This window comes from Sceloporus occidentalis, unplaced genomic scaffold, assembly GCF_023333645.1.
Source record: "Sceloporus occidentalis isolate IW3139 unplaced genomic scaffold, rSceOcc1.0.p SCAF_37, whole genome shotgun sequence".
NCBI classification, from domain to species: domain Eukaryota; kingdom Metazoa; phylum Chordata; class Lepidosauria; order Squamata; family Phrynosomatidae; genus Sceloporus; species Sceloporus occidentalis.
In genome coordinates, this window is record NW_028317017.1 from 6,895,813 (window position 1) to 7,039,991 (window position 144,179).

Consider the following 144,179-nt stretch of genomic DNA (forward strand, 5'->3'; position numbering starts at 1 on the left):
CTTCAAGTGGCAGGTAAATAAGATTTGGGGTAACTAACCCATGTCCCCTAGTAATTGGCTTTACTACAACATGGAAATATTAAGCGGCCAGTTGTGGTCATATTGCAGGCATATGTTCATTAAATGACCACACGAACATTAATATTTTTCAACAATCAATAATCTTGACTTTATACCTCCCAACATTTTAGACAGCCAAAAGAAGGACACATCTTTTTTGGGGGGTGTCGTTAGAGGTGTAGCAGGGGCAATTCTTTGCAGAATTGCAGAGTTGACAGGAATGTTGTGGTTTTAACTCTCCCACTTGATTATTTATTATAAAGGGCCAACGCTGGCAAGTTTCTCCAGTGTGAAGGGCTGTGCTGGCTCTACATAATGTATAGGGAAGTCAAGAGGCTGAAACACAATTCTCTTGCAAACTCTCCTTTTAGTGAATAACCCCAAAAGCTGCGATCTATTGATGCATCTTTAAGTAATAGAGTAAGTTTAATGTAAGTTTAATAAGTATAATGTTTGTTATTTACATAGTTAAAACACATTTTCTGCACATTCTTACAACTCTCGGAGCTCTCAGATGAATCTGGGACACTTGATAGACAGGTATGGAACTACTACATAGCGCTAACAGGTTGGAAACGCTATTAGAACTCTAACTAGCCCTCTGCATTCTAATATTCCAGTTTAGGGCTCTAATACGCAACCTCCTTTTATAATCTAAACATCTGTACATCTTTACATCTGTTATTCAATGCGCCATTTAGTACATTTAATGATGCAATCTGTTTTTAAATGTTGTACGGAGAACGGGGCAAGTAGCCTTTCTGTCGGTATTTTACAGCACACATGATTTATATTGATTCACCTTCTTGGCAGATTGAAGACTGAACAATCCGGCCTTATCAGAAACTGTTGCCTGCCCTTTTCTTTTACTCTTAAGTGTTCCAGTAAAGAGCTGATAACATCTGCCGGCTTTTGTCATCATGACGCGTATTTGTTTTTCTGAATGCGGGCTGGTTTCAGTTACCCACTCAACTGCCTTAGCTGAAATGTAAATGTGCGTATCAGAGAGGACTTCCTAGTCATCTGTACTGGATTTGTTAAAAATAATATTGAACTATGAACAAATCCTCTAAGTTACTGGAAAGGTAATTACTTTAAGAGTTCCTAAAAAACACAGCAGAATTCAGCTTGGTCTGATAACCTTTAGGGCTGAGGACCAGGTATGTGATAGGGCCCTATATATTTATATCTTGGGTAGCAAATGTGTCTCCTCTTTCTATCCACTGTTTTCATTTTAGACTCACAGGACAATCTGTGTTGGGATCTCCTGGCCAATGTATTGTTTCAGTAAATATAGTGGAACAGGTGTCTCATTATAAAACACACACTATATGACCAAAACTTTGTAGACACATACTGTGGACACTCATAATTATTGAGTTTAGGTGTTTCAGCCCCACTCATTGCTATCAGGTGTATAAAATCAGGCAGCCAACTGCACAGACGCACATTGGAAGTAGAATGGGTCGGGTGAGGAGCTCGGTGATTGTGTGGCAGTGTCATAGGACGCCACCTTTGCCACAAGTTCATGACATTTCTGCCCTGCTAGATCTGCCTCAGTCCTGTTACTTTTGTGACATTAAAGCTTCTAGAAGAAGCAGCAGCTCAGCCACGAAGCGGCAGACCACGCAGGGTAGCAAAGTGCTGAAGCGAGTAGTGTGTAGAAATGTGCCCTGTGGCATTACTGACTACAGAGCGCTGCACAGAAGCTGAAGATCACTATGCACAATACCAAGCATCGGCACCCAGTCACTGGACTCTGGACCAGGGGAAACGTATTCTCTGGAGTGACAAATCACATTTCACTATCTGGAAGTCTGATGTGCGAATACAAGGAGAACAATACCTATAGGAATGCATAGTGCCTACTGTCAAATTTGGTGAAGAGGGGATAATGGTCTGACGCTGTTTGTCAGGGTTTGGGCCCCTCTTTTCCAGTGAAAGGTAGTTTATTAATGCTATAGAATACAAAGAAATTTTAGACAGTTGTATGCTTCCAACTTTGTGGTGCCAGTTTGAGGAAGGCCGTTTGCGGTTCCAGCATGACTGCGCCCCTGTGCACAAAGCAGTATCCATAAATATCCGGTTTGATGCGTTTGTGACTTTCACCCCATTGAACACCTTTGTGATGAATTGGAACACCAGGCGTCCAACATCAATGCCCTAATGCTCTACTGGATGAATGGACAAACATTCCCACAGAAACACTCCAAAATATTGTGGAAAGCCTTCCCAGGAGTGGAAGCCGTTATAGTCACAAGGGGAATTAATGCTCCTTTGTTTGGAATGGGATGTCAAGCAACCTGATATGTGTGATTGTCAGTTATATATCACATAGTGTGTGTGCATGTGTGTGTAAATATATATGTATGTACATATATATATATATATATTCTGTATATACACACATTAATCACAAGTAAAATTCAGTCTTTGCCATTTGTTGCTCGGTTTTTGCAGCCATCGTGCCATATAGAAAGAATATCCTGTTTATGTATAGTAATATACGTCATCTTGTACTTTTTTTCCCCTTTCTCAATGAGCGTGTGTCTCATATGGGAATCATTCATGGTACATGCATTTTACTAAATTACTAGTCCGCTGTAGAAGAGAGATGCAGTGTATTTCCTAATTGCCCTATTACAGAATCAGCACAGGCCAGTGAGGTCATTTATTCCCTTAACTATCAACAGGCTCATTTAGAAGGCATTTTGGAAATAAAAGCGGGTTTCAGGTCTATATTCACCATGATCCCTGCATTTTATAAAAGTTTCAGGAATATTCTATATTGGCAAATACATTCTTCCACCCTGCATGATTTAAGCCTAGCTGTGTATTAATCAGTTAATATTAATCAGATTATGTAGGTGACTGTGCTATTAAGCACTGAACCTATGATATTAGAAAAAATAACCCTGATTTTTTAGAGTTATGGTAACTATTGTTTCTGTTTTTTATATTATTTTTATAGGTTCAGTGCTGAATATCACTTTTAGTTGGAGGAGAGTAAACTGCTGAGAGCCCTGTCACTCACAGTAGTTTTAAAGGACTGTTCTGATTTTATTGGCATACCTGTCAATATAAAATAAGGTGAATCCAAAATCCTCAACCATAGGTTCAGGGCATTTTTTATTTAGAAGCTTGTACTGCCACCATATAAATCTCGTGTAGGAAACGTGTATAGAAAAGAAAACAACTTTGCCTGTGGATGTTTAATATACTGACCAATACAACATTAGTCCTGGTTCATCGTATGAAGTAGTGCTACTGAAATGTTCCATGGGTTGATGTTGACATTGAACTGCTGTGCTTTATATTGGTTGTGGACTGTAAATATATGTATAAAGCAGAAGGCCAATGTGCACTATGGTTAAAGGGACATTCCAGCCATCAAATTTCCGTATTGTGCCCCTTGAAAAGGCATGGATGATTCTGCAGAATCCTTTCTGTATGAATCTTTTCCCCCACCTTTAGCTCCTTGGCTTGCAGGAAATGTTTTGGGCAGACGCATCGCCTGCTGCCTGTGCCCCTGTGGGGATTAATTCTTAAAACAGGCCCATCCCAATGCACTGCCTAGACTTCCATCTGCCGACCAATTGGCCTCATCTTTCATGTCTAAATTATTTGTATCCATGATGCCCCCCAATCTATTGTCTCTGACTGTAGATCATGGTTTGAATCATGACTCTGGAGAGCCTTGTGTAAACATATGTGTATATCTCTTAATTTTCCTTCAGCATACCACCCTTAATCAAATGGACAGGCAGAGAGAACTAACCAGCATTAAAACAATGTTTGTATGGCTGTACATATCTGAGGAACAATCCAACAAGCAGCGTTGCTCCGCTTAGCGGAACAGCAGCAGATTCTCTGCATTCCTGTTCATGTGAAGTACCAGCAGCAGATTCTCAAATGAAAGATCAAGCCCATTGGGGACGCAGATAAACACAGGACTTGGGTTCCTGCAATTAACCCAGGGACTTAAGTTTGGTTGTCTACTAAGAATGCATGCCTCTCACAGGCTGCTTGTACCCTAGGACCCAAACTCATTGGCCCCTATAAAGTCTAGAATGATGTATTCTATGCCCTGAAGTTGCCAAGATGAACATTTGTAATGTTTTTCATGTATCTCTGTTCTGTACCTGATGATGCCCCTGATCCTTTACTTGTTCAAGGACAAGAAAAATGTTTGGTGCAAGCTGTGTTGCACCAAACTGTGCATATTGTAAAGGTCACCTGCCCTCCCTTGCTAGTGTGATTGCGGGGAACGCAAAATCAGTTAAGGTCCCCTAACTTACCTGTTATCCTAGAAGGCATCAGGGAGAATACAAACCACCGCAACAGACTCCGACTGCTTCAAAGTTGGTTTTATAAATTCCAGAATATCAGCTCTGTGTTCTCTGTGTGATGTTAATTATGGAACATTTGGGATGGGGTGGTTAGGTGACCTAGACAACAGTGTCTATCTGATGCTTGTAAACCTACCAGAAGACAGAGGTTCATACTTCTTTCTTAAAAAAATTTACCCCAAAACAATGAACGAGCATGTTTGTAGCTTAGTAACTGTACTGGGAGAAGCATTGTCTTTTAATGTGCCATTAGCTGCTGTATTTGTATTGTTTAGGACACCTAACATCAATGTTTTCTCTTTTGTGGTGTTTCACCTTTTCGCTGAATGTACAGATATCTGTGTGTTTTAAAGCGGTTTTGCTCACTGTACATGTAAAAAAAAAAAATTAACAACCAATAATGGTAATATAACACAGAAAATATGTGAAAAGGGTATAGCAACTTCCAAATGAACACTATTAAATCTAACATCTAGTGTGTGGGACTACATCTCATACATAGCAACACAAAAAAGAATGTCAAGGAACATAGGAAAAATCAAAGCAAAAATAACCGCAAACAAAAGCCTCAATAAAATGTGTGCACACTCATACGTACATACATACACAGTACACACACACACACATATGTAATACCTAGAGGATAATTAGCAGACCCATCACTAGAAGAAAACAATTACATTAAACAATAGCACATTAAAATGGAAATAGGTGAAAAATGCCGCTACATTTTCTGCTTATGATGCTACATTTATACAGGTCCAGGCCGGACATGCTTGCGACAGATGCCACGCGCTCTGAATAATGCCCAGAATGCATCGTCTGAGCTCTTCTGATTAAGGTAAAGTTGTGGCCAAGCGACGGGTCCACTGTCGATAAGGATGATAGACGTAGTTTTGTTACATAGTTTAGAACAGAGAATAAAAACGCTGATTTGCTGAGCTTTAAAAAAAAAGATGGCACATTTATTGCTACATAAATGTTATATACATATTGTGTTTCTGTTACATTGACAGAAAAAACTTTTGAACTTCTTGCTGCTGGTTGAAAAGGTTTCTCAACAATACGTTGAATTTGACACAGGGTACAAATCTGCAATAAACCAACAATGGAAACTGGAGAACAAGATGATAAGCACTTCATCTTGGACAATTAGCTCTTACAATACTCCATAGGTACTACACTGTATGCTAGGACCCTACTATGTTCTTATAATGCTATTGTAAATTTCTGATATTAATGAGCAGGTTATGGTAAATAACCCTACATTTTTACTACCTAATATAGTAAAATAAAGTAAGAAACTTTTTACTGAAAACTTTTTCGATTTCAAAAATCTAGAAAGAGTAATATTTAGAATTCAAGAAATTTTCTTACAAGATTATTGTATAAAAGACTAACTACAGTGAAAAATAAGCCAAATGTTTTTTTCTTTCTATTTTCTGAAGGAAAAGCTTCTGGGCATACTGCAAAGTCTATCATAGCCAAAGGAAAGAAGAAAAAAGAAAAGGAAAGAAAAAGAAATAAAAACAGACAAGCGTAGAAGGGAAAAAAGACCAGGCAGTGGCACGTGAATGCTTTCACGTCATAAGCAACAATGTCTGTTTAGTCGATAAATACTGAAAAATAACAAGGCCACAGATCTAGTCCCATAATATTTGATGATAATATAAGCAACATGAAAATATCCACTAACTTCATCTCTAACTTATTTTTGAGGGACCAAGAATAATATAATTAAAGGTTCCCAAAAATGATTTTGTTCTGTTCAGAATCCTCTTAGAGTTGTCTGGAGACATTTTGTTCTAACCAAGACACCAACTTCTTCCATGTTCATTATAGTGGAAGACCGCTTACATGGAAGTACGCAGGGCACTGTATAGATCAGGGACAAATAAATACTTTAAAAAAGGTTTTCTGCTAGAACAGATTTATGGATTTTAGAACGCACAAAGCCAACATTCACCACTTTGAGAAAGGTTGTGTGTGTGGCAATGGGCCAGATCACTCACTAAGAGTGGCGACCATTGCCGATGTTGCAGTTGTTTTATTATTAACCCACTGAAGGTTTTTTTTCCCACTATACCTCCTAAGGTAAGCTTAACAGACAACTCACAATTACTGCCTGAAAATATTCCCTTGTACTTAGTTTGTGCAAACATACTGGTAACAACTTATTGTTCTACATGTAGTACGGAAGAGACGGCTGTTCTAACAAAAAAAATACATTTGCCCTCAACTTACACTCTGCCTTTCAAGCTTTACTATGAAGCTGGGGTTTCATTGTGTTTCCCTTTAATAAACAATATGGGGACGATCCCTCTTTGTATGATGCTGCTAGGTCACAGTAATGCTCCAGTCTCCAACCTCTTCTACAGCAGCTAATGCCTTAAAGCATGGAGCTTAGCGTGGAGAGTTTACTATGACCAGAAACTGTTCAGGTTACCAGAGACAAGAAATAACATTTAAAAAAACAACAACAAATAAAATAAAAGGTATACCAAGGAATATTTTCCAGTAGGTGGAAAACACTAGTTATATGGCAAAAGGAATAGAAAGGACATCGGATGATGTTTCCCTCTCTTCTTTAAGACACTAATAGGTATGCTGGGAATGCTAAGGGTGAAAGGTTGCCACTGCTTTTATTCTCTGTGAACAGCTATAACAAATGCTGGCATCAACTGAAATCTTTACCGTGTTCAGCCCAACTTTTCCCTTTTATATGTAGACCTTTACAACAGTTCCTTAACAATAAATAAAATTTGTAGATACAATGCATTTGTCAATTCATTTTAGGCACAAGGCAGCTTCCACAGTTTGTGGAGGAAATATGACAGTCTGATTGTGCAGAAACGACACACTGAAACGGTTATGATATGTTCATACGATTCGATGGGCTGAAATTCTATCACATGATTGGTAGATTTCAACTTCTTGATGCAGGTCTTCAACATTTGCTTTAAATCGACAGACTGTATTTTGGGTGTCTTGCTTCAAGTTATGAGTTATTACCCCCCTCTTCATTTTTCTTATTAGCCTGTCAGGAGTGTGTCGTCAATGTTTAAGTTGTCTGTGTCCTTGTGATGACAGGTCATCTCCTTATATATCCTTTTCATAGTGCGGGAGTCCTGGAATTGAGAACAGTTATTGAGATTATGCGTTGCATTACTGGATCATTTAGCATTGTCCAGCGAGAATGTTATAAATGCATGAGCAGAGCATGGGCCAGGGTGGCAAACTACACCATGTGTTTTCCAGCTGTAGTAAATAAATGCCTGCAGTCTTCTAAGGTAATAAAAACATATTTAATGTATTTAACCAAGTAGTGTAATTTTGTAATGTAGATATATTTTTGGTAAATCATGATCTGCAAAAGAAATATTGAGCCACATTTTGCTATTATGTTATAATTTTAGCAAAATTTGACTCAGTATTGCTTTTGCAAAATTGCTATTGACTAACCTGTGTGTTTCATGAGTTGTGGTTTCAACCTATACATTACTTCACTATACATTATACCATATTGTACAGAATATCATGGGGCTATATGAAGCAATAAATAGTAATTATGAAGGGCCAACATAGTTGTCTCATAGTGAGCTTGGCTGGGTCTGGATAATGTATAGCGAAATCAACAAGAGTTCTTCAAAGTCTCCTTACACATTGAACTATGCATTATACAGGGCAAGCTCAGCCATTCTTGAAGAGAGGTTTGTCAGGGATGTCCCTTCACAACCTGTTAGGGATATTCCCTAAGAAACCTGAAAGGTCTCTGGTGACCAATCAAGTGGTAAAATTAACAATACCATGGTATCAGTTGTATTAAACCACGCTGTCTTTTGGCAGAAACCAAAAATAAATTTATTCTTTACCAAATAAAACTACTTGTAACTGATGCTGGCCGTGACAAATCTGGAAGAGGGGGTCAAGGACGGAGAGCTGTGAGACTCAAATACATGAAAGAACAGCTGCAAGTATAAAACTACTCTTTATTCTGCAACTGTAGCCAGTCGTGTAGAGGAAAAGGGTAATTTTACACTCCTGCCCTTCTTATCCGTGTACACAGTTAAATGTAAACATAATTATAGGTTAAGAGAATTCACAATGCCAACTAATCCTATACTGCTATTTTGTAAAAAGGTGTATGTGTTACTAAATTGTTTACTACAATGTTACACAATGTCGATAAAGGTTAGCAATGTTAGAGAAAGTATCAGCCTGTTGAAGATCAAGTTGTTTCTGCAGTAACTCCAGCTAAAACTGACTCATAATCAGCTATAACTCTATAGCGACAGCTGGACATATTACAGAAAAATTAGTACATAGATACCCTCTACATGAGCTGCCTTAAACACGTAAGTAAATAATCATAGCCGGCTTACCTGGCTGATGTTTACATATGACCCATAGGGTTGGTAGTATCAGTAAGCCCAGGGTGAGCTCCTGGGTGTGTGTTTGGGGGTTCTGCCGATACGGCAGAAACTTTCTCTTCTTCCCTTCTTTTAAGGCAGGCTGCTTTGGGGTTGAGGTTCCTCTCTGTAAAACATACAAACCAAATTATAAAAATCCTTCATTCTAAAATAGTGTTCTATTCTTTATATTAACAATGCACAAGAAAGCTTGAAATCAAATGTCCTTCTTGAGATCTATAGTGCTGCCTTTGCGGACATATTTCAACTAATAAACTTCTGGAAAAAACTGGATTGCAGATTAGGAACACAATGCCAGCATAACGATGGCCTACAGAGGACCTGCCATTTACATCTATCATGTATAGATTTTGTTTTCCATTTAAAGTTTAGGAATGTTATATGTTTAAGCAACAGGTGCAATGTACAACTCACTAAGACAATATACTTAAGAGCTGATGTAAGCAAGAAAAAAGTTCCTAGACTTACATTCATCTCTAATTCTCTAAAAACCCAGTGGAGTGCAGGGCAGAAAGTATGTGAGCAACATAAAAAATATTCAAAACCGGGGGGGGGGGGGGGGGGATGAAAATGTTGAAACCTTTGTGGAAAGACGTGGTCATTACTGCAGTTATCGTCTTTGCATAATGTAATGTTTTCAGGCAGTTGTATGTTAGCCATTAGACTGCTTATCATGCTGCCTGTAGTAAACTATAGAATGGATTAGTCTTAATCAGATAAAAGATACTTAAAACAGATACTTCTTTAGCACTGCCATAAAGAATCAGCTCAATGTGGTATTTGAGCAGGAAAAGTCACCCAAAAATATCACGACGATGGCAGCCTCGGTAACATTTTCGTTTTTCCTTACAGGCTGGGAGAGAATTTAATTTTCTCTCAAAATCTGAACACTAAGCTGTAATGAGCCATAGTCTATATAAAGCAAATTCCAGTTTCCCTAACAGTATGCAGGATTCAGATAAATAATTATGCATTTTCTAAACCCTGTCATATGTCCACTTAAAAGAATAGATAAATAAATACCGCGAGACAAACAAAACAATTATATGCATGGCCGATGGGAAAGTGCTTAAGGAGGCGTGAATACTTTGATGTTTTAATAGTAATTCTGGTACTGACCTCTGACTTGTTGTTCTAGATTAAGTATAACTGCTACAGCCTGATGAAGAATTAGCAGTTTTGTCTGAGGTTTTTCGCTCTTTAGGTGCAGCTGACACATGCGCCCAAGTTCTTTAAATGCTTCGTTGATGTCTCTGACGCGCAAGCGTTCTCTTGCATTGTTGGCCATTCTCCTTTCTCTTTCCCTCTCCAGTTTCTGTTCTGGATTTAAGTCTTCATCTTCATTAATACTACTAAAATAAGCATGAAATATAAACCTCTTTTTAGTAACCAACCAGATTTTACTAAAATATACATTATATATATATATATACACGCAATAATATATACTATATATATATATATATATACACATATATACACACACAATATATATATATATATTATATATATCCTGTTCTTCAAGCCTCATCAGAAGGCAACTTTATTTTCATAAAGTACTTTTAGAATCAGAAATCTACAACTAGTGTTTCATATTCTGCACCATTTAGCTGAACACATAATAACATTCACAGGCAACATTACACCCATCCAGATGGTGACTTCTGAGAATGCTAATTTAAATTTTTAATAGAATTTACCATGTATTAATTATGTTTCCTTGTAGTCAGGCGGTCTTCTTAATAACCCTACAGGGAGCCCAGCAGCTTGCTAAAGCTTTCCTCTTCACAACCTAAGCACATCTATAGCTGTTTGCAAGCCTGCGTGGGGATTTACTCAATTCCCCACTATCCTGCACATTCGATACAATCGCTGCTTTGCCTGAGAAGCTTCAGGATATCATTAAAAGGGACAGCACTGTCCAGTCCCACTAAGTACTTCCCATTGGATATTATGCAATTTCTATTGGGAATGGGACTGGTATAGTTATCAGAGTTATTAAACTGCAATAAAAGAAAAAAAAGGTATATAAGACCCCGTGTGATATTTGGGTGAAGTCTATACAAAAATGTGAACATTTTTTTATGCTTTATTTCTTTGTCTATATTCTCTGTACTTTGCATTTTACAACATTTCCATTTTCGGTGTTATTTTTTGTTGTTATTTTTAGCTTAAGAAAAATGAAAATTCAATCAACAGAATCAAACTCTCCACCACAAAATATTTGTAAAATGCAGGCATCACAATCTCAGCAAAGTATAGGGCCATTTCCCGATTGCCAAAACCCCTTTAACCTGTAATGTGAAATTCAAGTGAAATTACCTTGTTCTCCCTCTGGAACTTTTTAAGTCTTTCTGTGATGATTCGTCGTCTGATTTCATATCATCCGAGGAGGCTGCGTCATGTAGGTTCTCGTCCTTTTCTTTATGCTCAGACTTGACTTCTAGGAGGCTTGGAATCACAGGCTGGCCTGGCAATCCAGCAGACAATGCTGTAGATAACGGTAAATACATTAGGCACAAATCAAACGTAATGTTCTCTTTAAGAGAGACCATGTAGAGTTTGCTTATTGAGCAAAGGGAAGTGTGTCATAGGTAATCACAGAGCGGTACTTCTTCATAACATACACATTTAGCTAAATCAAAGTAGGGGTATTTCAAAGGACAAGAAATGGTAGAACAAAAGCTTGTAACCTAAAACTAGATGGTCAGAGTTTTACTTTACTGAGAGGGTGGTAGATAAATAGAACAGCCTCCCGGCAGAAATGGAAGAGGCCAATAAAGTGAAATATATATAGTCTAAACTAAGGAATTTAAATATGCATGGAATGGGCAAAAAGGTATTCTTGATCTAAGACAAATCAAGGTCTGAATCTTTACATCAGGAAATATGGGCTGAATGGTCAAGTTTCATGTTTCTACGTTTTAAGTTTGCATTAAAAATAACTTTGAGACGAGGCTTGCTGCACTAGCAGCGGGACGGACCGTCTTACCTCTGTAGCTTTCTTGTGTTTTGTGATTGAGTTCTGTGCTTGAAGCAGAAACAGCGCTAGACAGAGCGGAGTGGTCGCTATTCAGACTTACAGATTCTTCTCTGTGATTTCCCAGCTACAGAAAAGGAAGGACAACATTTGCTATCATCAGATAAAATACGTTTATAGGTATATATGTTCGTGCTGGAATTAAATGATTAGTCCATACATAATTTCACTCAGTAGATATTATAATTATAAACATGCAGATTTATGTTCATGGATACGGAGACCGTCGCCCAGCTGTTCTTTTCAGCAAAACCACTATAGAAGTCAGCTTTTAACAGTCTTATTTTTCCTAATGAATGGCTTTCTTTCAAGATGTTCATGATTAAGTGCATTACAAAATCAACACGTATTCACATCTACATGGAAAATACATTTTATCTTCTTGTAGTCACTTAATGATCATTCAAAGCAAACACAATGATATTGAATGAAAAATGCAAATAAACATTTCCAAAAGGTGTCCGTGAATTAAAAAAAATATGCAAAAAATCCACTGTGCGTTAGTCATTCATGGAAAAAAATAAATCATTCATTCGCCAAAAGGATGTTTCACAGATTAAACACTTTAAATGACGCTAACAGACTATGATCGTTTTGCTATGTGAATAGTGAGTTTGGCATTAGAGGCTCTCTATATAACCACGATTTTCTTTTTAATAGTGATATTTAAAGGAAAATTACATGGCATAGATATTCCTGATATTAGTGTTGCAGCTGGTAATTATATGTTTTGCCCAAACGGCTGTTTGAATAGTACACACGGAGCAGCACCTCTTCAATCGATTCTTGGATTGCAGCCTCGAGCGTTAATGCTGTGTGTTATGCCTTCAAGCCTTGGGTGGATTTGTACAAATCAGAGATCCGCCAGGTTTGTAGTAATCGAAAAAGCTCTGACACACTGACAGGAATAGCCTGACCAAGTAAGAATATAGATTTTACATCACATGTATTCAAAATAAAAAAATCTCAAACTAAATGAAACAAAAAGATGACCATATAAACAAAGACAATGTTCCGTGTGAATATTAAGGAGCACACGAGTGCACACTAAGTAACACTTAGGTACGGAAAGACAAAGCTCTAAATCTGTAGCACAGATTCAACTAATTTGCGATATTTAGATAAAAGATGAGAAACGGCCAGCTCAATAGGGAGGAATTAATTATGGACTAACGAGACCAGGAATGGTCCTGTGGATCGCTTCACACTTAATGGAGGAGGAACACTATAAGAACAAGATGCGCAGAAGGTGCTGCTCCAGGCCTGACGCTCTGGACCTTAGCGGAGGAAACGGGTGATAACTAAGGGGCACTGTCTTCTTCTCACCCCACTCTAACTTAAAGGGGAGGAATAATCATGCAGATTCTGAGAAGAGGCTTTTTAACATACTCTTGTTAGACACACACTAGGTGGGTTTTGTAATGTGCGTGTATGTGAAATGTATGATTTGGGAAATGAGAAAAGATCCAGGAGAAATTGGTAAAAGCAGCATTCTCTTGGGATATATTATATTGTGGCTCCTTTTAACTAAATGTTTAATAAATTTCACATGTCATTCAGTATTGTAGCTGGTGGAAGTGCGGTGTCAACTCCAGACTCTTAACCTCCCATCTTGGGAGATTATTATTGCCTCCGCACACATGCTCCTTCAAGACACAAACACACGCAGATCCTCAGGCCCTTTAATTATTTCACTAAAATGGTTACACTTTACCTAAGGAGCTTCCTTGTATTCCGTAAAACGGTTTAAAAAACAAAACTCTGGCAGTGAATAAATAAGTAAAATGACATCTTGCTCATGATGTTGATCATGATTAAAATATCTGATAGAAATAATTGATCTTAAAAGGCATGCTCCTGAAATTGTATGGAAGGTTTAAGGGCATTTAAAGCTTTTATAGGTGTGCCTAAAACCCCACAAAATTGAATGGTAACAACTGTATTTAATAGTGCTACACTACTTTACTTCCGTGTTTGCTCCATCAATATAACGCGCGGAATCTTTGTTTTGGAAGAGAGAAGACAAAACCGCCAAATATCAATTATTTCCGTGGAAATGGAATGTGAATCAAAAGCTCGTGTTTCTGGTATTAAAACACATGTCTATAAAAGCGATGACCTTTCTGGGGAGTTCAGTCTATTTACATGGTTAACTAAATCTTCCCGTTGCGTCACCGCTCTCGGGAGCATGCAATTCAAGCTTAATCAAATTATCAGAACTTCCTTTCTCCCTATCTGTAACCGGATTCCATTTGCGAATGTTTCGTGTATGTTTCCTGAAGAATGTAACTTTCACGGCCACTGCTGTCCTTTTTAAGTCGCGCTGAGCCGGCGGCTTTGTTCTCGTCTTTCAACGCCATCGCTGCCAAGAGGCTTGCAAAGCGCCACACAGCCATGAATTGTAAGGCTCTGCAATCCCCGAAGGGTTAAAGCCATTAGGACGGCAATGTTCACACATAACAGGTGTACAAACAGTCCTTTGTCTCCTCGGAGTGGCCTTCTCAGCGTGGCCAGATAGGATGGCGCTTTAATTGTGCGGCTCATTAGCATACAGCTGACACGCTGCCGCACGCTTGTCTACATTTCAACGATTACAGAGAAGACTACGAGTGACACTACACCGGCCTTTGAACTTTCACCAGGAGCCCGCCGCTATCTGCTTTCTTCTAACGGATCGAACCGTTCGGCCAAAACCTTACGTGGAACGCACGTTGCTACATTTCATATCTCTCTATACTAAATGAAGGCTTGCAGATTAATATAAGAAATGTGCACCTACACAAAACCCAACACATATACAATGGGGCAGGGTGTGATTATTCCTCCCCGGAGTGGGGGTCAGGAGGGGTGAGATGTGGGACAGGACAGGATATTTATTAAATCGCATTGCCTCAGCCATAAACCGCTGCCAATCTCGGGTTCCATAAAGTCAACTTTTTAATGAAATAAGCCTAAAACACACAAGCGGTTTCGATAAATAAACTTTTTCTAAAAGCAGTAACAGATTCCTTCGAAATATATAACACTATTTCTTGCTCGGTACGGCCACTTTTACTCAAGCAATCACGGGGAGAACATGACGCATAAATGATAATTGGTCTATTGCATTTTCATAACCTGTGTAAAAACATTAAATAGTACTTATACTAATCACATGTACATTGCTGAGTGCATCCTCTGCCAAGTTCATCTACTCTTGGTAAATTGAATTTATGTATTAAACTCACAAGTCTAGTATAAAATGCGTCTGCCAGAAATAAAAATACCACGATTTAGGGTATTTCAAAAAATACATTACTTTTATTCTATAATTAGCTTTATTTTACACTAAAGTTTACTGCACTTAATTCAGACCAACTAGTTTGAAACATACGGCATATAAATACAGCGTAGTCGTATTTTATGTACCTAATATTTTCTGCAAAGAAACCAGTGTTTGCAATTAGGAAACGTATGCTGCTCCCAATAGCAAACAGACAAAAAGAACATGTCAGGGAAAAGGACAATAAGCTGCGGACAGGAACTCTCGGGATGCCGATGGTGCTCGGAAAGACAAGAACTGTCCGTCCGCTTAAGCCAGGGCTAGTTAATTAATACCAAAGTTAATTCCATCTGGTATACACACAGGAAATTGGAAGAAACTTCATCGGTAACGAAAACATTGTTGTAACACGACCTTAAGAAAAGAGCAGCCTATAATGACATGTAATGTTTTTCTAAGAATGCCTTCTGAGCAACCAAAGGATGGAAAACCATAAGAATTTTTAATACTGTTGTGTCTGCATTACAGGAGAACTAAGCGGAGCCGGTGGACTTTCTGAAACGATACACCGTAAGCATAGCGTGAAATAAATGAATCCTCCGCTGGGACACTCCAGTCATCATCCGTGTCAGATGTACCCCCCGGCCCAGCTAAATGCCCTGCAGTAGATACATCTCTCACACCAGTCACCGTTGGCACTCTGAACACTGCATGGAGGGGTTTAGACCACCATGCGCATGTATAAAGTCTACCTATTGATTTCAACTGAAGCACTTTCCCACCACTGATTGGCTGCTAGAACTGTCAATCATTTTTTGGGAAGAATGCATATTAAAGCACTCACAGGGTAAGGGTTACCAAGAGAGTAATTTAATATTCTTCTATAATAGGGGTGTCAGTGACAATAAAACGTCTTAAGAGAGAGGGAGGGGGGGAACCACGGAGTTCAGGATTCAATGCAACCCTCAGCACCGCCACTTCATCATGATACTGAATAGCTCTTCAACACGCATTAAAACACCATTAAAAAAGCCCAAAGTCTACATTCGTAACAGTGTCACAAGAATGCATATATATATGTTTTCCCAATGATATCCTCCATCTCCCCGCCATTACTTACATGGTTCCCATGCCTTTAACACAGACGGAATGGATTATTTGACACTACTTTGGGATTAATCTAGAAATTGTTTCCTCTCCAGTGTTACTTCCACTACAGCTCTGCTCAAACTCCATTCATTTTTTTGTTGTTGTTGTGGGGGGGTAGACATGGGGAGGAAGGGGGGCAAGAGTTAAAATTTTTAGGCCTGTTCAAACTAACATTCACATTCAGGCTGCACTCCGCCAGCATCTGCTATTGAAGTCTAGTTCCAATTTACAATAAACAGCTTTTCCAGACCAGAACGCTTGAAATTCAGTCCCTCTTGACTGCTTTTCCTATTCAATCTCTCTGCGCAATATTTCAAGGAGAAAAAAAAATGTTCTGCCAATTATTACACATCTGGAAAAAATGCATGTATAAGCTAAAATATCCTCGGCAGAAAGTCTCTGCTTTCGGCACAGCGGGATTTTATGGGCCACTGACAAGGTCAGCGTGTGCGAGTTATTCATTTTCTTCACTCCTTACTAAATGCTGTACGTCAAATTTGAAATTAGTAGCAGGTGTCCTACCTTAATCTTGTTTATCTGCCAAAAAAAGATAAGGGTTCAGCCCTTTCGTGGACGTAGTCGTGAAGCCAGACTATTGCCAAGAGATTATTAATTAACCCTTTATCGCTCATGCCGGAAAGAACGGCATTGTGCGTTGTGCGAGAGAATTTCGACCTACCATTGAAGACTGTCGACTGTTTGCTACGAGTCCAGCTGTTCCGTAGTTTGAGGTCAGGCTGCCGATGGGTCCGTTGTGGGCTGCTCCGAGTAAACTGTGTATATCGGCAGACATGCTTGTGGAGGGACCCACCGCGTGATTCCGCAGAACATGGATGGCATCATCGAGTCTATCCAAGCGGTCTTCCATTCGCGACTGCTGCAAAGCAACCCAGTGCTTGGTTAGAATTTTAAGCTGCTTCTTAAATTACAAACATGAAATTAACTTTCCTACACGGCAAAATACTGAAATGCACGAATCCTGTTATAGCCCTGGGTATGTTAGAGGGAGCAGTGAAGGGTTAATGAAGATCCAATTTTCAGCCACGATAAGTCTTAAAAGGGAGTAAAAGCGGGCAAACTACTGGACGGTGGCACTGGCTGGAAGTATTCCCTTCCTTTCCATCCCGCTCCGTGTTTTAACACATGCACCTTTTCATTTGTAGGCTTTCATCGCATGTAACAAGTGCTAATAAAACACGCAATTACCCTGACTTTAGCATATGCTAAGAAAATTCAGAAAGATACTTCCAGCAACCAGATATTTCCACATCATTTAAAAGATGCCAGCTGGGAACCCAGGTGAGCACCGGGCTTTTGTGATAATCATTTCTTTTCACAGTCTATAAATTTAAATACGGTCTGCGTTATTCCCATGTTAAAGACTGTGCAGAATAACGCGGGTTGCGGCACACATGTCCGCTAATTTGGCCATTGTTTTTTTTCATTACGAATTGGGAAATAAGAAAAAAAAACCTAAACTAAACATTCTGTTTTCCCCAACAGGTATAGTATGGGGGAGGGAAAGAGATTTCGCGTTTACTTTTAATGCTTTCCGTGAGCAGCTGCATCCCACATACCATTGGTATTTAAATGGTTAACACGGAGATACGTTACATTTAAACACATGCACACACAAAGAGGCACCGTCTAAAGAGAAATACTACTACCTCGCAGACATCCTTTAAGAAGGACATAGCATCTTGCAAATGCTCGTGTAGCTGCTGCTCAACTCGATTTTTCTGGCAAAGTCAAGACATAACAAGAAGCAAGGCAAAGGTTAAGACTAATTAAAGAGGAAACGAAAAGACAGCTGACTAACGGGGAACGTTAGTCAGGTTACTGCAGGAGACCGATCGCACAGATAAGACGAGTGTTAAGGTTTAAAGGACCGTAACGTCTTACAGCAAAGAGCGTTTGGCACCCATTGAGAGAAGACAAGCAGATAGTGTGCAGAATCAGAAGGAAGAACACCAAAAACTGTAACGAGCCTTGCCACATTCCCTCTATTAAATGTGTGATGCTGGCCACCACTATTTGGTGAATTTTGTATTGAATTTTGGGGGGTACATAGCGTAAATGAACGTGTAAGTATATAGAAATACACACGCACGCACACACATGCTAACTCCACTAATATTTAACAACCTTGAAAACATACACATGACCCATAAAAATATCACATAGTGTGTAATATAGAAAAAAAAGCTGACACATTAGGACTATTCTACAAGAAAGCTATAATAAAGGATGTGTGGGCTGCATATACAGATGCCGGAAAATGTATCTTCCTCGCATGTACGGAGGAGAGAACACGCTTAGGGGCACAAAACAAAAAAAGGGTGTTTTGTAAAAACAATTAGGATGTATACATTTACAAATGGTCAGTTTCACGGAAGAAATTGCAAACCAGCTCGAGTGACGTGGGGTGGTTTAAGATGTGAATCTCGGACAAGTAGCAACGTCTATTAGAGATTTGAAGATCGGTGAAGCTTTTTCCGTACGTATTGAAAGACAGATGCTAGAGACAGTAAGTCTTCTTTTTTAAGTCACTTTGAGCATGTTAAATTCATTTTATTAACTCTCACTCTTTCAGAAGTACGGGCTGGCAGTGGAAATGAGCTTTGGGTTTATAGAAGGCTACTGGTCTCCCATAACAGCAATTTGGCAGCAGCTGTCTCTTAAACACAGCCCAGGCGCCCAAGTAACAGATGGTGACAGACACACCCTATATGTTTTATATTGTTCCGTGAAACCAGACCATTTGCTTGCATGGAATTTGTCTGTAACATCATACGGCTGATTTCTTCAACGAGTGGACGGCTATGAAAAATGCAAGAACTTTAAAAAGCTTTGTTTGTGAGTCAAAAACATTGTGTTTCCTCTTACCAGGGAGTGGAGGGAGTTCTCATAGCTTGGAGATGACGGTGTCTGCCCACCTTGTCTTGACCACTGGTTAGCACCTGGCAAAAAATTCAACATTTCAATACACAGACAAAAGGAGAAATAATAAAAAAAAAATGAATACAAAAAAGATTGAATATCACATAATTTACTGGTTTTATACAAATTAACTGTGGAAGCATGATTTAAAGCAACGTATTAAAATCCAATGTGGGCTATAAAAATCAGAACAGAACTTGCAGTTCGCACAGTTTTGATCCGAGTCTATAATCCAGACATTTACATGTCATTGATCTCATTCTTGGCCAGTAAGCGGCAGCAGGAAGGTCCTGCGTATCCCGATTATGATGCATTGCAGGAATAACACGCAAGCCATTCAACTAATTTAATGGTAGAACAACGGGTTTTATAAACTGAACAAAAACAAGGCCCTTGCGACATACATGATTCATGCGTTTAGGACCCACTTTTCATATAACGTCACCAGCTGAATAATGCAGTGATAACATTAATAAATTATGGGGATAGCACAGAAAACCAGAAAAGCACATCAAAGAAAAAAAAAAACCCTATGGGTATGTTTCTTCAATCACAACTGTGTCTGGTGTGGGGAGGGATAGGTTTATTACTAATCCACAAGTGAAAAGCATTTCAAATAAGAGGAGAGCGTGTTTGTGAAACGTGATACGGCTCCAGCGCACTAAATGCAGTTTAAGAAGGATCTTGAGGCCCTTGTTCTCGGAAAGCTATATTTCGCTCATGGACTTTGTCAAACGTATTGATTGAAACCCTGACAAATTGTTACATGTTTACGCAGACGTACAGCGCCCATTGGGCGTTTGGGCAATGGAAAGGAGGCCAATTCTCAATGTATTTCCCTGCCATGTACAAACGACTGCCTTTGTCACCCCGTCTGTTGATTCAGATGCTCACGGATCGCTGATGTTTTATCAGCTGTTGTCACATATCACTCTACTTCGCAGACTTTACGCAGAAAGTCTCTGTTCTGCTTTTGTACACTTGAGATATGTTTTTGGATGCTTTTGTCCCCTGGCTGTTGAAAAACGTGATGCTAGGGTTAATAGCACATGAACGCTACTTTCTGGAAACTTGAAAACTAATTTGAATATATAGCCAAGTACAAACCAGTAAATTAGCACTACATAATTATTAATCACATATTGATGTTTATTAACATATAAATGGATTATAAATAACAGATCATAAAATATTGGTACGTTTTTCCAAACACCTCCATTATCGCTAGCTAACCACTGGTAATTCTAGGCTAATGTAGCCATAATAGGCATGCAGAAAAGGGGGCTCCTCGGGTCTAGTGTCTATTTAATACGTCACATTACAGAAGAATATTTAAAAAAGGCCAAAAAATACTACTGGTTGAAGGAGCTCTGAACACGCTGAATATTTAACAATTTAATACTCAACAGTGACTTAACAGCAAAAGCCCACTGATGTGTCCACGCTATCACGGATCAGACCGAATAAAATCCATGGTTTCCACTGTATTCCCTCAATAATCTAACAGAGCCTCAAAGATATGTGCCCCTCTGTTCAAAAAAGCTGACAGCAATTGAAAGAGAATATAATATCGGACAGTGGTTTCAATTACAGGCCAGAAGCTGTTTTAAATTTAAAATAAATACTGCTAAATGAAGGCAAGTGATGGAAATAATACATTGTATCCAATTAAAATGGATCCTCTTACATTAATGTTTCTTATTAAATAAGAAAAAAATGTCAATGGCGCTTTCAGTGCTGGTGAAGAGCAGCTGCTAGGATTTCGCTAAACAGCTGAAATAGGAGGGCCGGGGTAGGCTGTACACCACAGCTCATTCTTCACACACCAGATCACTTACATACAGGGGTTGAGAGCAGCTTCTTTATTAGCTGCTATAGCGGAGGAGATCAGTCGCTAGTACAGTTATCTCATTGGAAAGCAGCAACAAGTAACCGTGCAAAACGACTGATTTCCAACATACAAATCAGGTATTCAAGACTAGACATATATGAGACATGTATTTAGAATAAGATCAAGCTCTACAATAACTTTACAATAAATAAGTTTGTCGTGACCAGCTAAGGTGTCTCCATCATTTACTAGACAGCCACAATGTTTACGTAGAAAATAGCATCAGAAAGTTAATTTGATTATACCTGGTAGAGGTGACGGCGATCCAACAGGGGTTGAAGGATTTGATGGGAAACTACTGCTGGTGTGGTCAGGAGAATAAATCTACAATAAAGCAGAGAAGCAGGAGTTAATTGTGGATCATTTCAATGTACAAGCAGCACACCATTTGACTGCTTAACACTTTGATTTTCTGTAGAAATGAATCCATCCTTGCCATAGGACGTTACTAAATTCCTGTTATTGTGACAAAGAATTCTGAACCCTAATATCTAGCGTTAACCGTCAAGCTTTGTATAAACGGCTGAACTGCTTACAGACGTAGGGAGAGTATGAGCTGCACTGAATGAAGCCTGCAACTATCACACCAGTCACGCGTTCAGAGAAATCAAACGTATTTTCTGGGTCTAATCCCCATTTTAAGGGTTTACGGATAATTAAATGTAATTGTTTAAATAATGATTCAGATGTGTTAACTAGACTGTAAGCTCGTCTGAGCAGAGTCCTCCTTACGTCTTGTTTCTGTAAATTGAATTGTTATGTTACATACTACTTGTTATGTCCCGTTTACCCATTGTACAGCGCCACGGAACATGATGGCGCCACATAAAACAATAAACAATGATTAATTAGGGAAGAGATTGTAGCACTTTGTAGGTTGTAACTAAAAACGTTAATAAATTGCAGTGCCGGGTCTTTTCCGCCTGGTCACTAGGCTCCACTCAGAACCTCACAAACAGCAGAAGCTCCAACAATTTCCTAAGCGACCCGAAGTATTTTGGACAGAGTTTTTCCAGTGTTTATGGTAAGAAAAGAGTCGTCACTTTAATGCATTTGCATAGCAAGGGGTTTAACGCGCTCCTTAATGAATTCCAGCGACAGCGATAATCTTCCCTCTGACGTAACACGATCTGCATGTGCATCAATAAACATACGTGTACAATCGGCACAAAAGTAGGTCCGCATTCAGCGCTTCCAGCAGTAAATGGCCAATATGAATAATTCCCACACCTTCTGCTGGGTCTAATGGCAACACGACTCATTTTAAAGGAACAAAACCAGCCTCCTCCCATGGCGAGCCGCGGCCCATTCCTGGCAGCGGGGGGCCAATATGCCCAAACACAATGAAAAGGGACGCGGACAAAAGCCACACAATGGACAGCCAACAGAGCCAGACCATGGAGCTGTTAGGCCAATGTTTTAAACACCACGGTGTACATTTCAGTTAAGCTTTGTCATGCTAATATTATTGAGTCTCGGAGCTACAAAGAAACTTAATTCATGAATTGCATTTTAAGTCAACTTCCCTGAATTTTCATTTCCTTTTGTGCACGAAACCCACCGGCTTCTCCGTGAAGCAGACGACACGGAATCGCACGTTATCGTAAAGACGTCTCATATAATCAAAGTTAAATAGCACTCCTATTTGATCTTTTCAAAATGAAAGCCTGGATGTTTTGATTTGGCATCAGGCAATGAAATAAACCAGATGTTCCTTCCTTCATATAACCCTCCGCGGGCACAATCTTAAAGGGTTATTATTTGGCAACCGTTCAGGGAAACACATTAGAAATGGCACAAATACCCAGATTTTCTCTTTCTTTTCCATCTACACTAGTTCATTATCCAAACTAATGCATAATCCACGGGGCTTTGGGAACTTTGTGTAAATACTTTCATGTACAATTCTCTTTCTTGGCTACCCTGAGATTAAGACCACAATTATCCAGGCTTAAACCTAAAATAAAAGAACCTTTGCAAATGTATTATCTGGCCTTACATGTTTAATCACATAGTATGCTGTATGCTCTTTAATACCTAAACTGAAGAACAAACACTTCATCTTCTGATCCTTTACACATGAAAGGCCTTTATGAAATTTGCATTGAGCAGCAGTTTTACAATAAGCGCTGCCTAAGACAGACAAAGATATTTCGATTGCCGTATTTTTATTTACAGCTACGCGTTTGCCTAATGCTTCATTTCAATACAGTTGAAGAGTTGTTTTTTTTCTGAAATATACGGGGAGCAGGAGCTTCCTAACTGTACCGTAAATCTAGAAAAAAAAAGGGAAAAAAATAAAAATAAAAAAAACAAACAAACAAAAAAAGGCAACTGAGTAGGAGGATGCGAGGATGAACGGAAGGAAAAGATGCAAAGTGTGCAGACTATGGCATGCATTCGCAGAGCAGATGGAATGCATCTCCATTGGAAATGACAGCAGTGATTTATGGAATGACCTGACTGCTCCTGCCAAACACAGGATGACAGAAGCAAGTCGCCATGACAACCAAAGCCCACCCAGTGCACAGATTAAACTGCTATGCTTCGGCTGCATTGGACGCGATTTGAGACGGTTTCTAAACAACTCTCTGTTTCACGCAAACTGAACGATATACACATAAGGGTCCCATTCATCACATGCCAAGTACATGTAAACAATACTGTAAACTCAGGGACACGCACAGCAGCATCTCTAATTCTGTAGGGACAGAATAACTCATTGCTGGCTTTACTGAAACGCTGCCATGAAACATATGCATATATATACAGGCATATAAGACCTCTATTAAATGACTTCCGCGTATGTTGATGCTTTAGGGAAATATATCAGCCAAGCATGTATCCATCAGTAGGACATCGTGTAACACTTGAAAAGCCGGAGGATGCTACTGAAGACTCGATATTTTACATGGCTTGCGTGTACAGAAAAAAAAACCTATATGGTGAAACTTTTATGATCGTAAAATAAAGTGTCCCTGACTCAATGCTAAAATGCATGACACGACAGACTTTAAATCTTATGAATGAATGTTACTCTTCACAACTTCCAACTTACATTCCAGTGGGAGAGGCAGCTGTTTCCTTTAGAATATTTTGGAATTATCAAACCCTGACCACGCATCAGCATTATTATCATACCTCTAGAAGTCTACATTCCCATTTAAAATATTTTAGGGGGGGGGGGCAGTTATTATAGGCCACTGTACACAAATACCCGTATTAACCAAGGCTGGGTGATGAGTCAATCGTTTCCGTCTCGTCTATACAGTGAAGAGGGGTACTTACAGAAGCCAGAGCTTTTCCAAGTGCGTCCCCTGTTTGTGACGCCCCAGCTGCGTTGCCTCGATTTCCTGCGCCTATGAACATTATCAAAAAGGGGAAAGCATGCCTTATTAAATGTGCAAGCATTCTAAACATAGAAGTCAGTCAGAACACCGAATTCCCAAAAACATTACATAAAAGATTTAATAAGGTTAGCTCAATTTTAAGAGAAGGCATTGGCGCTTATCGGCTACGATGTGAAATTTGCATTAAGGTGTGATTGTGAAATATTTATCTGCCTCATTAGAAACTGGTTTGTTTCAAATTTTACAAACATAACCTCTTTTAAAGCAAAGTGATAGCCACACGGCTTTCCCTGATTTAGGAATAAGACTTACCCAGTAGATTGTCTGATCCATTTACAGGGGGTGTGTGAGAAGCAGCCACATATGAAGAGCTGGTGCTGCCCCCCCTATGGAAGCTGGACATTGGAGGAAGACTGGCATTTATATCGGTTGGTGACACTGGATGTGGTGGGTAATTCTAGAAAGAAAGAAAAAAAAAAACACACACTTATTGGAAGGTTGGTTATTACAACTTAGTGCTACATGATAGCTTCTTAACAGATGCTTACGATATATATTGCGTTTCAGATGAGGGGTAATGACAAAAAGTGAAGACGAAGAAGAACACAACCTTAAAGCACTATATACAAAATGCAAGCCTAACAAATTTCAACTCAACTGGTCCAACGTCTCAGGAGGGCACTTGTAAACCGCACTTAAAGACAACTTGAAATAAGAACTCCCACTCTTACCAAGCGGTCATGTAGGCTGCCGTAGCTACTTGACTGTGACATGTGTGATGATGAGCTGCCCAACATCCCGCCGTATCCGGGCTGGCTGATCCCATTAGTGGAATTCCACAGCTCTGATGAATTATGGCTCCCATCTGAAAGGTTAACACATAATGCATTGATAAAAAATCGTTAAAAACTATTATCTTTACAGAGTCTATATATCCTGTGTGTCTGTATATACATTCATCTTTAAATGCCAGGGATGTGTTTTCACTAAAGGTATATGGCATCACAACATATTGTACATATTGTGGCTTTACATTACCCCAAAGTAATATGTCACGGCGTGGAAATGCAGTTCAATACCCCAAAACAGCTTTAAGCATTACATTATCATTGATTAATTTACACAACACGATCATATTCTGCAGGGGTGTTGAATATGCATATATCAGTAATTGGATAGTCCGAAACCGCATGCCACAATGGGAATTTGCGGAGCCACCAAGACATGAGCTGTTGGGGTTCATCTCCTACAACAGACAGTTGTAAATCATACTTTTGTATCTTAAATCATGGAGAGAATAAAACAGACTACTTGTGTTACTGTGCACATGATTACATGTATGTAACATATATTTCCAGAGATAGGACAGTTACACATGATTTCTTCCTAAAATCTAAAATAACCAGATCTTTCACGTAACCTCCACATTAATCAAATCGTAAAGAAATGGTTTTTCTGCCGTACATGTGTAACCCCCCCTTGTAAGACATACCTTGGAGAAAGAAAGTGCTAGCAAACATACTGCTTGGTGGTTTGGGAGATGGGTAACTTGGAGACTCCCGGTTAAAGTCATCTGAATTTGGAGAAGGTGCATAGACCTGAAAGTAAACAAAGAATGCGTATTACCCTATATCCTACTCATACACAACACAATTGAACCGTTTCCTGCACTTCAAACTCATAAAATGTCATCCTGACAATGTCGGCAGATGAAATAAAGCAGATTGGGCATCCGCTGTGTATAAACGCACGTTCGGTGCCGATTAAACATAGACAGCACCGGTGAGTTTGTGTGCGTACGTTCGGATAGTATAGAAAAACTATTGTCTACCACCTCCTCCAACCCCCCAAAAAACCACAATCCCTGTCTGGAAGTTTCTCGGATTAGATGATCTTTGAATAAAAAAACCACAGGCACGGGGTTCGGTTTTGCCATTTCCCTCAATGACCCGCTCATACAGATAAGCACTTTACGAACATTGGGAGTTGGCAAGTGGCCAATATCCAGAAAAATCCTGAAAACCAGAGTCAAGTAAACAAGCCATCAAACACCCCACCTACAGCGAACATCTGCAACGAGGGCCGATACATCAAACGTTTACATTTACTGAAAGCTGCAAATGTAAATGTTTTATGCATCAGCCCTCATAGCAAGGAATGTGTTTATAAATAAGCTAATGGGCTTCGGAGCGCAGACAGCGGCTTCCATTCCTGCCGTGTCGGGAGCTTCCACCGGCGCAATTACAACAAAGCATTTAAGAAATACTGGCGCTGGAACACGCAGATGAGTGTTAGAGGACAGGCATTAGTATGTAAGACGCTTTTTACGACGCATACGGATGATGCGGTTCCACTTAGACAAAGCCTTGAGTAAAGTAATGGCAGATTTCATTCTTGCATCAGAAGGTTTAAATCGTATAAATACAACAGTTATACACCCAGAAAGACCTTTTCAGTTTTATTAGCAACAACCTATCACTGTCTGCTCGTGTCACATGACCTATCAGTCTGTGTCACATGACAAATAAGAGTCCCAAAAAAATGATAAATGAGAAAGAGTTGTTAACGTCTTACACAATACTGGATTTATGAACAGCCTTTAGGAATATAGGATAATGGTACGTATTATCTTCTCCTCCCTTTAAACTATTTATTTCTAATAACGGTACAGCACTGGAAACAAAGTCACTAATACCAGTTCCATTGAATGCTGATTATGCGATCTACCAAGGTACCCTAAAATACAGATTACTCACAAAATCTCCCAATAGTACAAATACTCTCTAGGTACATATGAGGACAGAGACTACATTTTGGAACCAGATCCATTATTTTATATAGCACTAATTTACGCAGAACTGCTTACATGACAAAACTAGAAGGGGCAGACTAAGACAAACGGGCACATTTGGTAAAGACGGCCCTGCTCGCAAGCTTACAATCTAGAGGTGTTAATATGTCTACTTGTTCTAGGTCTGCCAGCTCGACGTACACCTCCTATACACGGTAACATCTGGTCATGAATGTTGCGGATGTCCGGAGATCACGCTTCAAACATCTTCAAGACGGCAATGACTCAAGTGCGTTACCTACTGGGCGAGCCGACACGTCCATTGGAGAAGCGACAGGCCCGACACACGCGAACCGATAACAGCTTTGCCGTCATTGTAATACGAATACACGAATCCACTAAAACCTAGGACGCTTATAGAACTATACACAAGAAATGGAGATTCGATCAATTACATTTTAGCACATTCTAATTTCACCTGAAACCTACAACACAATTTAATTTCTATAACAAATCTAATTGTCAGACTGACTTCGGGCGGCAGAAAATGCCGCGTTAATCTATCACTGTCACAAACCAAGGATAGCCATAAAATGAGGCGAAACACCTGCAGGAGCAGCGCACAGATAAAGCGATTAATGGGAATCACATATGGCATGTTCCTGGAATATATCTTTACAGCGTGCCATAAAGATACTGCTATTGGTACATAAAGCCAAGCGTTACTCCTAGCGACTTGACGTTATTAGTCATAAAGTCAAACGCAGAGAACTCGGCACTCCAAAAAGCATGCCCAAATTTAATTAGACTACAAATAGATACTTTTACATTACAAACGTGCCGTGTTCTCAATAGAAAATAGTGTTTTATTCTGTATATACGGCTACGTATTCAAATGAGGATGTAAAGAATAAACTGCGCAGAATTTAGTGCACAAAGCCGATTTCTTAAAGAAAACAAAAAACTGAACAAAATGTATATTTAGCATTTACAATCAATCATCCAAGATTTAAATAAAAAAAAAAATCTGAAAAATAAAAAAATGGATTTAGGTAGAAGTGCGTAAGAACATTGTATTTCACTACACTTAAAAAAATAATATTTTTATTATAATAATACAAAAATAAGGAAAACGAAACAACTACAGTTACTTAAAAATAAAAATAATAAAAAAAATATAGCAGTGATATTATGCCAACTACAATTCTTCACATCAAAAGAGCTACATTTCATTACCTCCAGATGCGAGGAAGTAGCCGGCCAAACCAGTGAAAAAAAGAGAAGGCCTTTTAGATGCAATAAGAAATGCCTACAAATAAAAAGCAGATGGCCGTGTCATCCGATCACCTGCAAATAAACGCCAGAATTTCCCGTTTAATGCCAAGAGCCCGTCTGCTCTCAGTCCGACTTGAGGTGGTGCTCGTCCACGGTGACAAATCTTAAAAGACTTAGATCTCAGTTTTTTCCTCTCTGGTCAAACTTGTGAAACAAACAGTAATGTTTTATCGTAACAAGTACCAAGAATCAGATGAATAGCTATGTGCCATGTAAACAGCAGTTATCACAGCTACTGAACCATTAAAAACAAATCCACACAGCGGAAATAATACAAAATAAAACCGTTCCCAATACTAACACTTCATACATTTTACCTGTCGCTGATAAAATGCAGTTGTTTGTGAACGTAAAGAAGCAGAAAGGGAAAAACACAGCAATGCAGAACAGATAGACAGGACAGTGTATAACATAACTAATAAACAGAGATATGTCCGTTTTTACCCACTGTGCAGCGACACGGAATATCATGGAGCTATATGAATGAATAAATGATATAGCATTTTATTATTTAAGTATATTGACACAGATCTTTCCAGCTCAATATGCTCAATACACTGCGAGGCCGATGGACATGGCAGACAAGCTGGCAGCGCTGCATCCTTTTCTGGGCTCTTAAGCGGCTAAACCATAGCTTGACTTTAGAATGAAGCTTGAAAACGGAAAGTATCTTTGAAGTGTGTTGTATAATTTACAGAAGGAGCCTATTATAGGTTACATGGCTCTCTCGTCAGAATCTGGAACACAAACAAAGACTTTGGGAAGCAAACATGGAATGCCGACGTGGACAACAAACTCTACAGGCTGTCACCGCAGGCTTGGAGGAATCTTTTACAGGGATATTAGCCTGAGACACGTTCCCGTAAATAAAAGGGAGCTCAATTAATCAAGGCAGATATTCCCATGCTAATAAACAAAGTGCTAGCGGACACACGCCAGCTGTAACCCGGCTGGCTAAGGATGATGAAAGTTGTATTCCAGCGCGAGGCATAAAGTTGCAGGCAACACGTGACCCCCTTCTGCAGTCAAGCAGCCTTAGTGGGTGGGACAAGGATAAGACATATGGAACGATCCGAGCCAATCAGGTGCTGTAGGGTCATGGCTGGCTAAGCGTCATGGGAGCTGTAGTGCACAGTCTTACCGGGTGTCACACGCCATTGTGATTCCCGTAATGTCTGTGTACCTGTTGTGCTTACTCTGCCTTCCCTGTAATGTAAAGTTCTGAGTACACTTCTAATGCATACAATTTGGTATGGAAACATGTACACTACATAACATTCTCAAATGCTGTAGTGATCAATTGTTCATTTGCACCGCTAGTGTAATAAACGCCTTGCATTATCATAATTATCCTAAAAATACTTTAAACACATGCAGCCAGACAATTATTATTATTACTCATCCCAAAACACTTGGAAACCAGAATAAATTATATATATATATTTATATAAACATATACATATACACAAGGGACGTTTGAAAAGTTTCCACACTTTTATATTAAAACTTCCCATATATATATATACACACACACACACACACACACACACACGTGCTATGATTTCACTTTAGAAAGTCGTTCAAACTATTTTGACTTTTGTCTCTGACCCAAGGGAAAGTTCTTAGACATTAGTCCTGGTTCAGGGCACTATATACTGAGCAGCATGGCTATTGTGCCGGCACTCGTATCAACGCGTCCTGCTGACCCGAGGAAGAACTAATCAGTGATAGAAAAAAGTAAGACGCAGGACAGCACTAACTTTCACCTGCGGGGCTGTAAACGTTTCAGTGATAACCCTCCGCTTTGAACTGGAAAACCTAAATGGGTGTGAAGTACTACTCATCATCACGCAAAGGTTTGCGCTATTAATTTATGAACCAGAGACCTAACGTTTTACCAAATCATTCCAAATAACCTCGTTGGCGACACTCTGCTCGCCATATGAGATATATACGCCAAAATCGAATAAGTAAAAATCCCATACTACATTCTCATTTCAAACAGCAAGTTATTGAGCCTGATAACTAAGCTGGGAATTCTGGGAAAGCTCAATAAATATAGTTTGCATGGTTTGTGTAAGAGAGAGAATTATATTTCTATGCATATAATACAAATAGGGGATGTTTGTGTGAAACTGCATTATTTTTTATTTTCTTAATATATACAATTAGAATATGGGAGCTTTCCAGTGGCCAGAATAGGCACGCTCCACTATGACTACCCAGAAGAAAAAAAGTGAATTAACAGACTGCACAAAAAGTAGAACACCGTGTGTATTATTGACCTTTTCCTATGTTGGGTGATATTTTCTCAGACTGGGAAGATAAATCAAATAAAGGATGCCCAGGTATTCTACGATTAAAATTTGTGACTCTGTTTGCAATGAAGGTCACAGCGAAAAAATTAAAAAATATTACCCAATGGCTCAATCGTGGAAAGAAGAAAGTGAAAGAGGGAAATGAAAGCGATTGCAGCAGTTTCCAGGAGCTGCGCGGAGGGAGGATGCAGATTAGGCTTTCGGCATGAGAAAGATCCTATATTTGCTGTCCCGGGGCATTGTGTGCCTAGAATAGAAATAGGGCTGTGTAGGGGGTTGGTCGTCTATAGAAATGACCATTGCACAAGGCTCGTGGTATTAAATAATACAAAAAGGCCAGATTACCCCCAGTGTTTCCAATACAAATGCCCAGCCCACCGCTCACTCATCCCCCCTCGGCTGTCTGTCTGACGCGGGGAGGAGAGTTTCATTTTCTTTATTCAGTTAATGGCTGGGCCACCATGCAATTTCCCATTGGCTCTATTAAGCTTTATTAAACGGGGCCATCTCCAATCTCTTTACTTCCCCAAAGTCTTAAAAATAAGGCTGTCTGCATTTTATTTATTTGTATTTTCTCCAAGCATATCAAATGGAGTTGACCCAAAAGATAATCGCCAAACATCTCACAGAACAAGTGGTTCAAGATGTTTATTTTCAATTCCTAAAACATTTTAAAAGTGTACAAACAAACCCAAAAGCAGCCTAGAAAGTCTACTAATATATATTGAAGAATAAATATCTTTCCATATTACCTAATTTTTTTTTATGCGTGCCTACCGACTACCTCGTTATCGTAGTGATTGTACCCAGATACAGATATATCAAGACATAGCGTAATTATCTATCACTTGTTTACCAATTGCACAGGCTTGTAAATGTCACCTCTGACCTACGACATACACATTGTATGAATTTCCAGGCCAGGCATCCCTTTAATGTACCAGCAAACCCCCCCCCCCCCCATCCCCTGGAAGCCTGGAAATGCTTAATGACATCAAAGATTTTTATTTCCCTTGCCACAGAACAAAAAAAAACACATGTTCCCAACTAAGTCTTTAGTTACTAAAGTTACATTTGCGCAAGTAAGTATCAAACTAAGTACATATGTGTCTGCTAAGTGATATATTTTCAGATAAATCAAACATAATGATAAACCACTATTTTATTTACATATACATATATATATATACATATATACACACACACACACACACACATTCATTCGTATATACACTCATCCCTTAATAGAAGAACGGAAAAACTCAAACAAGTGGCTTTGATCCGCATGTTCTAGAACCTTCCGCAGAGGCATCAATGAACTTCCACCAATTCGAACTGTGACAGTACTTTTTTAAACGTAACTAAACAATATTTGATGCACCGGAAACTGAATTAATACAAAAAATAACTGCAGATAACGAAAACTAAACAAACGGACCAAATGGGATCCCCGAACAGGTCCTTTTGCAGGTCCGTTTGGCCTGAAGGCGTAATGATTTTCGGGCAGGGCATCATTTGATTGGAAGCAGATGGAATAACGCTGCGCCCAGCCGCTGGACCTCAGTCTATACAGGAAACCCCAATCTTCCCTTAATCATTCCCAGAAATTCAAAGCACTGCTTATTCTCAACAAAACAGAATTTACATCAACATTTCTTCTAAAATAAAATAAAACAAAAAAAACTGCTCTATAACGGATCATAAGTGCGATTGTAAATGATCAAACAGCACAATACTTTATAACAAATGTCTGTTACTTGTTTCCATATTTATCATATATTTGGCACGCACAAAACAAAAATGTTGTTCTACGAGCCCTGAGAAAATACATGTAATGGATATTCTGTCTTGTCTGCCCGTAGAGCTTTACTTCTAGTTAGCAAAATAACGTTTCACCAAAGAAATAAAATAAGAAATACTATTCGGAATAAACAGCGCACAATCATTAGGAACTTTTGTTACGGGCTAGCGTCTTCTGCCTCGGGGAAGCCAAACACAAATGAAAGGCTAGGACTGGAGGGGGACGCAGGCAGTTAACACACATTAGGCTATCTCACCGTTTTTCCATTGTAGTAGTACATCAAAGAATTGCTGCCCACTCCAGCCACAGGGTATGCACAATACATGTTGATCCCGGTGAAAGTGCTTCAATCCCAGGCATACATCCACCCGATCGCACAGCAAGCCCACCAGCACTGTGCCTGCCCCGTCTACACATGGAGCTACTCAAAAGAAACTTATGCAAAACAGGGCTGTACCATCCCACACAGAAAAAAGGGGGAGGGCAGCAACATACAGTAATCTCTTTCAACCCTGATCACACCCTAATTGTGTAAGTGGTATCGCGATCCAGTAACATCTCCCAGAAGGTCGGAGGGGACATCAAAGCTATGAAGCAGCCATCTGATTCTAAGGTTAAAAAGTACCAACTATGTGCACGCAGAGGCAAAAGAAGAGTTAAATGCCTGAAAAGTACTATTCGGATGAAATTCTAGCACTTGTTGAAGCCAAGGCAGAGTTGTCTTGTGAGTGGCAGCACTATATAGTAGGCTTATATGCCGCAACACTCAATACCTCAAGCAGCAACTATTAACCCTGGCACTGCCACAGTGGTTATTCAGCCAGCATGCGCAAACATGCGCAGCATGCAAACATGACAGGGTAAAACTGTATCAATTGTCAAAGAGTGTTGCAAGCAATAGTTTTTATTTATTTGCCAATGACATACTGAGTGAAACATAAAGGTACGCCACGTGCATGATGCAGCTACATAGAATATAAGCTCTTGCGTTAAAACAATTCACGGCACAAGAACTGGAATTGCCAACACCTCTGGATTTTATGCCCATTTGAGCAGGGCTCTCCTCACCTGTTTCTGTAAGGTCTGATATGCTATATACTACTTGTTATGTCCTGCTTACCCATTGTACAGCGTTACATTATATGACAGCGCTATATAAAGCAATAAATAATAATAACCCAAACACAAAAGTCAATGCTTGTTAAGTGGTGGGTACACACATATAGGCTAATATATATATATTATATATTATATGTGTGTACATAAATTAGCATGAAGTTGTTGTGGGGTGGGGGCGGCGGCGGCACTGGTTATTTAACCTGTGTCTCCCTCCCTTCTTTAATCTCTCTCCTCTTTTATTTGTCCCTTTTCTTTCATTCTTTCTTCATTTTCGGGAAGGGGGGGTTGGTTTCTTGGTCTACCTGGTATGTCGGTCTTGGCACACCTCAGACCGAATTTGCTGCCTTTTACCTCTGTATCCTGCTATATATACAAACATACCCCCTATATTACATGTACTGGTAAAAATGGCCATTAGTCTTAAATAGAAAATCGGTAATTTTCCTGTTCACAAGCAGAGTATTAAGTATCCAACAGTCCTGGCAACACACAGAATGCTGTAGTGAGGACCTTGTAGGCAATTAATCTATGTCTTTGGTCTAATTATGCTCTCTGATGCACAGGGAGATCCAATGATTTGCAACAAATTATAAGGAGAGCAGCCTGGCACCGTGTCCAGCTGCAAGAAATGCGTTAAATAGTTTGCATTAAAGTATTGCAAAGGTGTTCTATAAATCTTTCTTCTGTCTTTATAGGGAACACTTGGCCCGGCTTCTGGTATGAAAAACATACCTGCCAGCACCTGGGAGTTGAGTAAAATATATAGAAAGGGGTACACAAGAGAGTGGCGACTAATTTTGTTTAGTAAAAAGCCCTCTGAATTTCATCTGAACCGAAAGGGCAGGAAACTAAATGTGTTGTCCGAAAACGAATGGACCAAAAATAAAATGATCAATTAGTCCAAGTCTATTAGGTAACCTGTAATGTATTTATAGCAACCTATGAAACCAAGTCATCTATTTGGAGTGTCTCTCCTCGCTGTTTAAATGCTGGGAGATTCACGTTTTTAATTTTGACCCAAACAAAACTGTTTCAAATATTATGTTGCCCCAAACACTTTATGAATAACAATATAATTACATTACACAAATCGCACAACGAGGCAGCGATAACAGTTGCAATCAAAAGGATCTATGCTGTATGTGTAATGTCTGGGGTGTATTTTTGATTACTGTGCCCTTATTAGTAAATAATGACGGTTACTGTCACAATAACGCTGCAGAGCATTGCACCCTCCATACTATGCCAGCTGCCCGGACTGCTACATCCAGGTTCATACATGTCATACGCCAACACTAACACAGGAACGCCTGCATGCACACGCCACTAGGATTTTTGGTACACGCAGTCAGGCAAACATGCCTTCCAATGAAACAATTAGCAGTTTGTAGGACGCTGAAACAATTTCTAGCTATTTACACCCAGACAGCATAAAACTTTACACAATGCTTTACATATTACATAGAAAGAAAGGGGAAAAAAACTGTCTCAATAGAAAAGGCGCAGCAGCTGCTAAAAGGCATCACGGTGACTGCTGCTGAATGATCTGGAGCTTCTTCCTCCCCCAAGGACCACAAAAGCTGGTTTCAGTACTCGGAGGGCTGGGTACGGAGCTTTGATTTGGGCTTTACAATGACTTGTCTCTATTCCCCATTAACAATGTGTAGACTGTTCCTAGACAGGAGCTGTCAATGGCGTACAAATGGTGTGGGGGTGTCACACCGCAAAAACGCAAGCCGCGTCTCGTAAAGCACTGTAAACATGAAACGCTCCGGATTTTAGCCCAAAAACACTTCCGAGTCCATCTGTAAGTCCATTTGGGGCTTTAGGGTTAATTTAACAACAAGCGTGGAGAGAGTAACTTATAATTGGAGCGCAAGAGGGACGAAAACAAGTTTCTGAAACTATTCTTAAAGGGAAAAAACTCCCACCAGCTTCAACTTCATTAAATCACATTTTCTACCTGGTGGTCATCACTTTATACAAAACGGATACATTTTAACATTTCACGTTCACGCTTTGCCAAATTTTTACACGTGTTTTGTGTTTCGTAACTTTTTTCAGAAAAATAAATGCAAAATAAATATGCCTTATTTATTCTCTAGGTCAATTTCCTAAAAAATAAAGGAACCTTCTTTAAAAAAAAAAAGAATACTAGAAGTCACTTTATTCCAGAGGCCGTCTCTTCTGCAGCGTAGCAGTGAACTGCCCTGCGCTCCCCTCGCAGAATTGTTTCCATTCACAAGCCCACATTGTTAAGCTAAACAAACTGTGTGTTTCTCGGAGCACAAATACATTACATGGTCTGACGCACACAGAACTAGCTTCTAATTATGGATGGAAACCTATATGTTAACGCTTTCTCTCCCGCTTGCCTGCAATAAATAAAAAAAAATCCTTGATTCCGGATTAACTACGCTTTGCTGGAGTATAACGTACCAAGACACATGTTTAGGTGCAATAAATTACATATGGGTAATATAAGCATCAGTTATATACAGTAGCTCGACATCCGTGCTTTGCTGTTAATTTTACATTTGTTCTACAAACTTCTGAAACATGGCATTAAGGTGCAAACCAGTCCAAATAATTATGTCTCACACAAGGACGCATCCACGCGGAATATCAAAAACTTAGGCAATGGACCTAAAAATGGTTGCTGGAGCATAACTACCAGGGTGCTGGGATATCTCCGGCCAGGAAACCGCAGTATTGCCTATTTATTTATTTTTTTGCTATATCTTTTTACTGGAAACAGACAACGCTGATGTTTAACTTAATGAGCCTTTAAAACGTAGCAACTGTAGCAGGCGCGACTCTTTTTTTTGTTATCCTACACAGGGTTAATGACTCCAGAAGACAAGCTCAATTTGAATTATTCTCTGCAAGGAAAATCAATTGTCATGTAGGCTTACTGCCACTATAAGAGTATTAAATTCCATCTCCGCTAACCTCCACGGCAAAGCCCAAGCACTCTGAAACACTAAAAGATTCATGTAAGCCTAAACAGCCACTGCCTAGGCCACAAAGCTCACGGTTTACTTGTGGAGGGGGGAAAGATTTCGGCAGATCTACGAAGCCGCGTGTAGACGGAGCTCATCAGCGCCGCAAGGACTTTCTCCACTCTGCTGAACCTTTTCAATCTCTCCGCAATAAAACCATAAACGACAGAAATATGCTCACTGTGCTATAAGCAGTAAATAGGTCGGTGGTGTTAAAGAGAATAATAAAGTCACACACTTTATCATTGCAGTCATGCGGACATGACCCGGGCGCGTGGATTGTTTACACTGCAAGCCAGGCAGATGGTCAACTAAAGTCAATTATCTTCAATTACCGTCATAATGAGCCGCACCGTGTCCGTCACGGGGAGAGCAACAAAAACCCATACGATAAACCGCATTAGATCCATGTGCATTTTTTGTACCCTAAACTAGCAACAAACCAATCAAGTCTTAATGTAACACCCTGACTCCTACATCCCAAAGATACTGGGGTCAACAACTAAGATAAGACCAAAGAAACTACGTTGCGGACACACAGTGTTCTTCAGCCGTTGTGTAGCTGGATCTACTAGTAAAGATCAGACACTGTGTAGCATTGCTATTGCAATACTTGTAACAACAATAATAATCTCAGTGATAATGAACATAATAATAGATTTTTTTTTTTTTTAAATGGTATAAATTAACCTGTTCCTGTCAAGGGAAGCTTAAGATTATTTCCGGGCCAATCTTGGGAGAGAGGGGAACTTTGAGAGGCTCGATGATTTCATTTTTTGCAATTTATATATATAGAATTACAAAATGTAGCAAGAAGCAATGTTACCGGTGTAGCGACGCACACAAAGCCAGGGAGACGGCGTGTGAGAATGTAATGCTAAGTATATATAACGTCTAATTTATGGCCAGAAGTGTTTTGATTGTATGGCGGGCTACGCTAGGAAGCAAAAACAGGAACGGTTACAAGCTAAATTCAATGTACACACACAAAAACACAAGACCTCACAGAGAGGGGGCAAAGATCATGTCAGTTTAAATCTGGTAATAAAGTTTCAAGTGAAATACCATTATGAGCAATTTAAATAATATGCACCGACTTGCAAAACCATATTTCATTGCTGCCTGACCCAGAAACATATGGGGCTCGCAATATGTTTCATTTACAAAGAACGCAGAAGTGCACGTGGCTCAGGTCACGGTAAGAAAACACGCATGCGATGTCTAAAATAAATTAAATTATTTACTCTTAGCTTTAAAATGTTTCCTCTTACTTTGTTGCGCGGGGTGTACTATTCGAGACCTCCAGCCTTACCATTTTCCAACGCGGATTTCACAACGTATCACAGTAACGATCTGAAAACAAGCTGCGGCAGACAGTTACAGAAACGGTTAGCATGTCTGCTAACCGACGCTAAATTAGCAGGGTCATACAACCCACCGCCGGACAAATGAAGCCGCAACGTTCGGGGAAATAATGGGGGCATTCACACATCCAACTCTCATTAATTGCAGTTTAAAAAATATGAAACAATGCTAAACTGTTAGGGAGAGAATGCCTGCCTCCCACCGAGAAGCTCACGTCTAATACAGCCAACTGTTTCTTTACCCACATGCAGGGCATTTAGATCCCTCTCATTAAACCCAAACAATATGAAGTCATGGAGCTGCGCAGACCAAGTGTAAACGCTGCTGCTCGGGTGCAGTGTATCCAGCGGGCCTGCAGAGGGCGCTGTAATCTCAACCTTGGTAGGAAGAGACGGGAAAATAAATACACGCCTGCAACTTAATTCATTTATTCGTGATCTACCATATCACAGTCGTCAAGACAGGAATTATTGATTACAAACCTAATAAGTATGAACCTTTTGAAGAAAGTAAGTGGAAAGTGAACGCATATGCTAGAATAACGCATTTACACGGGTACCGGGTGTTCTCTGTAAACAACTCACACCCTCCTGCGCAGTTCTTCAGAGGAGCTGTCAGACGCACATGGCACTCATAGAATGGGTTATCAGAGGCGAAGCAAAAACATAGAGCCTTTAACCATTGTTATAGTTAAAAGAGACCTCAGGAGAATGTAGGTTATCTGATCATATAAAACAGATGTTAGCAGAAATTTTAATAGATATTCAGGTTTATTTTTCCATTCATTTAATTACGTCTCTGTAGCCTCCTTGTGCATGGCACAGTGTGAGTAAAGGGCTTCTTGGCCCAGTTGGCAAAGCACAAGTACGTGCGACACTAGCCACTAGAGAAGCACGGAAAGCGCACACGCTAAACGTTAGTGGTACTTCCTCACCAACGTCTGCAGGAAAGTGAACAAGCTGCACTTCAAAGTTACAAAAAATAAAATTAAACTAAAAATCAAATCAGGGGAAAAAGGTTGGAGGGGGAAGTGATAAATATTTTTTTTTATCAATAAGCAAACCACAACAATTCTTTAGAAACAAGCGTCACGGACATGTGTGCTGACAAATGCATAGGTTACGAGAAAAGCGGATGAAACGTCATCTGCCTTATGACATCATATGCAAATGGACTATACCACTGCAACAACTATCACAAAGTCAGATTAAACCATTATGCCTATGACACAATAAAACATGTATGGCGGAAACTTTTAATGAAAAAATAAGCATCTCATTCTTCAAATTTCACATCTTACAAACATGTTATTCCCTCCACCTCAAAAAAAAAAAAGGCCATAAAAACACATGAATACATCAACTAATACAAGATATTATTAAGTAAAATAAGATTACAAATGAAAGCAATTCCACCACACTACCTAGGCAGAGCTGCCAAGTATTAATGTGTTATTTAAATGTCGCCAGCACTCAGGCAGTCGCATTATTATATATTAAATGAAAATTTGGGTGGGTTACAAGTTGTGATCGCTGGCGCCTCTAACATATCTTTTGTTAATCTGGCAGAAATCAGCAGTGCCAGAGCTGAGCCCCCCTGCATTAGAGACGCTGTTAAAATGTAAATCTCTAAACTATTTTTAGCTGCTAAGAGGCAAAAAAAATAAATATTCCTGGCCTGGGGAAAAAATGATTTGAAGCATTGTGTTCCATTTGTTTATCAAGCAGCTATTCAGCCTCTAGTGGAGCCCAAGTGCTTATGCAAGCAAAAGCTTTTAAGAGAGCGTGCAGCTGCAGTCCTGGCTTCCAGGTATACTGCAGGTTCAGTGCACAGCTGCCCCGGGCTGTAAAAAAAAAATAAAAAAAATCATATATATATATATAAATAAAAAAACATTTACGCGCCATCAGGAAGGAAGGTTAGAAATGGATTTCAAATCAAGGATTTATCTGTGCTGGAAGAAACTAAAAGAAAAGCCATAATCCAAAATTGAGTGTTGAGGAGCACCAAGCCTACGTTCTTCAAACACTACTGCTTTGAGTCATGACTCACCCGTCTGCACCTGCGCCCATGTGTTAAGTACTGCCAAATAAAAGCCCTACGTCCATTTACACAACAAAGACATGAACCCCCACAAGGCAGCAGGGCTCTCGCCCTCCCTTCTCGTTTGTTCTAAGCAGAAGGAAGACAACTAAGGGGGGGGGGGACTTCCTTGGGTGCACTGGGATTGTGACTTCACGTGGATTTTTGAATGCAGATTCATTTACAAACAATTTTCTTCCTTTAAAGAATAAAGCATATTTAATACCACAGAACACCCCTATAGCAATAGATTATCACAGCTATTAATGGGTTTTTTTCCCCAGCCAAAGCCCTTCCAACATTTTTCATCAAAGCCCTTTATTCTCTAAGGATATATTTTCGAGCAAAGAGGGATCAACAAACTAGTTGCTTGAAAGCCTTCCTGAAGCTAGACTGAAGTTAGGAACGGCTTAATGAAAGCTTTAAAATCCGCCAGGGTTTCACACTGAACATCTGACTCGGTGATTTATGCATATTAATAACCACAGCTCTACCGAGGCAAGCTGAGTCGTACGTGTCCTCCGAATCTTAATGTCTTCGGCTCCATTGGGATTATTACAAATGTAAATTTCCAAGATTCTTGGCTATTAATCTCTGTCTGTCCTCCTGCTCGGCAACATAATGACTAATTAAACATCAAAAGACCTGTACAGGAGATCTTCTTTGACAGCTCCTGGCCCTACACTCCTCCCATGAGAGGAATTCAAATGACAGGGACAAGGGGGCGAGAGCACATCACAGCGCTACAAATCATTGCCGTGAATCTGAAAACTAAACATCAAGTGTGGATTTCCACCTAATGAAGCTCTGCCATTGATCAAGGCAGCCAGTTTATGGTCACCGTGGAAAACCGGTTTAATATGATTGCTATGACCTGTACAATTTATTTCCCATAATAATTTTAACAATGTAGTACTTACGGAAGAAGGCAAGCCAGGGGGGACCTTTCTTATTTTCTTTGTTTGTACAGGATCTGCACATACGAAAAAAAATAGGAAACAAAATTGGGACGTGAGCCAAGTTTTTAACATCGCAAAGTACTCAACATATGAGGAGCAACCAAACACCCAAGTTTTTCTGTACAGAAATTCATAGCCTTATTAGAAGGAACTGAACAACAAAAAGGACATTTTCACAAAATGTAATCTTTACGATTTATTGTCAATAATATGACTAAATTACCAACTAGTGCTAGCGTGTTTAGCGATAATAAAATGAAAATCAAAAGACTGAAATGCAGGCAATGGTGCTTTGCCGACAACTGCAAGAGAAGAATGGGGATCTACTGCGAAAAAGGATCTAAAAGGTGGGCAACAGTGCAGTAGAATGCCAGGATGAGACCTCATTTAGAAAGGTTTGCCCGGTTCTGGACACAATGTTTTCAGAAATCCGTAAATAATCTAAAGAGCGTTTTAGGGCCACTAGCTCAGCACATGGTCTTTCTGACAAAACATACCTGGAAATAAACTTTAACATGTACACCTTAAAGTGTGAAGAGACAGAACATTACAAGAGACATTTAAATAAGTCAATGGAATAAATCAAGTTCAAGACTGAAACATTTTTAATAAAAAGATTGACGATTCCTTTATAGAAGGGTAGTAGATACCTGCAAAAGCCTTTCAGTTGAAGGAGAGACAGCCAAAGTAAAGGAATTAAAAAAAGCTTGGGATGTACGTACGTGGAATAAACAAGTAGAAATGATTCCAAATGAGCAGACTAGATGGGCCTATGATACATAAGGCCAGCTCAATATCAGATTGACGTACCGCAAAAATAAACAACTTCATAATCAGGACCAAAAATTTACTTAATTATGATCTTTAGGGATTTCAGCAGTAGCAGTGTGTAGTTTAGAATAACAAGTTACTAAAGCGTCTGATACAGGGGCAAAAAATATTAAATGAAGCCTTTGAATTACATGGTTTTCTGCATTAATTGTTCATAAAATGTGATCTGATCTACATCTAAGTCATAGGTATAGTCAAACACAATGTGTTTAAGATAATAACACACAAATAATGATAATCTTTCATAAACTTTCATGTCTTTATTGAACACACCGATTAAACATTCACAGTGCTGGTGGATAAAAGTGAACCCTTGGATTTAAAAACTAGTTGAACCTCCTTTGGCAGCAATAACCTCAAACAAGCGCTTCCAGTAGCTGCGGATCAGACCTGCACAACGTTAAGGATGCATGTTCTTCCTTACAGAACTGCTTAAGCTCAGCCATACCCCTAGGATGTCTGCTGTGAACGGCTCTCTTGAGGTCATTCCACAGCATCTCTAATAGGTTGAGGTCTGGGCTCCGAATGGACCACTCCAAATGGCAGATTTTCCTTTTTTTAAGCCATTCTGTAATATATTTCCTTTGATGTTGAGGGTAACTGTCCTGCTGCATCACCCAATGTCTTCTGAGCTTCAATTGGCAGACAGTCACCCTGACATTATCCTGTATGATACCTTAATAAACTTGGGAATTAATTGTCCACTCCATGATGGCAAGCTGTCCAGGCCTAAATCATGATGCTCCCTCCACCATACTTCACCATTGGGATGATCTTTTCATGTGGGAATGGGGTGCTCTTTTTACTCCATGCGTAGTGCTGTGTGTTCTTCCCATACAATTCTATTTTAGCTTCATCAGTCCACAAAATGTTGTTGTGGAGTGTCAAGGTGGTCTTTGGCAAACATAAAGCACATAGAATCTGTTCAACGTTTGTGTATGGTAGACTCAAACAGAAATCTTAAGCAGTTCTAATGATCCCTTCAAGTCGTTCGCTGTTATTGTAGGGTTCTTTTTCCCTAGCTTTTATTGAGGTGATTAGCCTTTGTCCAACCCGCATTGTAAATACTTGTATGATGTATTCCATATGGATAAAAACAATACAATTATTTGTGTGTTATCAGTTAAATTGGATTGTGTTTGTTGAAGATTGGAATTTAGATGAAGATCATATTTTTAGACACATTTATACATAAATGCTGGTAATTTCTATAGGGTTCACTTATTTTTGCCACTGTATATATCACATCACACTGATCAAAGAGACAAGTGGCAGAAAAGGGCATTTTGTTATTAAGTCTCATCATGACAAAGTGCAATCACCATGCATGTATGTGTCTTTTACTGCAGCTGCTTACTTTGTTCCTATTTTGTTTGTAACACCTTTCTCCTTTTGGGAGGCCCTTGTGTGTCAGAGTCAGAATTACATGACATAGATACGATTTACCTAGGAACGATTATATATATATATATATATATATATTCAGAATACGTTAAACTAAACCTACCTGAAAGCACAATTTGCATTCAATCACATGATATCATAGTAATAAAACAAAGAAAGGATTTCCCTCATTTTAAAACCAAATAAATATAATAAAAATTTGAAAGCACAACTACAAAGTTCACATAATAGCAATGTTAGACTAGACAACGGGCAGATATTTGTACTTGCATACTAGCCGTTGTTAAAAGGTGTTTATTCGTACAGTAGATGCTAAATAATGTAAACACTTCTTGTGAGTCATCGGTACACAGTGTCCGTAAAGCACGCAGTTCACCTTTTGGCAAAGCCGGTTACATAATATGCTTTGTACAGACCCTATAAATATGAATGACATCACACGTATAATCTCTAAAGCCTTTTTCCAATCAAGGTCAGTGATTTAATCGCTGGTCTCAATGTTTTTTTTCTTTTGTTGCACGATACTGTTCAGATATACACTACCATTCAAAAGTTTGGAGTTGCTCAGAAATGTCCTTGGTTTTTGAAAGAAAGGCAAATTGTGTCCATTAAAAGAGCATGAAATGAATCTGAAATACAGCGTAGAGGTTGTAAAGGATTGTAGTAGAAAATCTCCATAGGCGTACAGAGGCCCTTTATCAGCTCCGATTACTCCCGTGTTTCAATGGCATGTTGTGTTCGCTAAGCCAAGTTCATCATTCGATCTTAGCTTAGCTAGAAATTTCCTTGTTTTCTATGAAAACAGCTAAGCGATCCTAAACTTTTGAACGGTAGTGAATAAAGAAGTCTGAATCATTTAAATCTGCTGTATAAAAGACCAGACAAGCTGAAACAACAACTGCCAATTCTCCCTTTAGTGAACAGACCAAACATACTATAACAATACATGTGTGCAAGGGTACAGACACATCCCTTATACCACACTGAGTAACAAAAAAGAAACGTAATAATAATAATGTATATGAAAAAAAACTTTCTTATGGCTGGAAAGCTAAGTGATATTTTGAGCCATATATGTGCATACACACACGCGTACACAAACATACAAAATGACTAACCAATTGCCGCTGTATCCTGCAAGGGCCTCCGACGCGGATTTGAAGCAGAGAATGGGAAGTAAGGACTTCCTGGTTTTCCTGAGGGTGGAAGCTGTCCTGAACTTCCAAGTCCAATGTCTGCTCGAATGAGGTTGGGCTGCAGAAAACAAAAACACACAAAAAAAAATGATTTATGCTTTAATATCAGGTTCCAGAGAAAGCTTTAACATATCTATGCTTCTTAATGTACCCTTCTGTTCAAATATATTGCTTGCCAACTTTTTTTTCTCAAATGTATTTACAATTATATCATCTTCTACTTACAGAACTAAAGCACTTTACCCAAAACTTTCCCTTTTAAGAAGGGGCACTGTCGTATGAGGAACCTAAAAAGCCACACAAAGTTGAACGGTAACTAAAATAACAATGTTAGATAGTGGCTCCTTTTATTGTGGTTTGCATTCATTTCAGATGTGAATGGTTATCAGAAAGATGCTGGTTTGATTTTGTAATTGTAATGGCAGGCTTTATTTAGTTAATGTATGTCTGGTTTTTCCATTTTGCCTTGATGTCTCCCCTTAATGAGATATTGTTTGTTAGTTGATATTGCAGCAGATTAGAGCAGCTGCTACAAGAATTCTGGGGAGATGTTTGGAACCCATCACAAGGCTGTTCTCTTGTTCTTTTTCCCCAAGATATTATACCTAAAAGTGGAAGGAGATGAATTTACTCCATTAGTGGGCTACAGTCAATGTATTCCACTGCATTTTGTAAGGGCAGAAAGTCATGACAGTGCCCTATACAGATCATTTTACACTTTGCTTCAAGCCTTTTCTGGCTTCTGTATATAAAGCAGCTGAAATGAATACATACAAATATATTCCTTACACTTGTCCAGGTGATGATCTCCGTGCCACCAACTGATATCACATGAAAGCTTTAACTTGGGTAAACCTGTATAACCGTCAGGATTGGGTGCCAAAAACATTATCCCTTCTCAAACTGAAGTTTCATAAAAATTCACACCATATCCATCTCAGCAAAAAGTCCATACATTATGACAATTAAGCTCAAAATAGGTCAGCCCTGTTTCAGAGAAAACTCTTGATGACACAACTCACTTCAGCTAAAACCAGTGGCACCAACTCCCTGAGCGGCTGGATGCTTTTACTTAGTTTGGATTTGTCTTCAAGCTGTTGAATTGAGGAGAACTGATAGCGCGGGATTTTCCCTTATTTGACCTTTGTAAACTCAGGAATGTCTGTTTTCATGCATTGTACACCGAGATCATTAATCCCTAAATCATAGTTTTAGTAATAGAAATGGTAATAAACTACATCACAAGGATGTTGGAATGAAGGCAAATCTTAATGCAGTACAGGGCCAACCCAAACAACAAGCCAAGCTAGATGGTCAATCATGCTACACAACACACTCTTAAGAGACATATGACAGTTTTCATGGACAACATTTGGTAAAGATGATACCTTTATTGGCTAACTGACATATAACAGATTGCAAGCTTTCAGGACTATCTAGGTCTCTTCTTCAGTTATAGAAATTTGCTTTCTCTCTTTCTATAACTAACACGGTACAACTCTCTGCCTTCATAGGCAGCATATCATAATTGCTGGATTTTCAAATCTAAAGGAAAGAAAACTGAAAGTGTGAACAAGCCCGTGCCATTAATCACTATTACTGCAATCATTCATAAGCCTGAACTGGTCTGGAAGTTTTCTATAGAAGAGGTCAGAAAAACTAAAGTAGTAAAAGTGACAAATTAAACTTCTTTAAATTCTGTATTTTGTTCACATATTGTAGTGATATAGACTTAAACACACCTCTAGATTGTAAGCTTGTGAACAGGACCCTCTTATCTAATGTATTGGTTTGTCTTAGTCTATCACTTCTGGTTTCATTATACCCTTTAAATATATGTATTGTATGAAGCGCTGTGTAAATAGTTGGCGCTATATAAATAAAAGTTAATCACAACAACACACAGTATAAATATAACATAAATGAGTGCATTTTGTTGCTTTGGAAGACTGAGGAGTAATGTGAGAAAATTCTACTTTGCAGAAGATTATTTCGATAGCTGGAATCTGTGGAGGTAGCACAGGCAAACACAGTAAAGGTGTTGTTTAGAAAGCTATCCTATCTGTATCCATTCTGTGCCTTCTAGATAGAGAACAGGGTTAAAGGACGGCCTGGTTCTTACACATCCGCTATCAATGTTTTTGGTGCTATTCTGAATTACAAAAACTTGTTGTCACTTCAGCAAGCATAACCAGACAGGTCTTTGTTCATTTCTTCAACAAGAACACATAGTATGTTTTATTAATCTATTGTATTGATTTATCTGCTCATTTGAGCCAGCTAAGAGATATTGATTATAACTGATCCTATCTTCCCGGCCTCCTTCAGGAAAGAATACGTGAAGGCACAAGGGAATGCACACATTGTATAAAGTCCTGTGTTTATTTGCATCAGGCTTATTCTCGACCATCTGTCTATGGTGCTTACAGACCCATGTTCATTGAGAAGAACTTCTAACCACTTTATCACACACCTGCTACACATTCAACCAATTAATGGAGATCAATTGTTGGTTATCTTCAAGCAACACAGGTTAACATGTTGGATAATATAATTGCGTATGTGCAGTAGACTAATGTTGGCAAAAAAGACTGCTTGCTGATGCTTACCAGTTACAAAAATAATGCTTCTGGTTTTGGTCGTTGGTCTTTCTGAAACAATACCGTCTGTTGGCAAGGTACTTTACATAAAGCAATCGCCGGATGAAGATGTGATTGGGTTAGCTTGTAATTTAAGTAAGACCTGTGCAGCTTTTAGAAAAGTATGTTAAAAAAATGTAATGCCACTCATTTCTTGTTTTATTGGACTAATTACAATAGCCAAGTAAAGTTGAGTTCAGCAAGGCATTTTGAATGGAGCCCAGAAGTACCTTTGTGTAAACAATCACACTTATGGCTAATCCCCACCAAAGCCTCCTTGCTCTCTTGTGCCTAGAGGGACTGGATTCCACTGACGAGGTCCATGAAGGCAGAGGCGTTTGTCTGGGGCTGTTGGCTCCCTTGTGCAGAGGATATTGGCCTTGCATTTTGGTTGTGAACGGCCCTTGGGGTAGAATCAGACTGATATGGCGATGGAAAATGTTCCTCTGTAATGGTACACAATAACTAAAACTGAAGATACTCCCATGTGGGTATATTATGTAGGGCAGGTTATTAAGGACAGCCATCCTCGGTGAGTTTGATCTTGCATTTAACGTCTCATCAAACTCTCTGGTTTCCTAGACGCTCCACTAAACTTGTCTTTTTATGCAGACCAGAATATACGTCTTTGGGGAAGTTTAAATAAATCCCATTTGATGCTTCACGTGATCAATACAGCAAACAAAATGTTTAATTGCAGGCTGGATAATAGGAGGAAATCTTCTCACAACAATGTCTAAAAAGCACACTGCTTACTCCCGCAACAGGATTGAAAAAGTTGGGATTATTCTTTTATTATAATGTAAATCCACTTAACATTGAAATTCTATGGGTAAGCCGGCAATTATGAGCATGTTGTTTAAATGATCCAATACTAAGGATCTCATACGATAGTGATGTGAAATACAGTTGTTACAATTTCAAGAACAAAGGAATCTTGAATGAGTAATCAATAGCAACTGGCAGAAAATGAGACGTTAATTATGATCCTCTCTAGTGTTTTGTCTCAGACAAGGTTTCATTAAATGCTTTGTGCTAACCTGTAAGCATTTCAAGTCATCCTCCGTGCGCCTGATCACATATTCATTCCTTTCCCACGTCGCTGTGTTTTTGTGTGAGGTGTTTCTCTTCGGTCAGTGTAACTGATCGCTAATAAGCCAAGAGCACATCTTCTCCCCACCTTGAAACTGAAAACTTTCAGCAGACGCAACGATGGAAATTTGAATTATAATCTCTACCTGCTATATCATGCAGCAATGGACAGTCATCCATCAATTGTATCCTGTCACACTAATCAGACTAATCTTGCTAGAAAGACAGCACGGAGACTGCTACCTAGGGTGAGATGTTTGAAGTCTGCTAAATATAATAATAAACAGATACATTTAACATTTATCGAGGTAAATGATAAAGGTCTGTCGAAATACAAACATACACACACACATATATATATATACACATACACACACACACACACATATATATGTGGCCCGTTGCCCGAGACAGTTTGCTTTAATGGTGTTAGGCAGTCCTTGTTAGAATCTATTTTTATTCTTTAGCTGTTGATTTTACTCCTATGTTACAGTAGAGTTCTGGGATTCAGGACAAGTGGAGCACATTGTCAAATGTTGGAAGGGAAGAAGCACATATTTAAGAATAGGAATCCCATTGCTATTTGTAAAATATCTACAGGATATATATGCTGCATTCTATTCCTTTACATACTACATTTCTAATACAAATCTGGTGCTGAGAATCTCTTTTTTTTGTTTCGCCTGCATAATTTTAGATGATATTAATAAATGTTATGATTAAATCAAAGATTATTTGGGATCAGTTTTTCTGAAAGTATGAATATATTATTTAACCTTTGATCAAGAAAATACCTAGCAGAAAATGTAACAGCGAATGCGATGAATCGGATCTTGAGGAAGACAGTAGAAATTTCTTTCCAAAGAGAAGGCAAATTGAATTGTGTCTGTTATCTCTTACATCATTATGCCAAAATGATGTAATCATCTGCGTACAAATGAGTCATCTCGCTTCAGTATTATGACAACGGAGTAACGGATAGCCTATTAAACATAATCTGGTCCAGCCATATTACTGGACATGTTGATGGATTATTCTGCCATTGAACTGTTTCTGCATTGATCCAGAATGCTAATGGTACATATATCTTTATTAATTAAAGGTGGGAAGGCAATGACAGTTAAAATAAAAGGCCGTCTTACCCATTCTTTAAGTCGAACAAAACTAACATTACTGAAAAGAGCAGTTTGTTTGGTATGCATGATACCGATTTAACCATATTACTCAGCAGGTCACACTACGGGATATCACACACATGTATAATGAAACTGGAGAACACTGTTACAATGCATGTGCCCTGCCCCCCAAAAAAGTCATTGTAGAACTTACAGCAATCAGAAATTCTATACATTTTATTGCGTGTTGTTACCAACAATGCACTGTATGTGTCACCCCAGCAAAGCCCATCAACTTAAACCAGTTAATGTCACACTACGGGCTGCATGACATCAACTTTGTTTGAGGAGGGCTTTCAAAATGGTACCAATAGTGCATTTATCTAATGTGTTAGCGCACAGACACAGAGATAACAGGTGCACTAAACTATTGTTAAACCCAGTAGCACTTGTTTTATTAAATATCCATCCATTGCGAAGCAGACTGAAAATAACACAAATTGCTGTACTTACTTGACAACCAGGCACGGCTGTGTCTCTCCCATACAGTGGGAATGGGCCTCTGTCCGATGCTTTCCCTGCAAATGAAACACAGAAATTTATTTTACTATTTGTAAAAAGGGGATGCAATGGGTAAGAAAAGGTAGACCATATCACCCTTTTCACTGGATTCTGGATCTACGGGGACAGAGGATGCTGTCATAACGGCGTGAACGCCAGCAAGTAATCCACATCAAGTAGTAGTATCATTTTTACCAAAACACTGCAGGATGCTGCATGCTGGGCAGCAATGGGTACTAGCTAAAATCCTAAGTACTGTACAATATTTTTGTGAAATATCTATTGATTTGTGATACATATCATTCACGTAACAGAATGAAATGCCTGGGGTAGAAGCAAATCATCAGGATACAATACCAATGGACAAAGTGGCTCCATAGAACTGATTAAACAACACCACTCGGCACATTGGGAAGTTATAATTCACAGTACACGGCCAGATTAAACATATAATAAAGTAGCCCCTCTAGCCCCTTTGTCCCAACAATCAGTGTTGGGGTCACCAACGCTGCATCCTCATGTCAATAAACAGCGGCACAAACCGCTACCTAGAAATTGTGCCTAGGGACGCCAGCTTCCATATTTATTGTATTGAATAATGGCTGTGTGAATTATACATCCATTTAATTTATATACAGATACAATAATGCAAAGAAAGGGAGAATTGTATAATTTTTGTAAAAAAAAAATAATAAAACCAACAAAATTAAAATTCTGAAGGTCTACCAAGAAAAAAAAACAACCTACAATTTAGAAAAAATATCATGCTTTAAACAGAGTAAAAATATTACACATAAATTAGGCAGAACAATTATCTTTTCATCATACTTCAAAGCAAAAGCTGCCACTTAGCATTTCAATCAAATAAATAATCGTACACTGAAATTTGCACCTAGCAGTTCTAAATTAAGCTAAAACCTGGAGGACTGATGCGACACAAAGTCTCTCAATCAAAGCTTAACCGTAGCAAGCACCCTTTGCCCAAAAAGGGGAGGAGGGGGGGCATTTATTAAAAGATATATTGTGGCTACTGAACTAACACCAATATGCAATAGGTAGCCTAGGCTCGCCGTCTTTATGGATCGCTTAAACTGCATTTTCTCTTTGACCTCTAAGAAACACTGAAATTACAGGTTTCCAGGGAAATGTACCAGATAGGAACCCCAAACCAATGACCCCTTCACAGAAACCCCTCCTTAACATACAGCCCAAAAATATCCGTTTCACTCGCTGTGCATAACGTATGCCAGTCATATCGACAGAGACAAAGCAATATGTAAGGCAAGGAGGGCCCTGCTTGTAGGCTTCTTCATGAAACGGTGACACACACAAACACAGTTGCGCGTTGGAACATCGGCTCACTTTACGATCATGCATCATGGTGGACGGACACGGGGAGTTAAGCAGGCCTGGCCTGGCCGTTTAGTATACACAGTTAGACTTGCACAGGAGAAACATTATGGCTGGACTTCTACGACGTGTACTTCAAATCGCCCACAAACCCCAAGAATGTCATGCTACCCTGATGTATATTGAGAAACAGAAAAATATTGTTGCCTACAGATTAGGAGTTTTTATGAAGAACGCACATCTACAATTTTAAACCGATTTGGTCTCCTCACTGATGACTGTTGATGTAGTTAATACCATATCCAATCATACCGGCTGAAAAATGAAATGTTCTGCTGTTTTAGGATATTAATTCCAAGGAAAGGATATTTAAGTAACAGACATCAGGCTGAACGCAAATAAGCAACTAGGCAGTATTACTTCAAGTAGCATGAATCATGCTGTTAACATTAAACAGTGTCAGCATTTCCTTTCCCTAAAAACGAGACTCGTACAGAAAATGATAAACAACTTTGGCCCAGGCGTGCAGGATTCTAAATAGGTTTCCAAACAAATATTCTTGTAACAGTAATTTATAGATTTGTAAAAATTAATAAGTAGGATGATTTATGCTAGATGGGCTTGTAAGCTGGACTGGTGGAACAAACCATACAAACCGGATTTAGAACGGAAACTTTTCTTTGCTATGTGCCGATTACAGTGAAATACAGCGTCTGTAGAATCTGTTCCAACTTAAATACTCAGAGCTCTCATCTGAAGCAAGGAAAGGCCAACATATGTTTTCTGTCCTTTTCGCATCTTGTACTAACCCCACTTTCCCATTCGCTCTTTGTCTTCCACTAACCCGATTCTCTTACACCACTAACCTCACATTCCCTCCTTTCTACAAATACACTCAATGCAGCAAATGACTGGTTAAAAAAGACCAATAAAAGAATCTACCACCCATTGCGTAAAGACCCATGTCCTCTGCTTCTCATTTACCACTTTCATCTTAAACACCAATTGTCTGGAGAGTCTCCTAGGAATAGAAAAGCTCAATATGACCCCAATTTCAACATAATGTGGTTTCCAGGAAAATATTCTATGCCTTGTATGCTTCCAACACAGAGTAGGGTCTTGATGTTACTCCTCAAATCCCTTTCTGGATGGAAATGCTGACCGCTTGCATGTGGACAATAAACCATGAAGATAACACATGCTTATGTCACATTCCAGATCGAGTTTACTACGTTGCTCCACAGTCCTAATGTTTATGGTGTTGGCCACAACATGTCACCTCACATTACCCAGAGCAGCACAACGTTAACACTGCAGTTAGAAGATGGTTAAGTGACAAAATAAAAAATGTGTATTAAAAAAAATGGGAAAATAGAAAGATAGTAAATAGGATATTTAGCTTTTTGTGATTAAAAAAACAAAAAACAAAAACATGGTAATTCAAAAAAATGTTAGAAAGCATAGATAAGAACAAGAGATAAGGAGAGGGGACTGGAGATGTATTCCTGATAACACAAGAATGCAGATGTTTAGACTGTGTAGATAAGGATATATTTGGAAAGCTGATATTTATTATATGTTATCTTTAGAGTCAGTGGATAAGTTATTTATCTGCTATCTTGGGCTTCTGAAAAAAAAGCAAAAAACTATTTAGAGGTACTGCATTCCATTAAAATAACCCTGGTTATTGAAGGGCCAAGTTAAGGCACCTGGTTCAAGCCAAGGCTTTGAGAAATTTACAACCAACTCACAGCTGGACGGAAAACAGCGGCTCTAAGCTATGGCCAAAGAAAAGAACCTGGGCAAAAAAAACGTTTATAACCTACAAAAGCCTAATTTACCATTGGTGCCAATGCTTTGCTGTTAAATCTCTGCACTGCTGGACTCCCTTCACAGTAATGTAGCGCATTTGGGGAGTTTTCTACATTTTAACAAAGGTTCCAAATTTCATTATTATAGGAGCAGTGCTGCCTACCTTTTGAAATGTGGAATGCAACTTACCATTAGGAAGAAGCACCTGGTTAGGTATGTAATAGATTGCAACTTACTTTTTCCTCACACAAGCTACCCCAGTATATGGAAAATTGTAGGACAATGTTATACATAATATACACTGTAGTTTGGGGTAGCCGTATTAGTCCAGTGTATAAGAATGCAAAAAAACAGAATGTTGCAGAATCTTGTAATACCTTTTTTATTGGACTAACAGTATTTAAAATAATAGACGAGCTTTCGGGAGTCCTCCCTTTATCAAGTGAGAAATGCTTTTGACTTGATAAAGGGAGGACTCCCGAAAGCTCGTCTATTATTTGAAATACTGTTAGTCCAATAAAAAAGGTATTACAAGATTCTGCAACATTCTGGTTTTTTACGTAATATACAGCAACCCTTGCGAATTGCAGTTGTCTTTCCATAATGCTGCCTATTTTGTGTCCATTTTCCATGGACCACACAGACATCCTCCGTAATCTAAAAAGCATTATAAAAGTACTAATTCATTTTCATTTGTAAAGGTAGTAGAAAAGAGTATTTAATATGAATGTAATTCACAGGGCTTTAATTAATATATATGTTTTATAAAAAGAAATCCATTTAAATTTGGTTTCATTAGGCGGTCACAGATTCAAATAATTTCAGTCACAATAAAATGACCTATAACTTTTGCTGTTTCATTAATCACTGCTTTGTTATAGCAACATTTAGTTTAAACGATCGCTCACGAATGCGGACATCAGAGGCAGGGTCATTCCTTGTACTAATCACCCTCCCTTACCAAGGCAGTCTCAACCAACCAACAACAATCAGCAACTTTGCAGAGGGGGTGAAATAATGTGAAAGACATGGACGGCTGCTCGCAGTGCTATACAGCGGAGGTAGATTCGCAATAAGGAGCTTCTCATTTTAATGCGTAAACCCATTTATACATGTTTAGTGGGTACACAGAACTATGATATCTGTGAGTTTGGCCAAAAATTTTCTCATGCAGGCCAAGAAAGTGGTGCACAGGGGAACAATCCAAACGCATAGAGAGGATTCTGATGAATCAGTTTGCAAGTGAAAAAATACCAAAAAAACCAAGTACGTAAACACAGAGGATTATAGGGGCTACACATCGAGAGGGTGCAGTGGGTGTATAATCACGAGCTCAGCATTGAGAAATACTACCGGTAATATGTTTTTGATGACACTGGTGCACCACGGATACAATCTTTCTCATCTCCATTTTGTTAGCATCTCATTGGCTCATGGAATTTACTAATATTTCTGCATCCTGTTGCAAACATGCGCACTAAGCTTTTGTCGACGTTACATGTAACCTATAATTGAAGATTTGTTAACATACAAGAAACCAAATCTAACCAAAACGTAAATAACAAATCTTTTTTGTAATATATTTAATATGAATGCCTTCCTTCTTTTATTCATAACAATTTAATCATTACTGGCAAGGGCCTGTGCCAAACATGCTGCTGGCTACAGTGAAAATGTTTAAATATCAACAATAAGCACAGCTGCTGGACTTGCAGCACCCACCTCCTATTCTCCCCGTGCCAAATTACTCACTCGACTATGAACGATGAGGCAGCAACGTAAGAAAATGCCAAGCGCAAGTGAGATTAGTGATAAAGCAAAGGATCCCCGCAGAGGTCAGTGATTAGCAGGTCCCTAGAAGTAATCACTCTTCTAAGCTAGTCTTTATCTCATTGAGTTCACAATCATAGCCCAGTACAGTCATTCTGACAAGGGCATTGGGGCCGTCAGCTCCCAATCAATACTCTTTGAGGCTTGGCGAGTCAAGCCAGTGAAGCCTGGATAAGTCTAACTACCGTATTTGCTTGATTATAAGACGACCCCCCAAAATCTGAATATTAACTTAGGGAAAAAAAAGAAAAAGCCTGAATATAAGACGACCCTAAAGGAAAAAAGTTTTACCAGTAAATGTTAATTCATGTAAACTATTTTTTTTAAATAAAAGCTATGATTGAGAAAAATATTTTTTTTGTTTTTATTTCCTTGTATTTTCCAACCTGTCCCCCAGTTACGCACATCTGCCCCCAGGCTTGCCACACCAATATGGCACTGTGGCCCATGATATGCCTTTTAACCCTCTATATGCCACTGTGCCCCATGGTATGCCTTTTGACCCCCTATGTGCCACTCTGCCTCCAGAAATGCCTTATACCCCTATATCCCATTCTGGCATTTAGGGGGTTAAAAGGCATATTATGGGGCAGAGTGGCATATAGGGAGGTATAAGGCATTCCAGGAGGCAGAGTGGCATTAAGGGAGTTAAAAGGCATTGTATAGAGCACTCTGCCTCCAGAAATGCCTTATACCCCTATATGCCACTATGGGGCAGAGTGGCATATAGGGAGGTATAAGGCATTTCAGGAGGCAGAGTGCTCTATTAAATGCCCCCTTAACGCCACTCTGCCTCCTGAAATGCCTTATATCCCTATATGCCACTCTGCCCCATAATATGCCTTTTAACCCCCTAAGTGCCAGAGTGGCATATAGGGGTATAAGGCATTCCAGAAATGCCCTATGCCCCCATTTAACACACACAAGCGCACACACACTTACTTACCGGTGCTTCCAATTTCCTGCTGTATTGCCGGGGCAGCGGGTTGACGTCTCCTTCCGCTGCAGCCGGTGCGGGGAACTCTGATCTCTGACAGTCGGGAAAGGTATGCGCGATGGACGCAGACAACCCCGCTGCTAGCCACACCTCCTTCCGGCTGCAGCGGACGTTGTCTACGCGGATCGCGTAGACGTCAACCCGCTGCCCCGGCAATACAGCAGGAAGCACCGGTAAGTGTGTGGGGGAGGGTGTTAAATGGGGGGGAGACAGGAGGATCCAGGTCCACTGCAGCGGTGGATCTTAGTCTCATAATCAGACCTCTATTTGAGGTCTGATTAGAAGACGACCCCGATTAGAAGACGAGGGGTATTTTTCAGAGCATTTGCTCTGAAAAAAACCTCGTCTTATAATCGAGCAAATACGGTACTTCTGGAACTATCTAAAGTAGGTGTTCGGTGACTAAAATATGGCATTGCTAAATTTAGAGGGAAAACCTACTCTCACATGTAAGAAAGCCAATTGGAAGTGACAAAAACCCTAGAGAATGATGAGACATGAAATTTCAAGCTGTCATTGTAAAACTCACAATGATGGAATGAAGAAACTTTAAAGCACATGCATGAATGGCATGAAGAAAGACGTAAGCTTTTCTCAAAACCAAATGTATTGGGTTTCCTGACTCGTCTGTGTTATTCAAGAAAGCAAAATACCTTGAAGGGATATGGAAATAATACAAGACATATTAAACATGCACACTCTGGTATGACAGAAAGTACTTTTTGCCACAGGTCATGTAACATCAAGGACAAGTAGATCATTTCAGCACATTGCACATTGTTTTATGGACAAATACCCAAATCTATTTTAAAAAAAAAAGATAAAAAAAAGTAAGCGATGTCCGATAGGCACCCGCCTGCTGCTATACAGCTTCATACACAACAAACTTGGATGCATTACCTTTTTCAACAATTTGAACTACACCCATGACCCTGTCTCCGGTTCACCGCTTTTCCTTCCTTGGGCCACTTTTGATAGGTACTGACCACTGCAGACCGGGAACTCCCCACAAGAGCTGCAGTTTTAGATACGCTATGACCCAGTCTTCTAGCCATCACAAGTTGGCCCTTGTCAAAGATCCTTATGCTTGTATGTTTTTCCTGCTTCTGACACAAACTTTGAGGATGAAATGTTCACTTGCTGCCTAATATATCCCACCCACTGACAGGTGCCATGATAACAAGAGTTACCCAGAATTAACAAATCTAGTCATTTAAGGTTCCAAGCATTCAGGGTAAATTAGCTATAAAAACCAAACAAACAAGAATGGCTTCCCGACAAAACCAAAATGCTGAATGGGAAGAGGATATTCTACAAGCTGATTTGCCTCAACAAAATTGTAAGCAAAAGCATGCATCCTGGTCATGTTATCTGACACTAGAATATATTAACTACTATCTAATCCAGGTCAAAACTAAAACTGATGTCTGTGAATAACATCTCTACATTTCTACATTTGACATTTCCTCATGTCAAGAGGGTTAAAGTGATGACTGACAGCTTCAATGTCAGCTATTAATTGGTTACTAAGATGCCTGAAGCTTTTAAAATTAATGGACAGTTAATGTACTCTTCAACATGATTGTTTAATTAAACATTTGTGCGTGAGATACGTGGAAACTGAACCTTTCAAACATTCACGTGCAAAGTGTTTTAAAAAGGCTGATCTTGATATACAGCCATTCCGAAAAGCCTCAGAGAGAGATGTTCACAGCGTCTATTTAAAGAATGTCTTCGGAAGTCACTGATGCATTATACAGGGAAGTGTTCATTTCCCACGTGAGTAGAATATCCATTCTTTGACTCACAGTTTCCATTCATCAGGAGAATCCTAGGGGTTGATGGCAAATCCATCTGTAGCTTGTGTATTCTCCGACATTTTTTTTGTATACATTGTACAGCCAATACACTATTTTTGCAGCATGCTCACACTGTTTGGTAGGCCTCATATTATACATTTGTATTATTTGAGCCTGAGACTAGCTTAGCGCACCGACATTTTTTCTTTTCCCTGTTTGCACATATTTGAGGTTGTTGGCTCCTCATTAGTCTGGTTGCAGCTTGCTGTCCAGGGGTTAAATGGGAGGAGGTTTAATTGCACCTCCCCCAACACATTAATTTGGTTTTGGTAGTACTATAAACTGCTTTGTGTGCCCACTATGTAGGAGGTGAGAGTAGGATCTCGCCCTATTGAGAGTGTGCCTTGACGTGGCGGGTGAGCTTAATTATGCTTTGGCCAATTCATATAACCAAAACCTCTCGTTTATATTATGTTTATATATTTGTTGCCAACTTTATTAGGGTGAGAAGCGCAGACAGTATTTTGTTTTTTGTTTTTTGTATTCTCCGACAGGCCTGTGTATAACAAGATCATACTCTGAACAGTATAGAAATGATTTCATGTTAAGGGGAACTGCCACCATCACAGCTTTTACCATGATTTATTCAAACTACCTGTAGCTGGTGCGTTACGGTTTTTCACCTGTATAACTGCATTGGGGGAAACTGTAGTACGTAAAATGAGTTCTTCTGGTGTGTGCTACGCAGAGGAACTATAATTCTAAAATGCAATGTGTATTAACGCTTTCAGTGACGGGGTTGGAAACATTTTTCAATAAGGAGGGTTGGACCAGCTTTGTGTAGTTATACGTGGGTGGTAAAGAGCTTACACTTTGTTTAGGGAAAGCTATATACTATCTTCTTCCAGGACAAGTTAAAGGGACAACCTCCACTGTTCCCCTGAATACTTTAACATGCTTTCTTCAAAATCACCCACCCGATCTAGAAGCTGCAGCTTCCTTCCTCCTGCTCAGTCCAAAGAATTCTTGCCACTGATTGGCAGCTTAAAGCAGCCAATAACTAGCGGGAAAATCCTTCCATTGAAATCAACTGGAGTGCTTTCGGCACACTGCACAGGGGTGCGCACTGGAGCTGATCGGCAGTAACCGCGCATGCCAACATGTTCAGCCAGGCACATCTACTGCATGGAAAATTTCTAGGTGACAGGGGAGGTTTCTGCAATTTGCATGGAAATGTAAAGGGATCACACTGTTTACATATGTATCAAAGTGCACATGATAGCTGGAGTGTCCCTTTAAGCTTTTCATAGATAAATACAGTAGTTTAGGTCATGGTGGGGACGTCTGTGTAGGTCTGTGATAGCAGAAATAGCAGCTCTAAGAGAACACCAGGAGTGTATTCCCAACTAACAACAAGAAAAATTACAACAATGTAAAACTGGTGCGAGAACTTAATTGATAAACAGTGAAATACATTTTTCTTTTTTAAATTACATAAAATTTGAATTCAAAGATGATACACCCATGAAACTATTTTCATAGCATTCCACAATATTTTAAAAACAACACTCCAAATATTAGTGGTTTTCATGTTTGCACAGATGCTTCTACCCCGCAAGATTTCATTGGACTCCAATGTGAAAAGCACTAACATTCGAAAATATTGCGCAACGCTATAAGAGTGTTTCATGGATGTATCATCATTGTATTAAAATTAGACATTTTAATTGTATTCCAAATTACCTAGCTTAACTGTACAAATAGAAAAAGAGGTAAGAAAAAAGGCAGCCATTTCCGTTAAAACAGCGAGCCTGTAAAAGTAAATTAACTGTTACATGGTAACTTGTCCCCTTGAGTAAACACTGGTTTTCTGTGTGTCTTACTTTTTATTTCAAGCATTTTCTAGGTGCCAAACTTAATAAGCACTGTTCAGTAGAAGTACCATTTTACGATGTGTAAATCCAAATACTGAAATGAATTACATTTATATATATATATATATATATATATATATATATATATATATATATATATACACACACATACATACATACATTCATATACATACACCACCCCAAATTTTAATAGCTAATTTGATGTGAGTTTTTATACTACCTTAAAAAAAGCCTAATTAGAAAGGCAAAAGAAAAATAGCGGTTTTATGCAACGTAAATCCATCTGGATGTTTTCTGCATCCTATACTATAAACCTATGATCCCCAACCCAAGTGAGTTATAGTAAAGCTGCAGGCACAATCATCTCCATATAGCACAATCCATTATCCCTGTCAAGTTAATGTTCCATGTTCAGCCATATGGCACGGGTGCATATTCAACAAAGGAAATTCCTTAAACTTGTTATAATCAGCACTCGCAGTCATCCAAAAAAACTGACATAAACAGCTTTATTGTGTTTTGTGCATCTCGGTTAATATCCATGACAAAAACAGGAAGCCGGGCAGGAAAAGGAGGAGGAGGAGGAAAGTGGGGGAGCTGTAATACGAGGCAGATATTGCGCGCTTATAATTAGCCAACGGTCTCCCAAGCAAGTGATTTTCAATTACAATAAACAAGGATCAGACAATGCAAGGTCCAGTGCATTTCCCAACAGTTTATCGTTCGGGTTATGTCACCAGAATATTAAAAGCTTCAGGGAACTTGGGAATATTCAAAGAAATGTTACCGCCATCATCAGTTTAGACGCACTGATGCGGAAATTCTAGTCTTACGTCAATATAAACACCAATGTAAAAGTATTAATGAGCCTGGGGGTTGCTCATGTTTTCTTAAATTCTAGTCTGCCTATTTTGGGTAAAAATAAATGAAAACACGGCTAACATTTTTTTTTAATCTTAGAGGCACACTGTAAGCAACCTGAAAAGAGAACTATAAAGGCCTTATTTAACCTGGGATGGTATAATAAGTCACAAGCGGGTCATTTAGACAGGTGTGTTCTATATATGCTACGCTATATGTAAAGAGTATACATGGTATGATAAACTTTGACAGACACAAACCAAAACACATTAGAAGACCCTGTTTGCACACAATCAATAATGCATAAGTAACAAGATCCTGAAGAAGGTTTGAAAGGTTCTTACAGCTCAAAAAAAAAAAAATTAAAAAAAAATCAGGCTTCCAAAATATTATAAAATCTAGATATAAATATATTTTATTAGAAAACGTAAAAAAAATTATGCAGCATATAGGCGTTTTAAAGCTCTATTGAGGGAGTAAATAGATGCCGGTTAAAGCATAAATCCACCTGCTTATTTATGATGATTAACTTTCTAGAACGTGACACTTTATATGTGGTGAAGATCTCCCGACCTGTATGTATGTGCATGTGTGTAAATCAAGTGATTAGCCGAGGGCTAGTAAAAAAAAAAATGATTTCTGTAGCCCGGACAAGATTTTGGGGGTCTGCTAACTTTTTTTTTTTCCATTTGCAAGTAGGCCTTATGGATCAAGAGAGGTTAACCCTCGGGCGTGAGCCTATAATATCTGGCACAAGCCATCACAAAGATTCGGTCAAGGTACAAGTAGAGCAGAACTTCCATTCGGCCCCTGCAGTGACAACAATAAAACGCTGAGAAAACACACTAACAAATCCTGAACTCAGCATCAATTTCTGTTAATTACAGCCTTGTCAGCATCGTGATTATTCAAACAGCTCATGCAAATGTTAATGAGTCCTTATTTGCATATTTATTTTTTTCTTTGTTGAAATGTCATTGATTATTACATTCTACAATGATGAATGCAGTCACTGATGTGCTCTGATATGTAATTAGTCATTAGGTGCAATGAATAGATCAATTATGAAAAGGGACCGAGATTAAGAAATATCAAACAACACTGCTCAATACAACCGTAATGTACTTATTCATACATTAAACACATGCATTCTCATGTAAAAAAATTAAATAAAATCCAGTAGTGAGAGTACCAGATTTATAAATATTCCAATAAATGAAGACATACATTCATCGCATGCCACAGGCCTGCACTTTACATCATCACCCTTGCTTCGCTTTGGCCCAAAGGATTTTCTTCTAGGTCTTTCCAGCTTTTTGGTTGCTAACTACAGATCCCTTGCGGAAAAGAAATATGTTTAATCCTTGCTCTGAGCAGGAAAGACTTGAACAGCTTTCTTAACTGCTAGCTTTTGCTATCCGGCAAGCACTTGCTATTTGCCGTGGAAAAATAGAAAAAAAAAAAAAAAAACACATTACTGCAGAGCAGATGGGAACATTCCACATGACCAAACCAATCAATCACCTCGGTGGGGCGCAGGTGCAGCACAGCCGTGTAGCAACACACCATTTCACAGTCTATCGGGCACAAACACATGGTCACCAATCAATGGCACCCTAAGGACCTCGGAGGGGGGAGGCTCTCTCGAGTCTTACTGGTCCATGCCTGATGACTTCATAATCACACATCATTTCATTCACTGGAGGATACAAACTAGCATTCTAATAACCTTCCACTAAAAACGGTCATGTTGTGCATATTAATAGAGTACTGTTTATTGGGGAGAAAAACTGACTTTTTGCTGCTGTTAAAGCATAGCGTGCAAGCCAGAGACAACCTGAAGCTAGAAAACTTCCTTGTATCGAAGGAAGGATATTCCATTCAGGCCGAGATCAATGATTACATTATTCATTGTGTCACATCAAAGACTTGCTGTACACATATATTTCAAAGAAGCACTGCTGAACAATAGGAAGAAGGCTAGATAAAGATGAGAGCCGACGGGAGTTATGGGAAAATTGTGATTTGTCTTTTTGCTGCATTATATAATAGACTATAAAGATGTTTAGTAAAAAAAAATCCTAAAACAAACAGAATAAAGGGACACATTTCAAGCTTAAATCCTGCATATTTTGACATCCAGATTGAGTCTGATGTAAAAATAAAATATATAATACAATATATATATATATATATAAATAAAAACATTATATAAAGTAGCAAGTTCTACATTTACATGTAACCAATGAGTTTAAAGAAGTTGCCTTTAAAGCCTCCTTCAACCGTGTGGCTCCAATTTCAATTTATAAATAGCCAACCGTGTGAAACGCACAATTAATCATAATCTGATTTAACATATCAAAAAAAGAAAAAAATAAGGAAAAAAAAACTTTTTTTCCTGACTGCTCTACAGATCACATTTTGCCTGATTTCATAAACCAATTATGAAGTGAGAAAAGTGCATATTCCTGCGATGGTTTGAGTTTTAGTAATGCTCTACCATTAAAAAAATAAAACTACGTATATATATATTTCAATAGATGGAGCTGTAGGTCTGTGTGATCATTTTTAGTAAATGAGATTACTTTGGAAAGAGCCTAAATACATTTTAAACTAGTGGACTGAGGTTACGCTCCAACATCCGTCAGTAAATGTGGGGTCCTGAGCAGGCCGTGTGCCCATTCTTCTCTCTGTTGTGTGACAAGGGCAGTTGTTAATACGCCACCCAACAGCCATATTTGTATGTTTTATCCTCAGATCCTTAGATTTTCCTTATTCAGACCGTCCCCTCCCGAGATTAAAACAGAGGCAGCCCGTCACAAAGAAGTAACATAAGGAGGTAGATTGCAGTGCGATAATGCTTAAAACAAATGAAACACTGAAACTACCATCATCCTAAAGTAGAAACCAATAATATATAGCCATAGTTTTATTCTTTTTATTATTACTAGTTTCGTTGTAATTGGACCTTTATTTTGTTTTAAATGCCTCATTTCCTTTTACAAAACAATTCAGATAATAACAATGCCAATAAAGGCAAAGTGTTCCAACACCAAAATATATGTGTGAATATATATTATATATATATTATATATATATATATATATATGCAGAGCCTTAACAAATGCTTTATTTTTCACTGTTGAATTAAGTCACTGAGTTTGTTCTTCTTTCTTCTGTTGGGCTACTACACCGAGCTTAGTGGCTCTCGTGGATGAGTTCTGCATCCACTAAATTTTTTCTAGCTAGCAGTGTTATAGGTATTTTATAGCAATCTGGGGCCAAGTATGAAACGGCTTCCCATGTAGTGAGGCACTGCTTTTTAAAAAATGACTCACCGTTAGTGATGAGAGGCACACACTCATGTCACAAACACTAATCGAATCCCCAAAAGTAACAGAAGTGAGTCATACTTGTGAGTCATACTCGTAGGTTTTGTGACTATATACATGAGCAAGTGCACTGAAGAAATAAAATGCTTCTGGCTGATCAACCCATTGCCAGGAAAAATGACATACAAGAAGTGACAAGAAGTGACAAGAAGAGAAGTCACCCTTTGGGAATCGAGTTCTTCTGTGGGCATATATTACTCAATAAAGCTTCCAGAAAAGGGAAAACAGCGACCTTTCTATGAAATGACAAAACCATGAGATGCTTTCAAACAAAGGTTAGTTGAAAGCTACCATAAACTCATAATATTGTTATAACAGCTGCAATTTTAAGTATCCCGCAAATGTTGCGGCCAGTTAAATAGGTATTCCAAAAATGTCTGACGCAGGTGAATAGTCCTGCACTCGTAAGACAATTGCTTTGGAGCGTCTGCTTAGGGCATGTTTAAATAGAGAGGTTTCTTCACTAAAGGCAGAGTTGTGTTTCAGCTCTTTGAGTTCCTCCTGCAAGAATTTATAATTCAAGGGGTAGGGGGCTTTGAAATTCCCCTGATTTAACTATACATTATACGGGGCCAGGAAATATCCTTTACTGTCCTTTACTTGCATGAGAGCCACCAGTTGGCTGGCCCTTAGTTAATGCAGATACCTCCTTATTTACTAAACTAATGCGTTTTCTTTGGTTACTTTGTTAAAAGGTGGCAACGATATCACAATGCACAAAGTAAGAAACACTGCCGATTTAAAAAATAATTATAATAATAATAAAAAATACAATGCAATGGCGCCATTTTGCAAAAGATTACCAACCCTATAAAAGATATAGATATAAAGTATTGGGTAATGACTGGCTTCTAGCGTTTCATAGCATTTTATATGTAAGTTTAAATGAGGCAGTAATGTTTAAAAAAACAAAACAAAAAACAACATCTAAGGTTTATATGACTGGTTCAAATTTGTTTTCAGATTACTGCAAAGCTCTTTAGATTTCTCATAATCCCACTTTAATCCTGTAGGTTTCAATTTAGGATTTTGAGAGGCCGGGTGAATTGCGCACCACAGCTTTGAATTCTCAAACAGCGTTTATTGTAAAACATGTTCTAGGAAGTAGTAGAAAAGGCGTATTGGACTCCTGGCCTCAAGGGCCACATACAGACAAGGTTTCTAGATCTCCCACCTTGAGTATCGAAAACGTCAGACAGTATTACATTAATAATGATAAAACAGAAATACTATCCTATACAAAATATACATTTTTTTTTTTATACATCTACGAATTAGAATATCATGTATTAATAAAGCAAAAGGACACCACACATTTCTAATACGTACAAATTAGGCTTCATATAAGAGCAAAAACAGAAACACGGGTTATCTGATTGAGCAAATCACCAATGGAGCGTGATTATTTGTGAACGTAACGCAGACCATTTGGTGCCCTATACACACCATGCAGCTTGTGCAGCGTACAGATTCCCTTGGAAGGAGCGTATTCATGCTAAGCACCTATCTGGGGAGACGCAAGCCTTCCCAGACGAGCAGGATCACCATGTATGAGGGATGATGAGCTGCAGAGGATTGCCTAAAGCAGCTAGGTTTTAAAAGTAAGCAAAATGAAAGCTATGGAATATGTTTGATGTGTTCACATACGTCACAGCTTGATTAAACAGCCTTTGCATACACAGGTTAGGCAATTGAAAGACACATCGCTGTATTCCTTTCATAGAGGACCACTTGTGTTCCCAAGAAGAAAAAACTAAATGTATTTAACCCTTCTGTTTCCACTCTACATCACCGCTTTAATAACATACAAAAGATGAGCGACAGGGGAATCGGATACCCCTCCAGGGTATATTGGTCAGGAAAACATAGTTTTATTGGGGGAAAGGTCCATCAGGCCCATTCTTAGATGACGCAGAAGCATGATGGTGCTTCAACATGTATAAACACTTGGGTGCTGAACTGGAAAGATTTGTAAAAGCAATGATGCACACATATGGATCATTTCTCTAACAATCCACTTCTTATGTTTGTCACTATTGGAGGGGGGTCTTGCATTTCACCCTCTTACTCAACACTTTTTGGAGGTCTGGATGGGCCTTGATAGGCCATAAAAGATGTTGGGTGGCCTTTGAACACATGCTTTGTATATTGCTCATGTTCTGTGTATTTTCTGCCGCCCAACTTCTGTAAAAGTTTAACCCCTTAAGGACAAAGCCCGTACATGTACGGGCTCAAAATGCATTGTTTTCAATGGGTTTAGGGACCCCCATTGTCCTTAAGGGGTTAATAAAAATGTTGAGCAAAAAAACTGCAGCCTCATAACATCGACCAAAACTGCAGTTTTAAACTAAAATATAATTTAATAAAAGAGGAAGAATACTGAATGGTGTGTGTGGCATAAAGCACGGTTATTAACCTGTAAACGTAGCACAATTTGACTTTGGACTGCGTTTCTTTTCCTCTTGTAATTAATGAATCATTTTATGTATTTCTTCCTCTCTAGGAAGTTCAAGCTGCTCTTTCCCCTGGAGAAATATGGCTCTTGGATTGTTTTACAGGAGCGGTGTTCCAGCATTTCAAGCTCTGAGAGATTTATAGAGGACAGAGCCAAAGATTTATGGAGGAACGGCAGATAAAGAAAGCAAACAAAACACAAAGAAAGTAGTTGCAAGAAGACAGCAATACATGCTTTTGTATAAAACTGTCACTATACATTACTAAATCGTGTACCACGTTTATCGTAAAGCTCAAGTCTGAGCTCCCTTTAAACGTGCCAATAGCGTGCCAATGCTTACAGTTTATTTAGCATCCAAAACGCTAAATAAAAAAAAACATCACCCTGTTAAAACTGTTTGCACTCTTTGACACAGTGGAGCGACCAGACATGGATTCACATTGCTCCCTGGATTGATATGAAGAGCAGGCAGTAACCTAAATAGTTTGGAAGAGGTTGAGAACACAAAAGCAATGCTTGAAACCCATGAATATGATGGGATATGATCTTCCCACTTACACATACAATACATATGATATATATACATACATGGTCGCTCGTGTGTGTTTATGATCTCTTTGTCAAGCAGCCTATATACAAAGTCAGGGTAGCAGTTTGCAAACAAATAAAAAAGGACCAATATCACATTCTATTGTTAAAATATTTTGAACTCAAAACACCAAGGGTAATGTGGACAAAATGTATCTTTCATGAACATAAAGAAACAGGAACTTTGTTTTGGGAGGCAATCAAACAATACAAAGTGAATTGATCCAGCGCAATGCTTTAACAGCTCGCCAACAGGGCCCTCTCTACCCAATGCATCGGTTTGTCTTAGCCCGCCAGTTCTAGCTTTGTCATTCCCCTTGAATATATGTATTGTACAAAGCGCAAATGGTTGGAGCTGTATTAATAAACCTAATAATAAAAATATCTAAAAAATAATAAAAATATTTCTCAGCAACTGGGACCTGCTGTGAGATTTCACACGTCAGGGTAGAAATTAAATAAAAATGGCCGATTTCCAATTAAGTGGATTTTAAACCACAGATGGGGGGGTGTTGTGGTAATCAATCAAATGCCCTTCTCTTTGTTCCTTTCTTTAACAATCACAAAAGGATTTCTTTTTTGTTTTTTATTAGCTGTATTGATTTGCCAGGAGACTAAGCTTGTTCCAGAGTCTAGGAAAAAAATAAATCACAAGAGGGATTGGGAAGAGCTGTGAGCACCAATGAAGCTCACACTCTCCATGCTGCCAACCTGTATTTTGGTCCAAGAAATATAATCTTTAATAGAATGAGGCCAATTAAAACTGCCGTCTCAGTCGAATAGGAGATGAGCCTGTTCGTTTAGTGCAATAGAAGCCAAGCGGACTTGGTACGATGAAACACGCAGTTTACTTCCACCACCTACTAAAGAAGATTAAACATGTCACGTTTTCGAATGTAATACGAACGTGAAACCAAGCCACAGAATGTACACGACTGGATCATTCAATATAACTTAACCTTAAGAGTATTGGAGCGCCAAAGCAAGGCGAGCTGGTCTCGGCATCAGAGAATGGGTTAAACGCCTCTGCCCAGTCGTAACACAAAGCATTAAAAATGAAGCAGCAAATATACAATCACACCTGGCAATACGCTATGAATCCTTCAGCACCCGTACAAACTCATGTTTTCTTAATGCAGCAGGCTGCTTGCACATTTGGTTTTCATTTCCAGCATGAATCTCCAAAGATATGGCTGTAGACGTCTAACAGCTGGACACCTACAGAGAGTGTTAGCAAATATTTCTGCGCATATTTTGACAGCTAACAATCTCTAAAGGGAAGAGTGGGATTAACATCAGATACATCGCTCTGTGCCAGAGAGACGCGAAGCATGCCATGCCTATTTCCAAAAAAGCCAGTATGATTGCTCGGCCATGTGTAACAAAACCTTGTGCCGCTCACTAAAATAACGACTGAATTTGGCGGCGAACTCATCGGGATGTTCCTACCAACGTTATTTGAGATTGGGTTTAGGACTGTGCACCCTACCAATGGAAAGGAGAGGAAGGGGGGCGATAAGCAAAATAAGTGACCGGACGTAGTGTAAACTTTCCATTGAAGATTAGGGAAGAATAATTTGAAGCTTTCTACCCTTGTGCACCATCTCCCCTAGGGAGTGGTATCACGTTTGACCCCAGCATTGACCAGTCCCTGCCCTTGTGCCAGTGAATGGGAAGGGAGTGCAGGGGGTCTGTGAGCTCGAATAATGGAGAAAATAATTTCCAGGCTACTGAGTGTTTCTGTCAAAAATCTCACTGCTCTAATGGGTTTGAGTCTGTCCACAGCTCTAGGTAAAGATGGCCTATGCGTGGCACTGAAGAACAGTCTTGTCGTTTTTGTGACATGCCTGTTCCTTTGGCTGAGAAGTATGTTGACAGCAGCCTCCCCATGCTCTATACCCTGTTAGTATTAAATCCAGTGCACTGCAGGCGTCCTTCCTAGAATCGGACCCCCAAGCAATGCGAACCCTCAATATACATTACATCTATTTGTATAGCGCCAGCAGGCCCTGTAGCGTTGTTACAATAAGAGGTAGCCAAAATAAATCATTTCAATTGTTGGCACAGAAGGAAGAGACAGCCCTGCTCTTGTGAGCTTACAATCTAGTCGATTCATATTACTAGTTCATATACTCTGTATTAACGTAAAAAGTGGAATTTACAGTTTTTGTCATGGCTGCAACAGATTGGTTTATTACATTTAGAGTTGTTTTTTTAAATTAAATTCTATTAAAAGTAGCAGTTTCGTGCAGACACATTTACTTGGCAATTTAAGAGCTAACAACAATGATGTAGGATTTCATGTCCTGTTAAAAGTTCCCAAGGGAGGCGGGGGGGGGGGGGGGATATACTCTTAAAAATTGAAAGCGCTGTGGCAAGGCAACAAAATAATCCAATAACAGGCATTGTTATTTTTTTCTTTCGCATAATCTGTTTGCAATAACAATTGTTTTAATTACTAGGCAGGTCGCTAAGCAACGGCCTAAGGGACAGTTAAATCACTGGCATCAAAATAAAAACATGCCCCTCCTATTGCTTTACAAAGCACATCGAGCTCAGACGGGAGATCCGACAGGGGGGTTCGTACAGCTACCCGACTTATAAGACGCACACGTGCTTTCGGGGGGGCTTGTCACCTAAGGTAACATCACACGACCTCCTCCCAAATGTTAATCCAACTCTGCGACATAAACAGTAAGTGTGGAAAATAAAAGGATTTGCAGAAACATTTAAACAAAGGCATTGCTGCTATACTTTATATAGTGATTGTGGTTTTGCGAGAGCGCTTGGTACCCAGAAACCCGCAAACAGAGGTTGCTGAAAGCGTATGATTACAGAATAAGAGGGAGGGAGAGCGGATTGTCAGTAACTCCTCTGTCGTGTAATGCACACCTGCTCTCGTCTCCACCTCACTTCACCGGGTGGAGGGCAGCAAAGATGGCCTACTGAGATGTCTCTTCCGAGCAGCTGCACCGCAGATTAGCCGCGCGGCACCTGTGACCCGCAAACACTCATTTCAGAGCATTCTCCGCCACATCAAAGTCAAGGCAAATCCCAGCGCAGCGACAATGTTCAGGGGGAATACCTCAACTAGAGAGAAATAACACGCGCAATATACCGTATTTGCTCGATTATAAGACTATTATGATATTATTATTATTATGATTATGATCTGATCTGGATATTAATTTAGGGGGGAAAAAAAGAAAAAGCCTGAATATAAGTTTTATTACTTTTTTTATATTTACTATTTTTTCATATTTAATAAAAGCTATGATTGAGAAAAATATTTTTTTTGTTTCTATTTCCTTTTATTTGCCAACCTCCCCCCCCCCAAGTTATGCACATCTACCCCCAGGCTTGCCACTCTGCCCCAGAAATGCCCTATACCCTCCTGACTGGAGCTACACCATGACTTCTTTGTGAAAACAGCACTTGTTTATGTTTCACCGACTTCAATGGGAGTGCAAGAAGTTTACATACTAAAGCTTTCTAGTTTTGGTAGCCAGGTGGACTGAAATGAGATAAAAGTAACCCCATACACATTAACTCCAATAACTAAAAGAATGCATGCACCCAGGCAAAATAAAAGTGTGATTTGTGGACTACACTGTTTCTACAGATACAGGGCTGGAAACCATTTGTCAACGAACAAAATCTTTGGTGGAACAGCAGTGTGGTGACTGGTCACGGGGGGGTTTGCCAGTCAGTCAGCGGGCAAACATTGAACAGCTGTACAAAACAGTTGCATAGGTGACTAATAGATCAAAGCTCAAACAAAGTGGAGAAGAGAAACATATTAATACAGACAGCGATGGGAGACTTATTACTAGCAGTAAGAAACAACATCAACAGTCACATATCCCTAAAAGTTTACAGCCAAAAACATTGTGATTAAAAGGAATTAAGTATTTCTATGGAAACAGAACTGTAATTCTGTCAGCTGTACACTTCAATGACTGATGTCAGAGCTGAAATTCCAATTGTGTATCTGCCTAGTAAGAGAGTCTAATGAAACAACATAAAGACACTGGCACGGAACAGAGGGATTTATCATTCATACACAACAGTGCCCAGTGTGAACACGCTGAATAGTGTACACAACATAACATCATGAATAGGTCACACACTGCTCAATTCGCCTCCCTTCTGGGTCACACAATGCTTAACACACCGCACCGCTGTTCATTTACTACACCATGTATTCTTTAACACAATACAGAAAGTGGTGGGGAGGTAAAACTGACCCTACCAGTGTGTGAGATGCATATTACAGGTGCAAACACTTTAGAGCATTTTTATTTACAGAGTGACTGCCAGCATAACAAATCGCTAACCCCTTCATTCAGTGATGAAAAGGCCACATGAACGATCACTACTTTAGAGGGCGTTATAAGCCGATCAGACAACCTGTTCTTATGTTTCCAACTTCATCTCATGTGCTACCAAGCAGTTCATTGGAAAATAAAGCAAATCTCTTTTTACAAGTTGCAAATGTTTGTAGTGTATGGAAGGCGAACAAAGATGAGTGCTTTATGCCTTCTACAATAACGATTTGTAGATGGGGGACAGTATTCGTTGCGCTCCCTTACTTTCACTACATATACACACGTATTATATTATTTATTCTTTCTTAAGAGCAGCGCAGTACAATATAAAAGGTAGGGTGTTTAACAAATATACATTTATGCATACAGATACAACAGCAGCTGAGGACCCTGCTATCTAGCCTTATGGGACTTTTATACAAATTTCTGAGCCAGAATGGTAGGTTTAAAAGATATGTATATATTACATACACACACAGACACATGTAACAAAAAAATCCCTTATACATAAAAAAAAAATATGCTTTATAAATGCAGAGATAAGAGATGCCACACCATGCAAAAACCAAAAATGTTTTGAAACATTTTTGTTCTAATACTAGTAATAAGTAAATATTTGGTGGAAATTCCTTTTTAACTTTACAGATACCTGAAACAGAAAACCCGAGGACATGATGACAGCCGAGGGTCACCCACAGAAATAAACCACCCCCAATCCCCTAAAAAATAAATAGGAATACTTAAATAAAACCAAAGTGACAAACTACTCGTACGTGCATATAGCTCGAAACACAGCCTGCACACTGAACCCGCAGCTCTCTCTTCTCTCTTCTTTGATCGACATGTCAAATAACCACCTACTACACACAGTGACGTTAACACATGCAGCCTGTGTCATGTCACCCAAACATAGAACGGTTACAGAGATTAACCTAGTGATCGGCGTATCCAGTGAGGCAGTAGCCAAGTCAAGTTATTTTTCACTTTTTTGTATTTGATTTAATACAGTCAGAAGACTGTACTTTGAACACTGAAAATCCATCGCAGAGTGTTACTGGTGAGGAGGGGAGTTAGGTAGCTCTTTTGAGCGGCACCCCTTCTTCCTAACAAGTATTCCGGTGATCCTCATCCGTGCGGGGAGGGACCAAGAAGATCCGGCCCTCTTTACGGACAGGGAGGGAAGGAAGGGGCCGGTGAATGTAGATTAGTGTTTAATAATGCCTCTGCCATGTCCCGTTTAGGCAAAGATAGGCTTCTGATATACAAGGTTATGTTTATAAATAGAGGTACTGTCAAACACAATCGTGCTATAGGCTCATTAAAAAGGTAAAATTAATATATTTCACTTAATTAAGCAACACTGAAAATGGAAGGTCTATTTAGATGTCAGCTACAATAATTGCACCTTCTGGCATTCTCAGATAGCCGACTCCGAGATGTGTTTGTCCCCACTCAGCATGTCTAAACAGGCTATGTCAACACAATGCCACACTGTAGAACGAGGGAAAATATTGGCAAAATTCGAAACAAATGAGATTTCAGACTAATGCAGCTACATTTTATTAAAGCTGTCACACATCGCATAAAAAAAAATCACCATAAAATATTTTTTAAAAAAAGCTCCCCTACTATTCCTAGCTTGTCCACGCCGGCCTCTCAGTAAGGCAGGGATAGAGTTTAACATTAAGGCCAGCCGTCAGGGCTTGAAGCTCATGTAGGTAGATAAAACAGATCTGAATCTGTTATGGTTCCTAGGATATGCTAGCTTTAGGGGATTTCATTGCTTTGTCGACTGCTTCGCATTTACAACTGCAAGAACCCCCATGCATGCGAGGCACGCGGATAATTATTTTACACATTTCAGATTTTTAACACTGCTAAGTATAGTTGCAATGTGTCAGTCTGACGTCGCTCCAGCTCTGATGGACTGAGCCAACAAGATCACACGATGCTCAGGAGGATGAAATCAGCTTGTACTGTACGTGGATAACTATTAACTTTAAAAGGACTGTAATTAATCTACAAGCGGGGAAAGAAAGGAATGCAAATTCTAAATAGTGCCTCTTAAGAGTAAATCACAGCTATGGTCAAAACTCAAAAGGACTTATATTAGGTTGTCCTTATAATAATCTGTTTGATGCTAATTGCTTACCCATGAGCCAATAGATTGGACGTTTTTCATCTCCTCTAAAAGCAGAGTCCTATCTCTATGCCTCTGAATCAACAGGATAATTCTGGAATTCATTAGTCGGGGGAGAGAGAGAGAGAGAGAGAAGCTCCATAATAGCTTTACTGCATGCACAGCACACTTCAAAAATAACTAAATGAATATGGAAATGCATCTTTCTGTGGCAAATTGTTCATTATTGAATCATTATCAACCCTTGTTAGAATTTTTTCTCTCTTCTGCTATGTACAAGATCATTAAAGTGTTTAAGAGCTCCATCATGAAAGACAGTGACACTTTATAATCCACTATCTCTTCAGGCAAATACGCTTATGGCTGAGCATAATACTCAAAATAACAACATCCTCTTGACGTATAATTCCTCCTGTTTTAGTAATGATTATTTTAAGTGCTAACAGAAGCAATGAAATATGAGGCTGAATTTGGCAAGCTTAACCCATTCAGGTTTCCATTTGTTTGCATACATTAACTCTTGATTAACTACAGATATTTGAGGTTGCAATATAAAATTCATATTAACATGAAATATATATGTTCAAAATCGCAAAATCTCTTAGATTTGTGAATTGACAAATACTTATCCAATAGGAGGCCAATATCTTAATATGAGAACTATAAGAACTATACTTGTATTACATTTTATTTATGTATCCCGTCAGTATCAAGGATAGGCTGTTTATGGTCCCTGTATGCGAGATATAATTGTATAATGTGAACACTTTTTTGGGGGGGGGTGTTTTAGGGGAACCCCGACACTTTGTATTTTATAATGCACTTAATTAATTTCAACTAAACAGTGTGCTCTCCGCTGCCCCCTTCTGGTATTACACTGTTGACCACTTGGTCATAGTAAGCATTTGGTATATTGCAAGTTAACTGTTGCCTTTTGAAACAATCCCTCTTTCGCTGGATCATTTGTTTAATATGACGGTTAATAAGAAAATAGTAACTATGTTCCTGTACGGGCTGTTACGCTGTAGCACCTCCAAGCAGTCCATCCAACAATTCCTACGCGGGATACCAGCAGCCCCATTGAAATACAACTAGAAAGACCTCGCATTCTGGATAATTTCAATAAAGTGCTTTTTATTGTACAGCAAGGTGCTAGCAATAACATCAGGAGAGAGACAAATGGTGCAACATCATAATATAGTATGTTGCATAATAACAAAATAAGCTACACCACTAAGTATACACACCTCACAATATCCGACACCGGCCAGTGGTCTACATTCTGATCAGTATTAGTTAATATTTATTTGAATAAAATAATGCTAACTTTATAAACTGTGGGGCGTGTTCATTAATGTATTGCTGTTTAGCTTATAAATGTAAGTCAGATATGATGCACCCGCTGTTCATGGTAGGTGAAACAGATCACCCTACAGATAGAGCAGTTACTCAGCACCTCGCCTGGTCACGCAACATTTACCATCATCTTACGGTATCAAAAAATACAGCTTCATCTGCCCCCAATATCAATAAATGCTTATCTAATTTAAAAGGCAAGCATAAAATTGAATGATCTTTCAAAATGAAGTCATCTCTTGATTTCGATGTCTTAAACCAGATTAGACCGGGGAACAGAAAATAAAACTTCACCGAGTTTTCACTTAAGAATGAGTGTACATATAAATGCTGCATTGGGATTTGGAAAGTGACGTGTGTCTACTTGGCAACCAAAGAGGCTTTACAGTCCCATTACTTTCTAGTTACTGTTTCTACTCTGCAACAAGCAAAAGCAAAGTAAAACATTTAACGTGTACATTTACAGTATTTCTATGTAGAAGAAGAAAAAAAGACGTGTCGCAGCACTGATGGCTCTGCTACGCTATAGTTAATTTTTAATTGCTTTACACCAGCGACAAGATTCATAAGGTAATAGCTGTAATCACACGTTAGCAAGCGCCTTGGATGAATCTCTTAAGGCTTGAATAGTTACAATTAGGGCTGAAACAACGAATCGATAATAATCGATAACGGAAATCGATTTCCGTTATCGATTAATCGAGTGATCGATTCGTTGTTGGCTCCTTTTACTTACCTCCGCGAGCGTTCCCTGCTTCCGCTACACGCTCTGCACTGCGTGACGGATGTGACGTGTTCCGGAGGTAAGTATTCTTCATGTCTGTGCGAATCGCTCTGTGCGAGTGGCTCCGTTCGCACAGAGCGGTTCGCTCTGTGCGAGTGGCTCCATTCGCACAGAGCGATTCGCGGGGGTGGGGGTGGGGTTTCAGGGGATGCAGGGCAGAGTGGGGGTGGGGGGGCAGGCCAGGGTAGGAGACTGAGTGCAGGGCAGAGTGGGGGTGCAGGGCAGAGTGGGGGTGCAGGGCAGAGTGGGGGTGGGGATGCAGGGCAGGGTGTGAGTGTGGGGGCAGGGCAGGAGACTGGGTGCAGGGCAGAGTGGGGGTGGGGGTGCAGGGCAGAGTGGGAGACTGGGTGCAGGGCAGAGTGGGGGTGTGGATGCAGGGCAGGGTGTGAGTGTGGGTGCAGGGCAGAGTGGGTGCAGGGTGTGAGTGTGGGGGCAGGGTGTGAGTGTGGGGGCAGGGTGTGAGTGTGGGGGCAAGGCAGAATGTGGGGGCAGGGCTGGGTGCAGGGCAGAGTTGGAGACTGGGTGCAGGGGCACAGTGCAAAGTGCTGGGTGCAAAGTGCCAGGGCTGGGTGCAAAGTGCCAGGGCTGGGTGCAAAGTTCTGGGTGCAAAGTGCCAGGGCTGGGTGCAAAGTGCTGAGTGCAAAGTGCTGGGTGCAAAGTGCCAGGGCTGGGGCAAAGTGCTGAGTGCTGGGTGCAAAGTGCCGGGTGCAAAGTGCCGGGTGCAAAGTGCTGAGTGCAAAGTGCCAGGGCTGGGTGCAAAGTGCCAGGTGCAAAGTGCTGGTTGCAAAGTGCCAGGGGTGGGGCAAAGTGCTGGCTGCAAAGTGCCAGGGCTGGGTGCAAAGTGCTGGGTGCAAAGTGCAAAGTGCTGGGTGCAAAGTACCAGGGCTGGGGCAAAGTTTCTTGAACAGTAATAGTCCACCTCTTTTCAGAATGTTTGGGGTTATTTTGTTTCATAAATATTGTGTTTGGGTTTTTGTACTTTGAAAATATTGTTTTTTTATTACATCATAACAAAATAAGAATGTTAATGTAAATTTTAAGTTGTTTTTTAACATCCAGTTCATTAAATTATTTTAAATAAACAAAAAATTTGCATATTGTTTTTTTTTATCCGATTAATCGAAAAAATAATCGGCCAACTAATCGATTATTAAAATAATCGTTAGTTGCAGCCCTAGTTACAATGCATCAAAATGATTAACCATTTTTGTAATGACACCTCCAGCAGCACAAGTCACCTAATACACCAGACTTCTGTACGGCCTGCTAAACTAACATTAAAGCAAGCATAACTTTATAAATAAAAAACATATTCTTCCATGTGGTCAGATGGCGCATCCTGGTTTTGAGTCATTGGCTCTATTATCTTACAGCAAATTACAGCTTCTGGAGTTGGAAATTGCTGAAATGTCAACGTGACACAGAAAATAAAGTCTGCCCCTGCCACAAGTGACTTCGCCTTCAATTTTTACATGTTTCCACTTTTTTCCCCAAAGCTTTTTTTCTATTTCTTTCCTTCACTTTTGCATGCTGGAACACAATAGTGTTCATTAGTGAAAGTTATTCAATATTTGAAAGGTATCAATCACATAGCATGTTTAACATAATCGAACTACCTTAATGGTGGGTATTCTATGTATGTATATGATGTATGTTGACAGTTTGTCCCCAGACAATATAATTGCTTTAAACAAATAAAGATTAAGGAGAAAACACAGACAAAGCAGGAAGATTTCCAAAAGAAATTGCAGACCACCAGGATTTGGCTTTAACTAATCCACTTAGATTATCATGGCTGTGTCTTGAAAGGACAATACTCAGATCACAAAATAGGTCACATAGACAACAAATATAATACCTTGTAGTATTAACACTCCATGCATTAACAGGTGGAGTAAAAGTTTCTATTGAAGCTGACATGTAAATAGTTCAACAAGTGTACCGCACAGGTCTGTTTGGAATATGCAGCTCAGTGTGTGTGTGTGTGTATATATATATATATATATATATATATATATATATATATATATATGTATACACACACACACACACAATTTTTATTTAAGGCATATTTAATTTATAGATTATCTAGTTCTCTTGTGTTAAGCATCTAGATAAAGAACTCAGACAAGTGACCCAATCAGAGTCTATTAAAAGAAAAAACTCTCAGGCCCAGATGCTAGATGTGTAATTCCTGGCTAAGGGATGAAACATGATGTCTCCGAACCAAAGAGGCTTTCAGGGGCTGTTCGCAAAGAATTACCTACTTACCCATCAGATTTGAGTTCATGAAAGGTGTCGGGGACAATCCTTCATGGGGCCCTAATCGACTGTCATTCAAGTGATCACTGTAATGAGGACTGTCTGCAAAACCCTAGGGAAAAGAGAGCAGAGTATTAAGCAGATTACGTGGCAGCCTTGCTAATTGAGTGTAATGACACTCCTAATTCATGTATAGAGTTGTAATTGGCCACTGTCATGACAAAGTTAGCTTTCAGCTCTAAATATGTTAAAGTCATCCAGCTTACATATATTATCTTATTAGGCATAACAGAAAGGGCTCGGACTGTCAACTAACACAGCTACAGCATACGTTACTTGACATGAGAAAAAGAAATTCTTTACTATTAGCTGTAATTTGTGTCGGTCATCGGCAGGCTGTATAGTAAAGCATGATATGAAACAGCTGGAATAACAACATCAATGAACGAAATAATGCAATGGAGAATTTAGTCTCCTCAAACAAAATGTGTTCCCATGCTCAGCTTGATAAAATGGATCGGTTTTGCCGTTAAAAAGTACGTAACAGCGCAAGCACCTTACAAATGAATAAAGCAGTACGGCCGGGGCTTCCCTACTTTCTTTGTCTCTTTTGCTGTACCAGGTTAACACTGGAAATTCAAAGAGTACAAACAAGTGTTTTCATTATTACAAATATCACTTAGCCTAAAGTATCGACCGCACGTGTCCAGCTTTCAGTCGAAAAAAATGTGCCCGCTGCAAAGGCCCTTGTTCAGAAGAATTAAGACAAACAGCACTGAGCATTTATTATTTGTTCTGCCTATAGGCCAAGACCCATTTCTGCATACTTACTGAGGTGATGTCAGTGCAAAATCATAACTGGAAGCTGCCAAAATGTCAACTCAAAACAACGCCTTCAATTCACATCATCTCCTGCTGATGCTCTGCTTTAGAAGGTACTGTCTGGCATGTCCTCAATTCCAGACTGATCTATAGCCCGCTCTACATGTTATACAATTGGCAATATAGAAGAATGATGGACACGAAAACAGACTTGGCCTGACATTTACAACTTGATCGTGACCACAAGGGTCTCCTCTGGTAGCCATAGCTGTAGCCCCGTCTGTCAGATAGGCAGCTTGTAGCCGCAGCTGCCAAGGAAACCAAGTGGCTTATAGCCAAGGTTAACACATACAATTTAGACCGAATGTTAATGTTAGAGAATCTATCAAAAAGGAACTGCCCTTCTGTTTTGGGGTTTTAAACGTGAGGCAATGTCACAGTTCTGAGTTTTAAGTGGATAATAATATGTAGCGCTGTGTTGAAGCTACATGTGTATTTATTTATAGATTTATTTTAAGCCTCGCTGATCAAGAACGTGGTAAAATAAGACTCCATATTACTTCATTACAGGAATCCATTTCCATCATAAACGAAATATAATCAGATTCCAATAGTCAATATGTTAGTGGGGGATTCTCGTAACAAGGCATTCGGCAGCATAGGTCTACCTTGCATTGGATTATTTTTTGTCTAGCCGGATGAAAGAGCTGCTGAAGAGAGTCTAGTACTGCGTGCACAAGCTTGGAGAACACAATTCAGAGAATATTGGTTCAAATTCTATAGAAATAATAAGTAGACTAAGCAGGCGTGTGGCTATTGGTAACATCATTTTGATTCTATTTCATACTATACACACCTCATATAAACACAGATAAGCACCTACATCGTCTCCGTGGGAGAAAGTTGCATCATGTCCGGGGTGCTCTTCCTATACGCGGAACACTTTACATATAGAAACATGGCCAAGGAATGATCTTATTTCCACATCTGAAAAGGCAACCACTGAAGGCAGACTATGCAATTGTCAAAGGTAATTACATCCAAATTATAGAATAAATCCACATATTGGGGACAGATGTTCCTCACCTACATGGGAACCAATATTTCATTCTAGCATAGTTGTATCAAATCAAAAGGTTTCAGCATCAGTACACACATTTGCTTTCATTTATATTTTCATTTTCATTAGTAAATATGGAATAAATCACACCCACATTTTAGAAGCTGTGCTGAAGACTTTATAAGGAAAAGCAAAAATCATTTGCAGGTGTCGCTCACTTTAGTGAATAAACCACCAAATCCCTTTTCTGTTCCTAAACATTTAAAAGAAAGAAAATAACAAAAAACAACTTTGTACGTAGGGTATTGCAGAACATTAAATTGGAGCGTTTTTCAACAAATGCAACTAAAAACCATGATAAAAATGGTATCAAGAGAAGGCTATATTATATATATATATATATATATATATATATATATATATATATATATATATACACATACACACACACATATATACATGTAAATATATATGTCTAGGATACATTAAACTGGGGAGATAAATAAATTAGCAACCAATTCATAACGGTTTAAGAGTTACTTTTTGTTGTTTTACACATAATTTGAAATATTTTTTAAAGTACCTTGTGTTTTGTTTCACTGTAAGCAGAGACATTCAATTTATTCTGGCAAACATTTCTGGATTACTAAAGCAGCACTAAAAGTTAGATATGGCTGTCTCAGAGACTGCTCAGGGGCAGTTGTTGCACTAAAAAAGCCTCCTGTCTAAAGATTCAAAAGATATTTTTTCAAAATACATGGGTGACATATAATAATGCTTCAATAAAAATGGCACAGATGCTTTTACCAATACATTTCCTTGCTTTTGAAGGAAAAGCAAATGTTGTCCATTAAAATAACATCAAACGCATCAGAAATACAGCGTAGCTATCCCGTTTCATTGATTGGACTCCATATTTGCTTACTCCTGACGCCAATTAGCTTTTGTTAAAGTCATTACCTAAGGGTTCATATACTTTTTCCAACCCATACTTTGAATGCTTGAATGATGTATTCAATACGTACACAACACAATAACTTGAGTTAAAGCAGATTGTGTTTGTTCATTATTGTAACTTAGATACTTAAATAAAGATTTTGACATAAATGCTGGTAATTCCAAAGGTTTCACTTTTTTTTCTTGCCACTGTAAATGGCCATTGTCCTTGGGTGGTCTTTAACAAAAGAGGAACTTGTGTATTTAGATTGGGCAACGTTATACACATCTGCAAAGTTTTTGGGTATTATTTCGTTTCAAACTCAATGTATAAACAAATGCATGGGAAGAAAAACAGAAAAAGGGAAGTAATGGCACAAGAAAATGCGACATCTGAATAACAACAGAATGGATTAGGTCAACCAAGGATATATTGTAAACATATAGATTAATTCCCAAGGAATAAGCAAAACCTCAAGGGACACAGAAAAAAATGCTAGTTTGTAAAAAGGTCATGTGATATTATACCTTGGATTCTACTATGGAGGTTTGCACATCTAGACCTAAATGTAATTTTTTTTATTGCAAAAAGGCTTGTTCTATTACAATAAATTAGTTTAAAAGAAATGCCATCCGATTATGTCAATGAAAAATACCCTGAAACCTTTAATGATGAACTTCACAATGAGAGAGCAGCTTTAAAATGGCACCATTTAAACTGGCAAGCAGGACAATCTCCTAGTGAAATAAACAGGAAACAATTACCATTCACAAATTAAATGCTAATCTTTTAAATATTTGTATGAAATTTAGAACAAGGAAAAAAAACATTTTTTCACACTAACCCTGTCTGTGTTCAGCTAGAACACAATTATCATCAGATTCATTCACCTCTCATTTGGTGTGAAAAAGAAAATAAATTCCCCCCAGTATCCGAAGTACACAATGGTACATTGCTCCAATAAACTATTTCATCCTATCACTTTTATGGTTTTTGTTTGGTTCTTTTTTTGTTACGTATGTGTCCTTAGGAACATCTTTTAGAACTAGATAATTCAACACAACCTTAATTACATTTCTGTACATGTTTTTATTTACAAAAGTCCATGAAGGACTTTGTATTTCCACTGGTAAGGTCACAGAAGCGGGGAAAAACAAACAAAACAAAAAAAAACTTTGAGGGAAAAAATCTTTTTAATAGCGCATTTCACACGTCACGTAAGGGTTGAGGAACCAAAAACTTGATTCTTTCCTGCAGAGATTATAAGTATACGTTGAATCTATCCTAAAATAAATACACACATAAATGGTTACGGCAATGGAACATGTGTGTTCTCTGCTTCAGCAACGCCATAAACCTGCTTGTTGCTCCCATGGGAGTTCTGGACATGCGGCTAAAAGGCTAGCAAAGCCAACTTACTCTTGAAGATTCGTACGATGGGCTGATCTGATTGCTTGTTCCCCACGAAGCTGTAGCTGTCCTTTCTTCCATACCTACAATTCAGAAAGTGGGGAAAGACTTAATGCCTCGCACAGGGCCAAAAGATCATAAAAGCAGATATATTGCCTGAAAAACTGTGAATAAAATCTTGCATGGATAAAGGAAAAAAGCATTGCCAATAAGAGACATCACAGCCTTAGTAAACGGCTTATTCAGTAAAGAACAAATCGTAAATGATCACTTGTGTTTGTTATGTTTGTGAAGCTACTTAGAATAATATTTAAACTATTTCCATCGAAGTGTTTACTAGAATGTAATAATAGTCATGGTAATAAATCAAAAGCAATGTGATAAGTCACAGTTGTAAGACTACCACCAAATAATTTTATATATATATATATATATATATATATATATATATATATATATATATTTAATTCACTGTATATTCTGTTTAAAGCTGTAATGTTAGCCATGAAGTCATAGCTTGCAAAGACGTCTACAAAGGATTGGATTTCCAATCAATTCAGAATTAAAGTGTATACTATATAGTATAACATGAGGAAATAATACTTAAAATTACATTTTAAAGCAAAACCCCACCGTAAAAGCACGACAAACAAGCAAAGACAATATACAGTATGCGTTCACCATCTGTTATATGTTGATCAAATAAATGCATCGGACCAAACAAATCTAATTTAAGTTCTCTGACAGGTATTGAAAACAAGAATTTCTATCTTGAACAGTTTTTATCTAATTTTGTTTTGGAAATAATTATATTCCTCTGAGATTAGATTTAGCAGAAGAAAATTATGAAGTATTTGTAAGTATGGTTGTGTGGGCATAAAAAGTATGTTGCAGATGAAAAGGAAAAACAGAAGAAAATAAAAAAAAAAAAAAAAGACAAAAAAGTGGTTTGCGAGTGAATCACTGGAAGCATTAAGAAAAAATGTGAACTGCAGATGTCTAAAATACAGTAAAAACTCATTTGTGGATCACAAGACCTGTATTTTAAACCATATATTTTTGCCAGTCACACGCACTTAGTTTGGGTGCATGAAAAACATCTGGCGTATTCAGAGGAAGAATTATATACAAAACAACAGCCCAGTGTTTGATAAAAAAAACAAAACATAGCAACTGGGACCGAAAATGCTCAGAAACAGTCTTTTTAGACTATTTTTTTTATATGAGCTAAAGACAAATATGTTACTTAACAGGTTATTCATAATTTATAGGAACCAAAAGACATAACACGATACAGTGAGTCAGTTCAAATGAAGAAACAAAAAGAAAGAAAAGGAAAAACAAAAAGGCAAAAATAAATATGCTGGAATTTACGAGATATTTACAAAACGGTCGTTGGAGGCAATTCATTAAATGGTGTAGAGTAACGAGATGAGACCTCAACTTTTTAAGTATGCATTTGGACAGACTCTTATACGAGAATAATTACGAGATTATGAGAGTTTCCATTTATTATTTATAACCAGTGGATTAACGGGCGGTGATTTGGTGATGGATCCATTTGACTCTGGGAAAAAAAGCTAAACCAATATAGAGAGAATTTACTTTTTCAAGATATTCAAGTATTCTACATAGGTTCCCGCAAATATGGAAAATTAGGAACACAACATACTTTCCAGAACAGCATTTAGGAAAATTAGTAACTGTGAAACAAGAGCATTAAAGAAACAAACCTATGTGGGGAGGGGGTAAGAAAAATGCCTCAACGAGTGTGAATTCTATTCAGGATTGAAAGCTTTTTGGGCCTTTTTCAGGGCATGAGTTTCCAAAAAACATAAATCCAGCTATATAAAAACAAATTCTGCTAACCCCCCCCCCCCATATAGAGCAACAAGCAGAAAAATGTGGGCTAACTCTAGCCGTTTCTGTGCAGCGCCATCTGCTGGGGACGTCACACAGCAGCGACTCTCCACATAAGGAATAGCCAAAGGGCTCTCTTCCCAGCGGAAATTAGGGCTCAGAGCTGGCATATTTAGTTCACAGCAGCTGGAGAACAGGTTAGTCGTCCCTGGTTTAATCCCATTACCAAACCGAATCACACTTTTTAATCGGCCTTCTCGGTATACTCAAAAGGTACAAAGCACCCGTGTCACATTTTAAAGAAGCAAATTAACAGTAACCGGGACAGCATTGTGCATTTTGCATTTCTTTGGGGGGGATATCTCTACCTGAAGAAGGTGACTCCCTCCACTAACATTCAGCCTACAGAGCCAACAAAAAAAAAAGACCCAAAAACAAAAAATAAAACAGGACAGGCGAAAATATTATATTATACATATGTTTTATGCTTTGGAATTGCAAGTAGTAAAGAAGATAAAGAAGGAATGTCGATTTTCAATTCATGAATAAGTCAAAAGACAATCTCTATGCGTGCATTCAATTCCAGTAACATCCGTAATAATTACGCACAAGCCCTACGTTTGTAGTTTATATAAGATAGCTACATAGCTAGATAGATATAAACATTATAAGGCAGGCCTAGGCAACAAACATTGCAGACGAGAAAATAAATGATCATGAATGCAAGTATATGGAGAATTGAAAGATATGGTTAAAGGGACAACGCAGCCTTTACATGCACTTTCATGCTTACGATGGTGTGGTCTCCAGTAACATTTCCCTCTTGCCAATACATGGAAGGAGTCATCGGAATCCTCCCTATACGTTTCCCCGCAGCCCGGATGGGCCAGTGCGCACGTTATACTCAACGTCAGTCGGCTCAAACGCTCGCTCATGGAAGTATTACAGGTGGTCTGAGGCAACTCTACACACAAAGCGCCCCATTAAGTTAACGGGTGCAGCATAGTAAACAGAATGCTCTTTTAATACAAATTGCCTCTTTATGAACATGTGTAAAATATTATTTTTTTTAATTAATAAAAACGATGACATTATTTCGCTGATAACAGGAGTACATCAAAACGTATTCACCGAACTCTCCAAGAACAATGTATCCCAAGGAGCTTCCAAAGACACCAAAAGCAAAAAGTAATGCAGTCAGTGAAAAGGCAGCAAATCACGCAGGTGCCGGCGCCGCTTCGCGTTCCATGTGCTGCGCATGTCGGGGTAAACCAAAGGTTGCCGTAACGCTTCTCACTTGAACTATTTTAGTAGGTAACGCATGCAGCCTTAAATGCGTGTTTAACACAGCTTTGCCTTATTTCCCAATAGAAGCGGCCTTGACAGCCTCATTAGAAATAGCAGCTCACATAATTCATGAGGGACCAATGTGTTGAAATGAACAGAAAGGGGACTGCGCTCAACCCGATCCTAGCAGCGTTTCTCCTTTTAAATGGAAACTTTAAAAAAGGACAGGGGTTATTTACTGATACATAGCGGGAGAAATTATTTTAACGTTAAAGGGTTAGTAAAGAAAGCTGGGGCAGATGACTGTTACGTTAAGAAATACATGTCTAAAAATGTCTGACGCCGCTTCCCTTTAGCCTTCTCTAAAGTATTTCTCCGTGAAACGCTCTGTAGTGAGCCCTAGCTCACTGTGTAAAGTTAACACAAAATATGTGCCACACACAGCTTTTCTAACAGAGCAAGGATCTCCCCCTCGCCAAAAGACACGCAGGATGTCCATGTGGAGATTTCTTCTCACATTATAAAGGTGTACATGTGCAGGTGTGGAAGCGGGTCCTTTTAAATAACTTCTCTAATGTAAATGTTTTTTGCAGTACACCCCCCCCTCCTTAAATCAATGCTGCGATGTTCATTTTATACCAGGTTTTTAGAACATCTGGTGTTGGTCCACCTAACGTAGTCCATGAAATGTAACGTGGTCCACGTGATCTGTCAGGTAAAGATAGAAAACCAAGTGGATATGCATTTTCGGCGGTTTCCTAAAAGTCTTCTTAGAACATAAAACCGGGTTTAAAAAGAAAGATAATGTCATTCCCCGACAGCCCTCCTCTCCAATGTTACGTCAGCGCAAAAAGAGCTCGCTGAACGCCCCCCATCAGCCAGCGAATGCACATTAAATCAAAACGCAGAGCCTTACTATTACGGTAATAGAAGTAACCGAGTCATTACTTTTCAAGTACGCTCTTCATTCTTATTTGGATTCTCTTAAATGCAGGGCTGGCCAAACCCACGGTGACTTTAGGGGAGAGTCAGGAAGGCAGACATTCACATAAATCTATAACAAATACTATACTAAGATTAAGCAGCACAGAGAAATAAACGTCACATGGCTAACAGGCTCCTGGACGTATCCAACCCTGAATTCATAAATTGGTTTTACAAATGGTGGGGTAAGGTTTTGGTTACTACAATAGGTAGGAAAAATGGGCAGTTGTTCTTATCAACTGTGAAATCCTAAATAGCTGTAATTAGAAACAGTCTCATTTGAAGAGACTACACGGATGAATCCCCTCCTCTTCCACTCCGAGCTCCCACTCACTTTATCTCTAATCACTATTATTCCGACTGCGACCACCACTTTGGCATTGTGTCATTTTAATCCACTCCGAAACCTTCATTTTGATTTCAGAAAGACCCCACATTTTTCCTTTCCTACCTAATGATGGGTTATGTGCCGGGTGGTCTGCTCTGCAAAGGGAAAACCGACCGCTTGCAAGAAGATAATTTCACACGCGAGTATATTGTGCCGTCTCCAGAGATCATCCCGAAGATATGGAAACCAAGAATTCTCCAGGGTATTGTTTGAGGGATTCATATTATCTGAAGGAAATGCCGTAATCCCGATGGAGTGCCTCACATGCCATATCTGGTGCATGTTATTACAGTGTGTATATATATATATATATATATATATATATATACACTATACATCTGCACACTCAGCAGTCACAATATATAAATAACTGATGACAAAGCGAACTGATAAAGCCCCACGAAAAGTGGGAGGAGGTTGGAGAGTTTATTACAGTAATTAAAAGGTTAGTCCTTGGAGGATCACATTTTCATATTAGCAAACGTGAACCTTGAAGCACCGAGACGCTGCAACCAAAAAAAGCCTCAGTTATTTCATGAAATCGTCGTCTGTTTGGGTTTATATTATTAACTCATAACTATATAACAATCAAGCACTCTTCTATACTGATTTTACAAATGGATGCGATACATTTATTGGTTTGGGCAGACGGAACCGTCTTCAAAATAAAATACTTGTTTTTTTTTGGTTGGTTGTAAGGTAAGCACCAAACATTAGCGGTTTACAATTCACTAAACCATGGCAACGCAGCAGTGTCAACACATACACTTTTTCTTCTTTAAAGAAACAATAATTTCACACCATAAATATCCATCGTCACTGTACAAACCCCAGGGAAACGCGAGTATCTGCCACGCGCACGCGATGTAACCGGTGTGTCCTGTCATTCATCCTATATGTAAATAACACGATTTAGGGGGAAAGGGCAACACAACAGACTATACAAACCACAAAATTCTACAGGCGCGGACGGGTGAAAGACACTATTGTTTCAAAGTAAAACTCAATTATTTCTGCTGTGTGGAAGGGACTGGATGCCGTTTGTGTTTTTATTGCAATAGCTGCCAAAATAAGCTCATTTACATGCAACTCCTGTCAAAAGGAGAGCGAGAGTGCATTTGCCATTCTCCTTGTATGTTGTTTGCCATTCTCACTCTATACGTTGCGTGCCGTTCTCACTCTATACGTTGCGTGCCGTTCTCACTCTATACGTTGCGTGCCGTTCTCACTCTATACGTTGCGTGCCGTTCTCACTCTATACGTTGCGTGCCGTTCTCACTCTATACGTTGCGTGCCGTTCTCACTCTATACGTTGCGTGCCGTTCTCACTCTATACGTTGCGTGCCGTTCTCACTCTATACGTTGCGTGCCGTTCTCACTCTATACGTTGCGTGCCGTTCTCACTCTATACGTTGCGTGCCGTTCTCACTCTATACGTTGCGTGCCGTTCTCACTCTATACGTTGCGTGCCGTTCTCACTCTATACGTTGCGTGCCGTTCTCACTCTATACGTTGCGTGCCGTTCTCACTCTATACGTTGTGTGCTATTCTCACTCTATACGTTGCGTGCCGTTCTCACTCTATACGTTGCGTGCCATTCTCACTCTATACGTTGTGTGCCATTCTCACTCTATACGTTGTGTGCTATTCTCACTCTATACGTTGCGTGCCGTTCTCACTCTATACGTTGCGTGCCATTCTCACTCTATACGTTGTGTGCCATTCTCACTCTGTATGTTGTGCTGTCGATGTTTTAGCTTTCCAAATATTTCAAAAGATGAGGTTGTGTTTACACGTAAGTTGCACATGAAGGTGACAATACACAAGATATCACAGGGTAGGCATAGATAAGAAGGGGTTAATTATTATTTATTTTTTTTAAATGGGTACAAACGGCACATTTACATAAACATGCCAAGATATTGGATCTATGTTGCATTCATTTTTGAAGAAGTAGAACTCCTATCACCCATTTCGTAATTCTGGCTGAGAGTGACAAGGGTTGTAGTCCAGAATTCCACTTTATATCCCACCTGGGAACAAACCGCTTTCCTCGCTAAACATACCCTACAGTACAACCGGAGCGCGACGCTAAATAATCCCGCGCATGCGAGTCTCTGCCTGTCGCACGGAAATAACTTGCTCTGGAAAATCATAAATAGAGAGGCCGTAACGGGGGAAGTGGCCAGGAATACACATTTATTCTAAATTGTGCTTAACATTTAAAAAAAACTGGTGTATGTTTTGTTGGGTAGTCAAGAAATGTCCCGAGACACAGGCCGTAAGACCGCAGCAGGGGCCGTGCAACGATTTACACTCACAGATCACACACAGCATTACGTATCTACGCTGCTGAGCGCCTTTGGGATTCACGACTGAAGTACAACGACCCCAAGAAAGAAAATCGAGACTCACATATGTATCGTTTCATTTGGAAGTGGATTATAACGACAGACCAAGCATTCATGCTCATGGGATCTGTCATCACCTATATATTTTTCCATACAAGCAAACCCAGGTTTGGTCTCCAGGGTATCCAAGGAAGAATTTGTAAGCAGAGGGGATGCTGCTCGTTCCCTCTGTGGGTTCTTCCAGATGTGTTCAATATAAATATACAATATTTTATCTTCTGCATCCGGCACAGAGAGATACCCCTCGCTATAAATATATACAGAAAATGTCCCATCAAAGTGTCACGAACCGTGCTTTCTAACGTTCAGCTACGATGCCTGGGTCAGGAAGTCCTCTCTCTCTCTCTCTCTCTCTCTCTCTTACACACGGCGGAAGAGCCAACGTGAGACTGCTGAACGCCCGACACCAGATCCTAATGGGAAGAGACACCACAGAACTGGGTGTCCTCACAGCTCGCCTACCTTTACTCTATGGTCGTGATTTATGCCATAACTTGTAGGCCCTGGTTAAGGTAACATTAACTTTTTTGTCTCACTTTCACAACTATAAAAGGCCAACACCTGAAACGAGGGCCGAGTTTGCCCTGAATAGTAAGTAAGGTTGTGTGTATAAACTCCTGTGGCCACCAAGTCGGTGATCAGGAACAGCTCCTCTATAAGCGCATGAATATGGATATGTATTTTAGGTGAACGTGTGAGCATGTTTGGATAGTAATGGCTGTACATCGCGCATGTAGATCTACATATCCATAACGTGTATTAATAGTTACAATTATAGCGGATAAGACAGCATACATGGTGCTAGGATTCTATGTATTTTTACATGTACTGGGAGCTTTATTGTTCAGTATGTGGTGTTCAACTTTGCCGGAATTGGTACGATTCATAGCAATCCAGTAAGGAACCGCGCAACCAACAAAAAAAGATGATGCAAGAATCCGGCGCGATCATCGCTTACCGCGTTACCTCTGGCTACATCTGAAGCCTTTCATTTACGAGCTGAGCTCTAATTACACTTGTTCACCGAGACGTAAGCCATGCCCAGTATTAAGCATGGACTGGGAAAGCAATTATAAAACAAGAATAGGAATAGAAAGGCAAAAATAAAAAATAGGGAAGCATACAGCCAGCATACAAGTGGTAACTGCCGACAGGCTGACACCCACTAACCAGTCTTATCGCGCTCGGACAGCCGCTGAACACAGAGATAACCTGGAGCCCGACACTCCTGCAAAGAGGTTTGCGGCCCTCGAACTACCAAAGCTTTTGTCTGTACAGTAAATATGAAGCAGGAGCAGAATAGCAGAAACATAAAAAACCTGTTTACAGCTCTAATGTCAGTGAGCAGCCCCCTGTGTTTTTGCATGCATATAACAGGTGTTCACCTGGCTGGCTGAGAGACATAAGAGTTGCACTCCAACTACAGCCATAGTTTAGATCTGCTCTAGAAACTAAGCTGGAGCCCTTCTGAATACGGAATATCTGGTCATGTATGAACCATCCGACAAAGGCATTCAAATCTTTCTAGTAAATAAAATCAGAATCTCACATAATTAAAGAATTATTGCGAACGACACTTGGGATGATGTTTCTAGCGTTGGGTTTAGTTGCAGAAATGTTAAACTCAGCAGAGTAAGTGAAAAGCACTTTTATGTGCAAAATACAGAAAAAGAAATCCAAAGAAACTTTATACAGATAACTAAAATACTAGAGGGTGGGTTCTGAACAGGGGACAAAATTCACTAAAAGAGAAAAAGAAGATGTCCGTATGAACAATACACAGCACGGTCCCTGAAAGGGACACATCTACATATCATTTGAAGCAAACTATAACACCGTCTCTACGAGGATATACGCAATGCTGATAATTACAAATGTTTTTCACTCACGTTCCCCCTAACGGAAAAAAAAGAATCACGAGGACAAAACACGGCTTTAAATAGACGTATGAGGATAAGAAAACCTCGAGGCCTCAATATTTGGCCGATCTGCATGACTGTTACGCCTCCACTTCAAGGTGAAATGGAGAGCGGGTGACCTCAGGACAGGTAAGTGAATAATTTAAACAAGCAACTCATGACATTAAAGGGGTTTTCCCCCAAAAAACTGCCTCGAGTGAATGTCAAGTTTGCAATGCAATTTTTGGAGCTATGAAAGGCAGAGGCTAAAAGCCGCCATTTTTTATTCACACATCTTGTCACCGGAATAAACCACTTGGTGCAGGGGGAGGTCTGTTCTAATTTCAGTTTAGCTATGTTTCATTGTCACGAAACGCATATGGGTCAGCCAGACAATCAGTAGCGAAAGAACCAGCTGTGTATGGGCCCTTCAAAGATGCTTGGGCCCCGGGTATCCCAATTTGCACCGTGGTGAAGATGGCCCTAATAACAAGAAGGAGGGGGGGGGGGGAACGGTTCCTGCCAAAGGTTAATTTTAATTAACTGTGCAAATGAACTGCATTTTACTTATTCCCTTTAAAAACCAGAGCAAATCGGAGTAAATAAGGACTCCTGGGCTCCTGTCCCGGCATGCTCTATCCAGTGTACTGGGGTTAAAAAGGAGAAATAAACTGATTCTAGAGAGAAAAAAAAAAATCTTGTGTAGTCATTTAATACAAAAAAAGGAAGGAAATGAGACATGATAAGACTGACTGGGCCCGAAATTGAGACATCCCCGGTAGACACATTTTGGAGCTGACAAAAACAAAAAGATCATGTGATTTAAGGAAGGCTTTTGGATTTAGCAGAAAATTTACCTTTTCATCTTAAGGAAACATCGGAGGTTCCCAAAGTTTATCTAATTGTAATTCAACTATATCCATTTACCTTATTATAGAAAATGCGCTCGGCACAGGGGAGTTCTCTTTGCAAGGTTCTTAAGTCTTGTAAATTACACAAAGGATAACAGAGTAGCAGATCCATGCTATGCAAGCCAAACAACACATGCGCTAATAAACACGATCATCCTTTACATCCATACAGCTCCAGTGGTCGATACACTGCGTATAACATCAAGACGAACTCGGTAATCTAGAACACCGGATAACACAAGTTACAGGTAGACTCGTCAGCTTTGCGGACCATGGCTGAAGTGTACGAAGACCGATTCACATTCACTGCTAGTCTGCCAGCAGCACGACCACGGATAATGAGCACAAAGTAACGGGCAATGTTTTGGTAGTAAAAAAGGCATAAATACCAATGTGTTTTTTCACTACGGACAAAGCAGTTGCCGGCGTGTTCGGTGTGATTCATTCAGATGGTAGTGAGAGGAGGGCTGTAGCTTTTAACAAGATACTTCAGATGTGTTATAAACAGACAATGGGATATTGAGGATCGACCGAGGCCTTGCGTTACGCAAAGTTATACAATAGTAATATCTAATGAGAACTAAAGTATATATTGTTAGATATAGTTGCATATGCTTCCAGAGGGGGGGGGGGGCACGTCTCCTGGAACACGTCACCTCTGCCTTCTACACCCGTATGTCACTTAAGGCAGAATGCCAGAGGACAAAAGCTTATAAGTGATGCACAGTTAATAACGGCTATGAGATCCTTATTAGAAACTCATTATCACCATATATCAGCTTTATGACTGCAACATCAGCATTTAATGAGAGAAAATATTCCTACAAAACTGGTTTTCCATTTTTATCAATGAGTTGAAGATGACATTGGCTTCAAAGGGGAGAGCTTCCCTGTTAGTGATTGGCTGTTTAGGCAGGGGGGTGCATGTATTTACAGGCATTCATCTTTTCTGGGATTGTGTGTTCCTCTAAGGAGTATGTTGGAACAGAATATTGAAAATGAACATAGGGGATATCACATGGAAGTTTTTATTTAAATGGTCAGAAATGCATTGTGCATAAACTATTTAGTTATTTATAAAGGACAGATCACCTACTGAAGTTCAAACAGGGATGTAAAACATGTGACTTTTCTGCCTTCCGTGCAGCACGCGGATTGACTTCTGGGTGTTTTTTTCCAGGAGAAAGCTATAAATGCATTCATGATAATAAACTAATGACGCCCCATCGCCTGATGTAAAATCTGATAACGCTTACACTACTCAAGTCACATTTTTTTTCCCCTTCAAATACACAAACGCCTCGGAGGTAGCTAAACAGATGTCATTTAAAAGCCATACTGTAGTGTTTAACATGTGAAATAAATAGTATAGTTGTGGCAGCTGGTATATAATTGAGGGGGCAACTGCTTCACTTTTTTGAAAAGCAGAGAAACAATTAAAAATAAAAAGACATTTTAAATTACAAAGCGGCCCCTGAATTCCAAGAGGTAGCACTATCAGGAATACGTCTATGCACGCAGTTACACACGCCAATTCCCAAAGCAGGGTTAGGAACCCCGCAGCAGCACGTTCTGCCACCGACAGCGTAGCCCGCTGGGTAACACACACAGCTTGTGAGTGACGCGCCAGCTCTACATGGGGTTTCTCACGAAAAAATTGTCTTATTGTTAAAGGAAGGAACATTAAGCTAATGTCAAAGACATTGCTCTTTTTTTTTTTTTTTTTTTTTAAGCGATTCTTATTTGGTTGGCAATTTTGTTAAAATATATTATATATATATATATATATATATATATTTTTTTTTTTTTATATGTTTCTTTTGTTGTAACTGTAGGGAAGTTAGTCGAAGTAAGTTGGCTCAGCTACAAAATAGCCAAGAGTGTCAGCTAGTCAGACCAGGTGATAAAAATAAATACGATTCTAAGCTATCTAAATGAAATATTTTTGTCTATTACTATCTATCTTCAAGTCAAGAAACAGTGAAAAACACTATTTTGCTGGTTATTTTTCATGTTTTTTTCATAATAACATTTCCCTACATTCATTATCCAACCCAATTCTGTTTAGTGAGGTGGAAAAAATAAATATTATTCAGATACCCAACTAGTTACCAACATATAACTAGAATGGAATTAAAGGTTGTTGGAAGGCAAAGTATTTACTCATTAAATGGAATTCAGTAGACAGTTGTTAACACTCTATACCATAATAGTTAAAATACACAAAAACACTCACACTGACAGAAAAGAGTCATAGCTTTCAGCCGCCGCCAAACATTCCGAGCAAATCTGCTGACTGAAACTTTCTTAAAAAAAAAAAAAAACCAGAAAAAAGTGAGTCTCAACAGTACCAAATTTCAAGAAGCTACATAACCTTGTTTGTTTGTAGTAGAACCTCAGACTACAAGCACATCATTATTAACCATTAACACATTACATTTTAAGTCAAGGTCTAATACATCGGTATCCATATAATCCAATGAACATATCGTCTCTGGGCGTTTATGAATTACGAGTGACAGTTGTGACCAGGCAAACATTTCACTTTTTTTTTCCCCTCAGAATTTCTGCTTCGTACGCAACTTTCAAAACCTCTCTGAAAACCCACCTGTTCAGGGACGCGTACAACGTTTCTTCCCAAAACTCTCAGCCAACATCCTAATAGAGCCATCTGGCTGACCAACAACCTCTACAGATCATCCTGACTCGACCAACTCGTTCCCATCCAAACAGTCACCTCCCCTCAACCACCGACTAGATTGTAAACTCGCAAGAGCTGGGCCCTCTTCTCCTTTGCACCAGTTTGTTATTGTATGCGTTATTGTATGTGTTATTGTATGTGTTTTGTTCTACTGACTTTAACAGCGCTGTGGAACCTGTATTTTTCTGCATTTAAGGTTGTATATTTTTGGCGTAGTGCATACTTGCAGGTTGTGACCAAACCTTAGGGTTGAGCAGCACCTCCGGCCTTAGCTAGGTGTTTTTGGAATGGAATGCCCTGAATTCTTGCTTTGTTTAAAGTAATCATGTCTCACTCAAGCTTTTACAAGCACCAAGCCGATCGTCACGGATACACATTTATCATTAAAATACGGCAGGCTTAATTGCAGTATTTCCTATATGCTTTCATTAAAAGTTTTACTTTCTCACTCCAGCTGTCGTTTAAAGTGCCTATGATACCCGGAGTGTCCCTTTAAAAACTAGATCAGGAAATCAGACGTCGAGCCATTAGTGTGGAACGCGTTTGTCCATCGTGCTCCAGTACAGCTGGACATAGAATACAGAACGCCCCCACGTGTCTCATATACACATATACAGCTGTGCATTGAGAGGATTACGCACCTACCGATACATTTCTATTTCTGGGCTCCAATAAATACCAGGGTTTAAGCTGAGCTGCTTTTTTGACTTAAGATTTTTTCACGCAGTCAGCAACTTACACCGGGGCGCGCGCCGTAATACCAAAATACTGGCAGAAGGAGCCGATCATACGTAGTGAACTCATAACTGAGCTAATGCAGGCGGCAGGTAACAAGAAATATACCTATCCACTTATCAGGATCCCCGTCTTATACTATGCCAGAGAGGGAGAGGGAAGGAGGTGCGCATTTGCTTCCTACTGTGCTTCTTCGCCTGGTTTAAGGCCAAATTGTTTCAATTCTGCTAAACTTCACAGAAAGACATTACAAGGAAAGGGGAAAACGGCTGGAATAAAACACAGAAAACAAACACGACGACTAAACGCTACAGTAGAAAAAGACTGAGGTTCTTACACCCGTAAAGGGTTAAACAGAAGAGGGTTTACCTTGCAATGTGCTGCAGAGAGCGAAGGCCAAAAGGATCTCTTTATGGCTACAGCACCTAAATCATGATTCATACGAGCATACGATGATGAGGAGCCAAGTAGCGATTATATCTAGTCGTTAGATGAGCAGGCAGGCAAGAAAAGGGACAGAAAGAGGAAGGAAAAAACACAAAAACTTTCCTTTTCTGCTGACTGTGATTTGTATGTTACATTAGACATTATATAATAGTGCAGGATGCTACAAATTATCTTCATATTTTGGGTTCATTCCTCTTTAAAAACTTCAAGAACAACCTTCCTTGAATGAACGTCACTGCATCACATTTATTACATAAAAAACCCTAATTCTAAACACTGTTCCCAGCACAAAAGCCCTTCCTGGAGCATGAGCCGGAAAGCACAGGGCATCGCACGGAAGTCGTGACCATCTGTTGGGGGGAGTTTGTGTAAACAAAGCGAGATTCTGGGGGTGTCAGAACACACATTCATACACTACCCAATAACATCTACATAACACAGTATACCAATCATACTATTTGCATTAAGACCGGCAGTCTCGACAGTTTGGTGTTTTTTTAGGGAATGGCTGTTCCATTCTTCTGCAATTGTCACCTGGGGGATGCCTCCTGCTGTCAATCAAGCGAGTGCAAACCAATCAAGTCATTCACTGCCTGCCTTTTCCGCTTTTGTAGCTGGTTTATGTCGGTGTGCGTCAATGTGCGCACGGGCATACAGCGGGAATGCGCACGGGTATGGGGTCAGCTGTAACATGAACAACAAAAATCCCAATGCCGCCATTCTTTGTTTAAACGTATATTCACTAGTTACAGCACTGACAATATAACAGTATTTTAAATCTTGTAATATTATTAAGACAGCTTTCTGTGCTTTATTTTTGATTTGCTATCACACATAACATTCTGTATATCAATAGTGTTCTTTGAATGTTATGTACAATTTTAAAGTAAAAGGATACCAACTTACAATAAGTAGAGGGGTGTTAACCATCGTTTAGATGGTTTAGAAGTTAGGAGCCAGATAGACACATGTGTCACAGCTGGATTTGTTGCTGGTACTCCCATAGAGATCAATATAAAACAGAGCAGAGAGGTAAGAGCCAAGTCTATGGCTGGGGGGATACTAAGGTTTGTCAAGCGCTATAAGCAACAAAACGAGCAACATTGGGAAAGGAATACAGTTCCTGACAAAATACCTGTGCGCAGACTCCTCTTTCACTCACCAAACTCTGTCGCCATCTCTTGCTATGTATGATTGGGTAAACAATGGGGCTTCTCTATGGAGCACGCAATCCAATTCTACGACAAAGTATCATCTCCTTGCAATAGTACACAGTAGTGCGAGGAGAAGCATTCTTCACACGTATGACAATTGCCGTGTTAATCTTGTCTCTGCCTTTCAGTTTGTCTCCACTACACATCATGTAATATAGATTATTTGTTCTGTTAGGCAGATCCTCTAAACTTACTACTACAAAGCAGTGTTTAGCTTTCAGTGTATAATCTACAAATAAATAAATATATATATATATATGAGTCTATATATTATATATACACACACAGTATGACTGCAGACTGGATGACTACATTGCCTTTAACCTGCATTAAAAACCTAAGCAAGACAGCAAGTCCGGTTATATGGCCAATATGAGTAAGAAAGAAGACGGGAATTGATCACCTCCGCAGCATATTTTATTGCTCTTAAACTGTCTATTGGCATTGTGTATTTTTTTTAAAGGACGTTATCTCTGAACTTTCCATTAAGTCTTTCTCAGATAAGAACTGCAAAGAACACACTTTTGGGAAGCCATCAGGCTAATCTTAAAGCCTTTTTTCAATCCAATAGAGCAATTTTAACCGTTCAGTAGATAAAAAAAAAAACAAAGTCTAAATGTGATGTTTACGGCAATAGTGTGCTTGCATGATGATATACCAAAGGACACATATATTTACACTACGGGTAACTAGCAACAAACAACCTATAAACTTAAAAGAGTACCTTGTTTGTAAAAACAAGCAATATTTTAAAAGGTAAAATCTCAAACTTTATGATGTTACATGAAATCTAGATGTGTGTAGAGCTGCAATTGCTTGTAATACGGTAGCTACATATCAGATGAGTCTCTTTACACATCCGCCAGCTCCTGCACATTCCCACTAAGTTGTGCCGTTCTTTCCAGTAGAGTGGAGCAAAAAAAAAGAAACCCGAGCAGCGTTTGAGTGGAAAACTGTACTCTGTGTCTGCCCTCTGACATCATGGGTTCAGTAAACGAACCTGTTGAGTAGATGAGTGAAAGCGCATGGAAACAGTCACAGTGCCCCCCCTCGCAGCTGCCTTGGGTAGCGAGCACACTACTGCCCCTGTCAGCGCCATCAACACACTGAAAATAAATGACTGAAAGGAGAAAGGGCCTAGCAGCAGTACATTGCTCCAAATACACATTACTCAGAATATCCCATGTTACAGCGATCGGTAGTCCCTTTGCCCCTGCCCTGCGCATGTGTTCTTCCAAACCATGCCTATGTTAAAGCACTTAAGATATGCTCGATCCAGGAGATTAGTGGAGCTGTAAAACGTGCTAGGAATACCAAGTGAATCCCAAAATTGCACCAAACAAATAAAAAGACATTAACCCCTTTGCCTACACAACCACAGAATTTCTGTTTTTAATGGCCGTTACTGAAGGTTATACTTTCCTGATGAACTGCGCCCCATATGCACTCGGAGTCTCAAACAGTAGCTGTTTCCATGCCAAGGTTTTTGAGTTGCGCATAAAACCTTTGTGTGTCTTATCATCCCTTATCTGCTGGATAAACAGCAACTTTTGGGTGTATTGTGATACTAAAACAACAGATGTGTTTGTCTGGCTGAGCGGAGAACAGTAATGAAGATGTGTCAGTAAGACACCTCAGACTCTGCCGAGACAAACTTCATGCTCGAGTTCTAAAAATTCTTATTTGTTTATTTCATATTTGTTTAAAATCAAACAAAACAGTTCAGAGGAAATTAGTCTTGTGGAACGTGACTCGGGGACTCTGTGCAGAAGAGAGCGCTACAAATGAGACAATTATCCAGTGACATCCAGGACACATTATAACTATTTAGCAAACAAAAGTTTCCTTTTTTCCCCCTCTCTCCCTTAGTATTCAGTTACCATCTTCACCAGAAAGTGCCCCCTTTATGCTTTTACACGTTATGTTTACAAACACAGCTTTGTTTCACAGATCCAGCAATACAAAGCATTGATTCAGAGAGAATACCAATTATCTCACCCCGAATCACATAATAGACGCAAACCTGTCCCCTGAATCTCTACTAAATCATGCATGGCAGCCGACGGCATCGCGGAGAGAGACACGTGACGCGGCGTTTACATCGAAGGGGACGCCTTGGACGAGAGTTAATGTCAGATCTCTACACGTCCAATCAAACATTAGAAGTACGAGAATAATCAAACGAAACCAGTCCGCAGATTTCCACGAAAACGGCCATATTCCACCCAATTACCCCCCCCCCCCGCAATAAACACAATTATTTCCTCAAGCTCCTTGAAAGAAACAAAGAAGCGTTTGCGGATTTGTGGGGCGGATTTCTATTGCCCCGAGGCAGGTGTTTGAACTTTTATGAAAGATCACAAGGACCGGCTACATATTTTAAAAGAACAAGATTATTTTGATTAGCAAGTGCAAATCTACCAAGCCTGTCTGGATTTAGCTTCCAATATATAGATTTATCTATCAAGTAGCGTGCTTATTTTTAGCCAATGACAAGAAAAGTCTTAGACTGTTTTTTACTATTATTATTATTATTATTATTTTCCCTTACAAGGATGAAAATTCTGTAAATACTGCCCCCCCCCCAAAAAAAAAGTACTGGTATTTTTGCAGATAAATACACTAGGATAAATGGCTCTCTGGCTTTGTCTAATCCTGAATGGATCCTTACGCAAAACCCCAAAATATTAGATACATCTGTGAGCCGTTTACAATATAACTGGAAGAAAGTGCGCGCTCGCTGAAACTCAGATATTTATTCTTCAAACACTTCGAAGGGAAATCAAACCAAACGATGCACTTGGGCTCGTAACACAAAATACGCCGGGAAACAAATTTAATCAACTTGTAGAATTTTACTAAGCAACCACTTTAAGAGAGCTACAAAAGATGACCGTTTCCCCAAGTTTCAAGAAAGGACTCTCGCACTGGCAAAATAAACTGTCAGTTGGCTCTTATCTGGGTTTAATCACTAACCTGGGTGAATGAGTGTCTTTACTATGACACCTCAGTTAACAGTACTATTTAACTATTACCGTATTTGCTTGATAAAAAGACAAGGTTTTTCTCAGAGCAAATGTTCTGAAAAATACCCCTCGTCTTATAATCGAGGTAATCTTTCTAATCAGACCTCAAATGAGGTCTGACTATGAGACTAAGATCCAGATCCCCTGCAGCGCTGCAGGGGACCTGGATCCTCCTGTCCGATAACCTCAGCTGCTGCCGGCACTTACACCGGGTCGTCTATCACCGAGCGCCGGTGAAAATGGCGGCAGCAGCGGGGGTTGTCTACGCGCATCGCGCATACCTTCCCTGACTGCCAGAGAGCAGAATTCCCCGCAGTTGACAGCCAACAAATATCTGCTCGATGGGCGCAGACAACCCCCACCACTATGACGCAGCACCGGCGTCACATGACCTACCGGTGCTCATAGAAGTTCCGGTGGAACACTCACTGCCCCAACCAGACACCAGGGAGTCAGAAGCACAGGTAAATTGGGGGGTGTTGTATGGGTGGCATAAAGCTTTTTTGGAGGCAGAGTGCCCCATGATACGCCACTCTGCCTCCAGAAATGCCTTATACCCCTTTTATATGCCACCCTGTCCCATGAAATGCCTTTTAACCCCTATATGCCAGAGTGGCATATAGGGGTATAATGCATTTCTGGAGGCAGAGTGTCATACAGAGGGTTAAAAGGCATTTCTGAAGGCAGAGTGGCAAGCCTGGGGGCAGATGTGCTTAACTAGGGGGGGGGGCAGGTTGGCAAATAAAAGGAAACATATTTTTCTCAATCATGGCTTTTATTAAAAAAAAATAGTTTACATGAATTAACATTTACTGGTAAAACTTTTTTCCTATAGGATCGTCTTATATTCAGGCTTTCTTTTTTTTCCCTAAATTAATATTCAGATTTTGTGGGGTCGTCTTATAATCAAGCAAAAGTTTCAGGCAGGTGTGACAAAATGCTGTAAAATACGAATCGAGCAAATATATATATATATATATATATATACACACATACATGCATACACATATATATATACACACACATACACACACACACACAAACAAAGTCTTAAAAGCGAAATGGTATTTAACTTAAGGTGCATTTTTAACTTGAGTTTGCAATTATGATTTGCCCGCTGATCACAAACATCTGCCCCACTTTAAAATGCATTGAGCAGAGCCAAGTTATATTAACAGAAGTGGGACTGTTACATTTTAGAATGCAGAAACGATCAGAATAATGCAGAGTACTTGAAACTTAATACTGATAATACCTGTTTCCAGGATGAAAACTATCAGGAAAGACTAACGGACCTCAATACGTATAGTGTGGAGGAGTGAAAAGAGATATGATAGCAACATTTTAATACAGGGATTTAACAGGCGGAAGAAGAGTTAGAACAAGAGGTCATAGTCTCAGTCTAAAACTAGAGGGACACAAGCTTAGATGGAATGTAAGGAAGTTTTACTTTACTGAGAGGGTGGTAGATCCCAATACAGTGAAATAATTTAAAATCATATATAAGATAGGTATAAAGCTATCCTGACTCTAAGACAAGACCGAGGACTGATTAAGGTTTGAGTTTGTAATCAGGAAAAGGGGGGCAGGCTAGATGGTTGTTATCTGCTGACAATTCTACATTATCTATGTGTCTACTATTTCAATTCTGGTACCACCTGAGGCCATGGACTTTCTTTGCACTTTGAGTGACAATATATATTTTTAACCATCGAAGAGGGCTATACTTCAGAAGGGTGATTGGTACAACAGGTGGGACATGCATGCCAACACTGATCTTCTGAATGAGAGTAAAGCAGAAGTACCAACCCTCTGGATTTCTGCCAATCCACTTACAATAAAAACAAGCCTATCCACCTCATTCACAACACTTCTCGATCCACAGCGCACTTCTACAAATCCAGATTTTGCCCAAATCATCATATTTGATTCTATGCCACCATACACTACACGATAAACACATCAACCTGCAGCAGTTATATGCTAAATGCATGCTAAAGCTGTAAGTCCGCACATAGACCTTGTGGAAAAGGGGCCATGAATAATATTATGCCCATGTTATAATTTTCACTTTTGTTTGCTGGACTTTGAATTGTGCTAAACCTTATATTAAAAAGGTCATGCTGGTATTACCCTTATATCTCATCTCATTTTATACCATTGGAAGTCACGATTCGAGTTATTATGCGCTAAATAAAAAAGAAATAAAATCCTCAAACATACAGGTTTATTTTCATAAAACGTAAACAAGGGTGTACATTACATTTCATACAGCTCATTATTACACCAAGTAAAATGTCATTGCGTTCAAATAAGTGCTTGTGACTCGTCATTCAGCGGTAGGTTTCCTTCTGTATCATTTACGGTGCCGCTGGTGTACATTTCCAATGGATTTTACTCTTAACACATGAAAGCATTCGGAAACATGCACTAGGAAAGGACAATCGAGCACATGCTTAGTGACAACAAAATGAATACGTCAATAGTGATTATGTTACCTTTTAAACATACACAAAAACACTGCGCTGTTAAGTAAAATATTTGAAAGAAACTGGTTAAGATCTCTTTGCTCTCTGTAAGCTATTGAAGTTACAATTTTGAGAAGATTTGACACTCTCAGTGTTCCATTTAAACAAATGTGAGTTTACTGCTTGTCAAAAAAACCAAAAAGAGATACTAATGAGAAGATGGTGCTGTGTAAAAGCAATCCTGCACTGATTTCACAAAAGGCTAAGGACGTGCTGACTTTTCTTGCTCACCGTAAGCATTCCTAATTTGCCTGATTAGTCCTCAACAGACAGATGTAATAAACAGCATTCAGAAGTTTTCCATATCCATATAATAAAAAGGCTCACACGCTGCTACGTACCCAACATACAATAAGCATGACTCCACTCCACATTTTATACAATGCACTACAATAATGCTCCATCAGCCTCTCTGATCTTTCAATAGGGTAATTCATCATTTTAGGGGTCTGATTTCACATATTAACCCAATGATTACAATGACAGAAAGCACCTCTGTAGCAACATCTGTAGAGAGTATGCTCAATAAAGACTCAGAATTACACAGCCACCCAAAATCAATAAATGTCCAGAAACATTCTCAATCCACATACGAAACAGATTCTAAGGACCCAGGACCTTTCATTTTAAAAAAAATAAATTGACTTTAATTTAAGATGGTCATAAATGCTAAAAAAACGCAAGCCCAAGAAACTGGGCTCTGAGATTAGTGTTTGGGAAAAAAGATCCTCATATTGTAACGCCACTTCCCTCCCGCAGTACATTTTAAACATCGTGAGAATAAATGGCTTTGGAAGGTGTGAATTCTTACATGAATTTTAATAAGGAAACACCTAAGAAAATGATTGACAATCATGTTATTGTCAAATTAGCTCTGAGAAAAAAAAATGCCCCTAGTATGTCATTTAGGTTACACTACACGCAATGCACACATCAGTGCACTTCTTGACAATAATTACACAGAACATGTTCTAAAATGCAAAACAAGAAATAATTCCAAGTGTGGAGTTAATGCTCGCCAATATATATATATATATATATATATATATCTATAATATTAAATGTATGTGTGTGTGCGTGTTTATGTGTATATATGTGTTTTTAATATTTATTTGAAGTGTGTGTGTTTGTGTATACAAACACTTAAAATGAATATTCATACCCACACATACACATATAAAATTAAACATTTGATCTACTATAATTATTAAGTGATTAATGATTATTTTAAGAAAGTATGAAATGATGCAAACCAAAAAATAATAAGGTGATTTCATTTAAAGCTCTACAAAAATAATGCTGCTTGCATATAAGATCTAAACCGCATCCTGATTAAAGTAACACATGGTTTATAGTGTATTAAAACAGTGTATTAGATCATAGCGTGCATATTGTTTAGTGCACAGCTTCAGAGGACACAAGAAAGAAAGCAAGTATCCAAGAATGGAACAGCAAAAAGAATTCAAATACAAAATATTGGTTTATCTTTACGCAACAGCAAGAATAAGACAGACACACAAATTATACATCAAAATCAAGAGGAGTTATTAAACAGTTTTTTAAAAAGTATCTTGATTAATCAAACGGCCTGCAATGCACCCAAATCGGTCCTGCTTCAACCTAAAGAAACAAACATGGATCTTGGATGCACACTACCAATGTCAGAAGAAATCCCATCTAGATGTTTATGCTGAAATTCATTCAGACAAGGTTTCCTCCTGTCATAACACAATCTGTCTTCAGTGCTACATCTGGCTCGGCTGGTTACATGCAACCAAACATGTGGAACCAATTTAAATGCTATCCATACTCATTCCAGCACATTCAGGGGTGAAAAAAACCTGTATCTTTATGTCGTCCCGCAGAGGAATGAAATGGCTTCCAGCTAACAGATGTGGGTTTAAAAAATAAAGAAACAGACACACAAAAGACTTTCAGATTACTAATTATTTTTTCTAATACACTTTAATCGTGCCAGAGACCCTCACAACAAATGGAACTGCAACTGAAAAAATAGGATTAAAAGCAGGCAAAACCATGGGTTACGCACACCCCATGTGAGACATTCAGACCAGGCTTGGGATATGCTATTTAAGTGTGCCAGCCCACTGCAGATGTTACCGCTGTTGCTATAGTGTCACTTTCAGAATAGCAGCATATATATATATATATATATATATATATATATATATATATATATATATAGAGAGAGAGAGAGAGAGAGCGACAAGCTATAGATATTATGTCATTTTTGTGTTAAAAACAAAAATAGAAATGACAAAAAAAAAGGGCCGGGCTAACTGTGATAGACCATAAACTTCTTAATACCATTAACAAAATGTTATAGTTCAGAAGTGAGCTTAATTGTATAATGTGAAGAGCGTCCTTACCAGATCCACTGAATTGGCTGCTTCCTAGTGTCGTCGGTCTGGTTTTCCCACTATTAACAGGTGGGGAAAACATCTGGAAAGAGGAAAAGGATTTTGTTTTAGGTAGACTATACATCTCGATACACAGCAGCGTCCAACTTATTTAACAAACCCCCTCTGTTAGTGCAAATTGATTTATACAGAATTGAATTAACTATATTATTTATTTACCGAAATAAAAGGATTCCGGTTACGGTAAAAAAAATTTCATGGCAAAGCTTATCATCTCAACAATACAGATACTACACGTTTCATCTCTCCATAGAGACGCTTAACGAATATGCAAAAGACACCAAAAACAGACTTCAATTTTCACATGACAAACATATGGGTTATAAACAGGTAGAATCAAAACAGAGTTTATATAGGGCAGCATGCAAGGATTAAACCATTTGTCTAAATACGTCTTGTGCCTTGACGGCTAATCCGTCACCAATTTGACTACTACACTTCTAAAAAAAAAATCAGGTAAAATAAGGGGACGTAATCGGGTTTAAACCGAATTTAATTGGATTGGCGCTTTTGGGGTCAATGAGACGTCTACAACTTGTAAACCAATTGACCCCCGCAGTCTTTAAAGTGATTACAAGTTGGGAGTCTAGACATGACATCAAAGTGAAGGTGTCCAGTCCTCAGGCTGCCTGCTTGGCGTGCTCTCTTTACCGTGTGTAAGAAGTCATAAGAAGAGCCCGAAGGATATCGTACCGCACTGAAATCCAGCAGGTCACTCAACTCCTTGTCTGTTCCTATAGCGGCCATCCGCTGCTGAGGATTCATCGTCAACCACTCTGATCAGCTCCTAGGACACAGCAGAAAGCACACTTACCATCTGCATCACAACCCCCCCCTGCACTACACTGCCACCATGATCAGCCCATCTGACTCTATGATAGAGGGTGGGAGGGCGCAGGGAAAGGGATAAAGCACAGCTCTTAAAAAGTAACAACTGCCTGGGAAGTTTCAGTCACCAGCCCCGTCTCATATGGAGGAAATGGGGAGCACAAGTGACTGTTGGGATCATAACACCAGCGAAAGGAAGTAGAAGAAAGGGGAAAAATAGAGAGATGAAAAAAAAAGACAACTCAGACAAAAAAAAACCCATGAAGTGACTCACCATCGTCTGCAACAATAGAGCTGGCAAGTTTACTCTCCCTGTGCAAAACTACAAGCCCGATAAGAAGGAAGGGGCAAAGGGGGTACAGCGCTTAACCATTCCAATGCCAGGAGGCAGTGAACTCATTGTACAGCTAGCCCCCCTACCCGGTTAATTACAGCCGGGAGCTGCTGGTGCTGAATAAAACTAGTCACATTAAAAAAGCAAAGGCTCTCGATCCACTTGATGGGGGTATAAAGGAGATGGCAGAAATCTCCTCAGGTATCACGGGGGTTGTTTAAGGGGTGTTCCCAAGTTTTGGATGAGCTGCTCTCGGTATGGGGTGTCCACACATCCCCCTTGCTGGAAACACATGCACAGAATACACAAGAAAAGGGGTGCACACACAGACCAACCGACCCCCCGCTCCATCCCCGCACACGCAGCCGGCATTTACCTTGTTTCCGTTTAAACATCCAACAATTGGGTTGAAGTTTATTTAGGTCCCCGTCTACCTTCCTACCCGGTGCTTGACGACTGTTGGCCCCTGCAACCGGATTGAAACAGAATAATGTCCCCTAGAATTCAGTGGTTTTGCGTTCTTTCACTATTCGGAAAGGTTTTGGATTTCACCCGATAGGAACTTGTGGGTCTCCCTCAGGCAGACATTTTTTTGCTCGTCGAGCCTCAGCACTACGTTAGCTACCAGCTAGGTATTCCTCCGCCATGCAGAGTAAGAGATCCGGTACTTCTTTACTTCAGTTAACTCCTCCGCCGAACGGACTGTGCAGACCCTGTTCTGGAGAACATAGATCCGGCGAATAAGAGGGCGGAGGAATACGGCGGTGGGGAGGGGGTAGAGTGCGCGCCTGGAATATGCTGGGATGCGAGGGCGCAGTTCTGGCTCGGTTTCGCGTGCTTCTGACTCTCCTGTTTCGTTATCGCAGAGCTGGTCCCCTCATGGGACTGCTGGTCCCACCGCCAGTGTAAGGATACTATTAATTGGGATTGGTGGAAGTGTCCTTCGCAGAAGGGGTCGGTCACAGACAGCAGCTGCAGGATCAGCAGCTCTCCAGGGGTATCTATTGTGGCAGACAGCGATCGATACTGTCAGAAATTCTTGATAAATGTACTGTCGTTGCAGCCTTTGGCATCATTAAGGCATATCAAATTCAATACCCCCCTTCCTTAAATCCCGCAGCTTCGTGGTATGAGGTGAAGCTCTAACTAAACTCCCTAGTTCAGTGCCGGTAAGCGTGTATGCGGTTACATTGAGCCCTTGTGGTCCCACTCTCAACCCGTTGTGGGGTTACGGCCCTGTGTTTAGGGTGCAGTGCCCCCACTTGTTACGTTGTAAATTCGCTGTGTTGAGATGCGGCCTGCCGCGCTGTTTCGGGGGTGAACGTGTTAATGGGGCGCGCGCCCGGCCCGTCGGCGGAACACGTGACATGCCTTTCTGGTGGCTGAGCGCCAGCTGAGGCTCCTGAGTTCAGATGCGCGGCGCAGGGGCACAGCTTGCAGCTGCAGGCCGACGGTGCCGTGTGTGAGCACAAAGCGCTCTGCGGCCTGCCTGCTCCGTACTTAAATTTTATAGACGCTGCTATTCACACAGACGTTTGGATGGTGGTTGTGGGAATTACGTCAAACAGCTGCCTATCTGAAAGTACATGTCATTAGTACAGGGTGATGGAGAGTATGGTTTCTGCTATTCTGTACAAATATGACGTGAGAATTACAGAGATTACGTCAGTTAAAGCCTATGCTGGCTTCTAAAGGATGTCTTGGGTCAATTGAAAATGTGGGAATCAATTGTTCGATCTTTACAGCCCCATCATTTTCTGCTGCCCTGTACTAAATATATATATATATATATATATATATATATATATATATATATATATATTTCAAAGCCAGCAGTTTCTTTGTGTTCCGCAACCCTGTGTACATGGTGGGTGCTGTATAAGTAAGAAAATGTTCCTTGGCCTAGGATTTGGCACAGATTGCCACATTACAGTTGATGTCCCCAAATTACCAAGAATAGTGAACTTTCCCCAACAATGTAGGAAAACATGGGGTATGGTTTGGCTTGGTAAGCAGTCTCGAAAGTCTGCTGTAAAGATGTTTTGTTTAAAAAATAAATAATAAAGTTAAGATCTTTAACTTTTTTCTTTCACTGGAGAATACACCTGGGCGCTTTTAATGTATCTGTTCATGAAGACTTCATGACTATTATAATGCAACATAAAGACCTTCATGTTTACGCCATTTGTGAATATGGAAATAAACATATACCATGTTTACTATTGATACAAACCTGTCATCAGTGTTCTTCCAAAGCCACTATCATCAAGGTAATTATGTAAATGGAGTCATGCTACATCTTTTGTTCCTGGCAGGAATAGAGCCAACCTACTGTATATATCATATTGTATAAAACGCAGGGCAGGGTAGAATTGGATTGCAAGGAGAGCTACTTGGAGTGCTTTGCTAATTGTAGGCACTCAAATAATTATTTGTGTCAGTTTGATGTGTAAATGCACCTTCTGGGTGTATGTAAAACAATTGGATGGTTTACTGTCATGAAGGGTCAACTCCAGTTTTATTCCAGGAAGGAAAGCTCAATTAGTCATTGTAATATTGTCAAAAACTGCAGACACTCAGAGATGACTTTTAACAGCAACTTTCTTTATTTTGTTTCTTAACACCACCATATTCCTCCTTCCATGCCCCAGCTCCCAGCAAGCTAATCCCACACTTCCTGTTCCTGTCCAGAGTCCTCTTCCCTTAAAGGGAAAGAGATGCTTACTGTATGTTACATCACCCCCTTTTTTTAAAAAACAAAAAACAAAAAAAACTTTTGAAACATAAACATTACAACATTACGATTATTGGAAGGTTAATAATCCCCAAATAGGATTTAAATTATCATTACTATGCCTCCTCAATTAATCTTGATGGGGCTCTTCTTTCCCTCACAGGATAGCGTCTTGTATGGCTGAGACCATCGTTTTCCAATGAACTATTTATGTCCTTTGGAGCATTACTGTGTGCAGTAACAGCTTCGCCGGTCTGATGTGGTTCAACAACATTTGCTGTAGGTATAGTTTTGAAGTGTGAAGCATTTCTAGTTATGGAGTGTCCATCTCGCTCCGCTGTAACCATGCTTCCTTTTCTGGCAGTTACATAGTATTCTGCTGGGTCATACACTGGAGTCGTCTTATTATGCGGCCTTTGACGTACAACAACTTTATCACCCCTGTGAAGAGAAGATGGCTGGGCATGACGTCTCTTGTCTGCATACCGTTTCATTTTCTCCTTGTTATGCATATCTGTTGATCTTACAGTAGATTTATCTGGTAGTGTATGTGTAGCCACATCAGGAATACGAATGCGAGGGGTTCTGTTAAAAAGTAGTTGTGCAGGAGCAGCATTAGTTGTTGAATGTGGTACATTTCTGTAGTTGCGCAGGAATCTGTACAGTGCCTGCTTCAATGGTATATGCTCCAAATGAGCTGCTTTAATTCTCTTCCCTAACGTGCGCATAAATCTTTCTACGATTCCGTTTGCTTGTGGCCAGCAGGGTGTTATCTTTCTGTGAGTGAATCCAAGATATTCTGAAAATTGTACAAACGTATGGCTATTAAATGGAGGCCCATTATCCGTTTTGACTACTCTTGGAATGCCAAATGATGAGAAAATATTGTCTAACTCCGGTATGATACTAGAAGCTGAGGTTGACGTGATGAATGCAATTGCAGGAAATCTTGAATATTCATCAATAGTCACCAAAATGTATTGACCATTAGGCAGCGGCCCATAGATATCAACTGCAATTTCCTCCCAGACAGTTTTAGGTAGAGGAGACATTTGTAAAGGTTCCGACTTTGAGGAATGGGTAACTAGCTGACATGTGGAGCAATGTTTTATAGTGTTTTCAACCAATTGATCCATGCTTGGAAACCATACTTTTTCCCGGAGAAGTTTTTTTGTACCCACAATTCCCAGATGGCCTTCATGAGCAATTTGTATCACTAAGTGGCGTAAAGCCTTAGGAACAACCAGCTTGGTGCCTCGGAGAATGAGACGCTCCTCTGTGACTGACAGCTCTGCCCTTACATTGGAGAATGATTTCAGTTCCTTGAGATTTATTTCAGGATCTGGAAATTTTGTTCTTTGAATTTCATGCCATTTTCCGTTCTGTAAGATGTGGATTAAGGCACACAGTGTCTTATCATTTGTAGTCGCCGCCACAAACTGAGCAGCTGAAAGTGCCTTTGGTATTGCATGAGTTGTGACAAAGTTGATATAGTCTTCAGTAGACCAATGAGTAGGTTGATTCACTTCTGTGGGATGTCTTGAAATGTAGTCAGCTGGATTGCTGTATTTTCCAGGTCTATGAACAATTTTGTAATTATAGCCTTGTAGTCGCAGACCCCACCGTTCAATCCTTGCAGGCATTTTGGCTCGTGGATTTCCAAAAATGGTAAGTAAAGCCTGGTGGTCTGTTACAATGGTGAAAGGAGCTCCATAGAGAAACAGATGAAAATGCTCACATCCCCAGACAACTGCTAAGCTTTCTTTTTCAGGCTGAGAATATTTTTTTTCTGTGCTAGTTAAGCTTTTACTGGCATAGGAAATAATGAATGGATCAGACTTGTTAGCTTTATATTGCACTAGGATAGCTCCCAGTCCCACTGGACTTGCATCCACAATCAATTCAGTGCGTAAATCTGGATCAAAATAAGCCATTGTTGTTGTCGAACAGAGTTCACTTTTAATAGCATCAAAAGAGACTTGGCATTCTGGAGACCATTTGAATTCACAGCTCTGTTTGGTGAGTTCTCGTAATGGTGCACTAATTGTGGAAAAGTTTGCAATGTATCTAGCACAGTAGCTGGACATGCCAAGAAAGGAACGAACTTCACTGACATTCTGAGGAACTGAGGCCATTTTGATTGCCTGTACCTTATTTGGATCAGGCTGCATTCCAGCTGCCGAGAAGATGTGACCATAGAACTCCAAGGAAGTTTTGTTAAATTCACATTTCTGTTTATTCAAGGTAAGACCCTGAGATGATAAACACTCAAAAACAGCACGTAATGCACAATTGTGTTCAACCTGGGTTCTACCAAATACTAGAATGTCATCACTGTAGTTGAAAACATTGGGAATATGATGAATTACATTCCTTATAGCATCTTGAAAGATTTCTGCAGCAGAACAAACCCCAAATGTTAACCGTTTATATCTTCTGAGGCCTAAATGTGTAGAGAATGTTGTCAGGTATCTGGATTCCGGGCTCAATTCCAGCTGATGGTAACCCTTATTAAGGTCCAGTCTTGAAAATACAGTTGCGCCATTTAGCAGATGGATAATGTCATTTATTGTGGGAGAGATGTGTCTTTCCCGCTGAATGGCAACGTTTGGAAGGCGCATGTCAATACAAAGTCTCACCTTGTCAGGAAATTTGGGTTTTGGAACTACCACAATTGGAGAAACCCATGGAGTGGGACCAGTGACACATTCAATGATGTCTTGCTCTTCTAAACTTTGGAGTTCTTCTTCTACTTTTTGTCTCAGATGAAATGGAATTCGCCGATGAGCTTGTGCAACTGGGCGAATGTTCTCATCCACATGAAGATGTACCTGAAAGTCTTTCAATTTTCCAAGGCCACTGAACAAAGAAGAAAATTCATTTAGCATATGTTGTACATCCTTGTCATCGGGATCAACTATCGTATGAACGATCTGGATGAGACCCAGGTTCATGGCGGTATGGTAACTAAGAAGACAGCCTCCAGATCCTTGTAAGATGTAAAAATTTGTCCTCTGACTTTTATCCTTGTAACTAATGTCAGCATCAAATTTTCCCATGGTAGGTAGTGGGGTTTGTGAACCGTATGGGAAGATTTTAGTGTGAACACTTTCTAGAACAGGCTTCAATTTCAATAGTTCATATGTGTCACTGTCTAAGATATTCACTGATGCTCCAGTGTCAATAGTAAATGCAATGTCAGTGCTGAATAAAGTGAGTGTAACACTAGGAGACTGTGCAGATTTACCAGTGGAAGTAATGAAAACATAGTCACCCGTCGTGGTGGAAATCTCCTCTGCCTCTTCATGCAACATTTGCACATTAGCTTTGTGTGCTGAGCTGAACGAAGTCTTGGTATTTGTTGATTTGCAGACAGCAGCAAAATGGTTCTCCTTCCCACATTTACTGCATGTTTGGCCTAAAGCTGGACATTTATTTATATGAGGAAAGTTCTTCCCACATCTGTAACATGTTTTATTCCGTTTTGTGCGGATGTCAGGTGTAATTTTATGTCGCATCTGATGCACATGTGAATCAGGTTCCTTTTCTATTGAAGCTGCTTGATAATCTGCAATTTCTATGGCACGAGCCATTTTAAGAAGGTCAGGCAGAGTATAGTCTTGCTGTAATGCTTTGCGGCGTATAGTAGATGATGTGCAAGATACAATAACTTGTGTGATAATTTCATCATCAACATCAGCAAAAGCACATCCTTGGGCCAGGTCTTTTAAGCGTGTGACATATGTGTCCATGGATTCTTCTGGAAGTTGCTTAGTAATCCTAAATTTGTATCTCTCATATCTGATGTTCTGTCTAGGGTTGAAATAATCTGTTAAGGCTTTGGAGCAGCCACAGTATGTATCAGTATCTGCAGCAGATAGTGTGCTGAATATGTCATATACCTCTGTGCCAGCATAGTGTAGCAATAAAGCTCTTTTTCTTTTATCATCTTTTATGTCCATAGCATCCAGAAAGTTGTCAAATCTAGTAAGCCATTTCTTCCAGTTATGAGCCAGGTTATTAACATCAGTTGTATCAAACTTTGGGAACATGTGCAGGGAATCTGCCATTTTAGCTGTGCTCACCAGTGTGCAGCAGAATAGTGTCTGTGTGCAGCAGGTCTCCAATTCTTCTCCTCGTCGCCAATTGTAATATTGTCAAAAACTGCAGACACTCAGAGATGACTTTTAACAGCAACTTTCTTTATTTTGTTTCTTAACACCACCATATTCCTCCTTCCATGCCCCAGCTCCCAGCAAGCTAATCCCACACTTCCTGTTCCTGTCCAGAGTCCTCTTCCCTTAAAGGGAAAGAGATGCTTACTGTATGTTACAGTCCTGTATTAAAAGCACTGTTAAATCATAATAGTCCTCAAAATACCGTAATATAACTGTCTGAGCTATGCATGATATAGGGTCTGTTAAACCGTGCCACCAATCGTAAAGCATAGTGAAACCAACCGGTTTCCATGTGTTCTGCGAATGCATCTGCCATCTTTAGCTTTAGTGAATAGCGAATAGTCTCCGTGGCGCTTGGCGGAATATAAAGGGGAACTCACAGGGTTTTTTGTTGGTGGTATAGTTGTACAGTGAGTAGGGATTTAACCCTTTAAGGGGCAAGGTTATTTTACAGTGTTATATGTGGTATATCAATTTTGCATGTTTTAGCTTTGACTGTTTCCCACTAACCGATTTAGTGTGCAAGGACTTTCTTCTGAAATAGGTCTATTATTTATAGTGTATTGTTTTTATATTGCACCTTCAAAATCTACACTTGGCAAGTGCAAATAAAAAAATAAAATATATATATATATATATATATGTTGTTGGCTCATATGCCTGGTATTTTCATTTATTTTGGTAGTTATGGGGTTAAATATTGATGCACATCACTGTTTCCAAACTAGATTAAAAAAAAAAAGTTAGCCCCAAGAAAAAGCAAGTCTGTTTTATTTATATTTTTAAAGTTCACAAAGGACAATATTTTACTAGAGGCATATTTAACACATTAACCATTTCAGTGCCAATCTGCCAACATTGGTGTAAGATTTAGGGTATTTTTTCTTTTTCTTTCTACATTTCTATCCCAGGGTATTTTTCTGACTGAATATGTGAAAGTATCCTGCATGCATGGTTTAAGTCGTGTTTCTCAGACGTTGTGATGTTACAACTGGAACAGTTTTCAAACTTGGAATTTTAACGGATCACTTTAATGGGCCCATGTCTCATGCGAGACACAGAGGTTCCATATTCTTATTTAACCTCATCATATATATTCTGTAGGAGCACATCCCTTGAAGATTTCAGACACCCTGCTTACCTAGGTGGTCCACAGTAACCACAATTCTAATGGGAGTAATCTCCCACTTCTCCTGAGCACGTGGAGATCACATATGTGTTATGTTCGTGTTACACAGTCACAAGAGACACCCCTACCCCTTGCATGATCACAGTTGAATTAGGAAGGTGCACCTCGTGCTTTTGGTGGTAAAACTAACCCTAAACGCCAAAATAAGCCACACAAATGAAATATTCTCTGAAAGCACATTACCTGAGGATTCCAAAGCCAACCCGCTTACCTTTCTAGGTGGCCCGTTGCAAACACAATTCTAATGGAACCTGGAAAAAAATTTTCAGGTCAGGAACATTTTGAGATGGTTGCTGCATGCTAGGTTACCTGGGACAGTAAAGGAAACTCAAAAAGGGCGATCCCCCGCTTAGCCTGAGGGTGTAGATACCACAAATGTGTGGTTTATTCAGCGTTGTGCAGTCACAAGAGACCCTCGAATCATGGGGGTACAAAGAGGCTTCACATTTTACAGATGAACCAGCAAGCTGACACAAATTTATAAGGAACAGAATCTGGGGGATTTTCTTCCTGTAAGTTCTATCAGCATGGCACATTTTGGGATGGATGCTGTACCCTTGATTACCTGGGGCAGCAAAGAAAACTGAAATACAATAATCTTCCACATCTCCGATGTAGATACCATACTGTATATCATGTAGATCAGAGGTTGCAATTTTTTTTTCCACAGCTGTGCTAGGAAGACACACCATGTTTTTGAGGGGTAGTTGTAGGGACCTGTTGGTGGTTCGTGAAAGCATTAGGTAAAGTTAATGTTAGGGTCGGTTACTGTATAGTGATAGGGATGATGAAGATTAGGTCACTGGCTATTGATCTGTGAGTATAATCAATAAGTGACCAATAGGGATAATAATCGGTGGTTACATAGAATTTTATTAGGTAAAAAATGAAATATGTATCGTTCTGTGCACAGGTTGACCTGCAAAACATACATCAGTGAGATGTCATTCAGTATGTTATGCAGCGCCACCACATCGTTCTTATGGAATTTAGTGAATATGCCTCTGTCAGATAATGTATCTGGATGGAGTTTTTCCGACTGCATGTAGTTTTTGTAGTCAGATGTTCTACTATCATCCTACATAAGCATGTAAGAAAAAAAATAAGCCTGCAGCATTACTTTGTAATAATAGTAGGGTATGTTTCTGCAATTTCTTACAAGTTAAGCAACCCGTTTTTCTTTAATGTCAGTGCTATAGCTAATGGCTGCAAACAACATAACATGAACAATTACTTTGCTGTTTAGGTAAAATAAACAAATCTAACTTCCTGATTCAAGCAGTGGAATGACTCTTGTGGAGCATCCAAGAGACTTTATTTTATTCATCTAGCTTGATGTTCGTGTTTGTCTTGGAGGGCAGTGGTTTTTGCCTTAGTACCCTGCCGTGAATTCAGTGTCTTTCTGATGGTGGAGTCATGAGATGGTGTTATGCCCATATACACTACTTTGAGACGCCACCTTGCACGGTCTGCGGTGCTCAGATTGGTACAGGATTTTTACCAGCCCGGTGCCTGCACTTGAGAGTAAAAGCAAATCACTACCACAGGGTATCCTCAGACAGTTGATAAATCGATCTTCTAGCTTGTTTGAGCAGGGTCCTCATCGCACGTTTGTTTCTGTAAATTTCTTATATACACTTCTTGTTATGCCCTGTTTACTCATTGTACAGCACTGTGGAATATGGTGGTGCTTATTAGAATAGGATAAGAGTGTCATATTAACGGTCGAATGGCCCCCAGCTGCCCTTCCCGACAGGATGCCCTCATGTGCCAGTGCTCTACATTTAGTTGTGCAGAAAAGTTACTATAGGGGGAGATTTTGGATCTTTCGAGCTGGTTCATTATAATTATTATCCACCAGGGAGGTTATTTGCCCCAAACATCTGCCCTCCATCCTTTAGCTCTCATTGTATGCCTAGTCGGACTATGTGGCCACTGTCTTGAGGAATTTATTAATGGTTGGGGTTGCGAGCGTGTTAAATGAGTATCTGCAATGGTATTTGCATTGATCTTTTAAATGTGAGAGACTGTGGTTTATTGCAGACCAATAGATTTTGCTGATATGCTGTTTTGCATTTCTTCCAAGCCAAGGGGGTGGGGGGGGGGGTTATGAAGGTGTTAACTGCACAGAGAAGGCACCTAATTATTGCCTTTATTTGCATGCAGAAAAAAGGCTACAATACGTATATCTCCTTAAAAACAGAACAGTGCTGAAATAGTAAAACTATAAAACTGCATCAGGTTCAACAAGAAACACACAAACCGATATTTTTTTTTTCTTTTCTCAAGCGATTTGTGTAGCACTTTACATAACACATGGGTTCTGGAAAACTCAAAACAGAGATGAACCGACGGATAAAGCGTGACCTGCTTCCTGCCATCTTTTACCTCTTTCTCTGTAGCTTAGTATTTATAATTTATAAATGAAGCTGTTACTGTGTTTGTAAACCATGACCAATCCTTCTGCGTAGTTTGCGGGCTAGGAAGAAACCTGCTATTTCTTAGATCAAATCAAAAACTTCATCCATAGTCTAGTGGCATTAACCGGCTCCAATAGAAGAAAGGCACGCCGTAAACCCTACAACTGAATCAGAATGCATCCGAATGCCATTACTCACATTGCGAGGACGAAACAGCTGCTATGATCCTTAATTTCATTTGTTATGAGCAGTGCATTTCAGATGCTGCCTAGCCTAGCGAGAGCAAGAATTAATGTCAATGATTTAGCTATTTTTAACGTTTATATATTTAGACACATAACAGTGCTATGAACGATCTTGCCCCAAACGACACAAATTGATTTTCCTTCACAAATCCCCTGCCTTTAACCTCCTCCCTTGGAAAACTGTTGATACAATCTAAGCCTTTTAGGAGGCAGTGGAAGGTCATTAAAAGAATATTGATTTATATTTGTTGGCATATGTTTATGGACACCTAAACATAAAATGTGATAATTAGAAAAACACAATACTGTTACAATATATCGAATCAAGCATAACTCATGATCCAAAGGACACATCTCATGTTGTTGGCTTTCCCTTCAGTACAGTGAGATTACCAGGGTAGGACAAGCATGAAGTCCAACTGTGGATGAGGGGTCTGGTGCTGTGGTTTATTTTGGGATAGATTAACCCCTTGATGACAATTGCCGGTCCGGGCACGTCACGGAAATTCATGTCGATAACGACAAATGACGTGCCAGGACCGGCACGTCATTAAACGGGTGCAGAAAGCGATCTATTTTCGCTTTCTGCACCAAAACGGCGTTGCTGTAATGCCTCGACCTCGAGGCATTCAGCAACGCCATTATCGGCACAAAGGGGCCATCTCTGGCCCCTCCCCGGGGCGTCAACATCCGCCATACTTTGTATGGCGGCGGACGCCCGTTTTAAAAGCGTTTTAAAATCGTTGATCGCCTCCTAAACTTAAATGGTGTCGCTGGAATGCCTCGATCAGGAGGCATCCAGCGACACCAAACACTTACCTTTGGATGGGCTGTGACCGCTCCGGAGAGCGGTCACAGCCGCAGCTGCCGGTGATCTTCGCCATCTGCAAGATGGCGGCGGTCCGGGAAAATTCAATACAGAAACAATAAAGTCTAAAAAGTTCGCTAGACGGTCTCCAGACCCTCTAGAGAACTCTGGCTCCACTTGCAGGTTGAATATAGGTACTGCATTCAACCATGCAAGTCAATGGAGCTCAGCTTTCTAATCACAGTGTGATTAGAAAAAATAAATTAAAAATAAAATAAAATTAATAATAATTAGAAAAAAAATAGTAAAAAAACAGTAAAATGTAAAAATAATTTCCCACTGATGTCACTATCAGGGGAACCTTCAAGTTGAAAAAAAATGTTAAAAAAAAAAATATATATATAAAAAATATATTTTTGTGAGCAAGTCCTAAAATTAGCATATTAGCTTAAAACAATTCTCGCATGGAAAGAGTTAAAATACTGGCATATTAAATGCCCATGGGGTGTCTACTTTTAAAAAATGTATGATTTGATGGGGTAAATTGAATTGGCCGGGTTCAACAAGGTCCCAATTAACACGGGGGGAAGGATGGCCACACATCTAATTTCCAATTAGAAAAATGCACACGTACCAAATGTGGCCTTTTAGTTCCCCCCAAAAATGACAAACCCATGCATGTGGGGTATCACTGTACTCAGGAGATGTTGCTGAACACATATTGGGGTGTCGTGTGACAGCGGCATATACCAGGAGCTGTAAATTCATACATAAAGTAGGTGTGTGTGGGAAAAATACACACACAAAAATACTACTGCAAACTTTGAAAAAATGCTGGTGGTAAAATGTGTGCATGCAAAGAGTTAAAATACCCTGGGGTGTCTAGTTTTCAAAAATATATGGTTTTGTTGGGCATACTGAAATGGCCCGGCTCAAAGATGTACCAAATAGGGCATGGGCAGTGGATCCCCAAATGCCAAAGTGCAACATTGAAAAATGTGCATGCCCCAAATGTGGCCCTTTTGCCCCCAAACAGCCAGGCAAAATCATTCATGTGAGGTATCGCTGTACTCAGGAGATGTTGCTAAACACATATTGGGGTGTTTTTTGATAGTGACATATACCAGAACCTGTTTATTTATACCTAAAGTAAAATGTGTGTGAAAAAACAAATGCAAAAAAATTACTACCATAAAGTTTGACAAAGGCTGATGGTAGAATAAGTGCTTGGAAAGGGTTAAAATACCAGCATTTGGAATACCCTGGGCTGTCTAGTTTTCAAAAATATATGACTTGATGGGGTAAATTGCATTGGCCGGCTTCAAAGATACCCGAAATGGCACATGGGGGGAAGAATTACCAGATTTGGAAAAAATGGCTTTGAAATAGCAAAACGGTACCTGTACTTATTGCTCCATAACGTGCAGAAAAAAGCAAAAAAACATAAAAACATTGGGTATTTCTAAACTCAGGACAAATAGTAGAATCTATTTAGCAGGTTTTTTTATTACCTTTTATAGATGAGTAAAAGATTTTTCAACTAAATTTTTCACCATATTTTATACTTTTTTTAATAGTAAATAATATGATACAATCAAAACAATGTCATCTAAAGAAAGCCCTTCTTGTCCTGAAAAAAACAATATCTAATGTGTGTGGGTTCAGTAAACGGGAAAGAAGAAAATTACAGCTAAACACGAGCAGCGCAGAAATGTTAAAACGGCCATTGTCACGAAGGGTACAAAAAGTAAAATCAGCCTTTGTCACGAAGGGGTTAAGCTAATGCCTGTTTATGACTTTCCAACTGGTTAATGTGAAACAGAGTGGGGGGTCTGAAGCAGTGGTTATGGGAACAGGGGGGATAGCAGAGGTAAAAGGAAGTAAGGAACCTTTTACAAAAGCTCATAACAACCAGTATCTGCGCTGATGTGTACATGGCGAACACAGCACAGACAACAATTACATATTGTTACCGGAAAAGCTGCAGGTTCATAAAGTCTTATATATTCAAAATATATAACCAAAAGCAGCACCGAAGATAAAAGATCTAACTGAAAATAAAATGCAAAATATGGAGAGAGAAAAAATCCAGTTCTGTGATAAGCAAATAAAATGAGGCTTTATTGGCATTTTTTAACCCCGTTTCTTATCAAGATGTGTGTCAGATTTCATGAACTTGTAACTCAATAAATGCCGTTATCTTTTGAAAACGTGTTGAATTTATCATTTTAACTCTCCTTAAAAACTCATACTTTCGCTACGGGCCACACTACTCTACTACTTTAATCTTAAAGTTACATATCTGAATCTAGCCTTTCCGTAATCTGCGGGACATAACGTATGCCCCACAGATATCGGCCCTATTCCATTCACAGAATAAACCCCATAGGCACTTGAGCTTTTAACAGATCTAACACAACACGCTCGTCGGCCCCAAATATGATCCAATAGACACCTAAGAAATAGGAGTATCTACTTGTAAGAGAGGTTGATCTGACTGCAATATTGGTGGAAGCGTGGTGTGTGCATTTGCCTCTGACTTACTTACCTAAATGTATTTTGACACCAGACAAGGAGTAGATGAGGTTTTAGTCTGTGCCTGTTTTAACATAATTTTCCACAAGGGCAGGGGTCTTCTAACTGGGATAATTATCTCCCCAAATCATGGATCCATCTGAAGAAGAAACCTCCAAGATCCCGAAAACGTATGTAACTTTACATCTTGCATCATTTTCCATGTTTGCCTGATAAATGTTATTAAATCTCGGCTCTGTTTTCTCTAATGTGCCAACATCAATGTTTCATATCAGTGCCAAATTCAGTATGCAAGGACTTCTAACTGTCCAGAAGTTCCAGATGACTGCAACACAAGTAGATTACAACTTGGACATCATAGTCTTTCGAGCTGTGCATGTGAATGTAATTCGTGATCTGTTTAAATGCTTCTTTATCATTGGTTCATGTGTGTGTTTTCACTAAAGAATCCAGTGGTGTGCTGCCAATAAATTATAATGTTAGGTTAGGAGACAGCATGTGGTGACGGCATTTGTTAGGGTGGGTCTTCTGCAGCTTGGCAGGGTGTTTTTTTACATTGAAATACTGGAAGCCTCATGGAGGCTGAGCATATCAATCTAATTACAAATATTTCCAAAATACTAAAAAAACGCAGTTTCTTTGAGTAGAAATGTTATTAAATCCTTCCTAACAGTGTTTTGCACTTTTAATTTAGTTTATAGCACATTAGCAGACACTGTATCACTATTATCAAAAGATGGCAACACAAAATTATTAAAAAACATTAAACCTGACGGTATTCACAATTGACAGTAACCTTAACGCATACTAAGACATAATAATACAGAAAGGGAAGGGGGCCCTACTCTTGCAAGCCGATGTGTATTACACTGTTGAGAGGGAAAAGTACTTTATCAATGAACTTCAGCTGCATACATCCTAAATTAAGTGTTATATGAGTATTTGCCCAGATTAAATTGTGCAGATATTGGTGACACCTGAATCTGAATTCCTGCATAATGTGGTGGCTGATCAGGATATGAAGCTTTTAACATCAACATTCTCATCAATTCTCGTCAATACATGATGTATTGCGGGTGGCCATAGGAAACAGCAGAAAGTTTATTCTGTATTGACTAATGGAGCACAAAGGGTGCATTGTTGGTATGAATTACATTGTAACTGTCCTGTTTTAGTGGTTTAATTTGTCAGGGATGCCACGGATTCCATGGGGTGGCCTTTTGTTAGATTGCACCTATTTTTGATACGTGCCATGTCTTTCTACCTGATTTTTCTGAGGGTCGAACTACTGTCTGTCGATGATTCCCTAATTCAACCTTTTATTTTGTGCTGGGGTGGGGGGGTCCAATGGTCATTGTCCAGCTCTGTGAACAACAGTAAAGCTGTAGAAATAGACACACATTATCTCCAGTATCCCATACAAAACCAAATGCTAATGCCAACTTCTAGTCTACACGATCCAAACAGAGGATAGTTGAAGTCATTAAGATTGCAAATCTTAGGAAACTTGTGAACTACGTATTTATACGTGTTGAATTGTGTATAATGACACAGGGGTGCCTGATTTATCAGATTTATGGCTATGCAAGTGGCTCTTGGGTGACGGACTAGCATGTAAATTGACTGTACCACCCGATGTAGTATAGTACTTAATCACCAAATGCATTGTTACAGTCTCATTGATGTTAGGTAGTAGACTTGTGGATTCGTAGAAATTGCAAATTTACATGATTTTGGTAAATTCGGTGATTAGTACTAAGTCCCAAAAATGTGACCAGACCCCCCATGAGTCAAGTAAAAACAAAGCAAAAAGCACTTACTCTCTCACACTTGCATTCTCATTCACGCTCTCACACTCTCTAAATGTGTCCCTATCTTCTCTGCCTACCACTTCCACTTCTGCCGACCACTTCCGCTCCTGCACCTACTTCCACATCTTCTTCATCTTCTATCTTCTCCCTTCTCATCTGTCTTCTTTCATTTAGAAGGTGTGAGTGTGAATGTCGGCACTGGACAACAAATTTTGTTCCCAAATCAAAAATGCCCCAGATTTTTCAGACAAACAAAATGGGCAGGGAGTGAAATTTTGTTGCCCAAAAAGAAATAAATATAAAAATGTGTCCAGTTATTTTTGGCCTATTTGCACATGTCTGTTAGGTAGTATTTCTGTCCCTATAGCTTTCAAAAACATTATTTTTGTGTTTTTCAAGAAGTGTGCATAACGTAAAATGTTCTCCGGGTCGCGGGAGCGGGGTCTTGACACGCCCCGCTCCCCGACCATTCTTTCTTTAAATTGTGGTGTTTCCCACACTGCCGTCAGCGGGAACGCCCTCCAATGTCAGTGTGCAGTCCTGGTCGCGTCCCGCAAGGGAAGGCTCCGGGTAGCCGAAGCCCAGAAGTTCCCAGGTATGGAAATGTGTAGCATATGATACAATAACTTGGATAGTTGTGAGTAACGCATTTTATGTAATAACTTTTTATTTCACAGAATATGAATACTCGTTGGGGTGAATGAGGGAACACTTCTAATGATTTGCTTCATTTTGTTCCAAATAACTTCCTGCACTACACTGAGAGGATTCTTTACGCCAATCCTACATAGACTTCCATTAGATGGTCCTTCTGGGTGAATAAAATTGAGTCATTCTCTTGTTTACCATACTTGAGGATGTCTAGTACAGTAAGTTTGGATAAAAAGGATAGAACACAAGCAGTGCTGATAATCTCCAGGGTGACAGAAGTCAACAGACGTCTTAGCGCAGGAAGTGGAATGGGTAAGCAATCGTCAGGATAACACTTCACTTATTGTCTTTAATATCCAAGGATAAAGCTGTTTGTTCCGTGCTTTTTATCAGAGGCTTTGCACTGTAAGTCCCCATCTAATTTCTCTCTAGTGATAGATAGCTCAAGGGACAGAACTTCAATGTGAGGTAATTATGGTAGATGTGTGTCTGCAGTAATGTCTAATTTGCTTAAGTCTTTTTTCATGTTAACATTTTAATTGCTTAATTTGGCCAAAGTGTGACATCCTTGTCCATCACGTTCGCTTAGAGATTTCTCACTCCAAGCTAAAGCTGTGATGCATAACATACTTTTGTCGTAATTAAAAGTTAAATGACTTACCTGATTGAAGATCTATTTATGTCATTTACATTGACCAAGTTATGTAGCTGATACCTTAACGTCATTTTAAAAATAGAAATATGTATATTTAGCAGGGATATTTCTAGAAATGTCAGTAAAGAGCAATAATGAGTTTTAAATAGATGCTCGTTGATTTCTCTTTCAATTATGTTTAGCTGTTTTGGTCAAACCTCAGCTCACGTATACAGACTATAAGACTATTTTGAATGTTTTGTGACCCATGTCTTCCATATTGACCTTTAACATTCATTGCTAATGTTCACAGGGACTACATTTTAAGGTTTTTGTTTCCCTTATCTTGTATTATTGGTCATCATAAGTAAATAATGACAGGTCCCTTTAAAATTTCAATTGGTCCCCATTACCTGTACATGACAGCTTCAGTTTCTACCTGTGGTAAGTAGTTTTTTTTCCAACAGGTTGAAGAAATCCTATCAAAGTAATTTTTGAAAATTTGTTAGAGGCTACCAGAGACTGACAGTAAATCGTGCAACACATTCTATTTAATTTTTAATGTTGCAAGTAATATCTAGAGAGACGAGGAAAACAAATTGTGAAGACTCCTCACTGCGGTCAGAATGTATTAAAGGTGGACTAGATTTTTTGTGGTGTGATTTCTTCCTGCCACTTTACAGACTTCTGGTCAAACCTCACCTAGAGTGTCACAGTTATGAAGACCCCATCTCCAGAGGTACATTTATAAACTATAGAGAGTCCAGAGGAGTTTTACCAAAATGGTGAATGATTGGTATGAAAACAAATTATAAAAAAAAACTATGGGATCTCAATATACCGTATTGGCTCGGATATAGGCCGCACTTTTTTCCCCCACTTTAAGTCTTTAAAGTGGGGGTGCGGCCTATATTCGGGGTCTAGCGCCCGACGCCCGGGACATGCAGTCCCGGGCGCCGGGCAGGCAGCGGGGTTAGGATACAGATCCCCCGCAGCGGTGCAGGGGACCTGCATCCTACTCCCCGATACGCTCAGACAGCCTCCCCTGCCAGCACTTCCCACGGGGGGGTGCCGGCACGGGAGGTTGTCTAAGCGCATCGTGCGGTTGTCTAACCGCACGATGCGTTTTACCTCTGGCCCCCCGCCTGACTTACCGGAGCAGACTCCCGGGTGTCTTGCGGGGCCGGCGGGGGACATCTACGCAATACGCGTATACAACTTCCGGTGCCGGCACATCCGGCACCGGAAGTTGTATACGCGTATTGCGTAGATGTCCCCCGCCGGCCTCGCAAGACACCCGGGAGTCAGCTCCGGTAAGTCGGGGGGCAGAGGAGGACAGTGGCAGCATATCTCGGGGAGGGAGGAGGACAGTGGCAGCATATCTCGGGGGGGGGGGGGGGGACAGTGACAGCATATCTCGGGGGGGGGGCAGAGTGGCAGCATTTTCTTTAAAAAAGCACCAAACTTTTAGGGTGCGGCCTATATACGGGGGCGGCCTATATCCGAGCCAATACGGTATATATAGTTTGAGAATAGATAGGGGAGATGTCATAGAAACTTTTAAGGAGGAGAAATGTTAGAACAAGAAGTCAGACTCTAAAACAAGAGGCTTAGATGTAATGTAAGGGCATTTACCAAAAGGGTGTTAGATAAACGGAGCTGCCTCTCATCTGAAATGGAAGAGGCCAATACAGTAAGGGAATTTAAGCATACATGGTATAGGCATAAATCTATGCTGTATCTAAGACAAGACTGAGTATATGGGCCAAATTGTTCTTATCTACCATTAAATTCTGTATTTCTTTAAAGTATCTACTGTACATGTCGTATGGCTTAGTGAAGTTAAAGACCGTTTGTTCTTTTTTTTCTTTTCTTCTCAGCTAGACAATTATGGCAATGCTATATATAATATTTATTTTTCTTCTTTTCAGCAGAGATCAGGAAAACGTCCATGATTGTGTGAAAACCCCAAAATATGAAATAATGTAATTCAAATTACTTAGATTGCAGACATTGTATAACTCATGCAAATATCTAAAATAGTAACAAGTCACAAAACTCGACAAGGCAGCTGGTACCTAGAGTTTGCCTAGCCCTTATTTAATCAGCAACACAGTGACGTGTTATTTTTAAAACAATGTTAAACATAAATTCAAGCAAAAGAATGTTATCGTAAAAAAGAAAAACCACTAGTATGCCCTATATTAAAGCAAACAAATGTGACACATGTACTAACTTTCTTTTGGCATTTCAAAAAAATTACCATATACCAAAACAATTCATGCTATTGTAAATGAAAGCATGGAAGATTAATCACAGAAGAAAATGACAGGTAAATATAACATACTGTTAAAATAACATGTTTTGAAAGACCTGATCCAAAAATTGCAATAATTCCAAACTTGTAGTATTTGAATTTTCACTAAAGAACATCACAATAGAAAAGACATGCTTGAAGAATATCTTCAACAATTCATAACATTATTTAATGTTACACTCCTAAAGCGTCATAGACCTGAATGTAATTGAAACCTTCGCATGCCAGATGTCTGAGCAACACACACGAAATTTGCATAATCAAGATTGCTGTAACATTATGTCATCAATCAGGGAACTTATTATGTATGTACTTTAAATGTGCCATTATATATTAAAACATAATGAATGGTGTAAGAGTGTATTTTCTAATCAAAATATACTATTCCATACCACCTATAGACCAGCTGTAAAAGCTGACCACCTTTATTCTCTGCATTACCATTGCTTTCAGAAAAAGTATAGGTTGCATCTAAAGAATGGACTGACGTTGGTTGAACGGCCCTGAAATTTAAATGCTGCGGCCACCTTATGACGTCAAAGTGATTGGGTGAATGTGTGGAACTATGTGGCCAGCAGCATGTCCGGGACAGATAGCCAGTCCTGGCCTGGTTGCATTGTAACAAATTTAACAAAAGAACATCAAATTCCAGCCTTCTAAAGATCGCCTATATCTAGCAGCCAAATCAGCAACACATAAGCACTGGTGAAGTCCACACACAAGCGTACTATGCCGAGATGCTGCATGAGTGGAGTTGTCGTGTGATGTCAGTAAATTCTCTTAGTAGGTGTCCTTACTTACCTACCTGAATTTGATTTAAACTTGTGACCTCAATACCTCTGCACTTATCTCCAAATCCTCTTTTAACTACCCTCTTTACTCTTCCCACGAATTGCATCTCTCTTCTAGAATTATGACCGCTTCCCACTCACCTATCCTGTATTTTACCCATGCTGTACCTATTCTCTGGAATCAGTTCTATCAGGCTTTCTCCTACTTTCTGTAATTTTAATCCCCAAAAAACACATATTTAGAGAATACTCTCCTAATACCCTCAGTCTGCATCCTGAAACTATCCACCTTGAAATTGATTGTAAGCTTGCATGAGCAGAGCCCTCTTCTCCTTCTTTACCAATATGCCTGAACGTGTAAATATTATTTGTATGTTGTGAAGGTTATTGTTAATTTCACTCTTCCTTTATTTTAGCAGTGCTACAGAACCTGCTGGCGCTCTATAAATACAAGTGGCAAGAAAAAGTAAATTAGCCCTTTGGAATTACCAGCATTTAAGTCTAAATCTGTGATATGATCTTCATGTAAGTTACAATAATGAACAAACACAATTGGTTTTAACTAATAACACCCAAATCGTTGTATTGTTCTTGAATACATCATGCAAACATTCTCAGTGTGGCTAATGACTTCAACAAATGTTTAATGGGTGTGTTATCACTGTTTGTGTGTTATTAGCTTCTGTTATAAGCACATCGTGTTTGTCTATACTTGTGACTTAGACGTGGATCAGATCCCATTTTATGAACAATCAATGCAGAAAACCAGGTAATTCCAAAGGGGTAATTTACTTTTTTTGCCACTGTAAATGTACTATAATACACTAAGGAATTTTAAATGCTGCATGTATGTGTAAATCGTACAGCATCTACTAGCATTCTAGTTTAATTTAGCAATGATAATTAAAATATCAGTTAAGTTTCATGACACAGCTTACAAAATCTTGTCATATATCTTGTAATAAATTAAAATAGTCGCAATTGCATTTATTTACTTTTAACAGCTTTGGATTTCTTTTGCACTAGCAGGAATTTGGGAAGGGATAAAAGATAAAAGTGTGATTGGTTTCTTAATGGAGACTTTTAACTGAACTTAATATATGCATTTTGATTGGGAAACATACTATTAACTGGAATCGCACCATTTGTCGTCTGTATGAGGCATATTAATTGTGACTTTGTTCATTTGTTTTCGTACAAACTTTATTTTTAACGAAAATTGCCTTTTTTGTTAGTTCATATGAATCAACGAAAAAAAGTGTGATCTCCAACGAAACTGACGAAAATGAACTGCAAAAAATTTGTCATGATTCGTCGTCACGTATAGCCCCTGCTCCTGAGTAGAGTTATGTTAATTACCACCGTTGGCCATATATGCTACTAGCCAAACCTGTAATTTGTGGACAAGTTTTTTTTTTTTATTATCTTTCTATCATATCATCTATTATTCTACATTGATAAATAAATATTGGTGACAATATAATATACATAATAAATAATATTTTTCTATTAGGCATGCGCCTATCATCTGCTAGTGCCTGCCTAGATCCAGTGCCCTACTACTACTACTACTACTACTACTACTACTACTACTACTACTGCTGCATCTCTTTGACTGTCCTTACTCTGGGGAAACCTTTTCTTTAAAAATTCTAAAATTCAAGCTAAGTCCATAAGGTGTCAGGGACCTCCTCCTTTTGGAACATCCCCCAAATGTTGTTCCGAATCAAAAAAGGTCCCCCGGAGTCACACGGATAGGAAACGAAATTCGTTGCTCAAAAACAAATGCGTCAAAAACTAAACAAATATTTTGTCCAAAGCTATTTTGCTCACCATGCCCATGTCTAATGTTTATATTGTCGGTATCTAGCAATGTGTTCTATGTAGCTTCTGAAATCGATCATAGGTAGGGAAGTACTTACATGAAACACAGATTATTATTTATTGTTTTATATAGCAACATCGTATTCCACAGCGCTACACTGGGCAAACAGGACACAACAACAAGTAGTATATAACATAACAATGTGACTTACAGAAACAAGGCCCTGCTCAAAGAGAGCCTACAATCTAGGAGGAGTTGGGGTATATTACATGTAAATATAAAGTTACTATTCATGCCACACTTTGCAACAAACATTGCATAAATATTCCTTACATTAGTAAGTCAATAACAAGAGGACATTAAATTCCCTTCTGAAATGACCAATCTTTCTACAATGCTGTGATTTCGATTACAGGTCTACAGTCAATCCTTTTCAGTTTACAGTTTTTATATCCTCACAAACCCATCATGTGGTACTTGATGGGAAATGGTTTCCATGCTTGGATTATGTAAATATTTGATATGACTAGACAGGTAATTTTCAAAACTAGATCATAAAGCTATTTTGTCTAAGGTGATACTGCCACCTAGCCAGTAACTCAGGTGGCTGCTTAAGGCTTTTACTATTCAGAGTACATGATTAGAAGGCAGCAGCTGAGAAAGAGAATGAAGTGAATAAACTGGTAAAAAAAAACAAAAACACATTGAGTGACCTGAAAATAATGACTTCAGCAATCATTTGTTTTCTTTATGATCAGGAACATAAGTGTTGCCACATCGGCAAGGCAAGATTAAGAAGCTTTGGGCCCTGGAGCAATTACACTGGATAGGCCCTTTCTCTGGTTTTCCTGTCTTTTCCTCACTTGTGGCTGTCGTCTTTCTCTTCTATCTTGTCTGCTTTTTATATTTTTCGTTATTTTTTTCTTTCTAACGTCTATTCTGCCCCAATCCACATACATCTAGACATATATATATATACTTTATATACACACTCACTGGCCACTTTATTAGGTACACCTTGCTAGTACCAGGTTGGACCCCCTTTTGCCTTCATTTTTCGTGGCATACTTTCTACAAGGTCCTGGAAACATTCCTCAGAGATTTTGGTCCATATGGACATGATGGCATCACGCAGTTGCTGCGGATTTGTCGGCTGCACATCGATGATGCGAATCTCCCGTTCACTACATCCCAAATGTGCTGTATTGGATTGAGATCTTTTGAGTGGATTGGAGTGCAGTAAACTCATTGTCATGTGCAAGAAACCAGTTTGAGATGATGTGAGCTTTGTGACATGGTGCATTATCCTGTTGGAAGTAGCCATCAGAAGATGGGTACACTGTAGTCATAAAGGGATGGACATTGTCAGCAACAATACTCAGGTAGGCTGTCACTCAATTGGTACTAAGGGGCCCAAAGTGTGCCAAGAAAATGTCCCCCACACCATTACACCACCACCACTAGCCTGAACCGTTGATACAAGGCAGGATGGATCCATGCTTTCAAGTTGTTTACACCAAAGTCTGACCCTTACACGAAAGTCTGAATGCCGCAGCTGGAATCAAGACTCATCAGACCATGCAACGTTCTTCCAATCTTCCATTGTCCAATTTTGGTGAGCCTGTGCGAATTGTAGTTTCAGTTTCCTTTTCTTACCTGACAGGAGTGGCACCCGGTGTGGGCTTCTGCTACTGAAGCCCATCTGCTTTAAGGTTTGACATGCTGTGTGTTCAGAGATGGTATTCTGCATACCTTGGTTGTAACGAGTGGTTATTTGAGTTACTGTTACCTTTCTGTCCTCTCAAACCAGTCTGCCCACTCTCTTCTGATCTCTGACATCAACAAGGCGTTTTCTTCCACACAACTGACACTCACTGGATATTTTCTCTTTTTCCGGCCCATTCTCTGTAAACCCTAGAGATGGTTGTGCATGAAAATCCCAGTAGATCAGCAGTTTCTGAAATACTCAGACCAGCCCGTCTGGCCCCAACAACCATGCCACGTTCAAAGTCACTGAAATCCCCTTTCTTCCCCATTCTGATGCTCGGTTTGAACTTCAGCAAGTTGTCTTGACCACGTCCACATGCTTAAATGCAGTTGCTGCCATGTGATTGGCTGATTAGCTATTTGTGTTAACAAGCAATTGAACCGGTGTACCTAATAAAGTGGCCAGTGACAGTATATATATACCCATCAGGTCCTACAATGTGCAGCAATCATCCTCTATCAGTGGCATGGCGTGCAGTGTCAGCGGGGGTGACTGACACATCGCAGACACGATCAGATTGCTGCCTCGTGGCACAGGTTAGAGATGTGGACCCATTGGAATGCCGGGGCCCTGGAGAAATTGGTGCAGGGCCCCTCAGAACGCTGGGTCCCCGAAGGAATTGCTCACATGTATTATACATGTGCTTACGAAAGCATGCAAAGTGCTGCCATGCACGCCAATATGTGTGATGTTTGTGCTCACAGAAGGTAATCCACCACTTACTCATGGTGATTCATATAAAGGTTTATGCTGAGATTTGCCGATTGCATGAGTTTATACAGCCCACCTACTACACAAGAGAAAGGAGGGACCTGTGGTGGAATAATTTTAGAAGCAGATAAAGCAGCTGCTTAGGGTCCCTCATTAGCATTAGGCCTTCCTTTGAACAGCGAGATTCCAATACAAGTGTGGAAAGTGTAACCTATATGAAACGTTCTGGGATGTCGACTTTTTTGGGCGGAATGTCAACCCGTGACTCATGTGCTTTTCAGCTGGCATGTTGATTAACACATGTGCAGCACATCAATTAATTGCACCACGGGATTCAATCAGCAGGAACATTCCCTAGTTGCTATGGTGATAATAGCACTTTTCAAGCTTCACATCAGAACCACTAAGTATTAACTATTTTCTCCACAGTTCCTGATCACCAGCCAGCGACAATGACAGTTGGCACCGGCACAAATCCCCCGCTCACCAGACTGACAACAAAAGACGGGAAGTCCTTACACACATTATGGAGGAAGGAGTCAATAGGCATTCTAATAATGAACAAATATTGACATATATAATTTAATGGGAAGGGAGGCAAAGAAAACAGTCCATAAAAGTCACAAAGGTTAGGTGATGCTCCTCACTCCAAGATCTTAACAATATGCCCACTCTTCCTATAGCTTGAATCCAGTGCACTCCACATGGATTTCACAATGGTAGATTTAATAGATGATTGTTCATTTAATTAAGTTTAACCATGAATAGTTAACTAATGAAAGGCACATATTGCTCACTTTAGATCAGCCTAAAAAAAGACTCGTTCTACTCATGGGCATTTGATAATCAACAAGGAGAAGCCTTCTATCTCTGCATTTCCATTCCTGTCATAGTTGCTGTTTGTATTTTTAAGTTGCCCTTATTTTCTGTCACTGTGATTTTCTGTGCACCTAATCATTATAAATCATTTGGAAATATTTTGCTTTGCATCAGAATATAAAGATCTTCTTTGGGTTACATTAATTTGGTAATTTGTATCTAATCTTTTTTAGCATAATCTTAAAAAGCAGACTACTTTGGCAGCCATCAGTATTATTTGGAGTGGCCCGATATTTGTAGTTATCACACTTCTGAAACAGGTTAAATATTTTTTTCTTATCTATGTGTATATGCGTAATTTGCTTTTGGGCACAGGAGAGCAGGAATTCACTCCTTTGGTCTTAAAGAAAAGATATTTTAATGTTTAATGACAATCACACCTTTGAAATGAGGTGCTAAATAGAAGTGACTGTCCCTTAAGAGGTCCTGCTAAGTTGAGGTCAATGTGTTACAAGACCAATTTCCTGCTCTTTGTTATCACAGTCATGGGAATACCACTTTGTAAGAGGTGTGAGAAGAGATCATTGAATTGCAAAAAAATAAAATCTTTCCGTTTATAGGTTAATTAATTTAGTTTTGTTGGTACACTGATTTTCTAAGTAAATTAGAAACATACTGTAGCAGTTAACAATCAATAGGTCCATTTATTCTGGACAATGATCATAATCATAAACTGCTATAACTTCATATTTGTTTACTCTTTAGAAACAGCAAATACCTTCTGAAAGCTTCCCCAACATATGTGAGATATGGGTGGCTATTGCTAAGGTTGTGTGTGAGGGGGAAATGTTTAATGGAAGACAACAGATACAGATAGAGAGGTGATCTAGTTAAAATTTGGTAAGAAAGGAGGGATAGGATAACAACGAAATTTTTTTACCATGAGCCACTTCTCTCAAATCTAATTAGATTAATAATGTTCATCAAACTGAGATCAAACACTTTTAAGATATATTCAACGCTATTTTATATAATAGTATACATGCCAATACATCAGTTTCATAAATCCGGGGATAGACAGTATTCATCAGAAAACAATGTACCACTTGATAAATATGGGACTAATCAAAAGGCAAAGTCCATCAATAAGTAGGTAGCATTATACCATAAAGTCTATAAGCACACATGAAACACACAGGAAGAGTAAAAAAAAAAAAAATGAAAACAAAAATGTCATAAATTATTTTCTGGTGAATTCTGTCTATTTACCCTCTTTGATTTTTTTAAGTTTATTTATTGGTATACACCACTAAGCAAGCATACTGATATATTTTGCCTTTTTTACATTTTGATTTTAATTATGACGTTGGTTTATTGATTTATTGTATTACAATTTTTGTCTATTGTTCTATGTATTACTTTTGTGCATTCCTTTGCTATCTAATGTATAGGAAACGTATTGTTTATACTTCTTTATACATAGTTTAATCCATTCTTTGATTGGGGAGGGTCTGACATTTTCATTGCACCCCTGTGCCCAGCTAATTTTTCATTATGGTTTTACTTAAGTTTATACCCTCGGAGTGCCGGCTGGATCATATATTTGGATTTCTCTGTCTCCCTATCCGGCACTCTCTTTATAGATTTTACATATTTACCATTTTCTTAATCTGTTGTCTATGTGGAAACTTTTGCATATACCAATACTGTACGGTACAAAAATGCAGGAGAATACTGTACGGTATGAAACCCAGGAGAATATTACCAACTGACTAGAATATGCATTACTCTAGGATCTCATCTCACCAATTACAGGATCTCATGTGGACGACAAGTCCAACCTAAACCAATATTTTTCAGGGACGACACTGAATTCTGTCAGACAATTCTGAGCAAATGTTCATTGGATTTGACAGTACTTATGATAGAGATTCTCCAAAAAAAAGTCTTGAGACATGCTTTCCATAACATATTTTTGTCATATTAAGGAGTCCCAAACCTTGGAGATCAGTTGGTGAGAGTTGACACTTGAGATACTCAGCCTAAGACAATGTATCTGAGCACACCTAAACTTGGCACATTCTCTTGTTTAGAGTGTCAACATTGTAAAAGCGTGCTTAACGGTGAGACCTTCTTCTTACTGGTCTTAATATTTTAAAGATCATGGGATACTATACCAGTGACTCTGTTGTCTATATTCTCAAATGTCCCTTTAGTTACCTGTACTTGGGTGAAACCATTAGACAAGTTAAAATATGCATATACAAGTATAAAGGCAAAATAAGGTCTATTCTGTCTGGCACAGGAAGTAGCAATGCTCCAGTAGCCAGGCACTTTAAATTGGTGGCATAGCTAAGGTTCCAGGTCATCGACCATGTCCCCCTCCCCAGGCATGGGAAGTTATCATTAAAAAAAAGAGAAAAAGTAGAAAGGGCTAAATGAAGAGCATGACCTCAGGCACCATCCTTCCATGGGGCCTTCCAAGAGTCTCCTCATTAAAGGTTATCGTGTTGGCGTAGCATTCTGGTGTTGCCAGGTTTGCATACACCTTCTTGTGCTTCTTTTAGGTTTTCTATTATACTAATTTGCTGTTTAGTCATTTCAGCCTTGGCACTCTCTCTCCCTACATGTCTATATGTTGCTTTTAAAGCCCTAAACTTGTGGTAGGTATAATTTTATGTTGCCTTTTGCTATACTACATACACCTGGAACATACAGGAGAAGCCTTTATTTTCCCTATACATATATTCAAGGGGTATGACAAGAAGAGAATTGACAGATTTAAGACAAACCGATACATTAGGTGGAGAGAGCCCTGCTCGCAAGCTTACAATCTTGAGACACATTTCCACAGTTGGCTTTGCTATTTGGGCAAATAGCTTGATGTTTAACTCATCTCTATATTTCCAAACTCTCATCACTACAGGGAACTTTTTCTTAGCACAATAGAGTATAAATGACAAATTAAATAGTTCCTTGACTTTCACGCAAGCAAAGCAATAAATCTGAAGGGTTCTCTGCCAAGGTAGACTATATTTCTTTAAGGAATTCCTTAAATGAAATTGGCAAAGGAGGCATAACAATCCTATAATAAATGATTGGAAATCCGCTGCATATAGGATTTATGGTTAATGGGAGATTTTCCCTTTGCAAAGAGGATGATTTATGCATACATTTTGATGCAGTCCATTTCACTGGTACACATTCCTGTGGTATTGATCTGCGACCAACTAAAAGAGCAGCCACCTTCAAACCTTGTGTTAGCATAATTGCTTTTCTTTAAGTTAAATGATTGGCACTTTACTGGAAAACACCATTCATATATTTTCCTAGTGGCTGCTTTCTGACTTCTCACTGGCTAGCACCGGTGAACAGTTCACAGGCATTGGCAGTAAGCTTTTCAGCCCTGCCAATATATTCTCCACTGGCAGCTGGGTTCACATTCTCCAACTGTCAGTACCAATGTCACTCTAGCCTGTTTAACAAGCCCGTATGCCAGATCATGGAAGTTGGCCAAGCAGCTCTGTGGAGTGTTTTACATAGATACTCTAAGCTGGGCACATGGAGTCAACAGGGCATTATGAAATCATCTGTTCTTCTATGCTTTCTTTTAGGAGAGTAACTCATCATATTGCAAACATGATTACTGGACAGTAACCATTATCTCCCATTGAGGAATAAGGCATTTGTATTACCTAGGCTACACCTGAATCCACCTGAACTCATCATCCTGTGTGTCACCTTTGACACTATTTTCTTAGCTACATATCATTCTACAGCAAGTCCTTATTGTCGGTACCTTGTTTGTCGGTGTGCTCCAATTTGCTGTAGAATGTGCAGGTTGGCCTGCATAAAAATCAATAAGTATCATTTTGCTGGGTCTTTTCTTGACTTGTACCAGGCCTCTGAATAGTTTGCGCACCTCTGGTAATTACATGCATGGCAGTGCTCAGGGCCAGCCTGGTCATCTACTGTACGTATCTGCTTATGGTACCAAGTTGTCACTGGATTTTAATATGGTTACTAATTCTAATTATCTAATTAAAGTGATAAAATAATAGTTATAATAATAATAATGTATTTTTTCAAGGACTGCCTTGGTCCCCCATCTGTAATGTATATCTGTAACCACTTTGCATGGTTACAATGTATTTTTCTGCTTTCAATTCAGTGCATGCTTTCTTTTCATAGGACTTCTTCTGAATTTTCCTCTTTGCCCAAGTGTATCACCCCTACAGTATCATTCCTATTGAAGTCAATGGGAGTGCTTCACCATGCGCACCTGGCAAAATATACTCATAAACGGTAATATTTTGTTACTGAGCATACTCAAGATGTGAATAATTGAGATGTTGTAAGGAGTAAGGTGGCAGGCAAATGTTAAATTACACTTAAGAAATTACATCTTAAGAAAAAGGCAGGGCTAGAAAAGCCAGTTATTTGCTGTACCTTAATAATACAATATGCATCCATGCATCCTGGACTGGTCATGCTATTGTTGGCATCAGTATGCTTAGTTTGTTAACTGTTCCAAAATAGCACTTATATCTGTACACACAGAGTAATTCCGCACTGTACCATACAGACATTTGTACTAACCCGTGAAATCCCCATTTGAAGAATATTTTTCCAGTGATGTCAGTTAGAGTGCAAACAGAATTTCCTCAATGAAGCGTTCTGTGATGAAACAGATGGAATTAAGTTTATTGGTGTCAAATTGTATGCTTTCCACTTCACCATCTGTTGCTTTCACCAGTTCATTCATAACAGCCAGTAATACATTTGATCAGGAGAAAGTATGTCACCAGGTGCTTTTGAATGTTCAGATTAAATAATGATACATTTTCAAAACATTTCCCATTCTGAAAAACATGTAGAAGAACAAGAGTTTTGTTGTACATCATAGTGTATTTTGGAAAGCTGAGATTCTTGGGTAACAGTAGTATGTTCATATATGTTTAGATTTGCACAGAGGTGATGTCTGTGTATTGCTCTTTAAAAGGACAGTTAACTGTCCCCCACAGCCTCACTAAAGAATAAAACATGTTAGAGCACAACTACTGGAGACATTTTTGCTCCCATAGCAGTTCCAAAACCATGGCGACCAAGCGATATGTCCCTTTTGGCTTCCTTTTGTCAGCAGAGAAGTATACATACTCTTCTCTCTTTTTTTCGGTCTTGCTTCACGGCAGGATCACGCAACCCCGATATGTTCCTGACTCCCCATGTCAGTTCAAAATAGTTTAGAAAGGGTCCTTCCAAACTGGGCCTGCCTGAACAATTATAAACCAGCACGAGGAGATAGGAACATGTGGTTGCAGGTCTACTGTAGTTACGCCATTGGCAGTTAGATTTCTAAGTGATTTTACTCATAATCTGTAAGAGATGCTTAGTATTCCTCAAGTGTCTGGGCAAGCCAACAACAGGGCCTTGGAGATGGTAATCCACCCACTAGGAGAGATTCTCATTTAGGGAGCTCTTCCCTGAAACGACTGGTCTACCAGGGCAATTACATGGGGTTTGATGTAATTTAAGTGATCGAATACAGGTACCTTCGGAAATTGAACCACTAAGAATACCACCACTTTTTTGGTCAACACCCCATCAGACAAACGGTCATCCACTAAGGATTTAAGTTGATGTAAAAAGACGCTAGTTGAATCACAACTCGGTCTACAAACTGGGGTCAGAAAGTTGTCTCAGGGTCTTACCTCTATAATAAGAGGTATCAAGTACAACACTCGCACCCCCTTTTATCAGAGTTTTTAAAGTGATAAAAAGCAGAGTTTTTAATAAATTCATAACCTATTGCTACAGGCCTCAGTATAAGTATGGTTAAGGATTTAACTATGCCAAACAAGTACTTTTCCGTTACGTAAGATGTACAAAATTTAGATTTGGTAAGTTATCCCTTATGGTAGAGAATATCCTCTTCTTAAAACATTACATGGGAGGAAAAGTGTCCACCTATCACATCATAATTCAGGGTTTCTTCAGGTGGGTTATGGGACAGAGAGACGTTGTTTGCAATGTTTGCACAGTATAAAAACTAGACTTGGGCACCAGGGGGCTCTTCGTGTTCGTCTTCGTACTTGTCTTCGGAGAAAAAAAACCCTTCGTATTCCGCGTTCCTGTCTTCTTTTCGGACGAATATTCGTGGCCATTCTTCGTGCTCGTTTCATCTTCGTTTTCTCCCGCCTGCTTTGCTGGGGTTAATACGGGGTTAAGAACACATCGGAGCAGCAGCAGCAGCAGATGCGTTCGCGCTGTGAAGGTACGTGTGTGCGACTCTATTGGTCGCCGGAAGGGGGCTGGTCTGGCATCAACAACTGAATTGCAGAACTGCAGAATGCACCTCATTCGTTGATGGCAGGCCAGCCCCCTGCCGAAACGACCAATAGAGTTGCACACACGTACCGAGGTGTACTGTACACAAAATGACCTAGACAAATGCTCCAAGGAACTTGGCCTCCGTTTATCATACACAGTCACACATCCATAGATGTTTCATAAAAGAATAGGGATTATTTTAAATTTTTAAATTGATTTTGGACCACTTGTAATACATGCCTAACATTTGCTACCTATTTATAATGGCATACTTTGCAACAACCCAACTTTTACTGGACAGGACTGGAAAAAAGCAGGACTGTCCACAAAAATGTTGGGTGTGTTGGCAGGTATGCAAATGGCAAAATGTGGGACAAGAACTAAAAAATAGCTTAGGGTTAATGTACGGTTATTTTTAAGATTATTAGCAGTGCACTGTTTTGGTTAAAGATGTATTATGTCTAAATAATAATTTAATTTTAATGGGTTTATTTAATTTTATTTTAAAGTTATATTTATTATTATTTACTTTATTATATTTATTTACTGTTGTAGTGCTACCCTACCCAGCTATACCTACGTGCACTAGCATACCTAGTTTAGCTAAATTTGATGGGACAGGAAAAAAGCAGGACTGTCACTGAAAAAGTTGGGTCTGTTGGCAGCTATGTGGATGGAAAAATGTTATAGGGTGAAGTGTGAGTTATAGAGTTAATGCTAGTGAGTGTAGAAGTGAAGGCCAGGGCAAATAACAGGAGGAAAGGTCCTTGTGATTTGCGAATTGTACATGTGTGTGTTATGTATTATGTCACTGTTTTATATGTGTTATGTGTGTTATGTGTTATGTCACTGTGTTATATGTGTTATTGTGTGTGTTATGTTTGGTAGGTTGTGTATCAGACGGAAAAAAATGAAATGGAAAAGGAAATGGAAAAGGCGAATGAGTGGACAATTGGCGACCCACTCACCTGTTTCACCCCAGGGCAAAGCATCCAAACAACTGTTAGTCCTAGACGTTTGGCAGCGGACTTCCAGAGCTCAGACACTAGGCCCTAGCGTAAGCTGACCACTCCGGCGGAGGTAGCAGGCGTTGCCACACCGCAAACAGACGCAGCCAGGGGGAGAAACTCCCTTGAACATTTTGGACATTTGAGGCATGACACTAGCCAGGAAGCGAACTGGCAGAGAAGAGACGCTGGAACCACAACCAGCAGTAGCAGCAGCATTGGGAAAGGCGAATGAGTGGGCAATTGACGACCCGCTCACCTGTTTCACCCCAGGGCAAAGCATCAAAGTCTGTCAGTCCATGGCGTTTGGGAGCGGACTTCCAGAACTCAGACACAAGGCCCTAGCGTAAATTGGCTACACCGGCGGAGGTAGCAGACGTTGCCACACCACAAACACGTGCAACCAGGGGGAGAAACTACCTTAAAAACATTAGAGAAAGAAAATTAACTTTCCAAGCTAAGAGCTGGGTAACCCAACTTGGGCAGACTGAATTTAAGAAAGGCAATCTGCTCCATCAGATGAGGTGCCATGCGTGAGCGCTGTGGACTCAGTATGTTTCCAGTCATAGAAAACGCGCGCTCACTTTGAACAGTGGTTGGCGGACATGATAGAAGCTGCTGCGCAACCTATGAGAGTGCAGGCCACACACTCTTCTTTTCATCCCAGTAGCTAAGAGGATCAACATTAGGTGCAGAAGGAACTTCACAGAGGTAAAGTTTGACCATTTCAGCAGCACTACTCTCCTTTCTGCTGCTAGCTCTGTCAGATGGTCCAACTATACTCCCAAGTGCCTCTTCCCAAAACGCAGCTGCTCCACTCAGCTGTGTTGTGCTGCTTGTGGCACTGCTGCTGATGCTGCTGCTAGGAGTAGCAGACCACATCATCTCTTCCTCCTCCTGCACCTCTCCCTCCTCGGACAGCATTCCCATTTTACGCTGCCAGTCACGCACCTTGTTGACCAATTGCTCCCGGTAGCTACTGAGAACAAGAGTGGCATATAGGGAGGTATAAGGCATTTCAGGAGGCAGAGTGGCGTTAAAGGGGCATTTAATAGAGCACTCTGCCTCCTGAAATGCCTTATACCTCCCTATATGCCACTCTGCCCCATAATATGCCTTTTAACCCCCTAAATGCCAGAGTGGCATATAGGGGTATAAGGCATTTCTGGAGGCAGAGTGCTCTATACAATGCCTGTTAACTCCCTTAATGCCACTCTGCCTCCTGGAATGCCTTATACCTCCCTATATGCCACTCTGCCCCATAATATGCATTTTAACCCCCTAAATGCCAGAATGGGATATAGGGTATAAGGCATTTCTGGAGGCAGAGTGGCACATAGGGGGTCAAAAGGCATACCATGGGGCACAGTGGCATATAGAGGGTTAAAAGGCATATCATGGGCCACAGTGCCATATTGGTGTGGCAAGCCTGGGGGCAGATGTGCGTAACTGGGGGACAGGTTGGAAAATACAAGGGAAAAAAAACAAAAAAAATATTTTTCTCAATCATAGCTTTTATTTAAAAAAAATAGTTTACATGATTTAACATTTACAGTTAAAACTTTTTTCCTTTAGGGTCATCTTATATTCAGGCTTTTTCTTTTTTTCCTAAGTTAATATTCCGATTTTGGGGGGTTGTCATATAATCAGGGTCGTTTTATAATCGAGCAACTACGGTATTATGGGTTATAGATAGAATATAGATAATGAATTAGAAACAATTACTTATATATATTATAGATTATGAATTAGAATTTATATTATATTATATAATATATTATAGATTAAGAAGATTAAAGATTAGAATTATTTCAGTACTACAGCTAGTAGCTTGAAGTTTTGCTTAGTACAGTTGTTGTCGTCACACAGTCAATTTTTCTTGAAAAGAAATTAGAAATAAAATAAAATGTCACAGCAAAACAGTAAGCTTCACTGCTTGCTGAAACACACAGCACTTATGCGGCTGCACTCACTAGCCCAACTTCACTGATGGACTGAGGTGAGCAAAACACTAAGGGTACTTTTAATAAAATTAAAAAAAAATGTAAAATAAATGAGAAAATCTTTGCAAAACAGTTAACGTCACTGCTTGCTGATCAAAAAAGAACACAGCACTTATGCGGCTGCACTCACTAGCCCAACAAGTTCACTTCACTGATGGACTGAGGTGAGCAAAACAAATGAAATAAAATGAAATATTATTAATTAAGAAAAATTTACTTGGTCTCTTGCTGTTGCTAAAACAAAGCACAAACTATAGAGCTGCAGCACCAGTAATAATAAGATTAGCTGAACTATAAACTAGTAGTAATTATTAATTATATTTATAGCTAATTTAATTAACTATTAAGATAAGAATTATAGAATTATTGATATTAATGATTTTAGATTAGACACTAGTAGATGTCTTGAATGTCTACACTACACTCTACACTAGTATACTATTACTAACTATAGTATATATAACTGACAAATATATATATAATTTTATAATGTATTCAATTATTAATTATTAATATTACTGATTTTAGATTAGACACTAGTAGATGTCTTGAATGTCTACAGTACACTCTACACTAGTATACTATTCTATTACTATACTAACCATAGTATATATAACTGACAAATATATATATAATTTTATAATGTATTCAATTATTTATTATTAATATTACTGATTTTAGATTAGACACTAGTAGATGTCTTGAATGTCTACAGTACACTCTACACTAGTATACTATTACTAATACTATACTAACTATAGTATATATAACTGACAAATATATATATATATAATTTTATATGTATTCAATTATTACTAATATATTCTATTAAATTATTTATAAATTCTATTATTTAATTTATTTAAGCAGGACAGGCAGTAGGCACTGGTGCCAGCCCAGGGCAAGGGCACCCCAGTGCCAGTGAGGCACTGAGTGCACTGTCAACTCAACAGCACTACACAGTTGATGACAGACAAATTAAATAAAAAAATGATTAAATTAATAAAATTATTATTATTATTAAATATTATTAATTCAGTAGAACTGAAGTGAGGAAGAGTACACTGTGAGAAATGGCAGGCTGAGGCTTACCAGTCTCACACAGAACAGAACAATCTCTCTCTGTAACGCTCGGATGCAGCACAGCAGTGTTGCCAAAGCAGTCACAGCGAAAAATGAATGGATCTCTCAGGCAAGCTCTGGTCTTATTAAGGGGGTTTCAGAAATTCAAAAAACAGCAGCACAGGCATTGGACGAGACCCTTAGCGTGACGTCACAAGAGTGAGCTGATTGGACAGACGAGGATCAGCTCACTCCTGTTTGAAATTTTGGCGGCTGCGCGGAAAAAACGATTCTTCGTGGTTGTGAGTCTTCGTCTTCTCCTACGTTTTGCCGGCACTGTATTCTCTTCGGCGTGTCTTCGGCACGAACAAAAAAACGGCCTCTTCGTGCTCGTTTACATGTTCGCCCGAAGACGAATGCGCAAGTCTAATAAAAACCAGAAGCCAAAATGAAAAAGCTATGAACCTTATCTTTATTAGAAACGTGGGTATCAACCAAACTCGAAGATACATTATCCCTCATGTCCATAGTAACATCCTCAACACCAATGTTATCAACAGCCGTAAAGTTTTTAATACCTAAAACTTTACTTGATTTCTTCCGCTGGTCATAAGTCATGAGATGAGGCCAACTTTACTCTCCCTCTTGCACCACTTTCTGAATAGTCATCCGACCCATTTTTTGACACATTAGCAATATTTGTTGAGCTACCGCTCTCTAGATGTTGTACAAGATTCCCAGCTGTGGCGAATACTAAAAAGGGCATTGAGCTCCTGGCTCCGAATAGTCAGTATTCCTAAAGCTGACATTTTTCATTCTTAGCTCTCCCTATTGAGGGGGGTCTTATGTCCGAATGCCAGTCATAATCAATAATAAGGTCATAATCCATTTTGTCATGCTGTAATTTGTGCCGTTTTTTTATTGTTGCTAATTCCTCATTAAATGGGTTCATATGTTTGTACAACTTGTTATCCGACACAAGGAATTTTGCATCTGCAACCCTGGTGTGTAACTGTGATTATAATGTTTCAATTTCCAATTGTACAACCATATGTTGTGTTTTATCAGCAAGTAGTTGGCGCATCAAGGAAAGCTAACATTGTAAGAGAGTATTATTCTGAGTCGCTATAAACTGTGTCTGAAACATAAAACAGGGTACTTTTTCACCCTAAGTCCAAAAGGCTTTCAAAATCAATTGTCTGATTGCTCACACCACCAAAATCATAAGCCCCCTGTGCTGCTGTAACTCCATCATCAACGCGATCTGGGGGTTCACGTAATAAGGATATGTATCCACGTTAAAGGCTGTTGCGGTGAAGGTTAGCAATCCCTAAATTCCATAAGCGTAGGGGGAGAAAGCACTGGTGCCTGGTGGGATTGGGCTATTTGTGTTTTCTCCCCCTCATATTAGAGTATTCTATGAGTAGTATAATATCCTTTTACTAAAAATCACTTACCTGAGGTAAAAGCTGTAGCTCTGCAGCCTCCCTCTTCCTTCATGGTTTAATGATTCTTGCCACTTATTTGCTGATTGAAGCTGACAATCGGTGGCACCAAAGTGCTCGTGTTAAAATCAATGGGCGCACTTTCAATGGTGGTAGGTCAGGTGCAATGAGATGTGTTCAGCCAAACACTTGTCTTGCACAGAAAGGAGCTGGGAATGGGCAAAGGGGCAAATGCATATGGGGGATTTTTTACAATGTACTTGCAAAAGGGACATAATGAAAATGAAAAGGGAGCTCTCAGCTATTATTTGCACTAGCCATCTTGCCCAGTAGCTGACAATACCACATACCACCGATTGAGTGCTGCAGCATGCTAGACAGCAGCTGGGTATACTGGGCCGCATGGAACACGGATATAAAAATATAGCGTATAGCCATGCAAATCCAGACATTGACCATACACATCATCAGGCCTTAAAGTGCCAGTGCTCCTATGTTATTGCCAATCCAGACCTGGCTGGAGTGTCCCTTTAAGTGAGGATAATATTGATTACTCCTCCAAACTTTTACATCCCACTCCCCCTACTATCTCCACTTAGTACTTAACTATTCCACGCTTTTCTGGTTCAAATTCCATCCAACAACCTGTGTACCCTAATTGGCCTTGTATCACCCAATCCCAGCTTCTATGTGAAGGGATGAGCTATGTAGAATACTTTGTTTCTATTTCTACATATGCTACAA

The 144,179-nt window shown here is 39.4% G+C and overlaps 1 protein-coding gene across 8 annotated transcripts; it reads right to left on the reverse strand.

Annotated features, from left to right (window-relative positions):
* Positions 1–8,802: 8,802 nt before the first annotated feature.
* Positions 8,803–105,755, reverse strand: LOC149297782 (transcription factor 12-like). Of its 8 annotated transcripts, none has more exons than XM_089488315.1 (19): positions 105,684–105,755; positions 104,940–105,012; positions 82,169–82,242; positions 77,940–78,042; positions 50,034–50,098; positions 44,597–44,732; positions 41,205–41,257; positions 25,964–26,069; positions 25,203–25,336; positions 24,784–24,928; positions 24,410–24,474; positions 21,367–21,445; positions 19,177–19,250; positions 17,958–18,029; positions 16,970–17,164; positions 11,820–11,946; positions 11,162–11,309; positions 9,959–10,191; positions 8,803–8,945 (listed from the first exon to the last, which is right to left on the reverse strand). In XM_089488315.1, exons 1-19 carry the CDS (start codon positions 105,753–105,755, stop codon positions 8,803–8,805), a joined length of 2,097 nt encoding a protein of 698 aa, XP_089344441.1. The 8 variants fall into 8 exon arrangements, with proteins under 8 accessions (XP_089344441.1, XP_089344437.1, XP_089344439.1 ...); XM_089488311.1 differs by having other exon boundaries at positions 11,162–11,330; positions 11,832–11,946; positions 16,970–17,167; XM_089488313.1 differs by having other exon boundaries at positions 9,959–10,188; positions 16,970–17,167.
* Between the last annotated feature and the right edge of the window lie 38,424 nt (positions 105,756–144,179).

Coding starts and splice junctions, on each gene's coding strand:
- LOC149297782 (XM_089488318.1), bottom strand. CDS start 105,755: ATGAATCCTCAGCAGCGGATGGCCGCTATAGGAACAGACAAGGAGTTG. Junction 26,070..41,204: donor CCCCTGGCTTGCCTTCTTCC/GTAAGTACTACA, acceptor GTTTACTTTCAG/GTCTATGCACCTTCTCCAAA. Junction 11,947..16,969: donor ACAGTCGACAGTCTTCAATG/GTAGGTCGAAAT, acceptor CCTTTTCTGTAG/CTGGGAAATCACAGAGAAGA.